Raw genomic sequence first — 124786 nt, forward strand, 5'->3', positions numbered from 1 at the left:
TTATCATGAAAAAAAATTCAAATACTGGAAAAAAAAAAACCCTAAAGAACGATAGAGAAAACAAATTACAAAAACAATCTGCGAACTAGCGAGGGAATGAAAGCTGAACCGCAAAGTAACAAGGGTCCACTGTACTTCCTGCTTATTGTGCTGAAATAAAAGTTGTCTAAAATTTAACCAAATACGAGTCAATCACTGAATCCGACATCACATGGAGACAAACAACCATTCATCATCTTGTTCACACGTCATACAGAGCCATATAAATACATACACTATATGGCCAAAAGTATTCGCTCACCTATCCAAATAATGGTATTCGGGTGTTCTAAGAACATGGAAGTGTTTGGGAACAACAGCAACTCAGGCATGAAGTGTTAGGCCACGTAAACTGACGGAGCGGAGTCAGCGGATGCCAAGGCGCAAGACCTCCAAACTTCATGTGGCCTTCAGAGTAGTTCAAGAACAGTCCGAGATCCAGAGACCATTGGGAAGACCCAGGACACGCTGGAGAAACTATGTCACTAGGCTGGCCTGGGAACGCATTGGGGTCCCCCTAGATGAGCAGGACCATGTGTCTGGGCCTCACCGCTTTGGCTGCTGTATCTGCAATCAGACTCCGGTGGGAGGAGATGGATGGATGTACCTCCTGAACCTTCTGGACAGCCTTCCCAGAAGAGTTGAAGCTGTTCTAGCTGCAAAAGGTGGACTGTCGTCATTTTGAACCCCATGGATCAGGAATGCGATGTCACTTAAGTTCATATGCGAGACAAGGCAGGTGAGACGATACTTTTGGCCATATAATGTATGTCTCAAAATCAAACGTTTCTTAATTTAAAGAAATAAAATGGACCAGACAAAAAATATACAAGAGGACAGATCAGCCACTGGTTTGTTTTTGTTGTTTTTTAATGCTTTTTCTTCAAGGGGAAATGTTATTTTTCTCTTTGTCATAGTCCTCACTCGCAAAACACTTCCCCTTTGCGACTCCTCCAACTCAGGGAAAACACAAATAAAACAAAACAAAACAAAACAAAAAAAAAAAAAAAAAAAAAAAAAGAAAGAAAGACGTAAGGATTTATCAGGCCTGAGCAAAAAACACTGTTTCAGTAGTATGGGGGGGGCAGGGGGGGGCAGGGGTGGGGAGGGTAGCAACCGTCCTCTCCCGCTCTCCCAAAACTTCCCAAGAGTTAACGAGAAACACAAGTTTATGGACAGCCAATAGAAATAGAATACATACAATGCACATTTCTTTATAAACGTATGTCCGTTCTAGAAACACTGCAGATATGGATCCCCTCTCCGGCGGTCACAGTTCGGTTGTTGGTGGCTAATCTCCGTCACGTCCCCGTCCTGTGAGGGGGCCGGCTTTGGTACGAACGCGATCGACTGTCGGGTCGCCGCCGGCGAGCGCCACGAAGGGGCTTTCGGGCGAAAGCAAAGACGAGCGTCGTCGTGACGATGGGACGTTTGACCGACGGGGGGGTTCGTGACGTGACCTCGTCTACCTCCTTCCACGTCGGAGGTCCGGCGAGGAGGTCAAGGGTCGGGAACAGGCACAGTTCTTGTGTTGGTGTTACTCCATGATTCATTGTATGTTAACTTAAGGCAATCAAACTCCGTTAGCGAGGAAACGATCGGATGAGAAGATGGGTTCGCCAACTGTCACCCCGAACCCCGTGCGCGTATTCCACCCGTAACCCCCTGAAATGTGGGCGCGGTTCGTCGACAATGCTTCTTGAACTGAGGTTCGCAATACTGCAGTAGTGGCGTGAGAATTTTTTTTTAAAACAAAGCACAGTGAATCATCTGCATATTGTTTTACCGCGATGCTCCGGTGAGCAAACGCCGATCGGGTTCGGCCGCCAAGGCAGCTACGGGTTTTTTTCGCCGATCGCCGGCTGGAATACCGAGTCGTACAAACCAGAACCGGTTGGCTTTCGTCAATCGGCGAGCGTCGGACAAGAAATACGTTATCTTTCATCGGAATGGAATCATCAGAAGAAGCATACTCGTTGGAATTGTCACCATAATAATCATCAGAATAATAAGAAGAACACTAAGAATATACAAACGATGGAGGGGGTACAAAACACCCTACGCTTCGAACGGAAACAGAAACGATCCTGACATGCGTCGAAGCGGCTGGGTTTGGCGGGAAAAGCGGTTTTTCGCCGTTTCCTTGAAAACCTCACAGTGAAAACAGTAGCGCCCCGTCGGGATTACAAAGCACAGTATTCAGTCCGAATCAATACTCGTCTTTCCTTCACAGAAGAATGGGGCTCCGCCGTGCCACTGCGCTGAGATACCGGCTCCCGGCTAATTGACGTTCCATCATTTCCAATGGCGCCGAAATACTTTTGAGATATATGGAAGGAGCGGCTGATCGAGGTGTCCCAAAAAACCCTGGAGAGCGAGGTTTGAAAAATATAGACTTCGCCCTCCGAGGTCATTTAATGCAGAAAAAAAAAGGGAGTTCTCGGAGATTATTATTATAATTCCTGAAGAACCGGGGTCATTTTTACCGCCTGCGCATTTCAAATTCTACTGCAATCAGGGAGAAACCAAGTGGAAATCCACAGGGGGGGGGGCGAAGATGGAGCTCTGACTGTTAAAACCTAAGGAAATTTAGATTTTAAAGCAAGTAGCTGACTTAATGTGCACATCTGAACCGATCCCGAGGACTTGTTTTTTTTTGTTATTTATTTTTTTTTTGCATCTGTGTTCTCGGAGGGGTTCTGTATTCTTGCTCCCCCCCCTTAAAATCCCGGAGCAATGGCGTGGTCGTCTGTGACGGGGTTAAATGAAATCGCACATGAAAACAACGGAGCGGACGCCGCATTTCGTGCCCGAAAAAACACTCGGGACGGCGAACGCCGCTGACTCCGGCCGGCACATATCGACACGTCTTGCCTTGCTTTTCGCAAATACTTTTCGTCTTTGGTCAAATATATTCCCTCCTCATTTTATACATATATTCATACACACACAAATATGCATGTACACACTTATAAACGTGTCATAAACTGGATATTTGTGCACGTACTGTTATGTATTCACACTTTTTTTTTTTTTTTTCATAAAGGACCTTTTGCACAAAACGTTGAGATTTGAAATAAATAAATCAAACCAACAAAAAAAAAAAAAACAAAAACAAAGTATGAGTACCTTTTTTGTAAGTCGTGTGAAATTTAAAAAAAAAAATAAATTAAAAAAAAAAAAAAAAGGCCCAAAAAGGGGAAAAGAGGTGAAAACGAACACAAAGTAAAATAAGAAGTAGCCTTATGTACAGCGTTAATCTTCTTTTTGACACAGGCTAAAAGGCGTTGTTTTAAATAAACAGACTTTGCATCTTTCGAGAAGCCTGAGAGAGAGGCTAGACATGAGAACCACGTGTCCCGCGGCGTGCACGCCGGACAAAATGGCTGCCGGACCAACATTTCCCTCCCGTCGGGAACGCGCGCTCCCTGTTTTCGAAGTCCTAAAAGATGTTTCCTCCTTCGCTTCGGATTTCAAGTGATGGCGTTTCTAGTTTGCGGCCACTTGCCCGCGCCGTGAGTCCTCGCTCGGCGGTGCCGTGTCCCCCCCTGCAGCGCGGCGCCGTCTCGCCGCCCGCGGTCGCCGCGGCTGCTAACTGTTGGGCGGCCCGTCATTCAGGAAGTAGGTCGTCATTTCGCCTTTGCCCTTGACCTTGACGACCCCGCGGCACTCCAGCACGTACCCTTTGATTGCAAGCACCTGGTGGAGGTCTGTCGTTACCTGGAGAGGGGACATCCAAAGGAAAATCACTTTATATAGCATTTAGCTCGGGGGTGTCAAACTCGTTTTGGTCATTTGATTTCAAGGGGGCCGGACCAGTAAGATCATAGCGAAATTACCCAGAAGTAACACAAAGTCCAAATGTTTCCTCTGTTTTAGGGTAAAGGAGAACAGGTTCATGATAAAAATCTTTACATGTAATGAAGTGTTACTTTAAAAATACATGCTCCGTGTATCTTGTTGTATTTTTTGCCAGGGCGAGTCTCACAGTGGCACCAAGCATACAAGTTTCTTATTAACCTCAACGACCAACTACGAAGTGGTCCATTTTCTTTGGGAAGAGCCGACATTCCATGTCCACTTTTTCTCTTTTTTGACAACAACATCTTGCTGATGGGCCAAAAGGAAAAGCAGGTACATTTGTTGTAAGTTTCATAGTGATGTGGCAGGTTGCTAACACCGACTAAAACAGTGCATCCTGAGCAGACACTATAGGAACTGCATTTTTCCACAAAAAGGTGGTTCATGATTTTTATGTATTTTTTTCAAATTGTAGATTTAGTCTACGGGCTGGATTGGACCCCCTGGCGGGCCTGTACCCGTCTGACAACCCTGGTTTAGCTTGTGGCTACTCAAATAGCAGGACGCTTGTTTGCAGTGGTGATGGACAGGCTGACAGATGAGGTTGGACCGGAATCTCCATGGATCATGATGTTTGCAGATGACATTGTGATCTGTCGTGGAACAGAGGATAAATCTAGAGAGGTGGAGGTATGCGCTGGAAAGGAGAGGAATGAAGGTTCTCTTTGGGAAAGACCAGGATGGATAAGATCGGGAATGAGTCCATTAGTGTGACATTTTGGAGAGACGGTAAGAGAATGGTTGGGTCATGTACAGAGCAGGTATAGTGAATATATTGGTAGACAGATACTAGAATTGGAGGTCTAGAGGAAGACCAAAGAGAAGATTTATGGGCGTAGCAGGAGAGGATATGAAGAGGGTTAGATGGAGAGGGTTGATTCGCTTTGGTGACCCCTGAAGGGAAAACAAGAATGTTTCACAGGGGTGCAGGACATGTATGACAAATGAACACTCCCCTGTAAATCTGGGTAGAAGGTTGCTGAAGGTGGAGCTGCCAGGCAAGAGGTCTCGAGGAAGACCAAAGAAAAGATTTATGGACGTAGTGAGAGAGGATATGAAGGTAGTTGGTGTGAGAGAGGAGGATACAGAGAATAGGGTTAGATGGAGAAGGTTGATTCCCTGCGGCGACCCCTGAAGGGAAAAGCCCAAAGGAAAAGAAAAAGAAGAAGATGTGCACACACAGCATAGAGCAGGAGATATGAAGTGCAGAGAACAAACCCTCAAGAGACACCATGGAAAAATATTTAAAAAGGACGATAAGCAAAGGAGTGAGAGACAAGGATAATAAGACAATGAAAGCTAAGACGAGGAAATATGACAAAACGTATGAAGCACCCGGGTTCAGAGTGACTACGCTGGGAAGCAAGGAGAGACCGTCTTGTTTGTTGTGAGATGAGAAAACCTGTGCACTGCAAAATCTGCTCATTGGAGCCATTAATCCTGATTTGATTTTTAAAATTTCAGACAAATTAATGCACTTTAAATCTTTTCGGTTACAGACTAAAAAACAATGTTCGAGTTATTCTTTGTTGCAAGTTGAGCTGTATTTCTTTCTTTTTCTTTTTTTCCAATTAGGATACATTGTTATGCAGAGTACATAGAACAATTTTATAGACAAATGATACTATTTATAGTTGCGGCGGAGAGTGAGGGGGCACGAAATGTTTTCTTCTTCCTCGGGGGGCGTAACAGAAAATAATTGAGAAACACTGCTTTAGCTGATTACGACTGAACAACAAACGCTCAGCCTGGATGGTATTTTTCGAATATCTGTTAAAAATACCCTGCCGTTCTGAGTCCCATCATCTAAACCACGTGTCAAACTCAAGGCCCGCGGGCCAAAAGTGGCCCGCCAAGTCATTTTATGTGGCCGATGAGAACGTGTGAAAAGGTCTGATTGTCTTAAAATAAATAACTCAAACACGTCCATTGACCATAAACGACATTTTCCACATCAATGCCATTTTCAACAAGTGGAATTGAGACATACAAATGATCCCTAAACGTCCAGGAAGAGAAAAGTTGATGCAGATGGAAGGCTGTTTGTGCTTCAAGGAGAAAAAGCGGTATGTCTTTTGTGTTACGAGGCACCGCTGGTTGTCAAAGAGCAAAATCTACGTCGGCGTTTTGACACCAACACGGAGCTAAGTATGCTAAAGTTAGCTTACCAGAAAATCAACAAATTGTCCAAGAATTAAAAGCCAAACTACGATGACGGCAGAATGTGTTCACAAAAGCCGCCTCCATAAAACACTGCAGCAGAGAAAGCTAGCTTTATAACAAAGCAACTAGTAAACATAGTTTTTTTTACATCTATGCAATTGCATGTGCAACATTTTAGATTTGAATGAGTTATTGAACATTAAGGAGTATTTATATTTATTTTACATTACATTTGGTTACATTTATACTGTTACCACTCCATGTGGCCCTTTGAGGGCACCCATGATGCTGATGTGCTCTAAACTGAAGGTACTGTGCAAGAGCAGGGTTCCACTCGCACAGTGAAATACCACCCTCTAGTGACCAGCCTCCCAAAAAGGTTTCCAATGTTTTTATCCACGTTTGATTACGTCACCATCTACAGCCACAGAAACTGAGAACTCTCCCGCTCAAATCTGGTTCCAGGAAGTAGAAAAAGGAGACGACTCGGCCACAGCGTTCATGGAATAATAACCGTGGACTATAAAAGTGCTCTGAGTGTTTTTATCGTCTCCCTGCGCTGCTTCAAAGTGTGGAGAGCCCCATTAGCCGTTAGCTAACACTATTTATTTTGGCCAAAATGTTGATGTTCCTCTGCGAGCCCTGGAAACCCCTCTGTGGTGTAGCAGGCCCGAGCCTGGACTTCAGTGGTTTTTAAAAAAATAGCGCTCGACAGTCTACAAGAAGTATCCGGTGATGGGTGTTGCTAAAGAGCCCCCAAAATCACCTTGCTCCTACATCACACGAGTCCCTATGGGACGGTGGAAAGACCATGACTCGGAATAGGAGCTGAAATGCCTCTAGCAGCTGAAGGTCCATGATCCCTGGTTCCTCCTCTGTCCCAATTCGCAAAGGAATGGCCTAGTTCCTTATAAGGATCGGGGAACTGCAAAAAGTTCCTAACGCGAGAAAGTAGCCCTTGATACCTTAAAAGGGGCCAAACAAATGTCAGAAAATCCCTACAGTGCTAAGATGCTAATGTGACAAGAGCTAAATGAGTCGATTGCATGATCGTATTTGACCAAACACAATTTGGTCGATCCAGAAGCTGCCTCTGGAGACCCACCTGTATGCGATCAGGTACGCCCGTGCTGTCCATGCGACTGGCCACGTTGACCGTGTTTCCCCAGATGTCGTACTGGGGCTTCCGTGCCCCGATGACCCCTGCTACCACTGGTCCGATGTTCAGACCTAGAAATTTGCCGACGAAACAAAACCTTACGACGTAATCAAGCAGCGTATTCCGGTCATACTCTGAAGCCGCGCCTTGTCCTCCTTACCGATCTTCATCTGGAAGTTGTTAAATGAATGCTCGTTGATGTATTTCATCTGTTCCCTCAGCCTCATGGCGTAGTCGGCCAGCGCGGTGATGTGACTCCGGCCCTCCTTGTCGTAGGTGGAGTCGTTGAGGCCCGAGGCGGCCATATAGGTGGAACCGATCGTCTTGATCTTTTCTAGCTGCCGGTACTTCTCTTCGCTGATGATCTGAGGACGGTGGGAAGAAACGTTAATCTGGTCTCGCCGCCGATGGATAGCGTCCGTCGGGGCGCGGCGCACCTCATCGAAGTCGGCGATGATCTCGTTGAGCAGCCGGAGGCACTCCACCCCCTCGTTGTTGGCCTCCAACTCCACGTAGAACTCCGAGAAGTTGCTGATGGAGGCGAACATGACGGCCACGCACTCGCAGGACTGGTAGTAAAGCTCGTCGTTGCGCCGTTCGCGCGCCAAGAAGTGCGCGGCGACGTCCTTGGGCAGGATGTTGTGGAGAAGACGACGATTGTAGGCTTGCAGCTCCTCCATCTCCTCCTTCTCCTCGGTGGCCTGGGAGCGAAGGGGGGTTCCGTTAGAAAAACACAGCTTGCACTAGAGACGTCCCGATAGCATCCCATCCGATTACTGGCTACCTTAAAAAGAATCGGTCGGGATTGGAGTTAGCTTGTCCCACAACCAGCTAGCAAACAGTTGAGATGTCACTAGCTTGGGATGACTTTACAACCGAAAGGGAAGACGGTTTAGAGGCCGTTTGCAGTGAAAGCGTTTCGTACAGCGGCCAAAGCAGAGCCTCGTTTAGAACAACAAACTGGACATGGCGTTTAAACGGGGAATGCGTGGAGCTCAGGGCGGTCAAACCGAAGTTGCTAGCTTTGCTGCTCTGGGTCCAGGAGAGACATTTCCTGGCGCTACATCTGAAAAAGTGACTGAATGCGATGGACGACCAGCCCTTTTCTATCGTGGAGGATTCCGGTTCTCCTCATCCACTGACTAAATGGAATTGTTGAGTTACTGAAGACAAGTCAGTAGACTAGATGAGTTTGGCTCTTGTTAAGTATCAACACTGTGGGAACTTTACGCCGGCTGTAAAACTTTCTCTAGAATAGGCTTGTTTTTTTGTTCCACAGGAACTCGTGATGTAGGCGTTTGGTGATGGTGGAACTCATAAGCCACGCTCCTTGCGAGGTACCTCTTGCAGACTATGGAGCGCCATATTAAAGACCTATTGGGTCACTGGTCAGATGTTTTCTTGCGACAAAATGGACAGAAGCAGCGAGATAAGGAGCGACGAAGATGCCCCAGTGAGACCTCAGAAGGGTTTCCAGGGCTTCAGAAGAATATCTACATTTCGGCAAGAAAAAGTCCACAATTAGCAAGCGGCTAGCAGGGTTCTTCACGCTAAGTGACCCATCTGATAGTCCATGGTTAATATTCCATGAACGCGTGGCAGCTTCCACCTCCATGTTGCTCCCTCTTCGTCTTTGGTGGTTTATTTCTGGGTGTGGAGCTCAGGGTGATTGTCTGGGACCACAAAACTAAAAATCTCCCCAAGACGAGGCAACTTCCGGGACAAAATCAAACCCAGACACTTCTGACAACTGTTCTGTCCAACAGCAGCTGCTGCTGCACTACAAGTAAAGCAGTGAGCTGACTTAGGATCCCAAATTTGGTTGAATAAAAAAAACGAAAACAAAACACAATGCAGGAACCGGTCGGCTTCGGGTGTTTTCTTAGTTTTATTTTAATGCATTGCAGAGCTGTTGAACTGTCAAACGCATGTATCGAAATTCATAACTTTAAACTCGGGCTAGTTCAGGGGTCGGAAAAACCCGCGGCTGCGGAGCTGAGGCCGCTCCCTTTTGAAAATAATTCACAAGTATTTGATGAAAATGTTTTTTATTTTCATTTTTAAAATGTAATTTAAAATGGTTGTTTATTTTTCACTGTTTTTTTTTTTCATTCTGCTGTCCATCCTCATCCTTGATGTTGTTGTTCTTTCTGCTATCTATTTATTTGTGGATGTCTTTTGCTATCTTCTAATTGTCTCTCTATATTTATAATCATATTTATTGATACCATAACTATTACGTTGCTGCGATAAAATAATTTTCCCGATGAGGATCAATAACGTTTATCTTAACATCTAAATATGTTGTTGCTCTTTCTGTACATGCCAGTAAATGTATGACAGCACACAGAGAGGATGCCATTTTTGGTTTGTTCCTGGTGGATAATTTAAGTTTTTATTTTTCCATAAACACTAGAAGGACTCAAATAGCCATTGAGTATTTTGCTTAAAAATAACCTTCAACCCAATGTCTTTTTTTCAGAGCTCAAAATGTTTTGTTGCCCTCAGAAACCCATTTTGCTTCATCTGCAGTCGTTCGTCGATTCAAAAAAAAAAACAAAAAACGCAACATATATTGTGTTTATACATAGCATAAAGGCGAAAAATAAAAAAACATTTTATGCTCATTTTAAATTTCAAAAGGGTTGCGTGGCTCCCGGTGTTTTCTAAACGGTGGGGAAACGGATCTAAATGGTTATTTGAGCGCCAAAGGTTGCCGACCCTTGAATTCACGCAGCGTCGGATAATCAGATCGGTATCGGGAGAAAGTATCGGAACGCGGTCGGGACGGGTGAGGCGGCGTGAGCGGGGAAACAGCGCCCTCTGGTGGACAAACGCCGTACCTGCAGCTTCCAAAGGAAGTCGAGGCGCGCCGTGGATTCGACCTGCTGGGCGTGCAGGTACAGCGCCAGGACGAAGACTGTGAGGATCACGGGGGTCATGACCCTCAGGGACACTTTGGTCACGCCGTATGGGCTGCAAAAAATAAAAAATAATCAGAACGCGAGGTGAGACTTGCGCAAGGAAAATAAAGGAAATCTCGGTAAAAAGCGACGGCTCTCACCACTGGGTTGTGTTTGTAGTTTCACTGAAACTGTACCTTAAGTCACAACACAGAATAACAAAAAAATTAGTTCGGATTTATGCAGATACAGAAAAAATAGACACAAAAAAAAAAAAAAAAAACGACTTATTCCAGTCTTACCATTGAGTACTTGTTTCGTTTGCGTCACTGAAAAAGGAAAACATGTTCCGATTACAAAACCGGCTGATTATTTCCCCCTTCTAATAAAATAACGGGTTCGATTTAAGCGACCGGGAACGGGACGAGGACTCGGCGGCGTCTCACATGGCATTTGCGGTGACGAAGAGGTCCGCGTTGTCGAACAGCACGACCTGCGGCCACTCCACCAGCAGCAGGAAGGTGAGCTGGATGAGCAGCATGAGGGCCAGCTTCCCGATGCTGCTGATCTGCAGGAACACCGAGCAGGCCAGCAGCGTCAGCAGCACGCTGTAGCTGAAATACTGGCGGGAGAGCAAGCGGCATCAACGACGGATCTCGGGAGACAAAAAAAAAAAAAAAAAAAAAAAACAGATGTTCGATCGCGGGAACGTCTCACCTCGGGAAAGGGGCAGGAGGAGTCTCTGCTGGAACAAATCTCCACGCCTCCGTCGGCGGAAACGTTCAGGCCGCCCACCATGCAGGGCGTCACCATGTTGGGGTTGGTGTTCAGCTTCTCGGCGACGCACACCTTCAAGCTCTGGGTGTCGCACGCGAACTGCGATGGAGGACGACGCAAGGTCATGTCACAACACGTCATCGTTTTTTGTTTTTTTTTTCAAAAATTCCCGCCTCACCATCTTGACGAAGGCGGAGATGAAGACGAGGATGATGGTTAACACTCCGACCAGGGTGCTGTTGGTGCGGGATTGGACGATCTTCTTGGAGACGGTCTGCATTGCGGCCGGAAAGAGCTGTGGGACGGAAGGAAATTCAAATTATTCGTCGTTTGCGCGGTCGGGGGCGCGATGCTGGCGAGGGAGGGTTCGGCCAATCACAAGGCCGCACGGACAACCGTTCGCCCTTTCGTTCACACGTCGGGACAGTTTTAGGATCTCCAACCAACCCTTCTTTTGGGAGGAACCCGGAGAACCTGGAGGAACCCAACGGGTCTGGAAGGTGGAGACTCAAACCAGGGACCTTCTTGATGTGAAGCAGAAGCAACACCCTTCCGCTTAGTAAATGTGCAAACCGTACTTTTCAAACGCATCAGGCAAAAAAACGAAGAGTTAAGACGAAGCAAACATATATATAAGTCGCACTGGACTATAAGTCGCATTTTTGGGGAAGGAAGTGTTTTACAGAATCTGCATTTCACCTTGAAAGGCGAGTTATAGTGATAACAATAGGGGGCTGAATCGGTGTCTGGTATGTTAACATGACATATTAATAGTTATTCAAATAACTAAAGCATAAACAACATCAATCTAACTCCAAATCGCTCAATCCATTGAATTTTTCATCCTCTGTGTCACTTCCAATTTACATACATACACACATACACACATATATATACATGCACATATATATATGTATATATACATAATAATATTTCATTCATTCATATCTAGGATGTGTTATTTTTATTTTTTTCCTTTATTTATTTTTACTCTCTTTTAAATTTTCTTTGCTTTTATTTTATTCTTGATGTTTACAATTTTGATGCTGCTTTTTTTGGATATAGTTGTCGGTGCTCTGAAAGGGAGGCGGTTTGCTTGAAGCGGTAACACCAAGAAGGTTCTTCTGCAAAGTCACTCATATTCATGCAAACTTTATTTCTGCAACTCGATTAGTTTTCGGCTGCATATTTCACTACTTGCAGCTTGTAATCAGCAGAATATGATTTTGGGGGTATTTGTGCTCAATTTTTCTTTAAATTTTAAATTTTCGATGGTGCAGGAGCAATAGGAGCAGCAGATAATGGCACACAAGCCTAAAAGGCACTTTCGCGACTGTCAGTGTGAAAATAAACATGCAAAATTATATATTTCACATGTCGGACGTGCCCGACGATGACTATTTTCAGGTTAACAAACCTTATCTTTATAAAAATAATTATAACAATTAAGCAACGGCGGCTCCACTTAATCTTCTCGGCTCCCTCTCATCCCAAAACATGTTCACAGCAAGTAGGAAATAACAAAACTCCGCACATGAAAACATTTCACGCCCCCCAATTAGAATCATTTATCTATAAAATTGTTCTATGCAAAACATTGTATCCTTATTAACGTTAAAGAAAAAAGAAAGAAATGTAGCTCAACTTGCAAAAAAGAATAACCTTGTTCATATCATTTTTTTTATTCTGTGACAGAAAAGATTTAAATTGCACCAATTTGACGAAAAATTTGACTGAACCATTTGATACTGAAAAAAAAAAAAGAAATAAAATCAACAAATAATAATTAAATAAAATTGATCAGCGGCATGAACTCGGGTGCACAATATTTTATTACTTTTATTTATTTATTCAATCAAAAATGAGGAAGGCTACAATGACTACCAGCGTGATACTGCAACTCTCAGCTCACGGCAAACGTTAGATTGACTTTCGTTTTTCTTATTATCTCCGTCTCTCACCGCCTTTCTTGTCATATTATACGAGTCAATTTCGGGTCCACTGTGTATATATAATATAAATTATCTGTATTTTTGGAGCACTTTTGGTGTGCAGATTTTTGAAAACCTCTAATGTGTGTGTGTTTACCTTGATACAGGAGTATATGGCACAGATGAAGAGGATGTTGGCGAGTATGATGAAAATACTGATGTAGATTCCAAACATGACCGGGGTGCTGTGCGGGAAAACAAAGGAAAAACAAAATGAACGATATATATTGGTTGAAAAATGATGGGTTAAATCTCAAAAACAAGCAGCTTGAGAGTAAACGTCCTCACTTTGGGAAGATAACGATCTGGATGAAGGATATAAAGCAGAAGACGAGGAGAGTGCAGGCGACGTAGCCCCCGAAACGATCGTCCACCTTCTTGGAATACTGTTGGATGAAGACGCCGAAACAAAAACGTCAAGCTGGAGATGAAAATATGCAATTAAACAACAAAATCCGTGATCGTTCCGGACCTTCTTCTCCAAGCCAGAGGTCTGAAAAGTGAGGAGGAACTTCTTCACGTGGTCTTTCCTCAGTTGGTCGATGCTGCGGGCGTCGATGGCCCGGCCCAGGAACTCGTCCACCTCGTCCTCAGGGTTCATGGTCTCCTGGACCCCCCGGCTGAAGGAGAGGAAAAAAAACAAGAAGATGTTTCAGGTTCCGAATAAAGCTGGGTGGAAAATGAAACGATTTGTATTTTGGGAGCGATTACTCACTTATCTTTACTGGAGGTCTCATCGATTCCCTGAAAAATAACCGACACCAGAGTCAGGGAGCAATAAAAGCGATATAATATGATAATGTCCGACCTGAGATAGAGACACAAGAAGGTTATCCAGACAACACGTTTTCCTCTTCTTTGTTCTTTTTGCTGGTTTTACTGAAACATTCTGAACAGTCACTGCGTCCAAACACTTCCGATGGCGCTGCTCTGTTCGTTGAGCTAAGCTACGCATCGGCGCGCTAGCCGAGAGCGTACGAGATCACTCGGGAAAGGAAAGCAGAGGCGAACAGGAGACTCTTCGTTGAGCGAACGTGCCAAACTCAAGGCCCGCGGCCCAAATGTGGCTCGCCGCGTCGTTTTATGTGGCCGGTGAGAACATCTTAAAGCAGGGGTGTCAAACGTACGGCCCGCGGGCTGGTACCGGCCCGCCAGGGGGTCCAATCCGGCCCGTGGAATAAATCTACAATTTGAAAAAAAGTACATAAAAATCGTGAACTACTTTTTAGAAATAAAAATCCAGTGACTATATTATCTGCTAGGGGCGCGCTGTTTTAGACAAATAGCAGGAATGCGACTTCCAGGTCTGTAAATAGCATTTTTAATTATCAGAAATGTACTTGCTTTCCTGTTGGCTCCTCATCAGCAAGATGTCTGAAAGTGGACATGGAGTGTAAGGTTTTCCAAAGAAAAATGGACCACTTCTTATTTGTTCATTGAGGTTCATAAGAAACCTGTATGTTTGGTGCCACTATGGGACTCGTCATGGCGAAAAATACAACAAAACTGAGCAGCCAGAACTGAGGCATAGTGTTGTTGAAATTGCATTTACTTTTCTTCATGAATCTCAAGTTGTTTATCATGTATGTTTTAAAGGAACGGTTCATTACATAGAAAAATATTTATCATGAACCTGTTCTTCTTTACACTAAAACAAAGGAAATATTAGGACTTGGTGTTACTTCTGGGTAATTACGCAATGATTTTACCGGTCCGGCCCCCTTGACATCAAATTAGGCCGTAAGTGGCCCCCGGACCAAAATGAGCTTGACACCCCTGTCTTAAAGTCAAACGCGTGCATTGGCCGTAAACTACATTTCCCATAATTCATGCCAATCGTGTTACATTGGATGGCTGCGTATCCCCATCCATGCTATTTTCACCGAGGTGAACTGAGAAATACAAACGATCCCTAAATGTCCAGGAAGAGAAACGTTGATGCAGATGGAAGGATGTTTCAAGAAGGATGGGAAGGCGACTACACCGGTATGTCTTTTGAGTTATGAGGCTGCGTCGGTTGTCAAAGAGAACAATCTACGTCGGTATTTTGACAAAAAACACAGACCAAAGTATGCTCAAGTTAGCCTTCCAGAAAAAAAACAAATAGTCCACGAATTAAAATCCAAAACTACGTTGGCAGCAGAATGTGTTCACGAAAGCCGCATCCAAAAACACTGCTGCAGTGAAAGCTAGCTTTGGAACAGGATAACTAGTAAAACTAACGTTTTTTTACAACTATGCAAATCCATCCGTAACATTTTGGATTTGAATGAGTAATCAAATTTATTTCATATTCCATTTAGTTACATTTATTCTGTTACCTTTACATTTGGGCAACCATTATGCTAAATTGGCCCTCGGGGAAAATGAGTTTGGACACTCCCGCTCTGTGGCTTTTCACTTACTGACCTCCAAACACGACACAAAACTCAACTCATCCGTTACTTTACATCCGGCCGCTCCAGAGTCCACATCGCCCCTGTCCAATTCTGCATCTAGTAAAAACTCCAAAACCTAGTTATATTGGGGAAACTCCCCACGGGTCATTAGAAGTTAAGAAACCTCTGGGATGAAGACGTCTTTGTCCAGTTTGCCACAACAAGAAGCAGAAAGGAGGACCATAAACAGCCCAAAATATGACTGGTCATCCTGTCCCATCGCTTGAGGAACATCTATGATGCTACCTCAGGAGAGCATCCTCAGAGATCCATCCCACCCTCCAACTGTCGCCACCAAGGAGGTAGTTTAGGGCAATCAAGGCAAAAACAAACAGACCGAAAAACAGTTTTAACCCCAATGCGCTCATCTTATAAAATTTTGTACAACCCTGAACACCTGAACCTCACGTTCAGTACTATACAGTGCAATAAACCCTTTTTTTCCTCACTTTTTGACTTCTATTATTTATATTTTTCTTCCATTTTTATTTTTCTATTTGTTTTCTGTCTTCTATCTCCCCCCCCCCCAAGAGATGTTGCCATCGTTGCACTGTTGTGCCGTGTCCCGCTTTTTAAGGTTGTTTTTTTCTTTTTCTGATTCCGCTGAATCTGAGAGCCGCTATCTCTTAATTTCCTTGCTTTCTGTGTAATGACGATAAAAGTCTTGAATCCTTCGATCCTTGAAGCCTTCCATCGTCGACTCCGAGCGCCGGGCCTTCGGGGACCGAGGCTTCGTCGCCGTCGCCCTTCCGAAACTCCCAAACCCACCCGTTCATACTTGCTTTTCTTCTCGCAATGTATTTTCAATTCTTTACATCGTATTGGAAATCGGACGTATTATTGGTAGCGGTGGTATTGATGAAGAGTGAGCACGAAGGCTATCAAAACAACATCTGTGGGAAAAGGAAAAGAGCCTTCACACTGAGTCCGAACCGCGGTTCATTGACCCGTCAACCGCTGATCTTCTGCAAGCTTCCGTACATGTGAAGATGACTGATGGATCTACTATGTTGACTTTGGGGCAAAGAAGTAAGCGTCGATGTGCGTCGGAGGTCTGGACCCCCCGAGGGGACCAGCTGCTCCTTTCTGAAACCGTCTCTTACCATTTGTCTGAAGACTTTGGAGTCTTTAGTCCTGGAGAAAGTCCTGTCAGGGACCCAGCGTGGCATCAGCCCCTCGTTGGAGTTGGCTCTCGTCCGCTGCATCTTCGCCATCATCGCCTTTTCTTCCTTCTGCTCAGAGGGGGAGAAACACGACGACTCGACCAAATGTTCCCTTCGCCTGGTGAATATGGTGGGATGAGTGTCTAACAGCGGTCTGGACGGCACACAACTCTGACCGGCAGGAGGTACGTCTGCGCTACCACAACCTCGACACCTCGCTAACTCCGTTTTATCCTTGTTGGTCTCGGCCCATTCATTCGCGTCCCGATTATTTTTGTTTTGCTATTGTCATTCCCCGTATGTTCCTATCCTTGTTATTGTCTTTTCGGTTGTCTATTTGCTTTTTTTTTTTTCCCCATTCTGTTTTCTGTTCTTGTTCTTGTTGTTGTTCTCTGCTGTCTAGTTATTTGTGGCTATCTTTTGCTATCTTCTAATGGTCTCTCTATTTATATTTACAGTGGACCCTTCATTTTTCACGGGGACGTCTTGGAACGTAACTCCCGCTAAAAGTGAATTTCCGAAAAGGACAGACGAGATAATTTTGATGGTATTTCCTTAAATATTAACCTTCAACCAACCTCCCGCAAAGTGCTATCAACACACCATCGACTGCATTGCCCTTCCCAGACTCTTAGACATGTACACTAAACACTTTTGGATGATTGTAACATACAATAAACATTGAAATACAATACAAAATGTACAGTAAATGAGAAAATTGAAAATCATATTAAATGTACGCTTGTGGTCTATGTGGGTGTTTTGGAGGCATCGTAGATCGTGGGGTACCTATACTCTATATCTACGTACTTATACTCTACATATAGCCGATGTTATTCCGTATGAGATCTCGCGTGGGTACAATGGTGTGAGCAACTGTTTGCGATGCAGGGTATCTTTGTTTAACAAAGGAGAGCTGGTATTTTATTTATTGTATCAAATTAATTTGATTCAAATTCAAATAATGCAAAGGAAACCACCGAAGAACGATGAATTGCGAGAACTGAATTACAAAAAAATCCGCTCAGTAGCGAGGGTCCACTGTATTTTCATATGTATTGATATCATAACTGTTTGGCTGCTGTGACAAAAGAAGTGGCAGAATCAGATCTTTTACACGAAATGTCATTCATTCATTCATCCTTCAGTTAATCATCCTTTCAATAATTCAAAATTCTATTTCTTTTTATCTTATAAGCTTTCTGCAAATGCAAGTTCACTCATATTTTTGACTTTTTTTTTTCCCCCAGACCTTATCAAAACAATTCGGTGAATATTGCACTGAATTTCCAGTCAATATTAAGATAAGATACACTTTGTTGATCCCCATTGGGGAAATTCTTTTGTCACAACAGAAAATCAGTTCTAAGTGTCAAATAAATATGATTATAAGTAGAAATAGAGAGACAATTAGGAGAAAATTAGAAAAACCAAAAGACATCCACAAATAAATAGACAGCAGAAAGAACAACAACAACATCGAGGATAAGAATAGACAACAGAATGAAAAAAAAAAAAGTAAGGGTGAAAAACGACTATCAACATTTAACAACAACATAAACAATGACAATGGCAATGACAAGAATAAAATAAACAAAAATAGCTAAACGGAATTGTGAACGTAGCGTTAGCACCGACCCTTTTTTGGCTGCAGCCGAGGACCAGGAAGGTCTCGATGCTGTTCTCCTTCAGGTACGCGTTCCTCTCCCCGCCGAACCCCGGCTCCACCTCGTAGTCCCCGTTGAGATACTGCAAGGTGGCCTTGGTGATGTGGATCCTCCTGGGAGGTGCAACCATGTGGTCAACATTAAATCAGAATCCCAAAAATTTGCCATGAGGGGCAATTGTGGGACACATCAGCACAATAGCATTAAAATGATGAACATCAAGAAGAAATTAAAATAAAATGTAGAAAATTAATTAAAATATTAATTAATTAATACATAAAATAATAATAGTTATAATAATAAATATATATATATATATGAATTGCAATGAAAACTTATTAATTGTGTAAATCAATACATTTATTCATTCATTAGCTATATCAGTGTTTCTATTTTTGAGCCACGATACATATTTTACATTATCACACGGCACACCACCAAATTAATATATCAAAAAATGAAATAGAATGAAATCATAATTTTTTTACTCTGTGTGAAATCTTATTTACAGTAATTTCCGAACTATTGAGCGCACCTCAATATAAACCTTCAAAGTCGTCTTCTTCGGTGTTGGAGTTGAACGGATTCAGAATTTCCCGGTCATTTCATTTTCCGATGTGACAAGGATAAATGTTTTAGCGGCGTGAAGCTCGTTAGCCCCCCCCCAAAAAAAAACATAAAATTTGCCGCATCGTTGTTTAAGCCGAAGTGTTCAAAGCGCGTGAAAAAAGTCGCGGCTCATCGTCCAGAATTCACGGTATCTAATATCTGTAGATTCATGGAGTTGCAATGCAAATGTCCCACTGATGTGCAACTTTTCCAGAACACTAGTTTCAATGTCTGCAGAGGTGCCATCAAAACGTCTGGAAATTGTATAATTCAAGAGCCGAGCATTTCTTCTCTGTTGATTTTGCAGGCGGGTAGCATTAATGTTTGGATTTAGCGATGACTTCAGCGACTTCGTAGCTTAGCTTTCAGAGCATTCTCACTCATCTTGGTGGTTTTCTACAACAACGCTGCCTGTTTCTCAGTCTTTACACGCATGAATCAAAATAGTTGATAATTCTTATCTTGAAGCGAAGGGTGTTTAGTTTGGGGACGGCGTTTCAGTTTTCTCGGAACCGTGGCAGTGTCGGATAGCTTTTCGGCTCCAAACACAAGTGAATCCAAACAGAACCTAACTTTCATTGTATTATCTTGAGCCTACTTTTTAACTTTCTTCTGATGACTACTCATACTTGGGCCTTCATCTGGGTCACAACGTTCTTCAGGACCCTCTGATCTTGATGGAGTACCGTAAATTCCGGACTATAAGGCGCACCTTTATATAGGCCGCACCTACTCATTTTTAAAAGAAAAAAATAAATCGTACATAAATAAGTTGCAGGTGTCCCCAGTGAGGTATTAACGGAGCAAGATGTAAAAGGAAAGATTTTTTGAGGAAAACTTTCAATTAAAAAAATTAAATTAAAAAATGTAATTAGATTTCATTAAATAATTAAATTTAATCAAATGCCAATCTAAGGTGCATTAGCACTACTTCCTTCTTCGACAGCCAGTCTGGTCGTTTTCAATTTGAAAGACGTATCCGATGCATTTCTGCGCGTCTTTTTCATGATGCGGGTGTGTTCAAAAAGCACAAAATGCCGGATTTGAAGAATTAGCATGTGGATTTGCCGAAACAGTTTCATTTAAAGTTCTAGTTCCCTGTAAAAATCTATAAAGTAGCCGTATTGTTGTAAAAGCTGCAGTTCTCAAAGTGGCCTCACTTCTCAAATCAAGCAGTTTTGAATAAAAAAAATAAACTAAAACTGGTGAAGAGAAATGAAAAATACCTTTATAGTGCAAATCACTGATAAAAAAATAAAGGGAACATTTAAACAACTCAATGTAACTCCAAGTCAATCCCACTTCTGTGAATAAGAATAAGAATAAGATTAGAGCAACTTTATTTATCCCGAAGGAAATTGTTGTGCCAGTGAAATCAAAGCGTCCACTTCGGAAGCAAAACTGATTCATTTGGACTTGTTTTAAGGACATTACATCACCATTGGATCAGCCCGGATTGTGTTTCTACACTTTTATTTTGAGCGTGACTCCAAAATCCAGACCTCCATGGGTTCATACGTTTGATTTCCATTGATCATTTTTGTGTGATTGTGTTGTCAGCACATTCAACTATGTAAAGAGCAAAGGAATTCATAAGAATATTTCATTCACTCAGATCTAGGATTTGTTTTTTTCGTGTTCCCTTTATTTTTTGGAGCAGTGTATAACCATTTCATTCTTCTTTTCATTTGACATTACAAGTGAGGCACAGCCTCTCCTGCCTCCCCTGACTGCACGTCACTGGACATACACAACCATTCACTTATTCATTCACACCATTCACTTTCACGCAATTGAAATGTCCCCACTGTGAGAAGATTAACGGAATATTATTCTTCTTCTGAAAGAGTCCAAACCATTGGAGGTTCTCAGTCATCCAGGTCATGGTGAATTCTGCATTAGAAGTGAAGGATCATTCACCCGTCATTTCAAGACATGTATGTCCCGATGACATGTGAATGACTGACTGAATGGTTATACGTCTCTCCATATATGGTACTGAATCCAACCTCTTGCACAAGGACAGCCTGGATGGGCTCCAGAACCCTCCATGACAGTATATTCAACATGTTATGAATGATTGTAACTCAAATCTTCCTCTTGTTGTGGTAACTGGAGTTGAATTTCTTCAGTTGGAGACGTTTCAGCCCTCGCTATGACTGCCAGGGTTTGGGGTGGGTCTAGGTTGTGGTGGCTTGTTATGTAAAAGGAAGAGTTGATGGGCAGAAACTAGGTCTAAGTGGGTTGTTATGCTAATGGTGGTGTTGTTTGTTGGGGTCAAAAGGGCAACTTTTGGGGATTACCTGGACTGGAATGTGAAAAGGTAAAGCCAGACAGAACGAAATCTGTTGGATCTCATAGACTGAGGCTCATGTGGATGTTACCCGGGGCTGGTTCTGGTGGTGGATCTCAGTCCACCAGGGTCCTGGATCGTGTCTCCAAATCGTCTCTCACAAAGGTTGTACCTTTGTGAGAGGTCGTGTTTGAGGCCCCCTCCTCTGGTTAGAGATGTTTTTTCTGTTTTGACAAAGATGGCTTCTTTGACTCCTCTCTTGAACCATCTGTCTGGTTACAGTCCTTTACTTTTTCATGTTCCAATCCAGGTAATGCCACAAAAAATGCTATTTTGTCCCTACGAACAACACCACAATTAGCATAACAACCCCCATCTCTGTAGAAACCTAGTTTCTACCTCTCAACTCTTACATTTACACAACAAGCCACCGGGTCTCCCAACAGGTCATTAGAAGTGAAGAAGCCTCTGGGAGGAAACGTCTTCAAGTGAAGAAATTCAAGTCCAGCTGCCACCACAAGAAGATTTCGGCAAGAATTCCCCATGAGCTGGATGACTGAGAACCTCCACGTAGCGCCAAAATGTTGGAATCGTGTGATACGGCGTTTCGCTAGCGACAGGATTCGCAAGCGAAAGTTATGTCCTCACCCTGCTTTGCCTCCCGCCTCCATGTGATTGGCCAGCGTGACATCGTTTGACCACACGTCGAACTGCCACTTCCTGAGTCCCAGCACGCCGCAGTGCACGCGGCCGCTGTGAATGCCCACGCGCATGTTCACGTTGACTCCCGTCACCTCGCGGACCAGCGAGATGGCCTCGATCATGTCCACGCCCATCTCAACGCAGCAGTGGGCGTGGTCGGCGCGGGGCTCCGGCAGGCCCGACACGCAGTAGTAGCAGTCGCCCAGGATTTTGATTCGAAGACAGTGGTTCTCCTGGGGGATGAAGCAGAGGACGAGAAGAAGAAATGACGTCGATGTCGGAGAGATAGGTGACCGGCATTTCTGCTGAATAAAACCCCCGGTTGACGCTGCTAGCGGACGGACATAATTGGAGCTAACTGAGACGAGCTAGCTAGGTGGAACCTTTGGCATCTGTCACATTGTTTTATCGTAGGATTTTCTCATCTCCTCGCTGGATAATATTAGTGCAGTTATACCTGACTTATGAGTTTAACTCGTTCCGTGACCGAGCTCGTAACTCAATTTGCTTGTATATCAAATTACATATCCCCGTTGAAACGCGATTAATCTGTTCCAGACCCCTGGTTTGGTTATGTGTTTTTCAATAACAAAAGTTTACTTTATAAATAACAAATAACGTATGAAAAATTGTGATTTATAATAAAAGAGAATTTAAAGAAATAACTGGTTTTATTAAGCGTGTTTTACCTTGAGGATTGGATGAAGATGCCGGCAACTTAGTGGCTACACACTTAATGCTACGTGTTGCTAAATGTAACTCGCACAGTTTGCAACTTTGCTAAGGTTAATTTAGCAACGGCGTGAACGCAGTCCTTCCCGCCGTCTGCTCCGCTGAATCCCCCGAAATGTCTCCTGCCTTCTCAAAGATGATGCTCTCTCACCAACGACAACTTCACCATCTCTTCATCCCGTTCATTTATTTCTGTGATTCTCCCTAGGCTAGCTAGCGTCGGGCGCCGACTGTTTTTAAGCCCGGTTTCACCTCGTCAGTGTACAATCCTCATCCTGCTCGCTCTTAACTCAGATCTTGGCTCATATCTCAAAGCAAAGACTCCACAGAGCGACGGCTCGCATCTCGGAAAACTCATAAGTCAAAGTTCCACCGTATATAAACATGTTGTACGCATTAAATTAGCTAGCTTGCAGAATGCGAGGAGTCGCCGCAGAGCTATCAGATGATCGTCATTTGCTCCACCAAAATGAGAGGATTTCACGAAAAGCCAGCGACCAAAATGTGCTCGCAGAGTAGCCGAAAAATCGTCGCGGTTGATTGTCGATTAGCCGCCGCTACGCGACGCCGCTAAGGTTTCAGCCGAGCCGTAAACAAGAGGGCTGCTTCAACTTACCGACGCCAGCTTGTCAAAACGGGCAAACAGTTCATTGAGCGTCATGACCAGCTCCTGGGCGGTGCACTGGGACGCCAGGCTAGTGAAACCCTCGATGTCTGCGAACAGAATACTGAGAGAGAGGAGAAGGCGTTTATTTTTTTATCATTTCTTTTTTTTTTTTGTTTTTTTTTGCTAGCAACAAAGTCACAGTATAACGATGTGGCGGTTCCATCCATCGGATGAAGGCTCTGGTACGATCCAGAAGCGGTGTCACCTTGCGGTATGTTACTTTCGCGGCAAGAAGCCATAAAGTTGGGGTCAACTGTGTGTGTGTGTGTGTGTGTGTGTGTGTTTGCTCGGCGCTGTAATTGAATGTGTGCTGGAGTTCTTCATCTATGGGGATTATCTTATCTTGACTGCTGGTGATTAAGTATTCCCTCACTAGTGTTAATTAGCCTCCACTCTGCCAAACCACACTCGCCTCGTCTGTGTGAGTGTGTCTACGCGAGTGTGTGTGTGTGAGATACGCTAATTTTGTGTTCAATTTGTTTTTTTAACATATTTCAGGGTGATATGTGTTGTTGTTACTTCAAACCGAGCAGGGGAACTCTTGGTGGATGAGGGAGGAAAGAAGCCCCGTGTCCAGGCTGACCTGACATTGTCATGTTTCTGGATATAGATCTTATGGAACATCATGTCTTCCTTCTTGGCACTGATGTCAGCCTTCATCTCCATGGCAACGTGCCTTGGCAACACGGAAAGCAATAGACGCTCCTGGAAAACAGACCAAAAAAAATGGAATCTTAACTTTTGATCGTGTCAATCCAGATTATTCGGCTGTGGCGGTTAGCGGTTAGCGGTTAGCAGTCAGCAGTTAGCGCTTCCGCTACGTCCCTGGTTGGATTCCCACGGGAGGGTCTTTCTCTGTGGGGTCGCCATGTTCTCCCCCTTTCGGTGGGGTACTTCCGGGTTCAACGGGGACCCTAAACTTTGAATGAGAGGGTGAATGGTTGCATGTCTCTATGTGTGGCCCTGTGATTGGTCCAGGGTGAACCCGGCCTCTCGGCCAATGACAGCTGGGATCGGCTCGACCATGAATGAATGAATGAATGAATGACTAAACATTATTGTCCGCATTGCTCATGTGTTGGTTTTTCTTATGCTTTATGCTAAAGTGAATAATGCTATGTACTTTTAGCTCAACCAGATTCAAAATACTCACTTTCCACCCCCGCTGCGCTATTTGCTAACATCTCATCTGTAAACATCCTGAGAATTGGATTCCTTCATTTCTAAAGAAAAATAAATCAAACCTATTTTGTTTATCCCGTGTGAGATGCTGCTCTTCGTGTGTGTCGAACACAGCCGGACCAGGTGACCCGCTTCCCTGCGTCAATAGCATTTTAGCCGCATTTCTGTGAAAAATCGAACCCGGTGACGTCATTGGCTAATGTTGTCGGGCCACAAACCAAACACAGTCAGCTGTGTGTGTCCGTGCTTGGTGGGTCGCAATATTCGGTCATAAACACATGATCTCAATGAGAAAATAAAGTTCCCGCAGCTTGAAATGATTTTTTGGGACATTGCGGACTTGTGAGAAGTTATTTTTGTATGTGTATGTGTGTGTGTGTGTGTGTGTGAGTGTTCTGGACGGGGCAGCGAAGAAACAGGAAATGCAAAAAAAGGGGAAAAACATTTGTCGGCCACTAAGGAATTAAAACGCCAACACACTGCGGAGACTTGGCCCCACGGACGCTGTCGTTTCAGAGGGCACGTCCGAGGCAGTCGGAAAAAGATGCAGTCAGAGGAGCAGGAAGTTGCATTTAACTGCTGGATCGTACCATTCTCAGAGCAGGTAGCTGTACATGGTGGAACATGCCAGTGTTTTTTTTTCTATGTTATTCTTCCTTAACAGCTAATGCTAATGCTAACCTTTAAAAAAAAACAAAAAAAAAACGCACAAACTAAGTGATGTGGGTAAGGAAAAAAATAACTAGTCTGGTGATCTTCTCTGCTTATGCTAATCCTATTGCTAACCTTTATAAAAAAAAAAAAAAAACAATCACACAAACTTGAAGTGGTTCAGGTAAGGAAAAAAAAACTGCTCTCGTGATCAGATCTAATAATCCTAATCCCAAACTTAACCTTAACCCTAACCTTGAATTGTTAGGATAAGGGAAAAAAATAACTGGTCTCTCTTTGATCTTATGCTCATGCTAATGCTAACCTTTGAAAAAAACATTTTTTGTAATAAAAAAATTGTATTTAAAAAAAAAAGAAAAGAAAACATTGCACAAACTCTAAGTGGTTGGGGTAAGGAAAAAAATTCTGGTGATCTTATCTAGTAACCCTAAGCCCAATCTTAACCCTGAGTTGTTTGGGTAAGGAAAAAAAAAAGCCTGGTCTGGTGATCTTCTCTGCTTATGCTAATGCTAATGCTAACCCTTAAAAAAATCCTTATATAACAATAATCTGCTAAGCTGTTGTAACTGGTGACAGCGTTTACTTCCCATCGATGGCGGGTCAAGATAAACCTCAGTTCACCCTGGATGCGAAAGGGGGGAAACAAGGAAAAAGTGACGGGACACAAGGGAGAAGGACCCAGCGTTAGAGGTCGGCCATCTGTGGAAAGCCGAGTTTGATGACCTCGTTGGGAGAAAAAAAATAGTTCCTCATGAAGCTAACGATAATAATGTTTGTGGATTATCTTAGTAACCTGTGTGAAAATATGGCTGTATATGGTTACAAGTTGTCGTTTCTTCATTCATTATCTGCCGCTTATCTTGCACTCGCGGTCGCGGGGATGCTGGAGCCAATCCCGGCTGTCGTTGACCGAGAGGACCAATCATTGGGCAGCTTATAGAGACATGCAATAATTCACCCTCTCATTCACACATCATAAAGAGACAGACAACCGCTCATCCTGTAATTCAGATATCATATGGAGATATAGATTCAAACTCTAATTTACAGGGATAGAGACATGCAACCATTCACCCTGTCATTTACATGTCATATATATATATATGACATGTCAATACATAACATCTTAATATAAATATATATATATGACATGTAAATGACAGGGTAATGGTATATGGGGTGTAAGTACATATATATACACACACACACACACAGACACACACACACACACATATATATGTATGTATGTATGTATGTATATACATAAACAGGACTGCCTCAGAGAATTAGAATATTGTGATAAAGTTCTTTATCTTCTGAAATGCAATTACAAAAACACAAATGTCATACATTCTGGATTCATTACAAATCAACTGAATTATGACTTTTGATGATTATGGCTTACATCTTAAGAAAACTCAAAAATCCCATCTCAAAATATTAGAATATCATGAAAAGTAATTTTTGTTTTTTTTTAATTGCATTCCAGAAGATAAAGAACTTTATCAAAATATTCTACTTTTCTGACAGTACTATATATATATATATATACACACACACACAACCATTCACCCAGTCATTTACATGTCATATATATATATGTGTGTGTGTATATATATCTATATATGTATGTATGTATGTATATATGTATATACACAACCATTCACCCTGTCATTTACATGTCATATACATATATATATAACCACTCACTCTGTCACCTTCATGTCATATCAATATATATATATATGGCATGTAAAAGACAGGGTGAATGGATTCCCTCCAGTGGGAATCCAACCAGCGACCTTCTGTTTGTGAAGCAGGAGCGCAAACCACTGCATCGCTCTTTACAATCGAAGCCGCCAACTTCCAAGCAAAATTAGCAGCTGATGCCGAAACACGCGTCTGGATAAAAAAACAAAACAAAGAAGCGTCCTGCATCGTCGAACATCAAATCAACGCCGCATATCAGTTCAGTTGTTTACCGACCACTTTGCGAACCCTGCCGCTCCCGCTCGGATTTAAGGCGTTACATAAAATAGATCCCTCCGGCATATTTTTAGCGGAAGGTCACACGGCAGAGAACCACAGGGGTATTGCATCAACGCGACGGCGCCTCCTGCAGGTACCTATCAGATGTTCCCTTCGCCGCCTTTGCAGCGAGTCCGCGAGCACGCTGATGAAAACGTGTAGAGCATCGAGGCAAATTCCGCCGCGGATGATGCCACGTGTCAAAAAAAAAAAAAAAAAAACCTTCTCCGGGGCTTTAGCTTGTCATCGGATTAACGCGACTCAAACCTTTTCTGAGCGGTAGGCATATTTCTCTCCTGTTTCGTGCAAAGTATCTCTCGGAGCAACTCCGACTTCTAATGAGTTTTAAAGAATTAAATTAAAAAAAAAATGTGTGGGAAAATGAGCAACCTGGAAAATGGTATAAAATGCGTGTGTGTGTGTGTGTGTGTGCCTGCCTGCTGCTGGTTTTCCCTCTGCAGGTGTAGCCGGGCCTGGATGTAGCCTCTGGTCTCCTGGAAGGCCTGTCGCTGTGAAACCTCGGCCGGATAGTGGGTGCAGATTCCGATTATATTTGTGCACAGGAAGATCAGGACGTTGGCGCTCACCTGCAGGGAGAAGCGACGGAGAGAGAAAGATAAACTGTCACTGTTAATCCTGCGAGGTGACAGGAGGGGGAAACAGTGACTCGGCATCATCGAGGCTTCGGAATAACACTTTCTCACCGGCTCCGGACGAACCAGGACAAATATTTACTGAATATTTCCTTATCGCTGTTGTATAAATAACTGAGTTATTGCAATAAACCAGGAAGTCGCGTTCAACGTTGACGTGTTGACCGGCCAAAAAAGTGCAAAATCTCATATATGTACACACACATACATATAAATGTGTGCGTATCTACACACGCATATGTATATCTCTGTATATTATCTCTCAATATATATACACACACACGCAGCAACAATGTGGACTCAAAACAATATTGAAACAAAGAGACTTTTTTTTGGACAATGAATCAGTTTTATTGTTTATTATTTTAACTATTGTGTTAAAGTAGCAAATTATTTTGGGAGGAAATCAAAAATAAAATAGGAGTGAAAAGTGCATTTTTATACAATATATCTATAGTATGTTAGATGAAATATCATATTGGAAAATAGACTCAAATATGTGAATACAGTAGAATTTGTCTTGTGAATGAATTCTGTCTTTGACAAACAGAATCAATGTGTCACTCTCAATCACTATTTTGGGCCCCGAAAACATCCTGCACTCTTTTAGAAATGTTTTTATGGGTTTATTTTTGACAAAAACACAGAAGGGATTAAAGACATCCTTAATCATTGTTGTGTTTCTGGTGTTTTCTCTTCTTGCCAGCACTTGTGCTCACGTTTCCTTCACCAGATCAGCAAAAGTGAAGCCTTCTCGCATCTAAGACCAGCGCTAACGCTAACGCTAACACTATCTCCAGCTAGCTGTCTGTCATTCATCCATGCTAACCATGACTTTTCTGCTTCTTCTAAGACTTGAGACCTTTGCTTTTGTTAACGTAGCCTCCCGTTTAGCCACCTCAGCCGTCTTTAGCTCATCTTTGTCCTTCAGGATGGTACAGATGGTTGACTTAGCCTTGTTGTAGTGCACGGTGAAACACCAACACCGCTCTCATGCTTAGCTATTATTTCCTTCTTCAAATCCACTGGAAATCTGATCTGCTCAACACCACTTTCACCAGCATTTTCAACCTTTTTGGAAGCCATAATGAGCAAACCGACTGAAAAAAAGCACAAAAAAAGCAACTGGAGAACCATGAACAATGTAAATAATGTGGAGTAGCACGCATGACTGTCTATGCTATGATGCCACAATAAGAAAAGCCCGCAAGTTTGTTTATGTGTTTGTGTATCGAGGCTTATTTGCAGCTCCGTTCAAAATTTGATCATAAACTCTGTTCATAAGCTGTTTCGTTCATGATGTTCATAAGCCAAAGTTTTACTCCGTACAGAAAAATATACAGTGGACCCTCGCTATTTTGTGTTTCGCTACTTTGGAGGATTTTTGCATCACTTCTTTTTTTTGGGCAGTATTCAAATTTTTTTTCGTGATGAAATAGCCAATGTCTAGCCTGAGAAGAAAAAAACAGTAAAAAATATACTAAAATTAAACTAAAATTCATTTTATAAAATAACTAAAATACCAGATCTCCTTTGCTAAACAAAGACACCCGGTGCCACAAACTCTCGCTTCCATTGAACTCACGCGAGATCTCAATAGGAATATCATCGGCTAAGTAGATCCGTACTTGGCATGCTATTGGCTGATTGAGCATGTTGTTCCGTTCCTCGTGCTGATTGGTTCATGGAGAGAAGCAGCTGATCTCTTTGTAGGCTGTGCCAAGCATACATGTCCTGGTCCACTTGGCGTAAGCGTGGATACTGTCCACTTTGTGCTATCTAGTTTGTGAAAGTGTCTTTTATTTTGTTTGTTTGCAATGCTTCCTAAACGCCCAATACATTTTGAATTGTATTTCAATGTTTATTGTATGTTCCTGTGGTCCAAAAATGTTTAGTGTACCGTACAAGAGTGTGGGAAGCATGATACAGTCCATGGTGGGTTGATAATAGTTTGCGGGAGGTTCGTAAAGGGTTGAGTGAGGTTCGATGATGGTTAACTATCTGTAAATACCATCGAAATTATCACGTTTCTATTTCGCCGTAAGTCACTTTTCGCTAGGGGTCTTGGCGGGAGAATGTAACTCCAGCGAAAAGCGAGGGTACTCCAAAAAAGTTTTTATTTGCTTATCTATAAACTAGAACTCGTGGGAGGCAATGACAATAACATCTGTATCTTCTTGACGGCTGAGTTATTCTTACACACACACACACACACACACACACACACACACACACACACACACATAGAGAAACAAACATCCTCCGACAGGAAATGATTCTGTTTGTGGAGACCAGTTGTCCCCTTCTCTGGGTCACAACTCTGCAGATCACCTCGCTTCCCTTTGTGCGTCTAAGAAAAAAAAAAAAAAACGTTATCAGTGTTTTTTTGCGTGTTCTGCGATGAATTTGACCTCCAGCGTCCAGAAAAAAACAAAGCAAAAAATAAAAAGACTGAAGCGTTCCAAACGGCGCGGTGGGAATCGCCGCTGACCTGTGACTTCCTCCATGGACGCGCTCTTGTTTACACCAGGACCGCGACACTCTTCGCTCCGGAGGATGTGTTGGACGCTAACAAAGGTTCAAAACACACAAGGGGGAAGAAACGTCCTGCGTCGGACGTTCAGACCCGCACGTCCATCCGACTGTAAAAACAGAGGGATATCCGATTTTCACCCCGTATTGCGGCGCGATACACACTTTTTTTTTTATTACACTTGGATCTGACAGGCAGGATTACGCAACGCCGGGGCCGCCGAGCCAGAACACACACACACTGACACCCTCTGGGTGGAAGCGGGAAATTCGCATAATCCAGAGGATCTGCTCTTTTCACGTTTGCAAAACAAACCCTCGCACGGAAAATACTGCACTCGATTACTTCTGAAGTACTGGTGTGTTTATGTTGGATACTAGATACTAATTCCACTTCACAATATCCATCCCAAAAAATAAATAGAATAAAATTTGCACTGAAAAAGACAATCACTATGTGTTATTAAAAAAAATGCAAATGATTACTTTTACTGCCGTTACTTTTTTTTATACTTTATTATATACATGTAAGTATAAGGTGTATATCTTTGTACATGTGTTGCTGATAAACTACCTGTAATGTGATACTTTTACTTTATATTTTTTTTTAAAGAATGATATATACTGCTAAAAACATAAAAGGGAACACGTATATACAGGACTGCCTCAGAATATTAGAATATTGTGATAAAGTTCTTTATCTTCTGTAATGCAATTACAAAAACAAAATTGTCATACATTCTGGATTCATTACAAATCAACTGAAATATTGCAAGCCTTTTATTATTTTAATATTGCTGATTATGGCTTACATCTTAAGAAAACTCAAAAATCCTATCTCAAAATATTAGAATATCATGAAAAAGTCATTTTTGTTTTTTTAATTGCATTACAGAAGATAAAGATCTTTATCACAATATTCTAATTTTCTGAGACAGTCCTGTATACAGTACATACACACACACGCACGCACACACACAAACATGCACACACACACACACATATATATATATTTCTTTGGAAAATATTACATTCATACATTAATATCAATGTTGTTGTTGAAATATCCTGGGAACTGAAAAAAAAAAAAATTCCTGTAAAAAAAAAAAAAGAAGGAAAAGTCTGAATTATAATGAAATTCATTTTAATTTGTGTGTTTCTTTTCCAGAAAAGAGGGCTTTCGTCACGGTGGAAATTCTAATTTAAAAAGATAATAACTGGCTGAGATGAATGGATATCGAGCAGGTAGGAGCGCGGAGATCCAGTTATCAAGTTACTGGAATAATTCATTAATAAAACACCAAGTAGAAGAAAAACACAGATTTTTTTTTCTCTCTCTAATCCCTTATAGAGCCGCGGTCTCGTAACACATTCGGCAAAACGAGCGTCTTTCACCGAGCTCCTTGTCAAATAACCTCTCTGTGTTTCTTTAAAGGGTTTGTCAGTGTTTTGTCTGGAGATCGCCATGTTTGCTTAGCTCTGAAAAACCTGTTTAAAAGGAGCTTGAATGTTGAATTTAATAATAATAATAAAATGAGTGTGTGTGTGTGTATGTGTGTGTGTGTGTGTGTGTGTGTGAAAGGGGGGGGGGGGGGGTGAGTTCTATTTGCTCTGGCTCCGGGCTTGTTATCCATCGACTGACAAAAATCTATAAAATACAATTGGAATCCATTATAGCCGAATTGAATTAGGAAAAATAAATAAAAATATCGAGGTATGTTAGAGAAATTGCTGAAAAAAAATGCACATTTATAATGATAATAAATTCACATTATATTTTGGATCAGGTCAGATTCCCTGATTCTGCCTGTGAAATGTAAATCTCTGGTCTCGATTTCTATGGTCTTCCATTTCTGTATATCAAAATGCATTAGTAATATATTAACCTTTATTTATCCTTAATAAAAAAAAAAAAAAGTACATTATTTACAAATGTACATGATTTTATTTTTTGTATACATTTTTTCCGTCGTTGCATCAAAATTTCATTTTTATGCAAATCTAAATGGCACGTAAAGAGATATAAATAAAATAAATATGTCTATCAATCGGGGGCTTTTTGAGCCCCGAGGCCCCGAAATGTGTTCCTCCGCCTCTGCGCGGGGAAATTCAAAAACCACTATTTAGACAACGTATAAGATAAAAAAACATGCTTAAAACACGCATCTTCATCAGGAGATTCTCACGGGACACGCAGCTGCACCCGAATCACGAGGAGACGCAGGACAACGGCGACCCGGGACGATCGGCGGACGCAGATGGTTAATGGACGGGCGAGTTTAAAAAAGAAAGCAAACACAGGGCGGAGGGGGGGGGGGGGGGGGGGGGGGGGGGGGGTAGAAAATAGAAACGGCCGGCGTAATGGACGGCGCAGATAAAGTGGGAGCACTGACAGATATTGAGCGTAAGAAGGAAATGAGCGGCTGGGGGTGAGGAAGGAAGGAGCGGCACGAGGAGGGCGCGAGAAAGACGGGCGAGCGAGCAAGAGAGAGAATGAGATAAAGAGAGAGAGAGCGAGCGAGCTAGCAGGCCAGAAATGGGCCACGCTGACATGAGGCAGATGGCTCTGAGCGCTGGGCTCTGTTTACTTTGCTCCCGCTGTTCAAGCAAAAGCAGCCGCGACACAGAGGTGTAAGCCGCCGTTGCGCTCGTCCACAGGTGCGCCCCCGTTCCCCCTTCTCCACGCCAACGCCGGCGTTCGTCTCCCACCGAGACCCCCCCCACACACACACACTTGCTTATCGCCGGCGTCCGAGCTAGCGGCCTCACGCTAATTGCTTGCTTTTCTCAAGAGGGCAAAGGCTGGCGGGTTTGCAGAGCACACAGTTCGGGACTCTGTTTACGCAACAGCGCGCCGCCTCTACGGGAGCCTGGCAGCGTTTACACGCTACCTGCGCGCCGCGCCGCCGGAGCCGGGGCTTCGGCACCTGCTCCGGTGCCCGGCAACACGCCCTGCTGTCCAAACACGCCGTTCGTTGGTCTTCCAGCGTTAGCCGCGACGCCGCAACGCTTGATCCTCGGAGGTGACGGATGAGAGCAGTCGGCCGGCCGACCTCGGCCTAATCCCTGGATATCAAAATGGCGTTATGTAAGCGCTGCTCTGATCCCGGCGGAGCGGGAACACCGGGGATTCTACCCAATATGGAGTTGAATATGTTTTGTCCCAAAAAAAACAAAAAAAAAAACAACAGGATCCTTCAGGTAAAATGGCAGCTGACTTCATTACGCGATCGCCATCTGCGTGGATGAATGAGTGTACGGCAGCTGGTTGTTTTTTTTTCACATGTATTCATTCAGTCATCTGTTCTCGATGCCGCTAATCCCGCATTCAGGGCGGCGGAGGTGCTGCAGACGAGCCCAGCTGTCATCGGGCGAGCAGCAGAGAGACATTCGCACATTCACCCTCTCATTTCCAGGTCATATCATCTTCACACACCTATTAGATAAACAGTAAACCCTCGCTAGAACGCGGTTCACCTTTTGCGGCTTCACTGTTTCACGGATTTTTTTTTAGTACAGTACAGTACCGTATTTTCACGACCATAAGGCGCACCGCACCAAAAGGCGCATTATTGTATTTAACCCATACATAAGGCGCACCTGATTATAAGGCGCGGGTTTTATATACAATGCACGCCCACACTTCCCCCTTTAACGTTCTCATGGTGTCCTCTACTACGCCTTACAACAACAACTCACACACAAGCATACAAGTGTGCGTATTTGAAAATAGAGCGGGAGCAAAACTGAGTTTGGTATTCACATTTTTATACCGGTAATCGTCATCAATCAAACCCATGGAAGTCCTCATCCTCTGTTTCTGATTTGAACAGCTGCGCTAAATCTCCGTCAAACATGCCAGGTTTACTTTCTTCGCTGTCAGAGTCACTTTCAGCGCCGCGCGGCTCCTCAGAAATGATGCCGGCTTTTGCGAAAGGTGGAACAACAGTGCCGGCGGACACGTTAGTCCGAGCGTCTACAATCCATCCGCTGCCTTCCACTCTTAGTGAAACTGTGGTCTCCAAGAGGACTTTTCGTACCCCGTTGTGCGTATCGCTACCGTGCTGGTTCACTTCTTCTCCGCAGTGTGACTCACCGGGATGTCGAAAGTGAGCGGCACCTCGTCCATGTTAGCATGTGGCTGGATGTGTTTGTCTGCGATGTTTTCAGGGTTATTAAAACAACGATGTTCTGCATAACGCACATACCCGTTCTTTTATATATAATGCTCCAAAAAATAAAGGGAACACTTGAACAACACAATGTAACTCCAAGTCAATCACACTTGTGTGAAATCATAGTGTCCACTCAGGAAGCAACACAGATTCATTTTGACTTGTTTTAAGGACATTACATCAAAGTTGGATCAGCCTGGAGTTTGTTTTTACACTTTAATTTGGAGTGCGATTCCTAATCCAGACCTCCATGGGTTGATACAATTGATTTCCATTGATCATTTTTGTGTGATTTTGTTGTCAGCACATTCAACTGTGTAAAGAGCAAAGTATTTCATAAGAATATGTCATTCATTTAGATCTAGGATGTGTTTTTTAAGTGTTCCCTTTATTTTTTTGAGCAGTGTACAATCAACGCCAACACTTCCCCCTTTAACGTTCTCATGGTGTTCTCTAATACGTCCGCCTTACAACAACAACACACACAGAGCGCACTGCACTATAGGGATTTTGAAGAAAATCTAAGACTGTTATGTGCGCCTTTTAGTCGTGAACATACGGTATGTTGTGTTCTGCATCCTTATCGGCTAAAGGACGGTAGACCGGTGTCAGCAATCTCCGCGCCTTGTCTCTGTGCAGCTCGCAAAAATATTCTCCACGAGAAAACCCGCAATGTCGACGCGCCAAAATGTTAACTAGCGCGGAAAAAGTTAAAACTTCTGGACATGCAGGATGATAGTAGAAGCTATTCGGCTGTAGGGCGCCATTACGGAATAAACGAATCTTCGGTTCGTTACGTAAAGGAGGAGGAAAATAACATAAGTTATTTAACAAGGATGCAAAAAAAGGGTTGCGACTGTCCGAAACAAAACGGTTGTAGGGATGAGAGTCTGCTTCAGCTTTGTGGATTAATGAGTGCAGGAAAAAGAACTGGATGCCAACATTATCCGCACAAAAGCTAAAAAACTGTATGAAACCTTTGCTGACAGTTCATGACTACTTCGCGGATTTCGCAGGTTATTTTTGGAACGTAACCCCCGCAAGAAACAAGGGTTTACTGTACAACTATTCACCCTCTCATTCACACATCATATAGAGATCCAACTATTCACCCTGTCATGGAGACGTCGTAAAATCATTCAAATAAATCGCCAAGTGATTTATTCCGTTTTTTTTCTCCTGGCCGACCGACCCCATAGATAAGAGTGCTTCACAGAGAATGTCAGGGTTCCTCACCGATGGCGCCCGCGAGAACCGTTTCGACAAATGCATCAGGTTGCCGCGCCACGCCGCACGCCGTTTCGGGGAAAAAAAAAAAAAAAAAAAGAAAAAGGAAATGGTCTTTCGGCGTAAATCACAGAGCGTTCTGCACTCACCCCCAAAATATGTTTGTTTTTTCCCCTCCATGATCCCGTTTTCATTGGAGTCCAGATTCAAAAGCGTCTTTTATTGGTTCCAGGCCGCTGCCATAAAAAACACCGGCCCTTTTTTTTTTTTTTTTATTATTATTTCAATTTTTTTGCGCTCCAAATCAACACAAACTGCCTGAGAACTCTGCCTGAGAAGAAAAAAACCTGTTTCTGATACGATCTGTGCTGAACATTAGATCTCTCACAAGGGATACTCATTTCCTGGGAAAAAGAAAATACTGACTGTTACCATTTATGCTCCTCAAATAATAATAATAATAAATACATTTATAGAGCACTTTCCATCAAAGTGCAGGACAAATGGGAAGGATAAGAGTAAATTGACAACGGATGGTTTTATATTGTTTAGGACAGCAGGAGTTTTGTGTTTATTTCCAACGTGCATAATTATCAGAATATTCAGTTGAAAAATAAACTCTTTTTCCCTCTTTAATAATAATAATGCTCACATCCCTTGAATTGTATCTTGAATCGCCCTCATGGCGTCGACCCTGTTGTGGGCCGGGATCCAAGTGAAAAGTACGTTTGAGGAAAAAGCTGGTGGGGCCAAGACCTTCACGCCTGGTCTACCAGTCTATTAAAGGTGGTTAGATGAAACACCTCCGATTGAGGCCGGGATAAAAATTGTGCTTAAGCTGTTCCTTTCACTCATTCATTCTTCATCGACATGGCTTATCCTGCACTCAGGATCTCACAGATGCAACCACATCATGTAAAGACATATAAGCTGTTTGCAGATGACATTGTGATGTGTAGCGAGAGCAGAGATTAGGTTGAGGAAAATCTAAAGAGGTTGAGGTATGCTCTGGAAAGGAGAGGAATGAAGGGTAGTCGCAGTAAGACACAATATATGTGTGTGAATGAGAGGAACCCGGGTGGAACCGTGAGGCTACAGGGAGTAGAGATGAAGAAGGTGGAGGATTTGAAGCACTTAGGGTCAATGCTAATAGAGAAGTACAGAGAAGGTTAGAGGGAGCTGCACTGGGCTTTTATAGGCCTAGAAAAAGCATATGACTGGGTGCCAAGAGAGGAACTCTAGAATTGTATGAGGAAGTCTGGAATGGCAGAGAAGTATATAAGACTGGTGCAAGACATGTATGCTTGCTGTGAGACCATGGTACGGTGTGCTGTAGGGGTAACAGAGAAGTTCAAGGTGGAGGCAGGACTCCATCAGGGATCAGCTCTCAGCCCCTTCTTGTTTGCAGTGGTGATCGACAGGAATCTCCATGGACCATGATGTTTGCAGATGACATTGTGATCTGTAGCGAGAGCAGGGAACTGGTTGAGGAAAATCTAAAAAGGGTGGAGGTATGCGCTGGAAAGGAGAGGAATGAAGGTTGGTCGCAGCAAGATAGAATATATGTGTGTGAATGAGAGGAACCCGGGTGGAACGGTGAGGCTACAGGGAGTGGAGATCAAGAAGTTGGAGGATTTCAGGTACTTTGGGTCAACTTTCCAGCGCATAGGAGAGTGTGGCAAAGAGGGGAAGACACGGGTTCAAGCAGGTTGGAATGGGTGGAGAAAAGTGTCAGGGGTACGAAGAGATAGAAGACTGTCAGCCAGATTGTAAGGAAACGTGGACAAAACCAGTGGTGAGACCAGCCATGCTGTATGGACTAGAAACACTGACAATGACCAAAAGATAGGAGGCAGAGCTGGAGGTCGCTGAGATGAAGATGTCAAGGTTCTTTTTGGGAGTGACCAGGATGGATAGGATCAGAAATGAGCCCATCTGTTAGATGACTAGGAGAGAAGGTCAGAGAAGCCAGACTGAGATGGCTGGGTCATGTACAGAGGAGGGACAGTGAATATGTTGGTAGACGGATGCTGGAATTGGAGGTCTAGAGGAAGACTAAAATGAGGATTCGGGGACGTAGTAAGAGAGGATATGAAGTAAGTTGGTGTGAGAGAGGAGGATACAGAGAATAGCGTTAGATGGAGAAGGTTGATTGGGTGTGGCGACCCCTGAAGGGAAAAGCCGAAACGAAAAGAAGAATTTGTCACAGGGGTGCAGGACATGTATGACCGAGACAAAGTGATGACTGAGATGGTTTAGACATAAACAGAGGAGTGGAGCTGCCAGGCAGGAGGTCTAGAGGAAGACCAAAGAGAAGATTCATGGATGTAGTAAGAGAGGATATGAAGTCAGTGGGTGTGAGAGAGGAGGATACAGAGAATAGGGTTAGATGAAGAAGGTTGATTCGCCGTGGCGACCCCTGAAAGGCAAAGCCCAAAGGAAAAGAGGCATACAACCATTCACCCTTTTATTCAGATGTCATATAGATATATAGCCAATCACTCTCATTCCCATGCCATCAATTTCCTCTGGAAAACACTCAGAGTAAGTCTGATTCTTATATAGACATACAACCATTCTGCCTCTCATTCAAATAACATATAAAGAGATAAAACCGTCAAGAGTTTTATTCACATGCGTGGACAGCGTGCGAACTGTGGGAGGAAACCGGAGAACCCAGGGGGACACGAGAAGCCTCTGCCTCCCTCGCTGACCGTTGCAATGATTAGAAACAACAACAAATCAACAATAATAACAAATAAGTTGTGGAATATCTGCGATCGTCAGGGGTTATAAACCCACTGCCGTGAGAAGTGCGATGAAGAGCGAAGAGCTGCTTGTGAGCTGCTCCTTCTCCGCGACAATTAGCAGCCAACACCCTATGCTAACGCCGGCCAAAGTGCGTACGTCTTCCCCCGACACGTGGCTTCGGAGGAGATCAAGTTCGCCCACCCGGACCCGGTGTCAGTTGACCGGGTGAAATGTCAGAAGGCGTGAAATTGCACGCCGCGCACTCGCCCTCGCATCTACCCACCTGGAATATCCTATAGTTCGGCATTAAAAAAAACGGCGGTGTAATTTCACCATCCACGACTGCAAGTTCTGTTTACAAATTGGCAATAAATTCCCTTCATGTTTACGTGAAAATGTCTCAAAAAACAAGTTTGGAATTTAGCGACTGGTTACGCCGGCTAGATTCAAAGTTCGTTCACTCGTTTATTACCTTTTCCGCTTATCCCTGCATGTCATAAAGACAAATAGCCGTTCACCCTCTCAGTCAACAATCTGGACAATTTGTCAGGGGTGTCAAACTCAAAATACCGGCATTACCATCATTTTTTTTTTGCGTTACAAAATAATCTCTGATAGGGTGTCCGGTGAACCACCTGGATGTGTTTGGATGGTGGGAATCCCCAGTGGGAATCCAACCAGGAACCTTCTCGCTGTGAGGCGGAAGCGCTAACATGCTTTCCATGGCGTGTTTTAACTGCGTGACCTTTAGTTACAATCAGGAAAAAGGCATTCCTGAATATGCAGACTTGCTGACAGAGAGTCAGCAGCCATTGTGAGCACGTTATAGAAAGGGGGGGGGGGGGGTGACATGCATGTGTGTGTGTGTGTGTGTTTCTCAGCCTTGTGAAAGGCTCTGCTCAGTGTCGGCCCGAGACTCACAGCCTCGGAGACTGTGAATTATCAGCGACGGCAGCGCGGCTTTTACTTAGCAACTATCACCCACATTCCACAGCCGCCCTCCAAAGACCTCCCCACTCCCCCCCGCCCAGGTTCAGGGAGGCTACGGTGCGGGGACCGTCCCGTCCAGAGCGGGCCGATGACTTGTAGCGTCGTAGCCGGAGCCCAAATGCCCACAAATCGGTAGCCTTTTTATCGGTTCCCCTGCAAACAACAACCCGCTTCGCGTCGGAACGCGAGACTTTCCCGTGTCGTCCTTGTAACTGAACATTCAAAGTGTTGTTGAGCAAGATATCGATCGCTCATCAGTTGCCTTCTGCTCATGGTTCATCCATGATGGGTTAAAAGTAACGGTTAAATTTCACTGATGTTGTGCTCTATGTGTAACTGAATGGGATTATAAAGGTACCGTAATTTCCTGACTATTGAGCGCACCTGAATATAAGCCGCGCCGGCTAAAAATAACTAAATAAAATATATGTGTATATGTAGGACCCACTTGTCTAGAAGCCGCACGTGTCCATGTTGTGACATGAAATACTTACACTGAAAACATTTTTAACTCTTAATTAAATATATACCGGTAACATGCACAAATGCGTACTAGTAATGCTTTTTTCCAAACAATACTAGTACAATTTATCCATTTTCTATCCTGCTTTGTCCTACTCCAGCTGATCCCTATCTTGGTCTTCCTCCTGCGCACTAAAAACCGTTAAAAGTCGTCGTTTTCGGTATTTCTTCTTAAGTTTGTACCACATGGGATCCTGGGTCTCGTCCCGCCCCACGGTACTTTGTTGTCATAGAGACTCCGGCGAAAGTACAACTAACGGCATCTCTTCTGTGGCCCGGCATCGATTGTCGCACTTCATATCATGAAAAGTGTCCAAAATGTAACACCGGTAAGTAAGTCGGGGGATTTCTTATTCAACTCAAGTGCGAGGTTGTTGTGAGCCCTCCCTTGAAACAACATTTTCTGGACCGAAGGGGCGACCGAGCGCTTACAGGACCCCGATTTTTGCAGGACGGCGGCTGGATATTTTAATCTGCGAACACATTTGTAGAGTTAGCAAGGCTAACACTACAAGGCTAACTAAACAGGCGTTCTGAGCAAACGGCACTTCTGTGGGACGATTCCATTGAGGACGGCACCGCCAGGAGATTAAATATACCGTAATTGCCGGACTATTGAGCGCACCTCAATATAAGCCGCACCGGCTAGCAGATCGCTATCTTGGGCTTCCGAGATAGCGTTTACGTTGAAAAATTCGCAGCTTATCGTCCAAAAATTACGGTATATAAAATCATCATGGGACTCATAACGGATTGATTTGAAAGGTGCTATTTTTCGATCCAGGATATCAAACGTACGGCCCGTGGGCTGGTACCGGCCCGCCACCGGGTCCAATCCTGCCCGTGGAATAAATCTACAATTTGAAAAAAATACATAAAAATCGTGAACTACTTTTTAAAAATAAAGATCCAGTTACTATATTATCTGCTAGGGGCGCGCTGTTTTAGACAAATAGCAACAATGCGACTTCCAGGTCTGTAAATAGCATTTTTACTTATTGTTAGAAATGTACTTGGTTTCACGTTGGCCCCTCATCAGCAAGATGTCTAAAAGTGGACATGGAATGTCAGGTTTTCCAAAGAAAAATGGACCACTTCTTACTTGTTCATTGAGGTTCATAAAAAACCTGTATGTTTGGTGCCACTATGGGACTCGCCACGGTGATAAATACAACAAAACTGAGCAGCCAGAACTGAGGCATAGTGCAGTTGGAATTGCGCTTACATTTTTTCTGGAATCTCAAGCTGTTTGTCATGTATTTTTTGAAGGAACGGTTCAATACATACAGCGATATTTATCATGAGCCTGTTCTCCTTTACACTAAAACAAAGGAAATATTTGGACTTGGTGTTACTTCTGGGTAATTACGCGATGATTTTACCGGTCCGGCCCCCTTGACATCAAATTAGGCCGTAAGTGGCCCCCGGACCAAAATGAGCTTGACACCCCTGCTTTAAGCCCTTTCATGGATCCGTGGGAACCCCCTGCCAATTATGCGACTAATCCTTTCACCATTGCTTAACTTCAAATACTTTGGCGCCATCAGGGACCGCCGGGGTTATTTAAATACTCTGGGAGCCATATTTCATGCGGACATGGAAAAATAACTTGGCCGGCGGATCCCGCGCAGATGAGCGCGTGGAGAACAGGGCGCCGAATTTATCAAGAGCTTTTAACTGACGGGATATTGTTGTTGAAGCGGGGCCAGCGAGAGTGCGAGCCGCGGCTCATCTCCGAGAAGCATCTGGAAGTCCTTAAAACATCTGCGTTGGATCAAACCCCGGGGCCAAACACAACGCGGTTCCCCCCGAAAAGGAGAAACCGCACCGCTTTCCCCGTCGACGACGCGGGTTGTCCCACTTTCGCGAAAAGCCGGAGGTCGATTCGAGTCCTTTGATTTCGGTTTCTTTCGGTTCTTCTCGGCCCTTTCGCGAGGGGGAATGCTAGCATCTGCCGGGGTTTGTGTGCTCAGCCCGAGCCCCGTGTCTCTCGCCGCCCTTATCAGAAACGACCAGAGCCGCATCGGCAGATAAAGTCAAACCCCGCCCGCTCGCTCTCCGGCTCGGCGAGCTCGGTCCGCTTGTCTGGAGGTGCAGATCCTTAAAAACAAAACGGCTACGTGAAGCCCGGCTGAGCTTCGCCGTCTCTCCCAAGAGAGAAAATAAACAATACCGAATACTCGCGGGGAAATCCAAACTATTTCCATCCTATCTGACGTGTCCGCGGACTCGCCGTGGACATGTAAAACAAAAATTGAAGAGATAAATGAGATTTTCTGAGGTGAAAACATTGACAGTGTCCAGTCCACACAAAGCCGCCGCCGGCGCTCTCCTAAAAACACAGAAGAATAAATCCAATTCACTTAGTTTAGACTAAGAGATGATTTATCGGGGGGGATTTCTTCCGACGTCTAGATCTTGCTCGGATCATCTCGAGAGCGCCGATTCCCGTCCGGCCGCGGACGATGGGATTCCGGAAATGGTCTCCGCTTATTTGGCGCTTTGCAGAACTGCCATTCAAGGCGCTAACCAGGCCCGAGTTGGGATTCAGCGTCTGAGCACGCTAACCGCTAACCTTCCGATAGCAACGGCCGAACGCCGACCACAGGAGTTTTTTTTAAAAAAGGCACATTCCCGCAAGGAGTATCTGACCACAGGCCAGGAATGAGTTCCACCGAGCCTCGCCATGCGTTCCCACGGATCTGTAAAAAGACACCGCCTCGGAGTAGGAGCTAAAGGGGGCTGCGTTGACTATTCTGCTACGACGGCAGCTACATTATTAAGAACGCAAACCCTGTCTTGATACAAAATACTGAAAAGTTCTACAGGAGTCTACCTTGATAACTCTAAAAATTGAAATTAGCAAACTACGTTTTGATGGAGCGATGGGCTCGAGGCTCAACCAGGCAGAGAGATGAAAACACAAAATTAGCCAGGGTAATGAAATAAAAAGTTTAAGAAAAATATCGGAATAATAACAGCTGATTTTCTGCAAATTAGCCTGAGTAATTTAAACAAAAAGTTTTAGAAGAAATCGTAACAACAGCTGATTTTCTGCAAACCGTGGTAGTTCATGGTTGAATATAAGAAGAAGGGTTTTGTCAGGAAGGGCGTCTGGCATAAAACTGCCAAAACCACATGTGCAAATTAACAACGACCGCCATCGGTGCCGACAGCGTACCTGTGGACATTGGGCTACTGTGGGTCGAAGAAGCAGATAGAGAAAAGGCAAGAGTCTGGGACTTTTTTATATTGGGACGATGACAGGAAAAGGTAGCCAGTCGGTTGACATGATGCAGGGAAGGAAGGTTGACAAACCGTGTGTCCAGAAGACCAGGACAAAAGGTAGCGAGGCTAGAAGCTAAGGAAGATGAAGCTATATTGGTGGAAACGGTGGTCTAGATCAGGTGTGTCAAACTAACCCTAACCCTAACCAGCATAATGGTTGCCCTCAAAGAGCAGCATGTTACTGTAACAGCATTAATGTAACTAAATGTAACCGGATGTACTGAAAAATAAAGGTAACTCCTCCTTAATATTAAATAATTCATCACTCATTTGAATCCAAAATGTTATATATATGCATTCCCATCTTTCTTGAAACCTTCCATCTGCATCAACCTTTCTCTTTGTCACAGGGGTGCAGGACATGTATGACCGAGACAAACTGACGGTTTGAACACGCCTCTGTTCATGTCCAAACCATGGTGAAGATCAAGGCAGAAGGTTGCTGAAGGTTGAGCTGCCAGGCAAGAGGTCTCAAGGAAGACCAAAGAGAAGATTCATGGACGTTTGAGAGAGGATATAAAAAGTTAGTTGGTGTGAGAGAGGAGGATCCAGAGAAGAGGGTTAGATGGAGAAGGTTGATATGCTTTGCTGACCCTTGAAGGGAAAAGCCCAAAGGAAAAGAAGAATATGTTACGAGGGTGCAGGACATGTATGACCGAGACAATGTGATGACTGAGATGAAGAGGTGGTAGTTTACGATCCGCCTCCGTGGCCGCTTGACTTTTCAACCTCCTGGCCAATCTGTGCCGAGTTTCCGGCCTCCAGGTTCTGGAATTTCGCAGAGCTTCATCTCTTTTTGGACCGAGGGCCTGCTGACTATTCCCCACACCGCTCCTGCCAACACCGGGGCATGACGGACAACGCGCGGCTGTTATTATTAATCCTGTTTGGGTTGGAGAACTTCCTGAACGGGAATCCATGGAGATAAAATAAACCCGCCGATGTCATTGCTCAATTTTTTTTCTTTTTTTGGAAACAATTAAAACACCTGTCTTCCGCCGGATTTATTTCCCTCACACGAAACGAGCCGAAAACGAACGCAAGATACACGCCGGGGGTCCCGGCACTGACAAAACTCCACACCACACATTCGAGCTGGCAGCCGGACGGGTGTGACTTCTGTGAAGAGAGTGTGACTATTAAAAGTGTCTGCCACCGGAGTTTTTTTTTTTGTTTTTTTTTTTTTTATTCAATATCATAACGAATGGATTTCTAAACGCAGAATCCCCCACAGCGACCCTCTGGGAGGAGGCTCGTCTCATCGGAAGACCTTTCCACCGCGAGGCTGCGAGGGAACTCGCCGATAAACAAATCATCTGAATAGAAAATCTGATTCAAGGTCGGTCTAGAAAGCGGTGTTTCGTTTTTTTTTTTAAAAAAAAAAAGGCCTGAAAATACACGTTACACTGTTTCCACGGCGCCCGGACACAAAACATGCCCAGTCATAGCGAGCTGGCCAGAGATAAGCTTCCCCGAACCAGACAACTGGCAAACAACATCCTGTGCATCTCTGCCTCGCGACTCCCCTCCACCTCCACTCATATGACCCATGTTTAATTATGGACTGTCTCATTTTGACAGCGGCGGGGGGAGGAAAACAAAGCAGGAATGCACTGGAGCGGCGAAAACCGTAGCGCGTCTCTGAAAAGCTTCCCACGGCTCCGGATTCTCCGAGGGGCCGAGGTGAACGTCAGAAATCAATTTTGAACTGAATTTCTTTTTTTTTTTTTTTTCCCCCCCCTCCTCCTTTCTTTCTTTACACCAAGCAACGGTTACCAAACTGTATACCAGCAGAATGAATTGGGTCTCGGCTGCTTGAGTCGTACCTGTTTCTATGGCAACCGCTGGACCAACCGAGCACAAGCACTGAGGGAGACACTTAGCGATGCTGTTTATTCCCCGTCCTTCTCAGAAGTGATGCTAAACTGATAATTCATTTCAGGCGCTCTTATTGGTCCACGGTCTGGCTGAATGGCAACCTCGGTGTGTACGCGTGTCCGTGCACGTGTGCATGTGCGTGTAGCCCGTGTCATGAGCAACTTTAATTCATTAATAAACAGTGAAAAAAAATCATGCAGAGAATCATATTGTGTCAGCGTTGCAACTGAGTCTGCAAAAAACTGCGCATGCATGTGTGCACGTGCACGTGTGTGTGTGTGTGTGCACAACCCATCAGTTGTCAGTTTCCTGACCAGGTTGCTAGCCAAAAAAAAAAAAAAAATACACATGTGACAGGCATCCTCGTTAAAATGCTGCCGCCACATTAAACGCACAAATTATTTATCAAGGAGGCTGCGGACGGACGGCGCGGGGAGAATATCGGATTCTCCTCCGATCTGCACCTCCTCGTCTCCTCGTGCACGGGGGTGGGAGGTGGCCGGGGGTCTCGTTCTGTAGCCGCGGCTTTTGCACAGGTGATTACAGGCTGACACTTCCTCCGCAGGGATCCGAGGCTCCCATCTTGATGCGCGCCGGTTGCGCGAGGTTATTCCGGCTAGCCGGCGCCGCGGCGAAACTGTGAACAGCTGATAGGGCCGACGCCAAATGTACCCTGATTAAAATGCGCTCCCGCTTTCATAAGCGCTGCCGAAATGGAAATAAATAAAATAAAAAAAGGGCCTCGCGCTCAAGCTCGGGCACATTTCTGCTCAAAGCCCTTATCTTATCGAATGTGTGTTAAAACACTTTAAACGCCGGAGCGTGAGTTTGCCATAGGGACGTGTCACATGGGGTCCAAGAAGAGCCCTGATTGGTCGGCTGAGCTGTTTAATGGAAGAAAGAAAGGGGGGGGCGTCACCTACCATCTCCTGCACCGGTCAAAGATCTTCGCTGCGTTAATATACAGCCCTCGCCCATGTGTTTTTCAGGGAATGTGAAAAGGCAGGCCGCTGTCTCTGTGTGTGTGTGTGTGTGTGTGTGTGTGTGTGTGTGTGTGTGTAGAGAAAAGGGGGATGGAGCGACCTGGCCGCTAGCTTGACGCAGACTCTGATAAGGCCGCTCTGTGTGACGCAACAGTTTGCAAAAAACGCCGAAGGGTCGGGTATTTTTAGGAGCCAGTCTTTGACCTCTCGCCGCACTCGTGTCACGAAGACAACGTCCACGCGACAACGGCGGCCATTGTTTGAGGGAATGAGGGGCGAAAAAAAAAAAAAAAATGTAAATATTAGGATGTAAAAGATGTAAAGGCCCGTTCAAGCGCTGGAACGTCGTCCAAGCGTTCACAACAGGATTACGCGTTTAATTCCACCTGCACCAAGCACGTGTGAAGAGACGGCCCAAAAAAAAAAAAATTATTCAAGTGTAATTTAAATTACGGCTTGCGTGGAGAAAGTAGCATTTTTGTTTTTTTTTTGGTCCGACCGGGCGCTTTTATTTATTTTTCTGTCTGGTACAAAACGAAAAAAAACGCATTTTTTGTTTTATTTGGGGGGGGAGGGGACAGAAACAGTCAACTACACTGCCCCGAAATGAAAAAATATATATATCTTTGGTAACGGACGCAGCAATTTGCCGGCATTTCCAGCCTGAAGCCAAATAAACGCCACTTCGGTGGCGTCCTGGTAAAACCGCGGCACGATGCTGCGACTGGACAAGCAGGAAACGCCGGGAATCGTGCTGGAATTACTTTCTGGTGATGAAGGTCAGCCAAACAGCGGTTTTATCTCCACCCAGAGCAAACTTAGACGCAGATGACCCCGACTGCGTTCATGAGAATTGAATAATAGTCAAACTTAACTACATATCTGTAAAATACATACAAATAGAGGTGTTTAATTAGGGAAAAAAAAATGCATTTTTAAGGTTTAAGCTTCAGGAGTACAGAATAGGTTTTTAGCGCGTGATTTTCCGTATAGGTTTATTTATGAATGGATGCGCAACTTAAGTTCCTCAGTTTAAAGTAATTACAACAATCAAAACACTATTTATGCATTTAATCGTCAATTTTTGTCACCAAAACTCAAATTAAGAGCAGCAATTCTGACATATATTCAACAGGGACGGCAAGGCGTTGACCATAATCAAGCACGGGATGGTTTGTGTGTGTGTGTGTGTGTTACACATGCCTGGATGGGTGGGACATGCAGGCACGTGTGTGTGTGTGTGTGTGTGTGTGCGCTGTAAGACTCAAGCTAATTGATTTCAGCTGTGAAGTCCGAGGATCACAGACACGATGACGCAAAAAACAACAGGCGTGACAGCCGAGCGAAGCCCACATGTAAGAGAAGCAGACGTCTCCATGACAAACCGCCGCGGCGTGTTCCAGCTAATCCTGCGTTTACAACATTTGTACTAGAAGAGACGCCGGAGCAAAGGCTGTCCAGGAAATACGCAGCGCTGAAAATACCGCAAGGGCAGAATTCACGAGGCATTCGGCGTCTTTCGGAGAAAACCCCGCTCGGACGTCGGGGAAGGGCCCCGAGTCACCCTCGGCAGACGAAGCTAACGCCACGCGCCGAAAGCAAACGCCGTATTTGAACTGTATCCCACGACTCTCTTGTTTCCGTGGCCGTGTTAGGATATACTTTGTGTGAGAAAGAACAATAATCATTCATTCATTCGTTCTCTATATTGGTTATCTTGCCGTCAGGTTGGTGGGAGAACCAGAAACTATCCCAGCTCACAGGGAAAAATACAGACAACCGTTCATCCTCTCATTCACACGAATACAGAAACATAAAAAATTCTCCCTCGCATTTATACGTCATATAGACATGCAACCATTCATCCTCTCATTCACAAGCCGCAAAGCAAGCTACCATCCACAGGTGTGGGAAATATAGTTAGCCTGGACACCGTGGGAAGAGAAGCCTCCCAGCACCAGGTCCAGGAGAAGCAGCTGAAAAGCGGACGCGTCGGGTCACGACACGCCACATTTACCGCCGTCGGGTTGAAAAAATAGCGTGTGGCGTCGTCCGGTGACTGCATTGTGTCGTGTCATTCAAAAATGGTACAGTAGTGCGCTCGCTATTAGCAAAGTTCTACCTTGGTGAAAGAGGAGCTTAGGAATCAACAGTGGAGCGGGCTCGCTATTAGCAAACATTGCAACTAGCGAGACGGATGACCTTAGGAATCAACAGCATAGCGGGCCAGTTATTAGCAAACTTTGCTAATAGCTATTACCAAATTTTGCTAATAGCGATACAGATGACCTCAGGAATAAACAGTGGAGCAGGCCCGCTATTAGCGAACTTTGCTAATAGCCATTAGCAAAGTTCGCTAATAGCGAGACGCTAAACTTCCCGACTCAACATCGCCGTCGAAATGAAACAATTCGAATGGCGAAGACGGATCGTCGGGGAAACCCAGTGGCGCAGACAGAAAACTTTGGAGGAGGTTAATGAGTTACTGGAGAAAGAGGAAATGCTTGCGAGCCGGCGTGGAGCGGTGATTGATGGCGCAGCGCTGCCGTGTCGTACAGCGCACAGATGACCTTAGGAATAAACAGCGGAGCGGGCCCGCAGCTATCTCATGACATTCATTCACTTAACGACGGCAAACACTGCTGGAGCCGCTGATGGATTGCCTCGCGCTGCATTATGCACCGGGTTCCCACGAATCTGAGCTTTCATCTTCGGTAATTAATCTATAATAACAACATTAACACGGTGATTTGTGTGGGGAGGAGGGGGGGGAGGGGGCGTCCGAGGGGGACTCGTGACCCCGAACGCCGCCAGACCTGTGAATGAAAGGGTGAATGGTAGCATCTGAGGAGTGGATGAGACGGTGAATCTTGTCTCATTATGAGATGACGAATGTCTCTTTAGGACGTGGAAAATGAGAGGGTGAATGAGTGTTGTCCGATTCTAAGGCGTGAATGGTTGTATGTCTCTTTGACGTGTGAGAGAGAGAGAGAACAACTTTATTAATCCCGAAGGAAATTGTTGTGCCAGAGTTTCAAGTAAAAACATAACAGTAATAGACAATAGTGGAAAGGAGGAAGAATAAGAAATATAATGAAATATAAATTGTCTTAGCTGTTAGCAGTTATTTTATTTATTCATTTTTTTTTATTTATCATATTTTTTATTTATTTTTTAACAATATTTTTTTATTTAATAATAATAATAAAAATTATTTATATTTATTTATTATATTATATGATATATATATATATATAATATATATATATATTATTTATTATATTAGTGTGAATATGTGAGTGAATTTTGTTTCATTAAGAGGTGTGAATGAGTGGGTGAATGGTCGTATGTTTATATATTCGCGTGAAAGAGAGGGTGAATGCATGAGTGAGTGAATGCTATGAGGTGTGAATGAGAGGGTGAATGGCTGCATGTCTATCTGACATGTGAATGGTTGGTTGTCTCTATATAACCTGCAAACGAGAGGGTGAATGGCTGCATGACATGAGTGAGTGAGTGAATGAATTTTGTCTCATTGGGAGTTGTGAATGAGTGAGTGAACGGTTGTAAGTCTCTATATTCAAGTGAATGAAAGGCTGAATGTTGTATGTCTCTATATTCAAGTGAATAAAAGGCTGAATGTTGTATGTCTCTATATTCAGGTGAATGAAAGGGTGAATGTTGTATGTCTCTATATTCAGGTGAATGAAAGGGTGAATGTTGTATGTCTCTATATTCAAGTGAATGAAAGGCTGAATGTTGTATGTCTCTATATTCAGGTGAATGAAAGGCTGAATGTTGTATGTTTCTATATTCAGGTGAATGAAAGGGTGAATGTCGTATGTCTTGATGAGGTGTGGATGAGAGGATGAATGGTTGGTTGTCTCTATATGACCTGTAAATGAGAAGGTTAATGGCTGTATGACATGTTAGCAAGTGAGTAAATGTTGTCTCATTATGAGGCGTGAATGAGTGAGTGAAAATCTATTGGACTTATGAATGGCTTATGTGAATGATCGGTTGCCTCTGTGATATGTAAATGAGAGGGTGAATGCTTGTATGTCTATAAATTTGGGTGGATGAGAGGGTGAACGCTTTATGATGCGTGAGTGAGTGAATTTTATCTCTTTATGATGTGAGAATGAGAGGGTGAATAGTTGTTGGTCTGTAAATGAAAGGGTGAAAGGCTGTATGACAGGAGTGAGTGTGAATGTTGTCTATGAGGTGTGAATGACAGGGTGAATGGTTGTATGTCTCTATATGCGGAGCTGTGATTGGTCCAGGGTGAACCCCGCCTCTTGAACAACGGCAGCAGGGATTGGCTAGTGAAGATAATGAATGAATGAATGACTTTTGCGTGGTTCCTCACAGAAACCACCAGTGACTCGGTTGCTTTCTCAGCCGCAGCATTTTCCGACGATTCGGATTTAAAAAGCAAAACCCATCGGTTCGTAACTACATTTACCCCGTTTTAAGTCCCCCGTTTTACGTTCCCCCCCGCGGACACTGAAACATCCAGGACATATCGGCCAATCAGAACGCGAGCGGCCGCTACGCTGTCCGGCTTCAACCCTCGTCACCCCGCCCTCAGCGAAAAAAAGGACAAAGCGTCCCTTGTGTGCAAGCACAGAGACCTGAGTGATACTGCTTTATATCATGGTATTCTCCCTCTGTGGCACAAGGCACACACACACACACACACACACACGCAGGGGCCGTCCGACCCGGGCGGTCGCTCGGCCCGCTGACCTCCGGCGAGCCCCCGGGGTCTTTTGGCACCGAGCACAGGCGACACGCTGTGCGGCGACAACCCGAACCCCCCCCCCCCCCCCTCCCTCCGAGAACACGGGGGACATGAATGGCGTCAGAGCTCGGAGGGAGCCGGACCAACCGGGAAGACGTCCACTAAAACAGCGCCAGACGTCTTGTAGGTCACGGGTGTCAAACTCATTTTCACCGAGGGCCACATCAGCGTATAATGGTGGCCCTCGAAGGGCCACATGTAATGGGAATAGTATAAATGTAACTAAAATTGCTCCAAAAATAAAGATATTTTATTTTACTTATACAGTGGGTGGAGCTTTCGCTACTTTGGATTTTTTGGGTAGTTTTGCTGTGTTTGAATTTTACTTTCTTGATGAAATAGCCAAAAAAAATGGCAGAACATGTAGTAAAATGACACCAAAATTGATTTCATAAAATAAATAAAATACTAGATCTCCTTCGAATTACACAAAAAATCATTTTATGAAATAAATCAAATATGAGATCTCCTTAAAATTACACAAAAATGAATTCTATAAAATAAATTAAATACGAGGTCTCCTTCAAATTACACAAAAATTCATCTTATAAAATAAATCAAATACAAAATCTCCTTCGAATAACACAAAAATTCACTTTGTGATATAAATCAAATATGAGATTTCCTTTGAATTACACAAAAAATCATTTTATGAAATAAATCAAATATGAGATCTCCTTAAAATTACACAAAAATGAATTCTATAAAATAAATTAAATACGAGGTCTCCTTCAAATTACACAAAAATTCATCTTATAAAATAAATCAAATACAAAATCTCCTTCGAATAACACAAAAATTCACTTTGTGAAATAAATCAAATACGAGATTTCCTTTGAATCACACAAAAAATCATTTCATAAAATAAATCAAATATGAGATCTCCTTCGAATTACACAAAAATTAATTCTATAAAATAAGTCAAATACGAGATCTACTTGGAAGAGTGCGGTCTCACGCTGCAACGACTTGCGCCACAAAAGCCCTGTAAAATATGTCGTGATAAGAAAATACAAAAGAACTTGAAGATACTGTAATACCTGATGAACCGGTGTTTATTTATTTATTTATTAAAAATATAACATTTTTTACATTTAATGGGATTTTTTTTCGTAAAGTTCGAAAAGGGTTGAGGTAAGGATCGTTGAGGGTTAATATATCTGTAAATATCATTAAAATTATCACAAATTATCACCCAGAAAAGTGACGGTTCACTGTAAATGTAACTAAATGTAATGTAAAATAAATATAACCTCCTGTTAAAGAACTGAATTTATGACTCATTCAAATCCAAAATATCACATATGCATTTGCATGGATGTAAAAAAAAAACAAACATAATTTTTACTTGTTGCTCTAGCTTTCACTGCTGCAGTGTTTTTGGATGCAGCTTTCGTGAACACGTTCTGCTGCCATCGTAGTTTGGATTTTTAATTTTTTGGAAAATTTGTTGTTTTTTTTCTGGAAGGCTAACTTTAGCATACTTAGCTCCTTGTTTGGTGTCAAAATCCTAAAGGAGACTGTACTCTTTGACCACCGACACAGCCTCAGAACACAAAAGATATACCGCTTTTCGTTGTCAAGGGGGCCGGACGGGTAAAATCATTACCTAAAAGTAGCACTAAGTCCAAATTTTTCCTTTGTTTTAGTGTAAAAGAGATAAACAGGTAAATTATAAAAATCTTTACATGCAATGAACTGTTTCTCTAAAAAAAATACATGGCGAATTAATATTAAAAAGGAATATTAAAAAAGAATTGATGAAAAGCCGAAAAAAGAAGAAGACACCCTAAAAATATTGGGTTAAAAGAGAAAATCTTGTCACTGTGGGAAAATTTGCCACTAGAATTTATTAGAAAATGTATTGGTAGCATGCATAAGAGGAGGCATGATGTTACAAGGCTAATGGTGGCTATTCTGGTTATCAAAAATTTATCTTTTTAATTTTTGCCCCTAATTTCTGCTACTGTTTTTGTGTGTGTGTTTTTTTATAGAAATAAGAAAAGAAAATGTGGTTTTAACAATCTCTCTAGATGTTTTTTTCTATCAAAAAAACATTTTGTTTTCAAATTTTGAAGCAAAAAATACATTGCAAAGTTACTTTTTCATTTTTTTACTTGCCCGTTTTTTTTTTTGTTTTGTTTTTTCTGCCCACTGTATAAAACCCCAAGATGCATGTGAGGAAAAAACGGCCGGGCCGCACTAACACACACAAAGATTCGATTTCAAAATATTGTTCCGAGGGCCGGGAGTCTGAGACCCCCGTTTCCGTGTCTCCAAAGAACCTCCTGCAGTGTTTGGACTTTTGGAGGAACCCGGAGAACCCAACGCAACCGGGGACCTTCTCGCTGTGAGGCGGTACGGCGAAATACTCTGGATCGTGCATTAGCCAATAAGCTAATTGGCAGTTTTCTCTCCAAGCACTTTAAATCACTTGCTGTCCCGACGGTTCGGACAAATCCACTTGTTTCTGTTGCCACCTTATCTTCAGCAAAGCGCCACCGTCTCTACACCGTAGCTGAAACATTGACCATTGTGTTGACACGGCGAGAGAAATCCCCTGCGCTGCGCCTGCCCGACATCAAACAGCAGACGGGCAAACTTAGTGACTATCTGGTGAACACAGCGGAGCGTTAAGCAGCCCAAACCCAGATGTTTCCTCACAAGTTGGCCGAGATCAAAGCGGAGCTAAAACCAAAGTGACTTAAATCCACCGGCCAGCCGTAAAAACTCAACTCCGGATGAATATTAACGCCGCTCGGTATCTGCTGGAGAGCTGGAACAGGAAGCCGCTGATGTGATTGCCATGTCCACTTTGTAACATAATGATTAAATTGCTTTGATTGCTGTTTTCAAATAAAGCTCAAACCGCTGCCCGGCGGGATGAATGTGTATTTTTGCGACAAAATATAAGGAATATTACCGCAACCCAGGCTGATGAGGAGTTTTATCATCCAAAAGCAACCTTCGTCTGGATTGTGACACAACTTTTCCGTGTAGGACATTTTTTTTTTTTTTTTTTTTTTTTAAATCAAGCTACTTGCAAAACAAACAAATTCCTGACTTTCCGCCTCCCGCCGGCGCTCCATCGCGCCAGAAAATACCGGCGTCTCGGTGGGACGAGTGGAGCGGCTAACAGGAACTGACCCCCCAGAACACATCTGACCGGTTGCATATTTAAAAGACGACACCAAATCCGGTCCGGCATCGCCAATCGGACAAAAGAAATAAAAATAGACCCGATCAGAAATTAGCAAGTTATGTATGTAAATATTTATAAATACATATGGCATGATTGGTGGGATTAGCTAAAACTTTGTTGAAAGCTAGTGAGAAAGATGCTAATGCATAATGTGGAACAAGAAACCTAAACGCAGTGTGTTACACGCTAGCATATACAGGAAGTAGCGACAGTCCGCTATCTATACCGCTAATCCTGCACTGTTACTAGCTGCATCTAAAGGTCACATCTGTGGTGCTGCGTCAGATTTCTTGGGTTTAAAGGAAAACTGGTTATTCTGTAAATATTTATAAAGACATATGGAATGATTGGTGGGATTAGCTAAAACTTTGTTGAGCAGAAGCCAGAAGGTCACCGGTTCGATTCCCGCCGGGTTCACCGACAATGGCGGCGTGTCTCTATATAGCATACGCGCTACATAGCGTACACGCTACATAGCGGGTGTGTTAGGATGCGCAAATGAGGAAGTGGATGTCATGTGACTGGTTGCGCATCTTCTTGTGTTACCCTACGTGGCCCTGTGAGAAGGTCCAGGGTGATTCCACCTCTTGTCCAACGACAAACGTTAAGTTATCTTAGCAGGGGAAAAGGGGGAGTTAAAGTCACGAGTGGGTCGCCGACAACAGATGCTGCGACCGGTGATTCACCTGCGACCGTCCTGATCGAGGAGGACCGAAACGGTGAAGAGCGGCGGTTGGAGACGTCCACGGACGCAACGTGACGGATAAGGCAAAAATGTTTCCCGCCTTTTCACACGGGCGCGGCGTCGGGCCTGGCGAACGGTAAAGCGAACGAAGACGGAAAGCGTGTCTCACCTGTTTCCAGAGGAACTTGTCCTCCTGGTTGATCCTCCACGTCGTGGCCACGTGTATGATTGACAGCACGGCTCCGCTCAGCACGGCCGCCCTCATCCTCACCGGCAGCAGCGTGTAGATGATGTAGATGAAGAACACGGACCACCAGATGCCCTCCGAAGCGCTTCGGGGCGCCACCATGAACACCCCGAACACCTGGACCGACACCAAGACGCCGATGACCAGGTAACTGACCATCCACATGTAGTCCTGATGGAAGCCGTTGCGGTTGCAGACGACCATGAGAGCCATGAAGAGCGCCATTGCCACGGAGAGGGCTGACGAGTAGGCCACGTGCGGGGGTGCGTGGACACAGTGGAAGGTTAGCATGATGCCGCACACAATCACCAGCACCCCCATTAGCATGGTCAAGGAGCTCTGGTTGAGCCTGAAGAAGTAACGCTGGTATAGGCGCTCCAGTTTGCGGGACTGGAATTTTTTGGACTGGAAAACCCGCACCACCCTGAGCCAGCAGTCTGCAGCCGTCACCACGCCCGCCGCGCCGTTGGGACCGTCGTCGCCCGCGTCCCCGCCGCCGCCGCCGCCGCCGTTGCACCCTCCTTTCCTGCCTTTCAGCTCCCCGTCCTCGAAGTCCAAGTCGACCGACTTCAGCCCCACCCCTTCCCCCGGAGCGCCGCCTCGTTTGCCGTAGTGGTCCTCCTGCCAACCGCACCGGACGCCGAAGTTGCCGCCGCCTCCGCCTCCGACGGCCCCTGCCACCCCTCCGCGGTGGTGCTGGTGGAGGGGGGCCCCAGACTGGGGCTCCATTGCATCCGGATCCCGCAGACAGCTCATGTAACGTGGGTTGCAGAGAGATGAGCCGCCCTTCCGTTTGGACTTCTTGCCATTGCGCTCCCCCCACGCAGTCTTGCGGTCGTCCACTCTGGCGACTAGGAAACCACTGAACCAGGACATTCTGTTGGAGCAGAAGACACAATTTTGGTCAGGGAGGAACCGAAGTGCAACATCTGAAGGCTTCGGCTATGTCCGACGTGTATGCCAGGAGGACGTGCCCGAAGAGCTCCTCTAAGGTACCGCCGAGGCCAGATACGCTTCGAGTGAACGCAAGCTAACATTAGAACACGGCGACTCTTAAAGGGCCGGTTCGAGAGAGCGGAGAATCGGGTGAAAAGCTTAACCCGGTTAGCCGACAGCAAGCCGCGACGGAGATTTCATTTTACGGCGACGGCTTCTTGTTTACCTGTTGGGGTTCTGGTACATGTCCCCTCCCGTTTGCTGCTTGCGGCCGGTTCACTCATTTATCCCAGTGGGTGAATTTTGGAAAGAGCGATGGGTTTCTGGAGGGGTCGGGGTCGCCGCGGCACCACACGGGGTTGGACTCGGCCCCCCTCCCCTCCCGAAAGGCGCGTCGGTGTCGTCACGGAACTCCGGACGCCGCTGATCAAACGGCTAGCTCGATGAGAGGACCAGACTCTGCTGCCAGGCCTATCTCCACGGCTTCTGCTGCGTCTGGTGGAAAGGACAAAAAAAAAAAAAAAAAAAAATCAAACGGTCAGGCGACAGACAGGAAAAGCTGAAGATCTGTGATGATCAGATTTAAGCGCTGAGAAGATCAGGTGATACCGAGATACCGCCTGGTACAACGGGCCCGTTCAGCTCCCTTCGAGCTTCTCCGTCCCACAACAGACAGGAAATAAAATGTCAGTTCAATGCAAATAAATCTAATTTCCTGAATAACGGGACACACTCGCGATTTTGTCTCAGCCCTGGGAGACATTTATAAACGACAAACAACCCTTTGCAGGTCTTTCTGAAGTGAACTGATACGTTTAGACCCCGACGCAGAAGCTCCCCCTCTGGCACCGACAGCCCGACGTTATATATCGGAGTCGCTTGGCCTCCCGGCTCTGTTTATTATCACAATCGATGCTAAAAGATGAGTAATAAATACAGATAAATGCCACCGGACTCGGAGCAGGACTCTGTCAAGACAAATATAGTACATGCGCGGTGACGACGCCGGGTTCTGCGGACCCTTTCCGAAATAAACCAGACGCGTTGAGACTCCCTCAAATGTCCGGCGGCCATTATTCCCCTTTCTGTGTCACATCGCTTCCGTAAATCCCGTGCCGTCGCTCCCGAAGCGCCGGGGAAACTTAAAACAACGTCCTGACGTGGATAAGCGATCGATCGCACTCAACGTCAATGACAAACTCGACGTTATTGGTTATTAGTCAACATCAACGCACAGCATGGTCACATATATGAGTTAATTCATGTAGATTTGAATGGAAACATACATATACTGCTCAAAAAAATTAAGGGAACACTTGAACAACACAATGTAACTCCAAGTCAATCCCACTTGTGTGAAATCATAGTGTCCACTCAGGAAGCAACACAGATTCATTTTGACTTGTTTTAAGGACATTACATCAAAGTTGGATCAGCCTGGAGTTTGTTTTTACACTTTAATTTGGAGTGTGATTCCTAATCCAGACCTCCATGGGTTGATACAATTGATTTCCATTGATCATTTTTGTGTGATTTTGTTGTCAGCACATTCAACTGTGTAAAGAGCAAAGTATTTCATAAGAATATTTCATTCATTTAGATCTAGGATGTGTTTTTTTAAGTGTTCCCTTTATTTTTTTGAGCAGTGTATTTAGCAAGCGGCGCAGGCCTAGCGGCGAAAAGGTTGGAAAGAAAGCGTGAACGGTTGTGAATGAATGAGTGAATACGCCTCGATACGGAACCCCGCTTTTCGCCCGATTACAGCCGGAGCAGGAGAATGAATGAATGAATTTTAATGAACACAAACAACACCTGGAGGTTAAACCCAGTTCATTTCCCCCGTGACTCCACGGGGTAGGAGGTTGTTCCTGCTCAACCTCTGGGAGGGTTAGAAATGAAGGTTCCGGAAGCTCTCGTTTATCCGTCCGTGAGACGTGCTGCGTTTTGTTGATGCTCGGCGTGGAGGGGACGAAAAAAAAAAAAAAATAAAAATACAGGGCGCCTGGATCTGTTTACCAGAAAGTATTTCAGACGGTCCCTGTTTTTCCTCTTTGGTGAAGTCAGGTAATGTGGGCCACTCTCTGCTGGAGGCTCCGTTGGACTAACAGCAACCCGCTAACTCATCCCGCTCGCCGCGTAAATAAAAGCAAAACCGTGTACAAAGTAAAAGATGCCATTTCGGAGAGGCTGTCGCTCGCCTGACACGCAACACCGACATCTTTCCCGGCGAGGAAGCAACTTTGCGTTAGTAGATCATCACTCCTTATAACATAGACCAAAAAACAAGAAAAAGAAAACCTCATGTATTCAGGGGGCGGAGCTAAACCCTACCTCTACTGTGATTGGGCGAGAGTGAAAACCGGGTGAAAACATGAAGGACCCGCTGGTTTTATTGGGCGTTATTGAGAATTGGGCGTCTGGAAAATTGTGAAAATCCCCCCCCCCCCTAAAAAAAAAAAAATAATTTCGTCTGAATGGGATTCAGCGCTCGTACGCCCTGGTGGACCGAACGTCCCCTCCTGTCCGAGGACGGATAAAATGAGATCTAGTTATCTGGAGATCTCTCTGGAACAGTAGCAGACCAGCTATTGTTCCTGCAGGATAAACAAAGTTTTTTTTTTTTCAATAAAAAAAAAAGATTATTTTCATTTCATGACTTGAACCCGGGACGTCTCCTCCCTCCACCTCTTCCTCCTCCTACCGCCATGTCAAATCCCCGTTTTCCCAACATCGTTCCATGAGCCTGTGAAATCTGATTTTAACTCTGATTTTAACAGTTTGGGTGCTATCTGTCCTCCACACACACACACACACACACACACGGTATCCTTTTAATATCAATAAGCTCATTTCAGGTGCGGCGCTTCATCTTTTTTGCGTCACGGCGAGAAACTTGGATTCCCACAGGAGGCCTTTCTGTGTTTTTCGTTTCTGCACGTGCCGACACATGCAGGAGGCGCCAAAGTCCGCGTTGCCGGTCGGGTTTGTGGGTTCGAGCTCCCCGACCGCAGGCTGACCTCCGACCCCCGGCCTCCTGGCACGTCCCTCCTCCCGGGCGGCGAATCCACGGGAGATTCAAGGAGAACCTGGTCCCTCCGTCTCCTCCTCCCCCGCCGTCCCTCACTCCCCTGCACAAGGTCGACCGGTTTGTACCCATTTGCGAGCGTCGCGGTCGCTGCCAGTCGGTGTGTGTGTTTGCACGGTCCTCTCACACACACACACACACACACATGGACGCTGGCGTGGAGATGTGTGTGTTTTTTTAAAAGATACAAAATCAGAAAAATAAAGAAAAACACAGGGTTGTGCATTTCCTATCAGGCATGACGTGACGTCCGGTTGCGTACCCCCCCTCTCAACACACACACACACACACGCACGCACACACACACACGCCAGACGTGCTTGGCTCACACGGACGCGTTCAGGGCAGAATCTAAGGCTGGATTTTGCGCCTTTGCATCATGTGCTCCCAGAGGAAATTCAAATAATAACAATAACAATAATAATGATGATAATAATAACAATAATAATAATAATAATAATAATAAGGCACATGCACGCGGCCTTGTGTGCGGGCCCGCATTCAAACAGCGTAGGCTTCTTGTTACATAACACCGTGGCCTATGTGACAACCATAGCGGGGGCCATAAAACCGTTCCGCTGTAGTGCAAGTGAACACACACCCGCACGAACGTACGCGCATACACACACACACACACACACACACACATACACAGATAGACAGACACACACACGCACGCCGCTGGCAGCCATTTACTTTTATCCCGTCGTCTGCAAAAACGTCTTGCAGGGATGCAGCGCCGCGACAACCCGGCGGAAACGAGCGGATACACACACACACACACACACACTTTCGCACACGCACACACGCGGTGGCCGTTGCACATTCCTCAGCATCAGCCGGGTGGATGCAGGACGAGGGGGTGGGTGGACACACACACACTCCCATCATGTGAAGCACGCACACACACACACACACACACACACACACCGGGCTGGGGAGGTGCACGGAGGAACGGAAAGTTTGCTCATTATGAAAACGTCTGCAGCCGCCTTATGCATGCGTGTGTGTGTGTGTGTGTGTTGACACCTTGGAAGTGGGCAGCTGGGAATCCGAGGGAGCGTTATGATGCGGCGCACACGCACACACACACGCACGGAGATGTGTTGTTATTAGCCTCCGGTGGAAAAAAAAAAAAAAAAAAACTGACCGCGTCTCCTCCTCTGCCGCCAGCAGCCGCGGCGGCGGCGTGCACGCGGCGTGCAGGCCTGCAGCGACCGTCGCCCGCTCTGTCATTCACCGACGGACGCGTCCGCGGCTCCGCGCAACAGCTTCAGAGACGTTTTGCATGACAGCGGGAGGGAGGAGGAGGGGGTTGCATTATGTATGTCGGCCTGCTGCGCTCAGAAGGACATAATAATAATAATAATAACAATAATAATAATAAAAAAGACGGGACTCACCGCGATCATCTTCTGCGTCTGCGCCCCCCGACGGGACCGCGGTGGACAATCCGGTTCGGCGTGTGCGTGTCGGTCCGGGCGGCTGGGGTGGAGGAGCATTTGTAGGCGTGCTGTCCGAGGATGGCTCCGGCCGAATCGGCTCAACACACACACACGTTTGGATTCCCTTCTTCTTCTTTTTCTTCTTCTTCTTCTTCTTCTTCTTCTTCTTCTTCTTCTCGCTCCACTCCCTTGCCTCTCCTCCCCCTGACCCTCTCGGCTCCGTGCAGCGCTGTGTCAAGCTGGAGGGAATTCGCGGTGTCTCAACTTCCGCCCCCCCTTTTCCGGTTTGGATTTTCAAAGTAAAAGCGACTTTTGCTAGCAAGCGAATTAGCATAGGTCGGCCACGTCAAAAAAAAAAAAAAAAAAAGAATCGCAAAAAATTAGAACGTCGATTTAAATAGACAAGTTAAAGGATTTTTTTCTGATATTCAACTGAGAACTTACAGCGTGGGTTTTCATGCGGTTCTCACGGGCTTTTAAGTAACTGCCCTCCCGGTGTTAGCCCGTTGGCAGGTGAACTTAGCATCACAGCTGATAAGTCGTGTTTTCTTTAAAACACAATTTCACTCGATTGTTTCTTAACCATAATCGCTGGGAGTTTGTAATGACAGCCGCGTGTTTTTCAGCTTGCAGCGGCTCCTGCCGAGGAGGCTTTTATTTTGAAGTAGGATTCTCTTCACTTCCGGTACCGCTGGCGTTGCACCTGTTGGCGCAGGCGCGCTCGGTGCGCCCCCTAGCGGCCAAACTGCGTCTGCAACGACACGAAATATTCCTAAAGTAACACGAAAATCAGCCAGTATTTTAAATTCTTTGCACATTTTTCAACGGATTCTTGTTTATTATTCAGGTATGTTTCTGTTGTTTTTTTTTTTCTGCTTATATCTCGGATAAATTCGGTGATGATTTTAAGGTGAGTACGCCGTGTTGCTGTCGGCATTTATAAGGAGGCGGTCGAGTGAATTCGAGAAACTGTGGTTTGGTCAAAGCTTGAAAAGTGGACTTTTGATGGGCAAAAAAAAAAAGAAAGAAAAATGCACATTTTAAGACATTTTTGTTGAATGTCACGATCAGGAGGTGGATTCCTCTCATACCAGAATGGCGGTTTAATGAGGTCACCGCGACTTCGACCTTCACTGACAGTTGCTATCTTGGGCAATTAAATGTCTCAAAAAGACAGGTTGTTATAAATGTTCCTTTTGAGGATTGGTTTTTATGTCGTGTTTGGACTTTTATCCAAAACAAATGTGTTTGAATGGGAGAAACCCACTGATTTATGATTTCTTGCGTGTTCTTTTTTTTTTGACATCTTCTTGGGGAAAGATACATCCATTGGGACTGCTGATAAGAAAAGGGAAGAAAAGAAAAGAAAAGAAAAGAAAAGAAAAGAAAAGAAAAGAAAAGAAAAGAAAAGAAAAAAAAGATCCCTGATGATGTTGTCGTCTGCTGTCTGTTTATTCATGGATGTGTCTTGCTATCTTATGTCTTCTGTCTTTCTATTTGTATTTATATTCATATTTATTTTACTTTTTTAATTTATTTTTTGACATAACTGTTGTATAGGGATCAATAAAGTTTATCTTATTTTATCATACCTTACCTTTTCTTATCTTATCTCATCTCATCTTACTTTACCTTTTCTTATCTTTCCTTTTCCTTTCTTTTCTTTTCTTTACTTTTCTTTTCTTTTCTTTTCTTTTCTTTTCTTTTGTTATATTAGCTTATCTTATCTTACTTTACCCTTCCTTTTCTTTTCTTTTCTTCTCTTTTCTTTTCTTTTCTTTTTTTTTCTTTTCTTTTTTTTTCTTTTCTTTTCTTTTCTTTTCTTTTCTTTTCTTTTCTTTTCTTTTCTTTTCTTTTCTTTTCTTTTCTTTCCTTTTCTTTTCTTTTCTTATATCGTCCATTATTATCCCTAATGTTCTTTCTGCTATCTATTTATCTGTGGATCTCTTGCTATTTGTCTTACAAAATTAATAACTACAAAATTACTACATGTACTTGTAAATATATGTGTATATATATTATATATATATTTAGATTGGAATTTTTTTTCTCTTTAATTAGGATATATTTTGATTTTTCTCATTTGTCTATTTATATTACATTCATATTTATTTGACATTTTTAACTTAACTTCCCCTATGGGAGTCAATAACGTTTATCTTATGTATTTATACATACCTTTCATTTTATTTCTATTTATTTCTTCTGATCTTTACTGTTCTTTTTTTTTATTATTATTATTAGTGGCTATTTTATTCTTTGATTTTATATTTCCGCCTAAGGGATCAATAACATTTTGATTCTGATTCTGAAATCCATGCAGCACCAGAGGTTGAATTAATGGTAAGAAGAATTGTATTTATATAAATACAGTATAACAACGTCACTAAAAAGAATAAATTAATGGAGTTACTGTATTTTAATATTATTGGTCTTACTTGAAAATTCACACACTTAGTTGTATTCATTGTTCAAAAATATTATATGGTTCTCACAGAAATCTTGGAAATACATATATTTATGTATCCTATATAATATATTTAATATCTTACGTTTATTTGATATATTTATCCATATATAATATATTAAATATATTAAATATATTTAATATTTAATCATATAAATATACGTATATATGAGTTATATATAAATATGTGGCTTTCATGGCTTTCTCAGCCAAAAAGGTTCCCGACCCCTGTTTTAAACCATGAATTTTTTATTTTTATTTTTGGAAAGGTCTCGACGCGATCAATTGCAGACACCCGTCTTGTCCCGCCACGTCTTGCAGCACTGCAAAAAAACAAAAGGTTAAAAAAAAAAGGGGGGGATGTTGCAATTTAGGGGATGTTGCACAAGAACCGGTATTTTCTTTTCCTAAATTATCCCCAGTTTTGCTCCCGTCTTGTGTAAGTCGATTGTGGCGAGAAGTTATTTTCGATGCATCCAGATGTTATTTATAAGGCGTCCAATCGCAAACCGGTAGTCCGATTACACTTTCCTCGGATGGACGCGGAGGCGGCCGTCTGCCTCGACCAGTTCAGATGGAAAGAGTGAAAGAGATGGAAAGCATGTCTTAACAATAATAGCAGCAATGCTAACAGTTCAATGCTAATAGCCGGAATGCTACAGTCGTAGCTTTCATAGAACGGAGGGTTCGATCGAATATAAATATAAAAAATATTCGATTTTAATGTTTTTAATCCCTTCGTACTAATTATGATTGAGCAAAAAAGGAAGGTTATGATGCGATGGGAGTCGGCGTCCTAACTGCATGATTTGCAATGCCAAGTTGAGCAATTCAGCAAAGTGTGTTTTTATTTTTGTGTGATAAATTTGCTGGTTTTGTTCTTTGAACACAGTGATGTTGATGCACGGTTCATTTTGTGCACCAGTAAAAAATATTTACCTGTGGCTTGGATTTGAACAAAATCATATTTTATTTTTCCAATTAAGAAGGATTTGGTGAACGTGCGGATGAAACTGCCGGGGTTCAGAACCTCATGATAGATAGATAGATAAATAGATAGATAGATAGATAGATAGATAGATAGATAGATAGATAGATAGATAGATAGATAGATAGATAGATAGATAGATAGATAGATAGATAGATAGATGAGTGGACGGAAATAAAAATGATAGACAGAACCTCATGATAGATAGATAGATAGATAGATAGATAGATAGATAGATAGATAGATAGATAGATAGATAGATAGATAGATAGATAGACGAGTGGACGGAAATAAAAATGAAAGATAGATAGATAGATAGATAGATAGATAGATAGATAGATAGATAGCCCACACAGTGAAATGAAACAACCCCCTCCATGAGGCTCAGATCACACACACACACACACACACACACACACACACACACACACACACACACACACACACACACACACACACACACACACACACACACTTCAGAATGATGCGCATCGTTCCAAAAATTAAAAAAAAGCCAGGTGACACTACACGCACGAACCAGGAAGTCACTTTTATCCAACAAACCAAAGGTAAATATCGTGTAACCGGTCGCATCCAAGTGAAGAGATTTATTTCCTATTTTATTTAAAATCCTGATAACCCCACCCCCGCGGTAGGAACGCTTGGTACGACCCAGTTCGGACCCCCACGACCCCCCTCCCGGGCAGACACATTTGGTACGGACCGGTTTGCCAGCCGGAGCGGTGACGCGTTGGTTCAGTCCGAACGGTCGCTGTGGCTCCGGTTGTTTTTCCTCCGTCCTCCCGGTCTGCGGTGCGTGTTGTTTTTTCTCCGCCAGGATTTTAAAACCGGGATCCGGCCTCGCCGTGATGTCCCCGCTCCTTTACGCCGGCACCCTGGCCGCCTCCACGGGGTCCGGAGCCGCGTAGGCCCCCCCCGGTACCCCATGTCTGCGCAGACCCCGCCCCCCCGCGCTCTCCCGGTGGATGGTGCAAGTGAAAATGTCCAAATCGCCCGTAGACCCTCTGTCTGCTGCGGACACCGGATCCCAGACGCACTATTTCCAGGTATTTTTATGCGTTTTCCACGAATAACCCCACCGGGAGGAGAAGCTAATATGCACGTTAATTGTTTATATATTTTTTTCATTATTATTGATTTTGTTTCCGTGAACATTGAGGGATGCTAGCCTCGCCGCGTCGTCTCCGCCGTCGCTTTCACTGAACCTGCTCATCAATGCAGCCACACACACACACACACACACACACACATACACACACACGCACACACACTCATACACACACGCTTTGCGCGCGTAAGGATTGACTCAATGCATTTATGAGATGGTTAGAAGAGAAAAAAAAATGTGCATTCTCCCGTTTTTGGATGCGCAGACTTACTCACCTGTAGCCCCGGATCTGCAGGGCCTGCAGAGCATTGGACCTCCAGAGGCCCCGCCGTTCGCATCTCACCCCCTCCACACACACCTTTACTGATCTGATGAAGTCCCGTGTTTCTCTCCTTCCTTCCTTCCATCCATCCATCTCATCCTCCCTTTTTTTTCTGTGTCCAGCTGCCCAGGAAGTTGCCCAAACGCAAGAGCCGCTTCAAACGCTCGGATGGCAGCACGTCCTCCGACACCACCTCCAGCTTCATCAAACGTCAGGTAAAACGCTTTATTTGTATTTTCTGGAGGTGTTGTGACAGTTGCGGGGTGAGGAGAAACTCACAAACGGTTTTTCACGCCACGGGGTTTTTTTTTTTTTTCTGCACCCACGGCCACACTGCGCTCCTCACGCTTGCAGTTCCACGTTTGTCCACTAGATGGCGACAAATCGCAGAAAAGCGGAAAAAACCGTGTGAACGTCCAAATCCCAAGGCGGTCTGCTTTTATAATTAATGTTTCCAGGTCAGGCATGCAGGAAGACTCTGGTGTTATTTAACACAGCAGTGATTTTTTTTTTTTTTTTTTTTTTTTTTTTTTTTAAAGATTCATGTGCATCAGGAGATGCCGCCGCCTGGCGATTTGTTTGGGTTCCTACAATTCTTAGCGAAATATTCTTGTCAAGCCTCTCGGATGAAGGGGTGAAACGTCTTCAAGCGTGAAGAAATTCGAGTCCGTTTCGACAAGAAATCAAGAACCTGCATAGATGTTTTTTTTTTTTGCTTCAGATCGACGTGATTGTGATGGTTTGTCGGGGCACATTTGGAGGAGATTAAAAATTAGGACAGGTGCAAAAAATTCCAAATGGCTTTTTTTTTTTTTTTTTTTTTTTTTTTTTTAAGTTAAAGCACAATTCGGCTCATTTAGACCTGAAACAATGGACCACATTTTGCGGACCATAAGGCGCGCCGCATTATAAGGCACTATCTTAATGAACGGGCCCATTTTCATACATAAGTCGCACCGCGTTGTAAGGCACATGATAAAACATACAGTATATGAAGCAAAATAAAACATTTTAGTTGACTTTTCTTCATCTGGTTTTGTTCCCTCACAAACTCTGTTTGGTGTCTTTACTCGGCATAGTTTAATCTGCTAGCTTCCTCCACTTGCGTACCATTGATTCATTAATGTTGAATTCTTTGGCGGCTGCTCCATTCCCATCATCTACTGACAGCCTTGAGTTTCAATTCCGCCTCGTAAGCTTACTTGGTGTCATTTTTGGCGATCCTCATACACACAAATGTACAGTAATATTCTGTTGGACCACAATAATAATAAAACGTAATGAATAATAACAATGGATGGGTGGAAGTGTTTCTATCTTCTCCCCTGGATTCTTTTGGTCCGAACTTCCTTGTCAGTCCACTTCTCGCTGGTTTTGTCTCAAGCGGCCGTGATAGTTTTCGGAAACGGCGCAAGAAGTATCCGGGAACGGCCGTGGCTTATGAGTCCCACCAATCACCAAGACGAGTTCCTTTGGAACAGTAAAAAAGACCGCGCCTCGAAGTAGGAGCTAAGATGGTTCTCAGAACTGAGCTCCGCAGTCCCTGGTTCCCCTGCTGCTCGAATGCATGAAGAAACAGCCTGGTTCCTGAAAAGTTCTGGGAACTCCAAAAAAGTTCCTATGTCGTGAAAGCAGCATGACTTGCTCTATTGCTGTATTTTGCACGCCGCATTATAAGGCGCATGGTAAAACATATGGTATTTAAAGCGAAACAAAACAGTCAAACTTGATGAAACTCAATGTACCGTTATTACAATGCACTGTTCTCTGATTGGTTTATCGCTGCTAGCGATAGCGAGCACCTGAAGTTAGTGTGAGGTTGGAAAAACGTTGGATTCCAGCACTACATAATTAGGTATCGAACGATGTCTGATGTTGCAACCCATATTCAACCAACTTCTACACAACGTCCCCGTGTCAGGTGGCAACTGTCCGACAATCAGTCGAGACAAAGTCGCTCCAAAACATTTTGACAGATGTTTGATCGCAGTGTGCCACATAAAATTAGTTGGAGGTCAGTAAGCATAACAAGAATTCATATATAAGGCGCGCTGGATTATAAGGCGCACGACCGATTTTTGAGAAGATGTAAGGATTTTAAGTGCGCCTAATATGGCATATCAAATATCAGTTGATTTTCATTCATCGTGAAATAAAGCTTCAGAATTGTCTGGAAGGTCATTAAAAAAAACAACTTTGAGTGGGTTCTACAAAATTACAAACCGTTAAATAAGCAGAGCTTTTGTGTGGAGACACGTCAAGAGATTAGAAAATGTGACGACTGTCGTCCTGAAGCTGGAGGTATACTGTCGTGTTATGAAGTGAAATACAGCAAAAATTCTATAATAATTAAAGGTAAAACTGCCCAACGAAGCTCCTCTGGCCAATGAAGGCGAAGGAGGCCGCGATTGGCCTTGGAAATAAACATCAGCCGAGGGTTAAGTCTTCTTGTGGACGCTGAAGACCATCCATCTGTGAGCGTGGTGGATGGCGGTGATGCTCAAGGTCCAAGACTGTCGTTCAAGTAGCATTTCCGTCCCCTGGATTTGTTTTTTTTTTCACCGTTTTCCGACATTTTACAGGCACGTCAGTCGATCGTGAGAAATTAGCCAAAAGACAACGCACGGGTTTGCGTCTGATGTGTTTTAATCGAATCCAAATGAAAGGCTACGTTCAGAAACGTCGGAATCATCACAATCCAACCATTGGTATTTGTTTACGCCGCTTTTTGCTCCGATTCCTAGCAAACCATTAACATCTTTCACGCTGGAGGACCTTTTCTCAGTTCCTTGAACCTCTGAAGGAACCAGGATGTTTCTTGGTGATCGATGGAGCTGATGAGCAATGGGCAGAAACTTCTGGCGGACTTCTGGTATTTAAAAACTATTTCTGTGACTGGTCAGGTGTTTTCTTGCGATAAAATGGAGCAACGGAGGTCCGATGTCTTCTGGCCTGCTACCCATCAGAAAGGTTCGCAGGAGAACGTCAACATGTTCTCCAAAATAAAAGAAAAAAACTTAATTGGGCACACGAGGCAAAAAAATAAATGAATAAAAATAAAATAAATATATGTATCATCAAATTACTGTACAGACTTGTGCAAATGGCAAGTAAGCTCGCTCTGCATTTATATAATAAAGCTAAACGGTTCCCCTGGAGGAAGCTACTTCCTGGAACTACATTGGGGCTGGAACTTTTCTGTCTGAAAAGCAGCGTTTGTGATGTTCGGGTGCCATTTTTAGGTGTGATTTCAAGTAAATTCACTCCAAATCTGTCGAAACGGAGGTGATCTCTGCCTCTGTGTTTCTGCAGTGACTGCTAACCCATTCCTGTTTACACCCACACGTCGCCCAGCTCTAGAATATGCAATATAATCTGGAATAAACTGAGTGGAACCACTGGACTTGAGCAGAAAACACATGTAAGAGTGCATTCATATGCCAGAGTCGCAGCTGTGTGAGCCTGAGAAATTAGATCTACCTCTTCTTCTTTGTTTCCCTTGGCCTTTTCCCTTCAGGAGTCACCACAGTGAATCAACCTTCTCCATCTAACCCTATTCTCTGAATCCTCCTTTCTCACACCAACTAACTTCATATCTCTCTCACTACGTCCTTAAATCTTCCCTTTGGTCTTCCTTAAGACCTCCTGCCTGGCAGCTCCACCTTCAGCAACCTCCTACCTGGATCTTCACCATGGTTTGGACATGAACAGAGGAGTGTTTATGTCTTTGTCTCAGTCATACATGTCCTGCACCCCTGTGACAAATTCTTCTTTTTCTTTGGGCTTTTCCCCTCAGGGGTCGCCACAACAAATCAACCTTCTCCATCTAACCTTTTTCTCTGGATCCTCCTCTCTCACACCCACTAACTTCATATCTTCTCTCACTTCATCCATGAATCTTCTCTTTGGTCTTCCTCTAGACCTCCAATTCCTGCATCCGTCTATATTTACTATCCCTCCTCTGTACATGACCCAACCATCTGAGTCTGGCTTCTCTGACCTTCTCTCCAAAACATCTATGGATGGACTCATTCCCGATCCTATCCATCCTCGTCACTCCAGAAGTGAACCTCAGCATCTTCATCTCTGCCTCCTGTCTTTTGGTCACTGTTTCTAGACCACATGTGTCAAACTCAAGGCTCGCGGGCCAAATGTGTCCCACAGCATCATTTTATGAGGCCAGTGAGAACATCTTAAAAGGTCTGGTTGTCCTAAAATAAATAAGTCAAACGCGTGCATTGAACATAAACTACATTTCCCACAATTCAAGCCGATCATGTTTCTCGCCGAGTGACGGCATCCTACCCACATCGTATCCGCATCGATGCCATTTTCAACAAGTGGAATTGAGAAATACAAATGATCCCTAAAAGTCTTTTTCAAGAAAGATGGGAAGGCGACTTCACCGATATTTTGTGTGTTTAGGCGGCATCGGTTGTCAAAGAGTACAGTCTACGTCAACCTTTTGACACCAAACACGGAGCTAAGCATGCTAAAGTTAGACTTATAAAAGAACGGAATGGGCTTCCAGACAACTTAAGAACATGACTGATTTTCACACCTTTACACGGGCCGTTAAATATTGGATTCTGGAGCACCAAACATGCTCACAATGCCAGACGGGTATTTTGCCATCAGATGTTACCCCAAGATGACCAAAGTAATAATATCACAACAATGGCACTTTCAACTTGCAAAATTCATATTTTATTGCCTGTTTATATATTGTATAGTTATTTTATTGCCTATCTGTATATTTTATATATATTGTCTATTTTGTACAGTTATATATTTGTATTGTCCAGGACTATAGATGGAAATTAGCTATGAGCTACAATCTGGTACAAACATCTCCGCCTCTGTGCGTAATGTAATTCTACACTGTCCTAATAAACTTCTAAACAAACAAATAGACAAATTGCCCAAGAATTAAAAGCCAAACTACGACGGCAGCAGAATGTGTTCACGAAAGCCGCATCTAAAGCCACTGCAGCAGTGAAAACTAGCTTTGGAACAGAGTAAACATCTTTTTTTTTTTTTTACATCTATATAAATGCATGTGTAGCATTCAGGATTTGAATGTTATTTAACATTAAGGAGTAGTTACATTTATTTTACATTACATTCGGTTAAATTTATACTGTTACCGTTACATGCGTCCCTTTGAGGGCAACCATGATGCTGATGAAAATGAGTTTGACAGTTTCTAGCTGGTCTTCTCCACCTTTCCTTTCATTCTAGCTGATATTCTTCTATCTCTTCGTACCCCTGACACTTTTCTCCACCCTTTCCCACCTGTTGGAACCCATTTCTTTACCTCTTTTGCGAATTCTCTGAATAGATGTTTTCTTTTTTTTTGGGGGGGGGGGGGTTGTTTTGCTGATCCCTTGGAATATCGGTTTAAAATATTCATGCTGCTCATTTTGAAGGCCTCTGGGCGGCGTCACCTTTTCCATCATTACCTCCCCGTCTTCGCCGCGCTCCCACCCATCGGTGATGTGACGGAGGCATGTGTGTGTGTGTGTGTGTGTGTGTGTGTGTGTGTGGGGCGAAGCGGAGCCCCACATAGTTTGTAGTCTGTGACGGGGGGGGGATGTCTGTGGAGGAGCGTCGGAGGATGACTCATTTCTGCAGCAGGACACAATAAGCTGCCATAAGTGTGGATGTACGTGTTCCACGGAAGGAGGAGAGAGCGCCAAGGCCGGCCACAAGCACGTGTGTGTGTGTGTGTGTGTGGAGGAGGTAGGTGAAGACCAGAAGGTGTTGCTGGTGTCTGCTCCGGCGAGGACGAGGAAGCAGCACCACGTGAAAGCGAGTGAGTAGAGACGCCTCCGAAGCCAGATCTCCTCCTCCCTCGCCTCGCTTCTTCTCGAAACACCTGCTTTCACCCCGCCGTCTCCGCCCCGCCCCCCCTCGCACAATTTAAAACCCGCCCGATCTCGATTTCGGTATCGACCGAGCCGTCTGGTGATTTATTACCTCCCTCCCGCACGTGCGCTTTCCTGCCAAGTTAATCAAACGCCTCTTTGTGGAAGGGGGGGTAAAAAAAATCTGTTTTTTTTTTTTTTAGCCTCCTGGATCTCGTCACTTGTTTCCTGCGGCGGTTCGGCCTCCTGAATTATATATTCTGCCGAATGTGGGAAAAATCACTTTCCAAGCAGGATGTGTATGTATGTGTGTGTGTGTAAATCCAACGAAAAAGGGAAAATAGTAAAGTCAAATCAACTCTGAGCTTGTTCGCTAACGGCATCGCCCTCCTCATGACAACACGTAATATATTCGGGCTACAAGTGTTTGAGAAGTTCTGGACCTCCTGGGGTTGGAATACCAAGCAGGAGATCAGGACCACATCAAAGTGGAAGCACCGATTCAACCTTCTGCTGCTGTCCCAACTGCGTTTCGATAATGAGAATGTCGTTGGCGTTCTGTGTAACACTTCTCACCAACAAGCCAGCATTTGGCAGCGTAGCAGTTAGCGCGTTAGCCTCACAGCAAGAAGGTTCCTGGTTGGATTCCAGCAGGAGATGCTTTCTGTGTGGAGCTTCCATGTTCTGCATTACATTACAGTCGTTTGGCCGACGCTTTTATCTAAAGCGACTTACAAAAAGTGCAACCGAAAGTCACCGAAGATCCAAAGTACCATAGTTGGAAGTCAGTAGTGACCACTCTACCAAATAGCCATCTCAAAACAATATACTTACATACATTCATTTCCTCGTTTTTTTGTTTTGTTTTGTTTTGTTTTTTTGTTTTTTTTTTGGGGGGGGGCAAAGTGCGATTAGTGGGTACTGCTTGGTGAAGAGGTATGTTTTCAGCATGACGTGATGAAGAAGTGCATGAGTGAATTACATGTGCGAATGGTCATCTCTATGTGTTAGGGAAACACACTGCTACTGGCCCGCCAGGGGCTCCAGTCCGGCCCGTGGAATAAATCTGCAATTTGAAAAAATACATAAAAATCATAAACTTAATTTTTAAAAGAAAAATCTTCTTATCCAAACTATCTCAGTTATCACATCTGTTTCGGTCATACATGTCCTGCACCCCTGAGACAAATTCTTCTCCTTTCGGCTTTTCCCTTCTGGGGTCGTCACAGTGAATCAATCTTCTCCATTTAACCCTATTCTCTATATCCTCCTCTCTTACACCAACTACCATCATATCCTCTCTCACTACGTCCATGAATCTTCTCTTTGGTCTTCCTCTAGACCTCCAATTGCAGCTTCCGTCTACCAATATATTCACTATACTTTTTTGAAGAAAAATGCAGTTCCTATGTTGTCTGCTATGGTTGCACTGTTTAGTCATTGTTAGCAACATGGCACAACACTGTGACTCAGAAGTTACAGTAGATGACAGCATATGCTGCTTCAAGGCTTGTAAATAGCATTTTTAGTTATTGTTAGAAATGTACCTGCTTTTGTTTTTGGCCCGACACCCTCATCAGCAAGTTATGGTCAAAAAAGATAAAAGTGGACATGGAGTGTAGGGTTTTCCCAGAAAACATGACCACTTCTTATTTGTTCGTTGAGGATAATAAGAAACTTGTATGCTTGGTGTGGATGCAGCAAGTTTGGGAGCCTCTATGAAACTCGCCGTGGCAAAAAAAATACAACAAAATGCACGAAGAACTGAGAAGACAGAACTGAGGCATAGCGTTGTTGAAATTGCACTTACTTTTCTTAAAGAATCTCAGGTTGTTCGTCATGTTTTTTTTTTTTTAAAGAAACAGTTCATCGCATAAAAAGATTTTTATCATTAACCGGTTCTTCTTTATCCATCCCAAGGTTATTATGGGATGGCTCTGGCCGGCAGGAAGGAAACATACATAATGGTCATCGCAACTAAGATAGCTCGCGGTTGCTAACAGCGCTGTGACATAAGATAAGATAAACTTTATTGATCCCCATAGGGGAAATTCTTTGGTCGCAGCAGCGTAACATTTATAAAAATCAATAAATATGAATATGATTATAAATAGAGAGACACTTAGAAAATAGCAAGACATCCACAAACAAATAGACGGTGGAGAGAACAACAACAATATCAAGGATAAGAATGGACAACAGAACGGAAGGAAGGGTGAAAACAAACAACCGAAACGACAACAAGGATACGAATATAAACAGTGACATTAGCAATGACAAAAATGAATAAAAATAAAAATGGGTTGAGACCAACAAGGATAAAAATAGACAACGGAGTCAGGGCATGACACGTGTGAACGGGTGAATAACGGCGTTTCTCTGCACCCACTAACACTTTTACCCTGCTGCCTTCACATGTGTGTGTGTTAGTGTGTGTGTGTGTGTGTGTGTTTGAGCGTGTCGAGATCCACGGGAAGGAAACTGAAATCCATGTCTCTATCCGGTTCCAGCACCATCCTCCTTATCAGCCAGGTACGCAACTTTTTCTGACCTCCATCTCGCGGTCAGCGCGTGAAGCTCCGCCTCCCTGCTGCTTCTTCTCGGCGCGATAATAACCGATATCTAGGTGTCATTCTGCTCCTCCGTCGTGTTTTATTATGTTCTGATCTCATCTTCCCCTTGAAATAGCTGCGCTTTATCCGCCGGTGTAAATCTCATCGTCCCATCAGTCACGCTCGCTCATAAACATCCTCAATGTATCTTCTCAAAGATCTTCACCCTTCCTCCTCCCGTTCCATCTTCCCTGTTTTTCCTCCCCATCTTCTCTCACTGGTGCAGCGTTGCTGGAAATCAGATCCGTGTGCGTTTCCAAACCTGAGCGTTTTCTGCCGCTGCGCTGCTGCTAATTGGTCCTCTGGAGGTACAGTTTGAGAATGCCGAGAAGAACAGCAGAACGTCCCTGGTTGGATTCAAGCAGCTTTCTGTGTGGAGCCTCCATGTTCTACATGACGTGATGAAGAAGTGAATGTCTCTTACATGTGTGAATGGTCATGTCTGTATGTCAGGGGTGTCCAACTTACGACCCGTGGAATAAATGTACAATTTGAAAAAAAAAAAAAAAATCAGGAACTATCTTTTAAAAATAAAAATCTTCTTGTCCAAACCACTGCTCATTTCCAAACCATCTCAGTCGGCATTTTGTCTCGGTCATACATGTCCTGCACCCCTGTGACAAATTCTTCTCCTTTCGGCTTTTCCCTTCAGGGGTCGCAACAGCCAATCAACCTTCTCCATCTAACCCTCTTCTCTGTATCCTCCTCTCTTACACAAACTACCATCATATCTTCTCTCTCTATGTCCATAAATTGTCTCTTTGGCAAAGACGGCCCGGGCGGGCAGGGAGAAGGTGTTGTGATCCTTTCCTGAAAACTTTTCTGTTTTGTTTCTTTTTCTGAAACTGTTCTGTTTCACAACATCTCGCTCTTTTCCACGAGCAACCCGCCCCATTCTCTTAAGTACGCGATTGCGGCATTCACCTGCGAGGGGGTGTTATCATTTTCATATCTGCTTGGAACATCACCTATTCTGGGCGCCGCTGACAGATTCAGGACTGTCTCGAGAAGCCGTGAAGACACACACACACACACACACAGAACGGCACTGCGTACTGTTTTCATCCACGCCGAGCAGCATAATCACATTTATGAGATTTAGGGAACGGGGGAACAAGTCACGAAATGGGTGAAAAATGATAACCGGCGTGTATTCTGATAACAAGGAGACGTCCTTGGGGGGATAAACAAGGATGTATATGTGCCGCACTGTGGGGGATGATGGGATGGATTGGGGCCAAGCAGGAGAGGAGAGGAAGCGGTCTTCTCCTTTGTGCTATATTTGGTTCACCAGAGGACGACCGGTGTGGGAGTGCAACACATTGTGTTGCGGAAAACACGGAGGCTTCGCATATGGACGCGTGCACGAGCGCATTGGTGTTTTTGCGCGCTACGACAAGGCGGGGGAAAAAAAGGAAAAACACCCGAGTAGCCAAAAACAGCAGATTTATGTGCGAGCGTGGCTCGGCTAGCGTAAAACGGCTCTTATATAAACAGGTATTTCGAACAGGGTGGGTTCGCCGGGAGCGTGGCGGCTTCTTTTCTCCGAGGTCGCTCCTCCGAACACAGAGCATACGAGCGAAGGGAATTTATAGCGTTCATTAGTCATGCAAAGACTGGATTGTGGTGGAACTGCGTATATTCTCACTTCACAGAGACAATTTAAAAGTTTCAAGTGATTTAAAGAGATCCGCTTGTGTCTTTGCCGCCTTCGAGTTTGAAAAAAGTCTTTACATTCGCCGCTTTCGGGCAGAAGTTTGAACAACACAGTTCTGAGAAGTGTCCAACTGGAAGGGGGTACCAGGAAGTAGCCTCCTGCAGGGGAAAGGTTTAGTTTCAGGGGCCGCTGTGATCCTAGCATCTGCGACGAGCATCTTTAGTGCCGAATTCAAAAACGAACAAACGTAGAAGAGGAAGAGGAAGACGACAACGGGGAGGTGGAAGCAGCCAAAAGGTTCATGTTCTGCATGGCGGGAATAATAATCATTGACCACAGGATGGGGGGTAGAGTTTCTATCTTCTCCCTGCCGTTAGCTAACTCTGGATTCACTTGGTCTAAACTTCCTTGTCGGTCTACAGTGGCCGCGATAGATTTCAGAAACGGCGCAAGAAGTATCTGCGAATGGCCATGGCCTATGAGTCCCGCCAATCACCAAGCAGCTAAGTTACATGAGTTCCTTTGGAACTGTGCCTCGAAGTAGGAGCTAAGATGGGTCTTGGAACTGAACTCCTTGGTCCCTCATCCCGCATCACATTATAACGCGCAATATCAATGAACAGGTCTATTTTCATACATAAGGCGCACCAGGTTACAAGGCGCGTGGTAAAACATACGTTATTTAAAGGGAAACAAAACAGTCAGTTTAGTCAAACTTGATTCAACTCAACGTACAGGTATAACAAAAAGTTGCATAGGTAAGCGTACTATGCACTGCTCTCTGGTTTGTCCTTGCTAGCGATAGCGGACACCTGAAGCTAGTGTCAGGTTGGAGCAACGTTGTATTCCAGAACTATATAACTAGTTGTCTGACGCTCCAACCGATATTCAACCAAGGACGGATTTTAATACAACATCCCTGTGTCAGGCGGGAACGTTCCGACAATCAATCAAGCCAAAGTCACCTTGAACCATAAAATTGGTTCAAGCTCAAGAATTCATACGTCTCTGCGCACCTGATTATAAGGCCCACGGCCGATTTTTGAGAAAATGTAAGGATTTTAAGCGCGCCTTAAAATGTAAAACATAAAATTCAAGGATTCGAAGTATCAATCACATACTGATCGGATCATGTGCGATGGTTTGTGCGATGCTTCTGACAGTGCTAGTTAGTGTCTCTCTATTAACATTACATTCCTTAGTTTCTACACAATATTTGTCTGTTTTAAACAGACAGATCTTTATCAATGTCTATGATTGATTGTTATTCAACAACCAGAAACAAGTGTTAAAAATCAAGAACTGTCTAAAAACATTCGATTCAAACGTACAATTTGTGAGCTGAGCTACCGGGATATTTGTTGGTGACTTTCTGAATGATTTGCTTGTTGAGCTGTTACTTTTTCCGCAGGGCTAATACAGAGATTAACTTGCTACATTTACACAAATGCAGTTAGAGTAGCCATCGTAAAATAGTGACATATCAAATAGTACTGGCTAGCTAGCAGCATAAGAGACAAGTGGATAGAGACGAGGAATCATGATTTGTGAATCAGTGAAATAACCCGAGTGTTGAATGATTCGTTCGAAACAGGTCTGTGAATGAGTTAATAGAGACAAGACTCATGAGTCAGTAAAATGACTTAAGTTTTGAACAATTAAACCACAACTGGATCGTGAATGAGTTATTTTAAACAAGGAATCAAACACTCGTGAGTCAGTTAGATGACTCGAGTTTTGAAAGATTCGTTCAAAACAAGTCAGTGAATGACTCATCTGAACCATAACTTGTGAGTCGGTGAAATGACTCAAGTTTGAACGATTCATTCGAAAAAGGTTAATGAAGGAGTCAGTAGAAACAAGGAATTACAAGTCATGAATTGATTAATTTGATTGATTAAATGCTGCTATATTTTCTGAAATATATAAAAACATGATGTTATTTTACGCTTAGCATCATTGTGATACATCTTGTCTTCTATCAGAATTGTTCTATCAGAATAAAAATTTGCGACTAACGGGAAGTGATACCAGACTAGAGCTCTGTTTTTTGCCGCCTTGAACAGCCGTCAGATTTGTCAAAGCAATAATTCACTTGGACCTGGCAGAGGATTGAAGCGACAAACAGCATCGGTCGTTTTTGGTCGAACAGTAAAAACGCTAGCTCGTCATGTAGCGCGGCTTCGTTTTCAAATCCAAAGGGATGAAATCACATTGTTGCGTTCTCATGCCAAAAACATCTTGCGACTCTCTCTCCCGTCAGGGGTCAGCTGATTCGTACACCAGTAGGCCGTCGGATTCAGACCTGTCAGCAGAGGAGGACCGCGAGGCGTATCGGCGTGAAGCCGAACGCCAGGCGCAGCTGCAGCTCGACAGAGCTAAGGTAGGGTACGCTACGAGGCTAGCGATGACAGGATCTGCGAGTCTTTACCTTTTCGGGAGGAACTCGAGCCACGCGTCCATGTTTATCCGAATCTTTCTTCTCTCTCTGCGGCGCGCCAGTCCAAGCCTGTAGCCTTTGCAGTGAAGACGAATGTGAGTTACTGTGGCGCTCTGGACGAGGACTGTCCGGTCCAAGGGGCTGCGGTCAACTTCGATGCCAAAGACTTCCTGCACATAAAAGAAGTTCGTAGTTCACCTGGATGAACAAAATAAAGCTAACCTTAAAAGGGACGTACTTGATGACGTACTGCTGTTGTCGTGTTTACAGAAGTACAATAATGACTGGTGGATAGGTCGGCTAGTAAAAGAGGGGGCGGACATCGCTTTCATTCCCAGCCCTCTACGACTCGAAGCAATGAGACTCAAGCAAGAGCAGAAGCAGAGGTCAGTGAACGCACCGTAGCATCGTTGTCGAGCCCAACACGGCGTTCGTCTCCACGATTTTTTTGGTTCCTTGCAGGAAAACAGGAGGCAACTCCTCCAGTCTAGGGGACATGGTGACGGGAAGCTGGAGGACGACACCACCATCTGCAGGGGAATGTAAGTATAACAAGCTTCTCCCTTTGGGGCCCCTCCAAAAAAACTATTTTCTCCTTTCGCTCGATTGATCCCTTCGTTCTCGTTTGTTTATTTTCACAAGCTAAACAGAAGCAAAAACAGGTAGGCTACGCTATGTTCAAGGAACGCGCGTTGCTTCCCCCCGTTCTTTCCTGCACAGACCCCCTTCGCCCTTCATCGATCTTTCCTTCTCCTTCCCTATTTCTGGCAGGAACATGTCCCTCCGTACGATGTGGTGCCCTCCATGAGGCCGGTGGTCCTCGTGGGACCATCGCTAAAGGGCTATGAGGTCAGTCTCCGTAAGGCAAAAACTCCACTCTGCACCGCTGCCTCTGTTCCATGTCTGACTGTAGCCCAAATTTTGAAACCACACATGGATACCTCACAGTATTTTTATCCTCTTGGTTTGAGTTTTTTTTCCCATCCTCCCACCCAGGTGACGGATATGATGCAGAAAGCTCTCTTCGACTTCCTGAAACACAGGTTTGACGGGAGGTGAGTGGCTCAGGCCGGTCGCAGAGTCATACCGTCGGTCATTTGCGATCGCCTCTCCAACCTCCTGCGTGTTCTGCATTCTTGTTTGCAGGATCTCAATCACCCGCGTAACTGCCGACCTGTCCTTAGCCAAAAGATCTGTCCTCAACAAGAGGCCCATCATGGAGAGGTCCAACACTCGCTCCAGTCTCGGTAGCCCTGTTAGCATGAAATTCCTATGCAAATAATGACGTAAAGAAGCGGGTTGTTGTAGCTTTGGAAACGTTCTGTGTCCAACGTACGCAGCGGAGGTACAGAGTGAGATCGAGAGGATATTTGAGCTCGCCAAAACGCTACAGCTGGTGGTTTTGGACGCCGACACCATAAACCATCCCGCACAGCTCGCCAAAACCTCGCTCGCGCCCATCGTCGTCTACGTCAAAGTCTCCTCGCCGAAGGTACCGCAGATCCGGTCGCCAGTTGTTAATCGGCCACCTCTTCTTTTGACCTTTCACATGGTGACATCTCTGTCCTCCAGGTGCTCCAGAGGCTGATCAAATCCAGGGGGAAGTCTCAGAGCAAGCACCTGAATGTGCAGATGATGGCTGCGGACAAACTCTCTCAGTGCCCCCCTGTAGGTGGAGGAATTAGGGAAACCTTCTTTTCTTCTTCAAGCTCTTCCATTCTGCTTGCACAGTGTGAATCTCATAAAAAAAAAAAAAAGACATCTGCGATGGCCAGTTCGATTAGTTTCAATTTTTTTTTTACTGACTCGAGTTTGAACGAGTCACCCGACAAAGAGAATCAGGTTTTTGAGTCATTTGAGTCACTGAGTCAGTCAGTGACTCAAATGACTGAGTGAGTCGTTCGTTTTGCGGGTGGAAAGGGCTCATCCGAGCTACTGGGTTATTTGTTGGTGACTTTCTGAGTGATTCGTTTGTTGAGCTGTTACTTTTCCCGCAGGGCTAATACAGTGATTAACCTGATACATTTACACAAATGCAGTTCGAGTTGCCGTCGCACAATAGTGACATATTCTCTTATTGCTGTTAGCTGGCTAGCTAGGAATCATGACTCATGAGTCAGTAAAATGACTTCAGTTTTGAACAATTCATCCACAACAGGTTAGTGAACAAGTTACTTCAAACAAGGAATTGTGACTTGTGAGTCAGTGAAATGACTCGAGTTTTGAACGATTTGTTCAAAACAGGTCAGTGAACGAGTTAATAAAGACAAGACAAGGAATCAAGACTCATTAGTCAGTAAAATGACTTCAGTTTTGAACAGTTCATTCACAACGGGTTAGTGAACAAGTTAATTCAAACAAGGAATTGTGACTTGTGAGTAGGTGAAATGACTCGAGTTTTGAACGATTTGTTCAAAACAGGTCAGTGAACGAGTAAACAGAGACAAGACGAGGAATCACGACTCATGAGTCAGTAAAATGACTTGGATTTTGAACAATCATCTGCAACAGGTTAGGGAACGAGTTCATTGAAACAAGGAATCGTGTCTTTTGAGTCGGTAAAATGACGTGATTTTGAACGATTTGTTCAAAACAGGTCAGTGAACGAGTTAATAAAGACAAGGAATCATGACTCATGAGTCAGTAAAATGACTTGAATTTTGAACAATCATCCGCAACAGGTTAGGGAACGAGTCCATTGAAGCAAGGAATCATGACTTGTGAGTCGGTGAAATGACTCGAGTTTAGCGCGATTCATTCGAAACAGGGTGGCAAAGGAGTCGGTACAAACAAGGACTCATGACTCGCGAGTCAGTGAAATGACTCATGAATCAACGACTGAATTAAACGCCGCTATATTGACAGCCACCTCCCACAGAACCGTCCCATTCCCTCACACTTACTTCTCCTCATGACCCGCTCTGCAAACCCCAGGATATGTTCGATGTCATTTTGGATGAAAACCAGCTGGAGGACGCTTGCGAGCATCTTGCCGAGTACCTGGAGGTTTACTGGCGCGCCACTCACCTCCCGGGGACGACGCCGCTCAACCCCTTGCTGGAGCAGAGCCTGATGACCCCGCCCTCCGCCATCTCCAGCCTGCAGGTGAGTCGGCGCCCGTCGCTCGGACGTCCTCGGCCGCAGAGGCGGAACACTTGTCTCCAAATACTGTTGCAAGAATGGTGTTTTGAACATGCTGTCTGTTGTCGCTGTCTCTGCCAGCTCTGCCCATCTCAGATTCTCACTCTTGTGTATTTGATCCAACTGTCTCCGGTTGTCTTGTCTGTCCTCTCACTCATCCATGCTCGACACTTCTGCAGTTTTCTGAAACACAGGAATTAATTGAATGAGCGCTTACAAAATGGGGTGAGTAGTAGGGTCTATATACGTATACATATATATCTATATGTATATTTGCACTGTTAACCTCAGTAATCCCCTTCCACTGCCCCTCCCCTCCCTTCGACGTCCGAACCCAAAAACCAGACCGACGCGGTGGACCATCGCTGTCGTGGTTGTTCTGATCACGCCGCGAAATTGAACATTTTTTATTTATTTACTTTTTTAATTAGAATTATTTTGCTGTTTTTGCCCCGTGTTCAGGGGTTCCCAAAGCTAGGTGGGGTGGGACCAGACCAGAATACAAATCATTTTAATTGTCACAAAGGGTAAAGTTATAGCGGCTTGCAGAAATATTGATACTCCTTTAACACAAAGACCATATTTCAGTGGAATTTCATGTGAAGGACCGAAAAAAGCGGCACATGATTGTGAAGAAAATGACAGTAGAACCTTGGGTTATGAATTTAATTCGTTCTTTGACTCTTCAGAGGTTCGTGAACCGAATCAGTTTCCCCGTTGATCTGGTCTACAGCCCCAAAAACATGCTGTACTCTTTAGATACATTTTTATGGGTTGATTTGTGGCAAAAACACAGAAAGGAATTAGAAAACCTGAATTATTGTGGCTTCTCTGGTGTTCTTTCTCTTCTTGCCAGCACTTGTACTCTGCGTTTCCTTCACTAAATCAGCAGCATAAGTAAAGCCTTCTTGCTAACGCTAACGCTAACGCTATTTCCAGCTAGCTGTCTGTCATTCAGCCATGCTAATGCTAACTTTTCTCCTTCATCTAAGACTTGAGTGAGACCTTTGCTTCATTAACGTAGCCGTCTTTGTCCTTCAGGATGGTACAGATGGTTGACTTAGCCGTTTCGGAGTGCTTGGCGGGATCTGTAACACCAACACCGCTCTCACGTTTAGCTATTATTTCCTTCTTCACATCCACTGGAATTCTTACCTTAGCAACGCTAGCATCAGCAATTCTTGTCAAAATCTTCTTGTCTCTTCAACTGAACTGAATTTCTTCACTTTCACCCCTCATCTGAGAGTTCAGAACTGAGGAAGCCTCTGGGATGAGGGTTGAAACATCTTCGACTGGAGTCAAGAAGATATCGACAAGAATTCACCGTGACCTGGATGACTGAGAACCTCCAGGCTTGCATTAGCACCTTTTCAGGTGCCATAATGAGCTAGCTTACTGAAAAAGAAGCACACAAAAAACTGTTATAACAGAGCGCAACAATGAATAACATCCACAACCCGGAGAATCAAGCACGACAGCCGCTACGCTCCGAGTTTGTGCGTTGTTCACAGGCCGATTCAGAATTTGATCAAAAACCTCGTCCGTTGGCCGATTTATTCATAATTTGGGTTGTTCGTAAGCCTCAAATTTGACAAAACTGACAAAATGTGGAAATGGGATATGAATACTTTTGCAAGCCACTGTTGACGGATGAGACTGATAAGAATAACTGGCTAAATATTCTCAGACGGGCCTCCCGGGGAGCAGCCAGACATATTTTAAGGGTCACGTTTGGGAACCCCTGGCTTAGGTGACTTAACGCCGTCGTCGCGTTACGACCTCCACTTATCTCTTTAAGAGCGAGAACAACGTGCCTGAGATGACGCAGCGGACGGAGTCCCTCCATTGCTCTCCATTTTCAGTTGGTGTTAATCCCGCTCCGAGCATGCTTCCCCCTCCGCCCACCCAACATCCTGAATGTCGACACGGTTTAACGGCACACGCTTAACACCGTGTAACATTTCGGCTTCCCTCGGACCCCCGACGCCAGGACGGCGGCATCCAGAAACCCGGTGTTTGTCGCCCGGCTCGGTTTCCCCCCCCCCCCCCCCCTCGCGGAGACGAAACGACGCAAACACCCAGAGAAAAAGAATAAAAGGGGAGCTTTTCTCCCGCCTCTTCGCCGTGATTTGTTGACGCAAAGTCCGGATTTAGGGGTGAGCTCGCTTCGCGCGCGCCGACACCTCACGGATCTCATGAATATCAAACCTTTTCAAACCACCGCTCGTTTTTTTTCATCCCCCGGCCACGCGTTTGAACTTCCGGCCGGTTGGGCGAACCAACGCAGGTCTTTGAAAAATAACCCTTCGAGCTCCTGATTGGCTTTTCATAGAAAACCCTCCGACAGATCCGCCGATACGCTAATTAACTATTAGCATGAGCGTTTGGTCTGCAAATTGCAGATATTTAAGTCTTTCTGAGCTGTCGTGTTTGCGACGTTGGTCTCCGCCGGGGGGGCGACGCCAGTGTCGCGGTACACCGGGACGTCAGCGCCGCCTCCTCTTTAAACCCCGCCCCCAAAAAACCAAACCACAGCAGCTCCCTTGAGGTGATAAACCGCCGCACGCCAAAACCGTGCCACGAAACACTGATTTTGAAACGCGGCGGCAAACCGCGCCCCCCCCCCCCCCGCTGGCGTCGAGCGGTACGCCGCGACTGTTCGAGCCGTTGCGGCACGACGACGGCGGCTGCTTCCGACAGAGCGAGCGCTGCGTTTATTCACCTCCTCCTCCCCCTGTCTCTTTTCCCGCTCCGCCGCTGTTTCGATCCTCCAGAATCAGAACAAGAATCAGCCGCAGCCTCGCGAGGTGGAGGGCGAGGAAGAAGAGGAGGAAGAAGAGGAAGCCGGCGAAGAGGCTCACTCCCCTCTGGAGCAGGACAGCCTGATGCCGTCGGACGAGGCCAGCGACTCGCTGTCCCGCGGCCGCCGGGGGAGTCCGTGCCCCGGGGGCGGAGAGGACGAAGAGGAGGAGGAGGAGGAAGAAGAGGAGGAGGAAGAGGAGGAGGAGGAAGAGGAGTACGACTCCCCGCGTCACGCTCGCACCTACAGGGACATGTACCCGCCTCGCTGCGGCCACTCGGGCGGCAACCACAGCGCCAACGGCCACGAGTCGCAGGACAGGCTGCTCCAGCGCGAAGCCCAGCAAGGCCACAACCAGAGGAACAACCGCCAGCGCAGCCGCCCCTGGCCCCGAGACACCTACTGAGGAAGGCGAAACCCTCCCGAGTCGTCCAAATCTCTTCGCCCCTCCCGTCCCCTCCCGTCCCGTTCAGCTCCGACACAAGATGCCCAGTTTAAATCCGCAACTGTAGGTCCGTCGTCGCGCAAAAAGCGACCCACCCTCCCCCCTCCCCGGGTTCGAAACCTGCAGCCACGAGGTGGAACCGTCGGGTGGTTCGTGATCGTCCACAGGGCTACTCAACTCTGCAACGGAAATGTTTTTATTTTTTTTTCTAAGTTTATTTTTATTTTTTTTTTGTTGTTGTTGTCGTCGTTTCTGTTTTTCGGCAAAACTCGACCTGCTTTGCCTTTGGGTTTTCTCTTATCGTAGGATGTCTCATATACTGGCCTTAAAAAAAAAAAAAAAAAAAAAAAAAAACTTCTTAAGAACTTTTAAAACTTCTCTTTACTGTCGCATGTATGAATATGAATTATTTTAAGACTTATTTGCACACGAACTCCGGAACAGGAACTGAATGACCTTTTGAACTTAACGTAGGAATGTCTATCGTCGAATCCGTTTATGGCAAAATAATAATGCATTTGATTACGTTGTATATACTGAATGGGCATCCGGTTTTGTTCCATCGCTACTTTTAACTATCTTTTTCTTTTTTGGGGTTTTTTTTTGGTTGTCTCTGGGAAATGTTCGTCCCTAAAGTGGCGTCCGGGAGACAGGGGTGGGGGGGGACAGTGGCGCCGACTGGATGTCTCTCCATGCTGTCGCACAATCAGTCTCTTATCACCTCTAAGAAGCTAAGGTTTTAGAAAAAAAAAAAAAAAAGAATGTAAACACAACTGAGAAAGGGAATATTTGCGTTTAGCAGATGAGTTGTTGTTGTCGTCGGATTGCTCGTTTACATCCACCCCATTTGCATTTAGCCAAGCACAGGCTGCGCCGCCGCAGCTCCCCGTCCCCGTCCAGGCTCCAGAGAATGTAAGCTTGCATGCCTTTGCACCTCCTGCACCGCCTGGTGTCTCCGGCCCGTCCCCGCAATCTGATTGTAGCACATTTTAATCGATCGATTGTAGCATTCCGACGTTCCCCGCGCCGCGCCAGACGTAGCGCTCGGCTCGCGTACTGCAGTCTTACGGTTTTCGTTGGTTTGTTTTTTTTCGCACCGCAGCGGATCCTCAGGTGTCCCCCCCCCCGCCCCCCCAAAAACCCTACCACCGACCCCGTCTCGCAGCTGTAGCACCGTGCAACACCTTGGAAAAAAAAAAAAAAACACAAAACGTTTCACTCCGTTATTTGATAACACCACTTTCCGTCATGAACGGCGAGAAAAAGAGATTGCATGAAATTATCGCTTATTTCAGGTCAACACCCCATTTCCAACACAAAATCCCCACTTATTTAGAGGCTTCGAAGCGCTTTACGTTGGATTGCCCGATTGGTGACATAAGATGGGAATCGAACGGGCAACCTTGCGATTAGTTTAACGTCCCGTTCTGCCAACCGACCCAATTGCAGCCGCGATTGAATCCAACTTATCAGAAACACTCTGGCTAGTTGTAAGAAGTATTATTATCATTGTTATTAACGCTGAAATAATGCAAGAGCAGCATTTCAATACTTATGACATTCAGGGAAAATGTGTTATCGTATATATATATAAAAAATATACATATATACACACACACGTGTGTATATACATATGCATATATACATATAAGCATATGCACATGTATATATATATATATATATATGCGTGTGTATATACATCTATATATGTATGTGTATATATATACACATTTATATACATTATATATATATATATATAGTAATGGCCAAATTATCAGTGTGTGTCACGTCATACTGTTTGAATCATGTCATGGAAAAGGGGGGAAAAAAGTAAAAAATAAAAACTCTGTATTATTAAATATATATATTTATTATTTATTAAAAATGATTGAAGAAACATCAGAATATTATAATTAGTATATCTGTCATCCCTCTACCTTCCAGGGCATACCGCCACCCGTAAGCAGCTTCCGCTATTATTTATTATCATATTATTTACCTTTACGTGTTGGATCTGTAACGGTGGTGTTGATGGTCCAGGAATCCACGCTAACCCTGTTGTCTGTATCCTCTTCTCTCACACCAGCTCGCTTCATGTCCTCTCCTGTTTCTTCACCTCTTTCTGCACTCCAAGCACCCGCAATTCCAAAAAAAATGTAGCCTGTAAGAATGCAAACACATGGTGTTATCACATAAGCCGTTTTTTTTCGCCGTGACGGGCCCGTTTCCCACGATGGCACAGCGTCCGAAACACGAGCCGGCATCGGGGGGGGGGGGGGGGTGACTGGTTTTACTGCTTCCACGTCGCACATGTATCTCTTATCTTAGTGTTCTGTATATTTTACACACAAAAAAAGGGAGATTTTGAAAGAAAATGAAAGCAAAACAAAAAAAAAAACAGCATGATGGAGAAAAAAAAAAGAAAAAAAAATCTATGCAAGTGTTGCATGAAATCTTGTTTCTTTATCACCGTCAAGTATTTTAGCGCCACATCGACTCGTCCGGTAGTGAGAAGTCTCGTCTCCACCCGCCGACACCATCAGAACCTCTCGCCATTTTTCCCATTTCAACTTTAAAAAAAAATTGGGGAATTTTTTTTTTTTTATTTTTATTACCCAGCAGTATTAAGATGCGCTTTTAATTAATTTAAATTGATTTATTTCTTTAAAAAGACACTCACTCAAAGCTTGCCCCCCCTCCCACCCCCCAGATCAGGCCTTTTGGTCTTTTTAATTCAAGATAAATGATTTCTCAAAAAAGCCCTAGCGGACCAATTCAGCAGCTGATGGCGGTGGCGGCGGCGTGGAAGGGGGTGGGGGTTATTTTCAATTTACGAAGCACAATTTTTACAAGGGTTGTAATTTGAGTTTCCTCTTGTCTTATTCTGTATGCAATACTAAGCCTGACATTGAGAAACTTTAAACGCCTTAGACCATCTGGACTTCCTCCTTTTTGTGTGAGTTAGGTGAGAAAAGAAAAAGAAAAAAAAATTGCACTATTTTTTTGGGGACGGTTGCTTTGTAACGCAATAACTGCACTAAATATAACCATGTATCCACCGGACGACCACGGCGTGCTAAGCGTGGCCCCGCCCCTCAACCCCGACACATGACCCCCCCCCCCCCTCTTATCAACAACAAGAAAAAAAAAAAGACAGCAAATGTGTGAAAAAAGGTGAGACATTTCCTGCCTGACGCTGTATAAGGACGCTTTCTATTTGAGAAATGAGATTTACAAACGCTGATGGAAAAAAAAAACAAAAAAAAAAAAAAAAAAAGACTTCCACGAAATAAAAAAAACATGACATTTTGTGTACTTTTAACGTTGGCCTCCTTGTGTGTCATTTAAGCCGCATTCAACTCAGGATCGACCGAATCATAGATATACAAACCTTCATTCTCACATACAGCAGCAAATAATTCATAGGTCAGACATACATTCACTCACTCATTCTATAGTTATAATTCACCCACTCATTCACATAAACACACATCCATTCACTCTTTCATATGTCAGATAGATATTTCACTCATTCATTCATTCATGCATCATTGACATACAGCCATTCATTTTCATTCACACAGCAAATAATTCACTATCATTCACAGGTCAGAGAAACATACAATCCTCCACCCTCTCAATGCCATATAGAGAATAATGGAGTGTTTGAAACACAATTTGAGCGACGTGAGGGGGGGAAAAGAGTTCAAATCTTATTAAAGACGAACCTTTAAGCTCCCTCAGCACAGAATAAAATCCACCTTCATTTATCCTCCCTTTACATGTGAAAAAGGGAAACATGTCAGTCTGATTCTTGGCATTGCAGTGATTGTAGAATTAAAGATATTAATCGGACGTATCTTGCTTCCTTATATATTCTAACATCTGGTGCACGTTATGTTGCAGTAGGAGGCATCTATTATGCTGATATAAATCAAAAGCCTTTACACATGCAAACAAGTTATATTTAAGTTATTTATATGAGCGAGTCCTGCAGCAAAGACATTTTGAAGTCAAAAAAAGACTGGGTTGAATGTTATGTTCAAATAAGAGGCTGAATATAAATTTAAAACCTAAAACGCTGTCTGTGCCCGTGTGCGGTCATTGTATTTTTTTTGCTGTCACTGCAAATTTTAAAAAAGTACCATTTAACTGAATACTGCAAAATCTATATTATTTGACATATATAAAATATATACCAATTAAATAGACAGATAAGATTTATTTTACCTGTTTAATGTGATTTTTGCGCTTGAACCTCTGCGCACAGCGTCTGCACAAAAGGGCTGTAAAAGCTAAATAAATGGCGCTGCCGGCGGGCGTCGCACATCGGCGGCTGTGGCGCATAGAAATAAAACATATTGTTACAGGATCACTGCCATCTTAAAATATAGAAGTAAAATGGAAAAATTTGAAAATAAATGAAGCTTTTAATAATAAAGTAAAATTATTTTCGTGTATGAGAGGGAGGTTTTATGTCCATCTATTTTTCACTTATTTAATGCCGGTTACATGTCTGATTAGCACCGTCAATCTAAGCAAAGTCCTTGTAGTTGCAACATTACTAGGCAAATAAAGGAATTCTGATTCTTAAAAACATCCCTGTAATGGAGCGGTCCAACGAGAATGCCTATGGCCGTACGAATGCCGAACGATTGCAACCGTGAACGCGGGATAAGCGCTATGCTAGTGAAAGTTTATGGTGGCTGTGAGATAAGAGGCCTGTATTCACCTTCACACAGAGGGTTTAGGTTTAGAACGAGGAGGCGCTTAAAGCCCTCGCTTTCGGAGCTGGGTCTCTGAGAAAACAAACAAACAAACAAACACATCCAAGTTGATTTTTATCAAATCTGATCATTCACAGGTATCAATTTGTACAGGTCACAACATGGGTGGCTTTGGGAAGGTGCTGCTCAGTCCGAGCCCACGTCCACACACCTTCGCCGGGCCTCCGCTGCGTCTCCGTCGCGGTTTTCTCTGGCGGGCGACGCCAGCGGGGAGGCTGGGAAATAGCCACAACTCCAAAAGGTAACACAAACAAGAGGATGCGGATAAAAACACTTGCACGTGTAGAAAAAAAAAAAGTCCGGTTCGGAAGGGAGGGGGGACGGGAGGGCGGCGCTCAGGCAAAGATGGTCTCCTCTCGCCTCTTCTTGGTCAGGATGGTTCCGGGTTTGTGCTGAGCGTCGGGGTGGTTGGCCAGCTCCGGAGGACAGGTGGACACCGGGCTCTCCAGGATGGCCTGCTTCAAGTCGTAGAACACCGCCGAGTCCTCTTTGGTGAGGAAGGTCATGGCCACGCCGCTCTTGCCGGCGCGACCCGTTCGGCCGATACGATGGATGTAATCTGCGGGGAGAAGGAGCGGTTTGTTACGAGGGCCGGGAAAAACACGAGTTGTAAACGCTGCGGAAACAACACACGCGTTACCTTCGATGTTCTTGGCCATGTCGTAATTGATGACCATGGAAACGTCCTGGATGTCGATACCACGACCGGCCACGTCTGTGGCCACCAGGATGTCCTTGGCTCCCGCCTTCAGGTTGGAGAGGGCAAACTCTCTCTGCTCCTGACCTTTGCCGCCGTGCAGCGTGCAAGCATTGTACTGCGAGGAGAGACATCACAAGGGGGGGGTAAGGTCATGTTGTAAGTCACGGCTGGTCTAAAAGTCAGGGATTATTAAAAATAATTTGAGAGTATTTAATTTGAAATGTATTTTTATTGTGTGTTCAAATATTTTTGTCGCCGTTCGTAAGCGACTGCTCGCGCCAGTAAAAGGTGACTTTTTTTTTTGCTGCCGGTGGAGAAGGGTTTTTTTTTTTTTTTTCATAAATAAAAGGACCAAAATATATATTGAGTATTTTACTTAAAAGTAACGGTCAACCCAACATCTTTTTTTTTTTGCTGCATGCAGAAATGGAATGCTGTTTTCTCTGCAGTTGTTCACTGATTTAACAAAATGCAACACATTTTGTTTTGCATATTATAAAGGCCAAAAAAAACAAACATTATATGCCGTGTTAATTTATTTTAAATTTCAAGAAAGTTGCGTGGCTCCCGGTGTTTCCTTCACTGCGGGGAAACGTTTCCAAAAGGCTCTTTGACTGCTAAAGGTTGCCGACCCCTGGGCTGGCTAAAAATAAGACAATGTATTTCCAAAGTGTTCCTTGACTCGTCATGACCGGTAAACTCAAAGCTGACAATTCATTCATTCGTTCTCGACACCATTCACCCTCTCATTCGCTTTATGGATGAAACCACTCACTCATAAGTCAGACAAACAGCCAATCACTCTCATCCGTACATCATAGAGACGTCAAAACCTTCACATTTCATCCACCAGTGTTTCCCGACACAGTGTGGCGGGAGAGATCAGCAGGTGTGCCCCCCTTCACCTGATTGGTCCAAAAATGTATTTATTCAATGCGAATAATATTTCTGACAAGTCTTACGGGCCCATTCGCATCCTGTTTATTTTTGTCATTGCTATTGTCACTATTTATGTTCCTATCCGTGTTGTTGTCTGCTGTCTATTTATCTGTGGATGTCTTTTGCTATCCTCTAATTGTTTATTTATATTCATAATTATTGACATTATAACTGTTACACTGCTGATAAAAGAATTTCCCCTATGGGGATCTATGAAGTTTATCTTATCTCCTTGGGGCTTCTGCAGTGACAAGGAGGAGAATAAAATGCTCTTCCACTAGATGGCAACAGGTATGAACCCGTATCTACCTGCTGCTGCTCAAACAGCAGAGTCATCGAGTGAGACAGCAGCAGCGGAAAAAAACAAAACAACAGAACATCGTGACCCAGATGAAGGCCCAAGTATGAGTAATGGCGAGAAGAAAGTTTTAAAAAAAAAAAGGGAGCTCAAGACAATACAATGAAAGTTAGATATGCGTTTCTTCAGTTCCTGCAAGCTTATCAGCTTTGTGTTCAACCAAACGGGGCCAGATTTCCCACTGAATGAGAAAATTGAGACTAGTTTCATTCTTTTTCATTAAAAACGGTTCTGACATGTATTTGGTGGTGCGATAGGGGATTTTTTTTCTAATGTAAAATATGCGCCGTTGCTCAAAAAAGGTTGGGAAACACTGATGTAGACATACAACCATTCATTCTCTCGGTCACTTGTCATAGGAATACAAGAATTTAACCTTCTCCTGTCATTTGCACGTCATGTGGAGACGTACGACCACTCACTCCGTCCTTCACGTCTTACAGAGACACACAAGGACAACCGTTCACCTTCTCGTCTGGACATCTGAGGGTCTCCAATGAACTTCCTGCTTGCATGGACTTCACTCATTCCCCTTCCGTATTCTTAAAAACCAGATCGTGAGACCCGCTACCTACCCCCATCTTCTCCAGGGACTTGGCCAGCACGTCGCAGCCCTTCTTCTGGTTGACGAAGATGATGATGGGAGGCTCGAAGCCGCTCGCCAAGACCTCCAGCAGCTTCTTCCTGCAAGGGGCGAAACAGAACAACGGCCTCGCCTTCAGTGCCCGACGGGCCTCCGACAGGAACGCGGGAGGTTCTCGGCGACGGCCTCACCTCTTCTCGCCCTCCGACATCAGCAGGACCTTCTGCTCGACCCTCTCGTGAGGTTTACCCGCAGAGCCGATGTACACCACGGCGGGGCGTCTCAGGTAGCTCCTGGCGAGGCGCTCCACCGCCGGAGGCATGGTGGCCGTGAACATGACCGTCTGCGGGATTCGGAGGGGAGAGATTTAGCCGGTTAGCGCTCGCTCCCGCTCACGGATCCGTGTCCGCCGCGGAGAAACATACCTGTCTGTATTTGTGTTTCCCGGATTCGAAGTTCATGGTCATCTTCTCGGGGTCCTCGGCCTCGTCGGTGTCCGGTTTCTGGTTGGTCACCGGGATGTACTCCAGGATCTTCTGCACGTCGGGCTCGAAGCCCATGTCGATCATGCGGTCGGCCTCATCCAGGACCACGTAGGTGCAGCGGCCCAGGACCAGGTAGCGGTTCTCCAGCACGTCGATCAGACGTCCGGGGGTGGCGATCACAATCTGTCAGAGGGTGAGGCACATTTGTTGTCTCGTGTTGCAGAGCGGCGACGCCGGCGGGAGAAGAGCAGCCTGGAGACGCGGCTTGTTGGCAAAAACAAAAAAAAAACGTGCTGAAATGAAGCCCGTCCGAATCCCCGGGCTGGTGTGACAAACACACAGCTGCTCAGAGCTTCTCGCAGACAACGGCGCTACTCGCTTTCCTCGCAACTAGCGGACAATTGAGACTCAGACGTCGGACGACACGCCGTCTGGCCTCTCAAGATGTTAAGTATCATCTTCGTTCAATGTTAAACGCCGCTTCCGTAATCCCGTACAGAATTCTCCATCCATGTGCGGCCATGTAGTTGATGGCTAACAGCCTTTTTTCGCGTCTTTCCCAGAATCTACATAGTAACCAGCTTGTTGTTACTCTCTGAAACAGCACACTGGCCTCTAGTGGATGTACGGCTACACAACGGCAACATAGGGCGTGTATGTGAAGTAAAGCATGGCCTTGATTTACGGGTTAAATTTGTTACGTAACTCAATTTATTTGTACATAAAATGACATTTTTCGACTGAAATGAACTGAAATGCTGTTAATCCAGCACCACCAGTTTAATTACACGTTTTTAAATAAGATGAGCTTTATGAATAATGGCAAAATAGTAAGAATGTAAAGAAATAAACCTGGTTTGATTGAGTGTATTCATCTTAAGGATTGGATGAAGGTTGTTTGGAATTTTTCATTTGTTGCGCTATCCTAGCTCACTGGCTACTCATTTAATGCTACGACGTGTTGCTAAATGTTAACGTGCACACTTTGCTGCACTTCATGCTAAATTTCATCTATGGACTGAGTGAAGCCGCTCCTCCTCCAGTAAATTTCTCCTGCCTTCTCACAGACGATGCTCTCCATCGCCGACAACAACTTCACCTCTTCACGGACGAGTCCGCAACACACACACGTGTGTTGCGGACTCGTGTTTTTCTCTGGGCTGGCTAGCGGCGGGTGGCGCGTCCCACTGTCTTTGAACGCCACTTCACTGACAGCAGCGGCGGCGGCGCTGGTGTCTAACGCTCATCCCGCTCGCTCCATCTCGATTCGTATCGCAAAAAAAAAAAAAAAATTTCGGATTGTCGTAAGTCAAGGTTCTCCTGCACTGGGAATATTTCATCTGCATATATTTGCCAATATCTCCACTTTTGAAGAGAGGACGGCTGGATTGTGACACTCCTTCTCTTCTTAGATCGTTATCTGGACTGTTAGTCAGATTATTATCGGTCAAGCCACCCATACATCTGAAGACTTTGAAAAGATTTGGAAAAGACTCGTGGAAAACGACAACTGGATTCTTTCGGCCATTTTTTCCCCATCATGCACTGTTTTCCCCGGGTATCAGCAGAGTCTCTGCTATTTCACTCCATTGCTGTTCCGTCTCCGCTTGGCGGTGACACATCGGAGAGTTGGCGTCGCCATCTGCTCCTCTTTCAGGACGCTCCAGACAGGTCGGGACCTCCTTCGCCGTTCCCGTTCATCCAGACCGCAAAGAAATACCGTCTCTGCCGCCAATAACGCTCTGGCGATTGCTTCCGGTTTTACTGGAGCTCGTCCGTTGGTTTACGTCAACGTGAACGATATTGTCACGAGCTCCAAGACTAGGAAAAGGCTGATCTACGGCTGTGAGATTACCGTCTTCCTTCCGATTTTCAGTTTTAGGTCTAGTTAAGACTGCGAGACTGGTAAGGCGTAAGCCCGGAATACGAAAGTAGAAAAGCATGTTTGACCTCGCAGCCCATCCTGAGACGGAAGCCCTGGTCCTCGCGGGAGATTCCTCCGATCACGGCCACCGTGCGGATGCCCAGCGGTTTGCCAAACTTGATGGTTTCCTCTTCGATCTGCTGCGCCAACTCGCGGGTCGGGGCCAGGATGACGGCGTAGGGACCCTGGTCCGAGTCCTCGATCCTGCGCCGAGGGTCAAAGCCGGGAGAGCGTGAGGCGGTTTCAATGCAAAGAGCTCAATTTGGGATTATTTGGCGCTGGATTACGTTACCTGTCTATTTTGGGCAGCGTCGTGATCCAGACCAGCAGCGGGATCAGGAAGGCGGCCGTCTTACCGCTACCGGTCTCGGCCACGCCGATGATGTCGCGGTTCTGGAGGCCGATAGGAATGGCCTGCCTCTGGATGGGAGTCGGATCCTGTGGTGGGGCAACAAAGCGTAAAAATGATCAGGAAATAATTCATCCATTCATGTAAATTCATATTTTTGGCTCTTACAAGATATGACATTGGTGTTTCTTTCCTAGCGGAGTTAACAATGCATGTGAAAAAAAAAAAAAAATTACAATTTTGACACTTGTTTGGACTTCAGAACCATGTCTAAATATGATTCTTTTTTTTTTTAAACTGTTGAATGTATTTAAAATCAACTTTAAAAATAGCCCAAAATAATGTCTCAATGTGTGACAAAATTATCTGGAAATTAAAACATGTTTTTATCTATTTATTTATACGTCTTTATTTTTTTTTTTTACAAATTTAAACAAAATTTGATTTGTATTTTTTTTTTTGTTAAAAATGCATTTGTAACGCTGTAGTTATCAACCATGTGTTTATTTGAACCTTCTATTTTGGACCTCAAGTGTATAATCTAACCCCGCTATCGTGGGAAACGTGCTGAATACTTGCATTTTTATTTCAAAATATAAAACCGCACTTTGCCTCCTTCGTGAGCTGACCTTATAGCCGCATTTGTCGATGACCTCCAGGATGTGTGCGGGCAGCTGGTACTCCTTCCAGTTCCGGATGGGGTTGGGGATCTTCCCTCCCTTCGTGGTGATGCTGTAGTCCTCCCGGAAGATTCTCCAGTCTCTGTCCGTCATCTCGTCCAGCTTCTTCTGCGACCAGTGTCTGTCGTCCCAGCGCTGTTTTGCTTCCTTCTTGCGCATCTTCTTCAGCCTTGTCCTGAGGGGACGGGCGGAGAGGGTGAGGTCGCGGCGGAGAGACGGTTGGCGGCGGGACGGAAACACTCACTCCTCCTGCTCTTTCTCTTCCAGTGTGCGTCGCTTCTCCATCAGGTCGCCGTAGAAACGTGACTGTTCTCTCTTCTGCTGCTTCAGGTCAATGCCGGCGATGAAGCCTCGCCCGTACAGCTGCACCTGATGCTTCTCCTTGTAGCTGCGGCACAAACCGGGAGGGAATGTATATTTTTGCCCGCAAACGCCGAAGGACGCGGGGACGAGTTTCGTCGCGACTCACATCGGGTTGTAGTCGACGGACGTGTCTTCGGAAGCGTCCCACTCAAAAACAAACTTCCTGTCGTTGAGATGACGCGTCCTACGGCGCTTCTTGATCCCGCCAAGGTAACGCTCCTGTAAGGATTTTATAATCGGTCACGTTAATGGTCAGAGCTGACGATTTAACACCAAAAAAATGCTCCAAGAGGACAGATGATCTATTTTACATGTACCACAAAACATGTATTCTTACATGCATGATGATTCGAGCAAAAAAATAGGCTCTTCTTCAGATGCTTTCTGGAGATATGTGTTTAATATATTATTGTGGTGCCATTTTTAAAGAGAAGAGAATGATCATGTGATTAATTCCCTCTTCTTTTTCTTTCAAAAGCCTCTTACTGGAAATATGTCCTTTTTATTGGAGGGGGAGAATCAGTCGCATGATCACTCTCTTCGCTATAAAAATGGTGCCACAATAACATATTTGTTAACACATATCTCCGGTAAACATCTAAGGAAGAGCCTATTTATACGTCATGCATGCAAGAATAAGCATTTTGTGTTGAATCTTAAATCAATCATCTTTCCTTTTGGAGCATTTTTTGGCGTGCAGATTTTTTAAAAACCCTACTAAGTCGAACTTTTTTTGATCCAGCACCCATCACTAACTGGGCAGTGGATGTGCGTGTGTTTTTCCTTTTTAACTCTCAGCGCTACCTGACCATAAACAGCTGTATGAAACACTTGGAAGTAAGGATAGTGACCACCTGAGAGCTTTGAGTGACACATACAGCCAGGACGGGTCAATGATGAACGTGTGACGACCATTTCCCGGCCTGTCTTCTCTCCTAAAAGCTACAGTTGTGGGCAGTATGGCTACCAGTGCTGCCCAAGCAGAAGGAATTTTGTACTTTTAAACACAGAACAATCGATGTGAATACGGATTATTTGTGCTCTTGATCGTTTCAGTAATTTCCAGACTATTAAGCGCACCTGAATATAAGCTGCGACGGCTAGCTGATCGCTAACTTCGTCCTCCTCTTGGCACTAAAACCATTAAAAGTCGTCTTCTTCAGTGGTGGAATTGAACAGTCTCCGAATTACGAGGCTAAATGTTCAGGCGGTGTGAAAAGCCGCAGTGTTCAAAAAGCGTGGGAAAAAAGGAGCGGCTTTTCGTGTGGAATTTACAGTCGTGCTTTCAATGTTGTCATTGCTTCACCTCAGTATTGATTCTGTTTTAAGAGGGGCAGTGTGGCGCGGGGGCTTCGTACCATTTGTCAAAACCACTTGAAATCCAGCTGAAAACCTCCTGTTATGGAGGATTCTCATTCAGAATTTTTGCTTAACCTTCGTCTGCCACCATGTTAATTACCGTCATTTCCGGACTCTAAGCCGCTACTTTTTTCCCCACGCTTTGAACACTGCGGCTTAAACAACGATGCGGCTAATATATGGATTTTTTGGGGGGGGACTATTGGCCTCACGCCACCAAAACATTTAGCCTCCTCACATCAGACCAATGAAATAACAGTGAAATTCGGAGGCCATTCAATTCTGACTACGAAGAAGACAACTTTAACGGAGTTAGTGCGCAGGAGGACGACGAAGTTTGCGATTAGCTGGAACGAGCGGGAATAGAAAATGGATGAATTGTGTTATTTATTACTAATCTTTTTCATTGGCTGCGTTACAGGCACTGCTCAGAAAATTATTAGTGTTTGTGGATGTTACCGGTATCTCAACGTGGACACGTGTGCGGCCTATATATGTACAAATATGTTTATTCAGTTATTTTGAGCCAGTGCAGCTTATATTCAGGTGCGCTCGGTGGTCCAGAATTTACGGTGAATGAAATGTCACATTGGACCGATGAAATTACTGTTCAATTCTGACACTGAAAGAGACGCCGCAGGGGTTTAGGATGATCGTCCTTCCTGGTTCGATCCCCAGTTCCTCCTCGCCTGCTAAAGAGTAGCTGAGCAAGACACTGAACCCCTAACTGCTCCCCTGGCGCCGATCCTTAGCTGCCGTCTGCTCAGGATGGGTTAAATGTCAAATTTCCCCAATCTGTTCTGTGTGTGACTGTATGTGACAATAAAAGCCTATCTTCTTTCTTCTGTTTTATTCTGTTTCAAAACTTAATTTTAGAGTTGTTCATTAAAAAGGTTACTCTGTGTGTTAGGACGTTTGCTTCTGGTTTATAATGCCGGATAAACAGAGCCGATCTGGTAAGTGTTGCATGAGAACCGACACATATGGTCTATTGGTCATTTGGCAGCCGATGAGGGAAAGGTCTGTGATCGAGCGTGGGAGGAGACCCTGTGTGATCCTCCAGAAATACTCCACCTTGATGGCCTGGAGCTCTTTCCCTTTATCTTTCTCCTCTCTCAGCTTCTGGCGGCCGTCGTCCTCCTCGGTCCCGTTGCTCTCGCGCTCCATGCGCTCCCTTCGCTCCCGCCTCTCCCTCTCCTGGGGGTCCTCTGTGACACACAGCCTCGGTTGGGACACAAAATTCCACGCCGCGCCGCCGTCATCCGTCCAGCCCAACGCCGCAGATACACACCCATCATTTTTCGTCCCAAGTCCTGGAAGACGCGTCTTTTCTTCCTCTCCTCGTCTATCATCTTCCTCCTCTCCTCGGTCTGCTGCTCCCGCCGCTTGATGGCTTCTGCCTCCCGCTCTGCCTTCGACAAGAACTTGGGCTGAAGAGAGGGAGTTCAGGGAGAATCGATATGAATATGATCGTGTGTCTGCTAAGGGGAAAAGCGCCAAGTACACCCGGACATTTTTCACCTTTGCCTCGGCTTCCTCTTCGGCTTTCTTTTTGGCGAGAAGCTCCTCAAGGGACAGCGGCTGGACCTGAGCAGACGCAGGACGTAATTAGAAAGGAAAACCCGAGACACGCTCACAGCCAGAACCATCCATCCATCTTCCCGCGCTTATCCGGAGAGTGGGGTCACCGGTGCAGGAGCCGGAGCGGAGAGGCCCAGACCTCCCTTCCCTCCAGCTCTTCTGGGGAGACCCCGAGGCGTTCCCAGGCCAGCCTAGTGACCAAGTCTCTCCGGTATGTCCTGGGTCGGCCCCGTGGCCTCCTCCCAGATGGACATACCGGGAATACCTTCCCCTGGAGAGGTCCTGACCACATGCCCGAGCCACCTCACCTGACTCTCTATGATGGAGGAGCGGCGGCTCTACTCCGTGCTCCTCCCGGATGACTGAACTTCTCCCTCTATCTCTTTGGGAGAGTCCGGCCACCCTGCGGAGGAAACTCATTTCACCCGCTTGTATCCGCGATGTCGTTCTTTCGGTCACTACCCACAGCTCGAGACCACGGGTGAGGATGGGAACATAGATCGGCCGGTAAATTGAGAGCTTCGCCTTCTGGTTCAGCTCCCTCTTCACCACGACAGACCAGTACAAAGTCCGACCGCTGCACTGATCCATTGAACAAAACCCCGAGATACTTGAACTCCAGGATCTCTTGCCCGACCCGGCGTGGGTGCTCAACCCGGTTGAGCACGATGGTCTCAGATTTGGAGGTGCTTATCCTCGTCCCGGCTGCCAAGCGGTCCGATGAGAGCTGGAGATCACGGCCTGATGAAGCCAACAGACCCACATCATCTGCAAAAAGCAGAGACTAGATCATGCGGCCACCAAACCGGATCCCCTCGACGCCCCGGCTGCACCGAGAAATTTTGTTATGAACAGAATGGGTGAAAAAGGGCAACCCTGGCCGAGTCCAACTCTCACCGGAAACAGGTCCAACTTCCAACCGGCGACCAACCTCTCAAACACCAGTCATACAAGGTTATAGCAAGAATGACTCAAAAAACACATTCACACCTTCTCCTTCTTTTTCTCATCTTCTTCCTCTTCTGTCTTTATGTCCTTATCCCTCTTTAACTTGGAATCCCTTGACTTGGGGGAGGCACTTCTATTGTAAATAAAGAAAGAAAGAAAGAAAGAAATGAATACATAAAAACATAAGACATGACCAAGGACCAGCAAATGTCTGTATCTCAGGGAGCAGGAGACAAAGCTTCATGTGTCGTTCAAATTAGTTTCAATTATTTACGGCGTTTGGGTTCCTTTTTGAAAGCGAATTTCTTGTTTCATCAGCGAAGTGATATGCATACTTAAGTGCAAATTGTCTAAAAGGAAATCTAGATTTACTTAAAAGAAATAAACTTGCGATTTCGTATCATGCTACACAGCTGGTCATTCAATCGCTCGGTTACCTTGACCTCTTGCCGCGATCCTTATCGCGCCGATGCCCATCTCGGTCCTTCCGGCCCCTGTCTCTGTCCTTGTCTCGGTCGCGTTCCTTGTCTCTGTCCTTGTCTCGGTCGCGTTCCTTGTCTCTGTCCTTGTCTTTCGTGCGACGGTCTCTACAGTCGCAAACAAAGGTTACAAGTTGATTTCAAGCACATACAGGATCAGGGTCCACCGTGTAGATTTGATTTACCTGTCGAGGGATTTGGAGCGGTTACGATCACGGGATCTGTGCCGTTTCCGGGAAGGTGAGACTTTGCGATCTCTCTCTCGTGAGCGGCTGCGTTTCCTGTCCCGGTCTTTGGTCCCTGAAGATTCTGTATCCTTCTTGTCTGAGGAATCAGCAGCCATCTGAGAACAGGGGTGTGACGTGCAGATGAGTAATTTAAAGCAAACCCACTTCTTAAGTACATTTTTCTGAGCAGAGTTAATGAAAAATCGTCTGCTTTTCTAAGAGTTGGATTCAAAATTCACACTTCTAACTTTGTGTGACAGGGCAAATAGACCCATGTAAAGCTTGTACATTTTCTGTTTGCACCACCACATTGATTCTTTTTGAAGAATAATTGTCCTGTAAAACTTGAGAATATAAGAGTGAATTCGTAGGGATGTTTATGAGGGAGTTAATTTATGCATGTCCTAAAGAAACAGACGATTTCGGTACTTTAACTAACAGTCATGACTTTATCTGGACTCATACTAGTATTATTTCATGACGTTATTTGCAAATGTTATGCTATGTCATAGAGTTTATTCCTACGTTTCACATTTTATCAAAGGCAATTGATATTATTCAATCAAGTTATAAGGATTATACACTTTTTTGACTGGAACACTGGCTGAGGTACGCTGTGTCCATTTCAGCTTACCATGTAATCTCCTTTGTGTTATATTTAGCGCAATAACAACAACCGTATCGTTCATCTAAATGTACCAGCATTATCAGTGTCAAAGTACACATTCAATTGCTTCCAAACTTGATTTCATTTTAAACGAGATAGAAAGTAACGTTTGATGTGCGTCTGCCGAGTGGAAAAGTGTAAACCCCCCTTGCATCCGCGTTAGCTAGCATCTTAGCTAACCAGCTAATTGGCGTTTGACGATGCGCACGGAAATGAATAACTAAAACTTTCGCTACTTTCGCGAAACAACCATGAATTCCACCGACGAATTTCCTTATTTGACGTTTAAAGTTTACCTTAGTCGTTGGACAACACTCTTGCGATTTATATACGCTTTAGAGAGACTCCATGTCGCTCCGCGCAGATTGACCCTAAAACGACTTGTGGGAGTTGTAGTCCTCAAAGCTTCCAACAGTGTGGACTAAGAACATTGAAAAACTACATTTCCCAGCAAACATAGAGATAATTTTTAAGGACCCGGTTGTTTAGCACACGGCCACTAAGGTGCCTGTTGAAAAATCAAATACTAATTTAAATCTATTCTTGGACGCGTGGTGGCGCCCGTGTAGAAATAATGAAAATAACGGCGTTTTTGATCAATTATCGTATAAACCAACACATTTAACGAGTAAATAAATACTGCACTTCCATGAACGATATATTAAACACGTCAGACGACACTTGAGAGCCGCAACTGCAGTGTCTTTTGCATCTTAGGTGAAATAATCAGATACTAATTTATTGGGCCCCCAGCAACAGAATTTTACTTTTTAACAAAATAAAATGGTTTGTTTAGTGATAAACTCTGCAAAGAACATTCCAGAGCATTATTGATGTTATGCAATGATTTATAAAATCCTCGCTGACATCATAGTCTTCTTAAACAAAGAACAACACAGGGGGTAAAAAAAGTCAAATATAAATATATATGTAAATACTTGAACATACAGTTAATGGGGGAAATAAATAACTCTAGTTGTAGAAGCATCCATTTGCACTCCATCATGTCATTTCCATTCCTACTGATGAAGAGGCAAAACTTTAAATTGTTTAATGCACTTGGGGAAGACTCGTTTATCTCCCATCTGCACGATACAACAACGACAGACAACCTGTATCAGTGTGTTTATCACAGACTACACCGTGGCCATGATGAAATAGGTCAGTCAGCTCAGCACCACTAAAGAAACACTTGAAGAAGATTAACATTCAAGAAGTGCTGTTAGTGCAGAGCGCGGTCTGTGTTTTCCTGTAATCCAAACCACCCACTGATGTGTATGTGAGTGTACAGGCTCCTGCAGGGAGATAAAAGACATTTTAGATGCTGCTTGACTTCGGGCCAGATTGGCTCGATGCTGATTCATATTCCGGACCTACCTTCTCATCCTCCGGGAGATCAAGAGAGATTTATGGAGCCCTTCTGAAGGTGAAACAGTTTCAGGAGAAACAGATCAAAGTTGATGGTATAGAAATAAAAAAAACATGAGGGGGTTCGGGGGGGGGGTGTTCTGGCAAGAAAAAACAATGAACTTAGACTGTTGAAGTCAGGTTTTGTAGCAAAGGTACAAAACAAATGTTTTTTTTAAATGAATTGTTCTAAAATAAAACTTTAAATGATTGTTGATCCTGTGTTGTGGGAGGTCTAATTTTTTTGTGGCTAGGAGCAACATTTTTTCCTAGAAGAAGAAACAAAGTACTTTATATGATTATGGCAACTCTATTCCACTTAGGTGCAGGTGACAGTGAATTTCATTAATTTGTTCATTATCCATACCAGGGATGTGCAGCCAGGGGAGGCAGAGGAGAATGTGCCTCACTTGCCAATTTTAGTAAGAAAAAAAAAGTCAAATGAAAAAAAAAAATGAAGAAAATGGTTATATTTATCATTGATTTGCACTATAGAGGTATTTTTCATTTAACTTCACTAGTTTGGGATTGTTTTTTAATTCAAAATCACTAGATTTTCACATTCACTGAAAAGAGACATGTCGCGAGGCTGCCGGCTGTTGAGCCTCAACGTAGATTGCGCAATGACGGCTGACTGCTGGCAGGCTCTGCACTCACACCATATTGCTGTCTTGCTATTAAAATGTTTCAACACTTTTTAGATTAACTAAATTTCCAATTTGTCAACAACTACATGTGTGACATATGCAGTTGTTCATTTCTTGTGCTGAGCGATCATAAAACGGCTGCGAAGAGCCACTAAGTGAGGCCCGCAGTTCCCCTGCCTCACGATAGGGGGCGCTCTTGGATGGATGGATGAATGAATGAATATTTGTCAGGAGGGCACAGTTCCCAAGGTTCCTCTCACAGTCCAAAAAGAAGCAGAGGTGGTTCATTGGCAGTGACGTGCAGTTAGGGGAGGCAGGAGAGACCGAGCCTCACTTGCCAATCTTGGTAAGAATTTTTTTTCAAAAGAATTAAATGGTTACATTTCTCAATGATTTGCACGATAAAGGTATTTTTAAATTTAAATTTAAATTTAAACATTTCAATTTGTCAGTGTTTTATTCAAAATGGCTGTATTTTCACATTTACCGGTACTGTTCAAATACTAAGATGTGAGGCCGCCATATTGACCCCCATAGAGATTCTTTTGTCACAGCAGCGTAACAGTTATAGTGTCAATAAATATCAATATAAATATGAATAGAGAGACAATTACAAGATAGGAAAAGACATCCACAAATAAATAGACAGCAGATAGAACAACAACAACAACATCAAGGATGGGACCCAGCTGACATCGCCAGTCCTGGCCAGAAGAAAAGTGTGGCTACCCTGGACTGGTAGAAGGCCTTGAGGAGCTACAGACGTCAAACCACCTCAGTCTCTTCAGGAAGAACATTCTTGTGCTGTGCGATCATAAAACAGCTGCGAAGATCCACTAAGTGAGGCACGCAGTCCTCCTGCCTCAAGGTCAGGGGGCGCCAATGATTCCAAGGATTCTCCCTGGACTTGTCGGCTGCATGGACAGCAAGTTAGCGTTAGCATGATGTTTGTAAATCTGATTGTGATGAAGTCAGTGCCTCACCAGCTGCTTATCCTGCAACCACAGCTGGAGCCTTGTCATTGGACGAGAGGCGGGCTTCACTCTGGACCGGATGCCAGTCAATCATGGGGTCATATGTGAGGGTGTAAAACCATTCACTCCCTCTTTCACAAGTCACATAGAGACAGACGTTTACCACCAACGCATGGGCAATTTAGGGTCTCCCGTGAACCCCCTGTATGTAGATTCATTTCAATCGGCGGGAATCGGCAGAGCGACGAGCGAAACGAAATGGCGTCTCACACCTCCGTGCGAATACAAAATGAGATTTAAAACTCGGGGTTGAGATTCATTATCTTTACCGCTCAACCCGGCCAGGGTCAAGAGGAGCTGGAGCCGGTCCCGGACGGTTGGACGGGAGGCAGGGTACAGCTCGGACGGCTCGTCAGTCAGTCGGGGCGCCGACGCCAAGAGATAGACGGGTGATTTATTGTCTTCAATTAAAGGAACTTCCATTAGCCGGATAGTTGATGAGAGTATTCTGACCCCCTGCCGAACTCCTCCACGCGCCACCTGTCATCCCAGATATCTCTATCGAGAAGCTAACGCCTGGATTATAGCGGTATCGCAGGTACAACTGTTTTGGGAACAGGCGGTTAATTTTTACATTGAAATCAAGAGTCACAAGGGAACGAGAGTCACAGTCACTCGAATGAGTGAGGAGTTTGTTTGTGTTGAAAATGGAAAAATGTCCCAAAAAGAAATATATGAAGATTATGTAAAGGAGTGCAAACATTGGTATGTATTGTAGTACTCTGAGTATGTATTTGAATGTACAATATGTACGTGTTTGTAGATGCCGGAGGGGTTTGTTATGCATCTGGGATATGTTTGGTTTTCATGGTGTATTTACCGTATTTTCCGGACAATAAGCCGCTAGTTTTTTCCCATGCTTTGAACCCTGCGGTTTATATAGCGATGCGGCTAATCTATGGATTTGTCTGCGGTCTAGCAGGAAGTGCAAAAACGAGACAGACGCAAGAGCTCAACGCAAAGAAGACGATGTGCATTTTTGGCGCCCTTAACGCAGCACAGCGCGCAAAATATTTTTCAACAACTATGTTTTTGCAGCCACTCGTAATCAGCGTGAATAGTGTATTTAAAGCGGCACCGAGGCTTGGACGAAAGGGATACCGCGAGCGACACCGACAGAGACTTAAAAGGTGTGTGATGGAAATTTTCTGAGGCTCTTTAACTCCGACACTGAAGACGCCTTCAGTGGTTTCAGTGTTTGATCAGCCATGTTGGAAACAATTGAGGTATGTAAACAAACATTTATAAAATCTTTCAGTGTAAATATCTCATTTCCCCTTTCTGGATATCTGCGGCTTATAATCCAGTGGGGCTAATATATGTAAAATTATTTTTTTTCTTTTAAAATTTAGGGGGTGGGCCTTATATCCCAATGCGCCCTATAGTCCGAAATATACGGTACTTACAATATGCAGAGCAGCATGTCTATATAACGTAAATGAATGTCTCTCATGTCTTGTGAATGAGAGCGAATAGTTTTAAGCTTCTTTATGACATGAATGAGTGAATGAATGATTGATTGTCTCTATATGAATTGTGAATGAGTGAATAGTTGCATGTATCTGTATGTTGCGTGAATGAGTGAGTGAATAGGTTTAGGCCTCTTGATGACACATCAATGAGTGAATGATTGTGTTTCTATATGATGCGTGAAAGAGTGAGTAAATGAATGGATGCATGTCTATATAACATGTGAATGAGTGAGTGAATAGTTTATTGTCTCTGTTTGACGTGTGAATGAATGAATGGTTGTAACAAACCCAGCATAAATAACGAACGCATGAATAGTCTTACCGATGACATCTTGGCCCGAACTTTAGCTCGACCGTCACGTTTTCCTGTTTTTTGCCAACTTTGATAAAAACACGCCATTATTTTCTACATCGGCCTTGATGGACGCCTCCGGTTCACGTGCTGTTTTGCCACAGGCCGGTTAATAATTCTTCAAGTCCGGATGCAAAAGTGCTCCGAGCCAGCCGGGATTGGGAAATTATTGAGAAAACCAGATATGGATATTAGACATGCTATGCCGCGTAATGTAAATTCATGTAATCGAAATCACTCAAGAGTTTCGGGAGGCTTTTTTTTTTTCAATCTTTTTGTTATTCTCTTATTATTATAAGTGGGCAAAGCGCTCAGAAATCATGTGTTTTTGTTTTTTTTTGTCATGATTTCAGGCGAAAATCTAGCATTTCTAGGTACGAGGGCGACCGTGGGTTTGCAGAAATATGTCTCGGCTGCCAATCTGCAAATATTTACAGCGTCCAGGATCCGTTTGTGGGAGATGCGCCGATACGACCTTTTACCTCGTGGTCGTTTATTTGCTAAATGAACGCAGGAACAAGAGTCGCTTCCCCCCTCCGACACATATGCCTCGGCTCAACTCCGTCTGTGGCCGTCTAATTACACCGTTCACTCCTGACAAGCCCTCGGGGTATGCCAAACTGACTGGGTACACATGTGTGTGTGTGTGTGTGTGTGTGTGTGTGTGTGCACCCATGAGGGTCTCTGGTCTTAAAATTCCAGCAGACCTAAGCTGTGCACCTCTGACGCGCCGGGAGACAGGAAAAAAAAAAAAAAAACGAGCAGACAAGATAAACTGCTTAGTATACACGGCACACACTGACACACATTCATACACCGATTCACATGTACGTCGTCACGCTCGGATGCTCGTGGCTGCTGCGCACGCCAGGCTCGCGGACGCCGGCGAATAATTGGACCGCACAGCCACGAGGCAGACAAAGACAAACAAAATTATCGGGGGGGTATTAAAAAAAAAAAAAAAAAAAAAAAACATAAATACACGCGGTATGCAAATGTGGGTTACAGCCGGCCCTCGGGGTTCAGGGGCCCGGCCGTGTCGCTGTGCCGAAACATGCAGACGCTGGGAGTCACAATGTTTTATAAACCCGTCACATCGGCGCAGGTATAAGCTCTTGTTCCAGACAAGAAGGGGGGGGGACGGGAACTCCGCTGAATCCCGGTTTGGGTTGAGAAATAGAGCACGATTTCAGCTGGTTTGAAAATGACATAAATAAACGCAATTGCTAATTGGCTTATTTCTGCAACGTTGCATGTGAGTCAAAGCTACTCGAGATAGCAAAGGTCAAAAGAAGCTGTAATTTCAAGGTTCCGCAACCCCCGATTAAGGAGGTTGATTAGAATAAACAGGGTAACGCGCCTTTTTCAGGATAAAAGCGCCGTATTTGGACGTACATCTCGGTGTCCGCTCCACCGACGGGCATATGGGACCTTGGAGAACATCACTCCGCCCAGGCTCAGCTGGGCGGAGAGTGGGCCCGTGACTTACGGCCCCATTTACCATCCACACACAGGAGTTATGACGCTGTCAGAGCAGCTGTGGCAAAGTGTGTGTGTGTGTGTCAGAGGAAAAGTGATATATATGTCAGTGTGCAGATAGGTAATCAGTTACCAGGCAGCGTAGCATTGCAAAAAAAAACCCCGTCCTCTCATCAGCCTTTTGCTTCCTGCAGCACGCTGCAGAGGTCTGCTAGGTGGATGTAGCGCGAGATCGCGTCACACCCCTGTTGTTATGTGTGCGCGCTCCGCCGTAGTCTGATGGACGATGTGCTCGCGCGGTAATGAGCCGCGCTCTCCGGGCGTTTTCCCTTTTTCCGCGGCTCCTGATCCACGTCCGGGCCGCAGGCGAAGGCCCGCGGGTCGAGCCGGCGTGGATCACCCGCTGCTGCCCGCGTCGTTAACTTCCGTCAGCGATGTCACAGCGGCCCATGCATCTTTGTGGACGCTTACAAATCTGTTTTCTCTAACCCTGTAAAAATAAATAAATGAACGAATGAATGGGGGGGGGGCACGGCGGCGCAGCGGTTAGCGCCGGTCTCACAGCACGAAGGACCACGGTTTGATTCCGACAAGTTGACCTTTCTCCAGGTTCGTCAGTTTCCTCCTACAGGCCAAAAACATGCTGCAGGTTAAATGGAAAAAAAAATCCCGGCGCAGATGAATGAATGAATGAATGAATTAATTAATTAATTAATTAATTAATTAATTAATTAATTAGTTAGTTAATTAATTAATTAATGAATATTTGTCAGGGCATCATGGTTCTCAAGGTACGTCCCGCAGTCCAAAAACATGCTGGTGGTTGATTGGCAATGACGTGCACTCAGGGGAGGCAGAAGAGGCCGTGCCTCACGCGCTCATCTTGGAAAAACAAAGTCAAATGAAAAAAAACAAAAGGATGAAATGGTTATATTTATCAATGATTTGCACTGTAAAGGTAGTTTTCATTTTACGTGACCAGTTTTTTTATTCAAAATGGCTGGATTTTCACAGTTACTGTTCAAATACTGCAAGAAACATGCGGTGAGGCAGCCGGCTGTTGAGCCTCAACATAGACTGCGCAATGAGGGCTGACTGCTGACATGCTCTGCATGTATGTCGTTATTAAAATGTTTAAACGCTTTTGCTATATGAACTACATTTCCAGTATGTCTGCAACTGTATGGGTGTTACTGGTTTCTTGTGCTGAGCGATCATGAAATGGTGGGGAAGAGTCACTAGGTGAGGCACGCAGTTCTCCCGCCTCACGCTAGGGGGCGCTCGTGATTCAATGAATTCTTTTTGCGACTCCTCAGCTGCAGTATACAGCGACAGCAAGTCAAGAGCAGCCATCCATTTATTTTTTTCCTCCCAAATGCAGGATTACATGGCCAAACTTGTAATTTTTTTTGAATTGGACTGTATAACAAAGCAGGAGGTAATAATGAACGCAATGTGTTTTTTCATGTTTTGGATACACTGCGATCTAACGGCGGGATGCCGTCACTTGGCGGGAAACATGATCGGCAAATGTAGTTTATGGTCAATGCACGCATTTGACTTATTTACTTTAAGACAATCAGACCTTTTAAGATGCCTTGAGTTTGACACATGTGCCCTAAGTTGTCCAGAATGGACAATGAACTAATGAAAGGGAGGGCGAATAATCGTCTCAATTTGACGTGCGAATGGTTGCATCCTCAGTATGGAAATGAGAGAGTGAATGGTTTTATGGCTCCACGTGTGATTGAGGGATTGGATAGTTGAATGAATGAGTGAATGATTGTATATCAATATATGTGGCCCGATGACAGCTGGAATATCCGAGTTTAAGCAGTATAGATGATAAATGAATGAATTAATGTGTGTCATAACACTTGAGCTACCAAGCGTTTTCAGGCAAGTCAAGGTCAAAGTCAAAGTCAGTTTGATTGCCAAGTTCTCCACATGTACTGGACTTAAAGAGGAATCGAGGAGACGTCTATCGCTTTCTCAATGTGAAATTAACAGAAAAGCGCAGGATAAACAAAAAATCTATTTTGAGAAAGAATTTTGTGGTTGTTTTTGAGAATAGAATCATAACAAGGTGAAGCGATCCACGGCTTTGCATGCCGTGCAATGTTTGTTTGGACCCAAAGGGTCCCTAATGAGGAAGTTACATTCTTATAATTCGGTAGCGCTGTTATTACAGGCCCATCTCGGCCAGGATGGGGATTCGAACGCTGCAAGCAGCAGGAGAAGCGGGCAGGAACTGAAAAATTGCGATGTTATTTATACACAATTCCCCAAAACAAAAGCAGGACGCGGGAACCGTTGCAAAAAAAAAAAAAAGGCTTGCATCGTGCAAGTGTAAGAAAACCGAAAACAAACATGAGACACGCAGGGAATTATAATCACATCGGTTTCGATTATAATCTCGCCAGGCTGTGGGACCACGGAGGCGGGTTTATATCGGGGCCAGAAGAATACCAGCGTGTGGGCCGGATTCGTTTTGCTATCTTTGGAAGGAACCGGATTGATTTGCACATTTTCGTGACTCGGGGAGTTAAATATAGGCGTCTTTGTCAGGTTTGCCCCAGAAACGTTTGCCAAACAAGAACGCGCGTGAATTCATGCACCCGAGCAGACTCATGTTGTATAATATTCATTCATTCATTTTTCAGGGTCACAGGGGCGCCGGGTGTCGCATCAAATCCAAATGGGTGAGAAAAAGCACATGGTTTATCAGCTCGTCCGGAAAAGGAACGGGATTTTTCATAAACATTTTATCGTAATTGATGGCGTTTACCGTCTTGTCAAACCACAGTTTACGATATATCGTCCGAAAAGGTCACGGAGATGTTCGGAGGAAATATTCAAACCCGGTCTACTTTTCTGCAGAATTCTAAACCGCAGCGCGATTTGTTTGGTTACGACAAAGTACTCCGCAGGAAATCGGACAAACGCAACAACAGGCTCAAAGCGGTTTCAGGCGGAGGACCGTCTGCGGCGGCGTCTGGGCTCAACATCCGCCGCGCTCCCACTGCGGCATAATTATGCCTTACAGCGACCTGTCAGGGATGACGGGCTCAATACGCCTCCGTCGGACGCTTATCTGATCTGCAGAGACATGTAATGCGCGACGGACGATTTTCTTTTTTTTTTTTTGATCCGAGCATACATGTATCTGCGCTCCGGATAGTGGAAGCAGAAACGGTAGGAGCAGATAAGGGGGAGCGGTGTCAGACAATCAAAACTACTGCCGCACTCCCAGCGGTGGAAAATCAATGTACGGCCATGGCGAGGGGAAGTTTATCTGAGTGTGATGATGCCGGGCGTTTTTTTTTCTAACAAGCGCCCGTCCCGCTGTCGCTGGGAGGCAGTGGATAAGGAGGGTCATGAGTCACCGCTGTATCCTTTGTGAGATTGTTCAGGAATGACAAACATTCGCTCACTGCATCAATGTGGTATCAAGAGTGTGACAACAGATTGTAGCCAAGGAGACTCTGATAGCGGCCGGCGAGAGACCGAGCAAATAGAACGGGGGCTTTCGGAGATACAGAAAAGACAACGCGCCCGCCGGGGGGAGGTTCTCCCGAGTCCTTGGACTCGCTGATTTTAGCAGATTCTCATCCTGCAGCCTCTCCACCGTTGTTGGTTCTTGAATGAATATCAAAGCTATCATTCTATCCTATTTACTGTTAGCATGTTAGCGCTCCTGTTATTATCGGTATCACTATCCTGCGCTCTCCCTTTCCATTTCCCACGTTGAGCTAGCATCCGTCCGAGGTTCGTGCACCGGTAAAAGCTTACGTTCACTCGCCACCGTCGCCAAGCGCTCGCTCACGGAGGTTTTGAACGACGATACAGCTGGAAGTGTTAAAGGGAACCCCGCCTAGGAGGACTGATGGGCATATTACTGTTTGTCTCTTGCTAGAATGTGTTGTTAAAAAGAATTATTTCTTTAAAAAACGCAATTGTAACACATATTTTAGTAGCTAAGCTACGGAGAGAGCTCACAGGCGCCGCTAGTTTCAACAGACGCTAAAAAGGCAGTTTTCTTTCGCAAGCAGACAGAAAGGTCCTCGAGAAACGAGTGAAGCCCGCTAGAAGAAACAGATGGGAGAAGCCGGACGATCACGGAGGAAGCTGACGGTCAGTTCGCACATCGGAAGCTTCGGTGTACAGCCGATGACAAAACCTGGAGCCCCTTACAACATGCGCTCTCTCTCTCTGTTAGCATAGCAACACAGTCGCCGCACGCCCTACGGCGACTCTTGCCTCATCCCATCTTTGTTCGACTTCATATCGAAGCGCATTTGGACTTCTGGACTTCGCTGTTATCCATTCCCAAAAGGGAAGGGTTGCACGTATGACATACAACTGTTGACCCACATGGGCAAGTTGGAGGTATCCAATCAACCCCCTGCAGGTTTTTGGACTGCGGTAGGAAACTGGAGAACTCTTGAAAACCCTGTGTCGTAACTGAACCGGGGACCTTTTCCCAAGAGGGGGAAGCACTAACTGCGGCGCCACTGTTCCTTTTTAAATTGATTCTCCGGTATTACCAAACCTCACTGCATACGTGTAACAGGAACCAAAGTCCAGAAGAGGTATTCCCCAATCGTTTTCCAGTCTCAGCCCCTAAAGATAAAGTGATTCTTTTCTACCAAACCGACTTACGTGGGAAACAACAAGTGGACAGAATCTGAGCTTCTCATTTCGGGCTAAACTGAGTGGGCAGGAATTTATATTTTTGGGGTCAAAACAAAAATAAAACAGCTACTGTTTCAAACTGGAAGTACTTGTGAAGTCCTTTCCCACTGTAAGAGATGAACAGGGAAAAACGGACGCCTTTCCTGGACTTGTGACGATGAGCGTCGTCTGCTTCCCGGGTTGGTCGCACATTATCTCGCTGTGACAGCAAAATTGCTCCCCGGAGCCGTTTTCCGGGCTGGAAATCAGACCAGTCGGAGTTCTGGGAATGGAGCGGCCACGCCGGGCCGCCGCTTCCAACCCATTTCAGGATAAATCGTGCATTCAGTGATGCATGCAGGACCGTGCAAGAATGCTTTTGCGACTGTCCGCGTCGTCGTCCCCTCCCACCTCCACCCCGAGATGTGCTCACGCTTCGGCGGTACAATTTCCATCTGTCTGACAGCGTGCCGCTGCCTTAACGCAATTAATTAATTTATGCTTTTATAGCGAGCGGTTGCGGTCAAGATTAATAGGAAGGAGGGTTAAACTGTCTGCGTCGCAGACGGAAGGAGTAATGAATCTGCGGCGAAGAGGCCGGGAAATAAAATCCCGCGCCCTTGACTCGGAACAAAACGATATATTATTATTCTAAAGACAAAATAAAGTTCCTATCGCTCTCGGAAACCTTGAATTTGATCGGCTAGCGCTTCCGCCTCACAGCGAGAAGGTCGGATTCCAACACAGAATCCGTACTTTTTGTACGGATTCCCCGAGGGTTTATCTGCAAGGGGCTCCTCCCACGGCCTAAAAACTTGCAGGAGGTTCATTTGGAGACTTTTATTGCCCAAACATGGGAATAATCGTCCGTTTGTCTCTAGGTGACGTGAATGAGAGGGTGAATGGTTGTACATCAGCTGTTTGGATGATGAGTGAGTGAATAAATAAATCAACCATTTCATCTTGAAACTCCAGATGATACCAAAACACACTTATATGCATCCTAAATTGCATTTATTTTCCATTAAGAAAGAAAGCTCTTGGCTAAGAAATGAACTCAAGACTTATTTATTTATTTAAACAAAGACTCGAGGGGGATTTTTATGACAATACTCAATAATTTAAGTTATGATCTGCAAATTCACAAACAGTTTTTTTTTTGCTTCAGTAACATTATTCTGGGAATTTCTAACAAACGGTTGTTGGAAGCAGGATATGTACAAAAAAAAAAAAAAAAAAAAAAAAAGAAAGAGAAAACAGCGAAAAGGCAGCCAGAGAGAGAGAGCCTGTTTAGGATGCTGTAGGTTAAATTGTGATTTCTGCAGAGCTAGACGTAAATTTAAAAGGTCGCTTTCAACATCCCACTCCCGTTCACTTCCTTTTCGGGGTCATGGAAACCGCGCGGAGGTCACCGATTGGTCCGAAATGCTTCGCCGTCACATTGGTCCCGCCTCCTGTCTGATGCTACGAATGAAAGGTGGGTTAGGCGCCCCGTTCGGGAGCGAACCCCTCCTCCTTTTGAGTGAGACAGGAATCCCGCTCACGCTTGACCCTGCTCAAAACTGTTGCTAGGCAACATTTTGAAATCCAGCGTTCTGTACAACCAGGCGACTCTGGGCTTCTGGGTGCAGACCTACAAATCATCACGTCTTCCGTTAGCTGAGCTGTCAACAGTCGCTAACGCCAGAGAACCGGGATGACAACAAGAAGGACATCAACACGTGGAACGAGTGGAAACATCCGGGAAAGAAAAAAAAAAAAAAGCTATTTTACAGTAAAAATGGGAAATGAATGCTTTTCGGGGGGAAAATCAAAAAGCAGAGATAGACAGAATCAGGACCAGCCTGTTTGATTCGACTCCACCGTTCTCACAGGAGGGATGTTTTGGTGTCAAAAAAAAAAAAAAAAAAAAAAAAAAAAAAAAAAAAAAAAAATCGGCAGCAGGGGTGTTTTTGGGCGACGTTAAATATTCCGTGTGACCCACAGAAGATAATATCAACATCGGGATCATTTTTTTTTTTTCTGCATAAATAGCCCCGTGAGTTAAGTTTCTGCTGAGTCACGTTGCACCGTGGCAGGCGTCCATCCTCACAAATGAACGCGCTTCTTGCCAAAAAAAATCGCTCCCCCTTTCTGCCGTTTCCTCCACCGCTAGCTGTAATTTCCAAATGAAAAAACCAACGGGGCGTCACCGGGGGGGAATAATTCCGTGCCTTCAAGGACTGCCGGACGTTAAATTTGTTTTCCCTCCTCGCGCACGTGATGGCATACCGAGGCGATGGCCTCGATAGCTCTCTTGGCCGAAGGCCTTTCTGGTACGGCGGGAGCCGTGTGATTTGTGGTTAAGGCTTCGAATTTCACCTTAATTTTTATACCGGTTGTTTATTTTTTTTTTTTGTCGACCCCGATCACAAAATATATCAGCGTATCCTCAGGCGTCACATTGGGTTTAAACTCAAGTCTAGAGGAGACTGGGATGATTCTTGAAGGAAAACTTCAGGGTAAATTTGCTCCCCTTTGCAACCCAGTCTGACCAGGTAATCCGCTGTGCAGATTTAAGCATGGATGGATGCAAATGTGCTTTTCATTTCGGGGAAGTGGAAGAGAATGCTAACTGTAGCATTTTGCATAGTAGGAAAAAAAAAAAAAAATTAGAAGACCGACGCGAAACACAGAGCTCTCGCTCGGACATGTCTGACAAGTAACGCGAGTGAAGGCTATCTTATGATTTTTAACAATGCATTTTTGGATATTTTTTTTTCTAACTATGTGAAATGGCACAGAACATAAAATAATTCATTGTTTCTGTAAACTCATCGAGCGCTTTGAAGCAAATAAAACAACATTTGGCCCTGCAGAAATGTACATCTCAACTGGTCGCTCGGCCCACGTTTGCAAGCTTAAGAGACATTCATATAAGACGTAGATGGAGGGAGTAGAAATTTAAAAAGGGTCTCATCGTGGAGGGGGGAAGGGGGACCACAACAGTCTCCGAAGAGAAAGACACGAGGCACTGACCTCCCTAATGGCTGGTCTGCCTTGCACGTATGCGGGGATGTTAAATACAAAACATGACTTAATAAGGAGTATATTAGAAATGTTCGCCTTGTCTCAGCACCGCGTGCTGTGGAAAGACGTGATCGGTGTAAAAGTCCGGAGTCGGGGGGAGTCGGAATAGAAAGTTTAGTGAACCCGCTTCGCCGCCGGTAGCTTTCCCGTCCTTGCGTTGGGAATAATTGCAACGGTATTCACATGATGGTGCAGCTCTTGGATTTGTCCTTGCTGAACGCCGAGGAGAGGAGATCGGTCTTGCTCGGCAGATGCAGGAGCCTCTTGGAGAGGCGGCGCTCCGGTCGGTGTTTATTAACAGGTTGGAGTTTGCTCATGCAGGCCAGGGCCGCGGCGCGGAACACGTTGTGGATGCTCTTCTCCGACGTGAAGGCCGAGCACTCCAGATAAGCCTCGGCGCCGAGCTGCTTGGCCAAGGAAGAGCCCTGGAAATCAAGCAAATAGTGCACGTGTCACTGACCGACAGGAGACCCACCTACAGGGAGACGCTCAGGGAGGAGAGACGAGACGTGAAACCTACTTGCTCGTGGGAGATCGGAGTCTGTTTCTGATTGGACAGCTCTAGACGCGTGCACACGTCGGTGCGCAGGTCTGTCTTGCAGCCTATTAACAGGATTCGTGTGCTGGGACAGAAATCCTGGATCTCAGCTTTCCACTGTGGGGGAAAAAAAGGGAAAAAATAAAATATTATGCCGCCGATAAACGCGAGTTAGCGGACTGTGACACCGCTCAGCGGTTGTTACCTTCTTCAGCGCGCTGTCCACGACGTCTGGTCGGCTGATATCGAAACACAGTAGCACGGCGTCGGAGTCGCTGTAGCAGAGAGGCCTGACGTTGTCATAGTACGGAGAACCTAACGGGACAGCACAGCAACGACAGACACGCTAATATTATTATAATTATTATTATTTTAACCCTCACACTCCTCCAGTCTCCATCACTATCGCTTTTTCTTTCTTTCCACTCCAACCAGTGGCGGCAGAAGGCCCCCCCCCCCCCATGTCGACCCAGCAAGGTTTCTGCCCGGTAACAGGTCATCAGACGGACGCGTATAAATAACGTGATTTGGTTAGATCAGTCGTGTCAAACTCATTTTCACCTCATTTTCATCAGGACCACATGTAGCGGTAAAAGTATAGATGTAACTAAATATCATTTGAAATGAATGGAACGACTCCTATATGTTAAATAACTCTCACTCCCGCATTCCTGGTGGTCAATGCGCATGTTTGACCTCTTTATTTTAAGACAACCAGACATCCACCACATTACTGCTGGGCAAACACATTCTAGCAAAACTAATAATGGAATGTGCTGTGATAATAATAATAATAATAATAATAAAAAAAAAAAAAAAGCCATCTTCCCCCTCATTCGGAAACGGACATGGCTTCATTATGGGAATATGGACGTGTGAAGGAAACACTTACCTAAACAGTTCCATAAACAGCACACCTATATGTGGGACTTTTTTTTTTATTTTTTATATCTTTCCCTGACCTCGGGTAAGTCGCAGTGCTAAAAGTAGACTAGCAGGATGTCCGCTCTCCATTGTCCTCCCTGCTACCTAATCACCCCCCCGTACCAAGACGGAGATTTAATTTCCTACTCCTGAGGGAGTTCGACTTGCACCGTAGGATTTCCTTCCACATAGGAGGATACAATTATAGTTTGAACGGGGTCATGACCCTCCGCTGGAACCGAAAATCGCGGCACTCGTAAAATTTCCGACATTAATAAACGGGTTTCTGCTAGGCGGAAACACCTTGAAACACCTTTTACTCGGTCCGGCATGCAACTTGAGGCTGCAAAATAGGACGCCTTACACAACATGAATCTATCAATATCATTTTCTGTGGGAATCAAAGCGAGCGTCACATAACTACCCAGGGTGATGTAAGGCCTGAGGAAGAGGAGGCTGAGATCTGAGAGGACACAACTTCTGGTACCCACCACCTCCTACACGTTAGCGGCCCCCCAGCCTGGACGCACAAACCGAGCCGGACTCGCTTGCGCTCTCTCTTTCCCGGTCTCTCGCTGACACACACACTCACACACACGCAGGGCGCGGAAGCTGATCTTACAGCGATTCATTCATTTAAGTGTGTGAGGAGAAGACCAAAACACCGTTCAAGTTCTGACAAATGATAAAAATAATAGCTTGTGGGCCACACGCTGATATTTCCTGAGATGTTTGCCCGCCCCGTACGCTCTTCTTAAACTCATTTGCTTTGCAGAAAAGCATTAAACCCCCCCGCGCCAGCAGCTGTTAAACCTCTCTCTGACTGACACGGAAGGTCAAATGCAGCACTGCCATGTGGACTTCATCTTGGTTTGCTCTGTGACACTAACATCGCAACCTTCGCCCCCGTGACCAAACTGAGGAGAAACGGGACCCCCCCCCCCCTCCCCTCCATCCCCTCCCGTCCGCCGCCCCGACCAACAAGTAAACACAGTATCGGGTGAAGTTCAGCCGGACACGTTGGTGGGTTACGGAAGCTCTTCGGATGTGCCGGTCTCCTTTTAGCTCCAGGTTTTTATTTGCGAGATCTCGGAATCAACATACGTAGCGTTACATAACGTTTTCGAGGCGCCTTACACCCGTTCACACGCAAAGAGTGCGGCCGAGCTGCCGTGCGAGGCGCTAACAGGGACATCTGGAGGGCACTCGGTTTGGGAATCAAATAATGCACTCATCTCTTCTAATATTTTTTTTAAATCTCGTTCGTTTCAGAAGAAACCAGATCTACGAAAGCATCAGGTTGAGCTTTATTAAATCTGTGTTTTATTAAAAATGTTCGATTCACTGTGGAAATGAATTAACGTTTAAGCTCTAAAAGGGCGATTGAAATAGATAAAGAAAACAAAAGAAACAATGAAAGTATCCGTCTGTTTGCGTTTATTCAGAACATAAATACGTCTTATGCAATGTTTCCTTTGGAAAGAGTGACTGTCCGCAAAGTTTTTACTCTGTGGGAGACAAACGCACAAACCAACAGTAGTTCAGTCCAGTCAATCAGTTATGTAACGCCTTTTTTTTTCTTTTTTTCGAGGCAGCGCGGACCATAAGGCGCTGAGGAGGCCATGGATTTCTTTTCTCACAGTATCCCTCACTTGTGCCTTCTGTTCACAGCAATTGTGCGACACGCACACACCTAACGGGGCGGGACGTACACACACGCGCCTGTTCACGCTCACACACTTCCACCCCCTGCGTGGTCGAGGCAACCCCCTCACCCTGGGAAAACAACCCCTCCGCCGGCCAACTGGCCCCGCTCGACTTCCTCTGAGCCTCAACCGGTGCTGTTATGAAAGAAATCCATAATTTGGTGGGGAGCTTCTGTTATTGATCCGATTTACATCATTCCGTATATATATTTACTGTGTCAGTGAGCCATTTACGTGACCGACTTTTAAGATACGAGGTGTTGACTGACATTTCGGTCATTTTAAATCCAAATCAAGCTGCAGACTTGAAGCATCGCTTCCTCAAACTTTGATAAAATACAATTTCCTTTTTTTTTTTTTTAAAATGCTCTGCGCTCAGAAATTGATCATTTCTACACCTTCAAGGTTGAATCCAGACTTTTTCTTTTTCATCCACTTCCATTAAATATTAACTTTAAAAAGTTTTGGGCGATCATTAAACACGAGGCAAGACTACCACAAAATAGTCGAAAATGGATACGTCAACTTAAACCCGTTAATTTGATCTTATTGTGAATTAAGTGAAACATATTATGAGTTTTACCAGATGAAACCGTTCTTTTATTTTTCCTTATCATGCAGGAGTTATCTAATCAATGCTTATCTTATCTTAGCCCTCCAGTCTCGATTTTACTCTCACCTGAAAAGAGCTAGATAATCAAATTTGGGGGGAGAACAGCAAATAGCAAACATTCTTGTACATTAAACCTTGTTGGAGGTCTGCACTTTGAGGGTGAACTCATGGTTTATTTAACACTGGCTTAAGATGGTGCCAAAATCCTCTTAAAAATGGGAAAAACTGTCCACCCTTTAAGGCCAAACTATTTTGGCCCCGGATCCTGATACTAACCCAAACTTAAACTGAACTAACTATTTGACTCTTGTTGGTTTACAGGAGTATGCAGGTATCCATCACACAAGTATCTGATGAAATATTAAAAAAAAAAAAAAAAAATTACAAGCACCATTTCCTCAAGGTGTGACTCATACCGTAGTTTGTTATGACTGTAAATCTTTGGGTCTCCTTGCAGTGTGAGTAAGCAAAAACTAATGTTGTTGCCTGTATCTCTAGGAAAGGATTTCAGGAATGAAAAGCTGCTTAGCTCCACCAAAACAGGATTGTCAGATAGCGGCGCTTGTGTCAACGCAAGCATTGCAGTTTTGGATAACAATGAGTGGGACGGGGGCTTCATTTACAGATGTGAGCTGGCTCCATGCAGACTGTCATACTGGAAGGGTAAACAAGTTTCTCCACTGCACTAGTCATTAGCAGAACCGGTTAAATTCATTGCTCCAGGCTCTGAAATCTTTGGGATTAAAAAAAAAAAAAATACATGGAATTCATAAAAGAAATAAAATAGCTGACGTTTTGAATCTCCTCACCTGATGTGTCCCACAAACTGAGCTCGACACGCTGGTCTTCAAGCTCCATGCAGGCTGTGTAGTTTTCAAACACGGTAGGGACATACGTCTGGGAATAGGAAATGTCATGGTTTGTTTTTTTTTGTCAATGCTTAAATATCTAGATTAAACACATATCAAAAATCCCTGAAATAAAGAGAATGTGTAATATATCTGGGAAACAGCAAAGGCTGCTTCGAGGCAAGTCAACTTCCATCTTAATAAAACCCAACAAATCATCTGTATCTTATCCAAATCCTGAAATATATGTAGAAGAACTGCCGGAGATACAGGACAGATTCTGAAGATCCTTTTCCCTCAGCCTGAAAGAGCACCACCTATTTGAGAGATTTATTGGCTAATGCATCTTTCATAGAGATACACAAGACTACCTAAGATCACTATTAATTTAATGAATACAAAGAAACAGTGTTTATACACACACACACACACATATTTATAAACACAAATATACACACTCATGTATATATATATATATACACACAAATATACACACTCATATATAAATAAATAGAGACATATATATACAAACATATCATATATATATGATATATATATATATATATACACATCTACTTACATAAACATACTTTTACCACTTAGTCACTTTTATTGTTTGTTTTAAATCAGTAACTTGGGTATATGTATGTACAGTATCCTTGAGTTTCTAGTGTGATGCCTAAATAAAAATGCATTACTATTATCATACTATGATTATGATGATTATTATTCCTAATTGAATTCGCTGGATTTTGGAAATGCGGGCTGTATCATAGAAAGTCTGAGATAACTCATTTTGAGAATGCTTATTAACCCCGGGGGGAGAAATATACAAATAATATGATGTAAATTAAAACCTTTGCATTTGCGGGAATTATTTGATAAGAAATAACTAGCTAACGTGATTAGCCTGAGTGCGGATGAAGTACCTCCGGATAGCAGTCCTTCGCCAAGACCTGTAACATCGCCGTTTTACCGCATTGGACGTCCCCGACCAGCACGAGTTTGCACCTCGCCACGAAAGGCTGGGTCAGTCTTCTTTCCTTCATGGTGAATTAAACTAAAAAGAACAAAATAAAGAATAAACTTTTATAATCCGGAATGGTCAACAGTGTTGTCCGCGCTCGACCGGTGAGTGAGGCAGAGTGGCAGCAGGGCACACGCGCCGGGAGAGATACTGCGGGACTTTATATTGTCGCGCCAACCAATGGGCGCTTCCGCGTGCGCAGCGCGAGCCGGCGCACCCTCACGAGAGAGTACGAGATGTTGACACAAACGAGATACTGCGGGATCTGGTGTCTGACGGAAGTAGTAGTAATGTTGTTTACCTTTTACAAACATTATATTCATTATATTATATTGATTATATTCATTATATTATATTAAATCATATTATATTACTCATATTATAATAATTATATTATATCCTATTGTATTCATTATATTATATTATATCCTATCATGTTCATTATAGTATATCCTATTATATTTTATTATTATTACTGCTGTATTATTAATATATTATAACGACAAACAGAGAGATATCATAAATCTTTCCTACCTCATGCCATCACCCTATACATTTTCTCACTCTGTTCTAGGGGTGGGCAATTACTTTGGCTGGCGGGCCACATTTTGTATTTCATTTTTATGTGCGGGCCAACAAGCTAACATGTAAATTGAAGGAAATGAAAATTGCAAATTAAATATTTAAATTTGTTGGCATTTTATTTCAACCTCAAAATCATTAATGATCAGACTTTTTAATTCATCTCCCTTCAGCCGCAGGGAATCTCAAAATCTATGTGCTTAAGACCTTAAAATGCTTTATAGCCTTGACTTTGACACTTTATAATTTTATTTGTATTTCTTTTTCTCCCCCCTTTTTTTCACTGTTTATACAATTTCCTACTATTAGTTATTATTGTTATGTTTTACTTGAAACTCTGGCACAACAATTTCCTTTGGAATAACTAAATTGTTCTTATTCTTTTCTTATTCTTATTTTTATGATCATAGAAATGTACCGACATTATTTTGTATGTAATCATCCATAGGAAATTAAATAAAAGGAAAAAAATAAGGAGTTTCTAAATTCAATATTGATTGAAAAAAAATATTAAAATATTCAAAGAAAATAGTTTGGCGGGCAGGATGTCATAAAATGCCCAGGTTTGCTCTATTCAGTTATTGTGCCACTTTGCATTGCTACTTTTCCCATTATTTATTCCTGTAAATTGGTAAATATGAGAGCCTTTTATTTTGAAGATTATATTTTTACACTTCAGAGTTTGTTTATGTATTTCTTTTTTACGTGTTTTTTAAGCTTGTCTCATCCTTGTATGTCTTGCTGCTGCTCCAAAACATTACAAATTTTTCCAAGCATGGGATTATTAAAGTACATCTCATCTCGTCATGATATTATTGTAGCGTTTTAAACGGGGAAACACCCGGGTGATGGTAAAACGTCTGTTTAATGAGCAATAGCTGTTGTTGGCCACAGCCACGCCACACGAGCCTGCAATATAACTAATTGTTCCCGCTCAATTCCAGGTAAAAAAAACAGAAGTCATTGTCAATACAGTGGTACTCTAAGACCCAGGGAGCAAAAGTATAAAAAAAATTATAAATAATTTGTCACAGAGAACAACGAACAACAATGATTTATGCTGAAGTAGATATGGATAGGTTTGATTTTTAAAGTGACAAGAGTGCTAAGGTGATTACTGTAACCATTGTAAAAACATGAAAAGGCGGCTTGGGTGCAGCTAGAACAGCTAGAACAGACCTGTCTCAGTTATTTGTGTTGTTTAAAACACGTGTAATTGGTTTGGTAAAGCCGCTATCTAAACTAATGTTTGAGTAGTTATATAACCCCCAAGCTGCTTTGTTTCTCTTTTCAGAGGCCTCAGTGTGGGCTAAAACCAGTAAAACCGCTGAAAATGACAACAACTTGAAAGGGTTCAAAAAAGGGCATCCACCTGAGTGGACTTTCACTTACACGTGTTTTTCAGACAACATCTTCCAAACCCGGAAAAGATGACAGATGGCACCCTATCATCTGCAACGTCACAGAGACGTGTCGCCTCATTTTTAAGGAAATGAATGCACTGTAAAAAAAAAAAGGCTGCTGATTGAACCGTTTCTATCACTTTCATTGCAAAAAGAAAACTGGGGATTTTTATTTCCATGTGTGCCACATGGGTTCACTTTGGTCATATTAAAAAGGGGGTTTTACGCTGTATAACCCCAATACTGACTCCATGTCTGCTGCTCTTATTGAGCAATGGGCTCCAAAGGCACCTGATGACCGTCTGACCTACATTTATTTCCAACCCGTGCTTCACATTTAGACCGTGCACTGTTGAGTCTCTCTACAAGTGGATATTTTTATGTCGTTCTCTTTAAACTACTACTGAACGTGAACGAGCCACCGCGGCTGTCTCTGTCAGATTCCTGCTCACATTATTGATTTTTCTGTTGGATTCTGTTGTACGATATTCTCCCGTGTCGTGTTTTGAAACACAAAACGCTCCATCGGAACACCTCGAGATGCAGTCGGGGGGACAAAAAGATAAATAATTCTCCATGTCGGAGGTCACACCTGGCACGTTGGGATACTCGATTAAGAATCTTGATTTTTTTGAATTTAAATTGTTTTGAGTTATTTTAAAGCAACATTGCAAAAGTATTTGATTCCTGTGTGTATGTGCTGCTGCAGATTTTTTGCCTTTGGGTTCACATCCTGCCTACACGCTTGAATCGTTCAGCTGCATCAGTTCAGATTTGGCCAGTCAGATACACAAAAGTCGCTGAAAGACAAAATGGTCAGAGGGTATTTATCCACACCATTTCATAATCTTTCTCACAGTGACCTCAGATATGAAAAATCCAGCCCACTCGTACGCCTTGGTTCCAAAGAATTTCCATAATTTCAGATCTGGTTGGGAGAACTGGCATTATGCAAATCATGGTATAATTAAAGTATATTATCATAAACTCCGGTGCAATCACAGTGAGGACTATTTGCACCCCTTGTCCATTAATTGCTCAAGATCATGTCATAGTTTATCAGCGAAGCGAAGGAATAAATATGCCTCATTAGCATGAATATACATCACTGGTATTTCACGCTTTATGCTGACGACTGGGTGATTGCAACAGACCCTTTACATTAACGCGAATGCATGTCATTTTCAAAAAGCTATAAATGTTATATAGATTGCAAACACTGCTATTTAAGTAGGAGCTGCATGAGAAAAATAAATCAATATTCAAAACTCAATAATCTCAGGCTTTTCCGCGTTCCATTGAGAAAATACTTTCAGTAATTGTTCTTTCAAAGACAGAATACCCGCAAAGTAATTTTATATCATGTTCCGATAGCCCACAGTATCCGCTATCTTCGCCCTCCAGACCAGGTTTTATACTCTAATAGAAGAAAAAAAAAAGCCCAAAGGGTTAAAATGATAACCCTGACAGGAGACAACGGTTAAATAACAATGGTTTTATTCAGCGCAGTATCTTTGCATGCTGTCTATTTGAGAATAAGACACAATGCAAGAGCTGTAAATGTCAACAACAGGCCAAGCAGTCATATAAATGAGTACAATTACAGGGTTAATACACAGTGGAAGGGAAAAACGGGGAGTGTCATTTATCCGTACGATAACGAACAAGAGCTCTCATCACCAGAAGGTCCTCAACCCACTACGAGATCAGCACCACTTGAATACGAAGGAGAAAGAGACCCGGTGGTTGAAATCAAGAGCCACATTATTATCGAGGGGAATATTGCCCTCAAATGACAAATCATCCAGACTAATGAGGACAAAAGGGTACACTGCTCTTGACCCTTTTTTGTTTTGGATGCGAAAGTGCCCTTTAGAAAATGTCAAATCAGAGGTTGTTCCTGTACTTTGCGTGAACTTACGACAGACGTTTAATGGCATATATTTAACCAGTTTAGTTAACATATTAAAAGAAGACCACTATCCCCCTTTTCTTATCCTGTGGGCAAGAAGAAGAGACAAGTGTTCTGACAAATGTTTAGAAAACCAGAGAGCATTCCTTTTTATATCTTGCGGTGCTTTTATTGTAATTTTCTCAGTGATAAGGTTACTCTCATAGCTAGAAAAAAAATACACAATAGCATGGGGAAGTCAGTGAAAAATAACTGACGTGCTTGAAAACCAACGTGTGCTTGGAGGATGTGGCTCGAAAGATAACATGAAACCCCACTGCCCTCTTAAGGTGTAGGGGATATATTACAATTCC

The 124786-nt window shown here is 44.3% G+C and overlaps 4 protein-coding genes and 2 long non-coding RNA genes across 8 annotated transcripts; 1 reads left to right on the forward strand and 5 right to left on the reverse strand.

Annotated features, from left to right (window-relative positions):
• Window positions 1-2603: 2603 nt before the first annotated feature.
• Window positions 2604-60816, reverse strand: LOC147226886 (adenylate cyclase type 6-like). Its single transcript, XM_086160036.1, has 23 exons — window positions 60408-60816; window positions 56146-56414; window positions 54906-55860; window positions 27484-27633; window positions 23748-23869; window positions 23114-23225; window positions 21712-21998; window positions 18133-18274; window positions 16435-16563; window positions 13609-13637; window positions 13366-13513; window positions 13182-13279; window positions 12991-13078; window positions 11081-11197; window positions 10843-11001; window positions 10572-10747; window positions 10428-10454; window positions 10287-10322; window positions 10066-10198; window positions 7660-7923; window positions 7383-7587; window positions 7169-7293; window positions 2604-3759 (listed from the first exon to the last, which is right to left on the reverse strand). The coding sequence occupies exons 2-23, from the start codon at window positions 56163-56165 to the stop codon at window positions 3631-3633; spliced, it is 3651 nt and encodes a 1216-aa protein (XP_086016162.1). The 5' UTR covers window positions 56166-56414; window positions 60408-60816; the 3' UTR covers window positions 2604-3630.
• On the reverse strand, window positions 29908-30262 carry LOC147226887 (uncharacterized). Its single transcript, XR_015107153.1, has 2 exons — window positions 30191-30262; window positions 29908-30049 (listed from the first exon to the last, which is right to left on the reverse strand). It is a non-coding gene; the product is annotated as an uncharacterized LOC147226887 (long non-coding RNA).
• A 3803-nt stretch (window positions 60817-64619) lies between the features above and the next one.
• Window positions 64620-87635, forward strand: cacnb3a (calcium channel, voltage-dependent, beta 3a). Of its 2 annotated transcripts, XM_086159923.1 has the most exons (15): window positions 64620-64971; window positions 65478-65570; window positions 77755-77874; window positions 77994-78116; window positions 78202-78317; window positions 78394-78473; window positions 78574-78593; window positions 78703-78780; window positions 78928-78986; window positions 79078-79178; window positions 79272-79423; window positions 79504-79599; window positions 80866-81036; window positions 81252-81297; window positions 83847-83969. In XM_086159923.1, exons 1-14 carry the CDS (start codon window positions 64891-64893, stop codon window positions 81279-81281), a joined length of 1320 nt encoding a protein of 439 aa, XP_086016049.1. In that variant the 5' UTR covers window positions 64620-64890; the 3' UTR covers window positions 81282-81297; window positions 83847-83969. The 2 variants fall into 2 exon arrangements, with proteins under 2 accessions (XP_086016049.1, XP_086016047.1); XM_086159921.1 differs by lacking the exon at window positions 81252-81297 and having other exon boundaries at window positions 83847-87635.
• Window positions 72076-83809, reverse strand: LOC147226889 (uncharacterized). The gene is made up of 6 exons (XR_015107145.1): window positions 83795-83809; window positions 82228-82467; window positions 80959-81255; window positions 78332-78461; window positions 77923-78101; window positions 72076-72288 (listed from the first exon to the last, which is right to left on the reverse strand). It is a non-coding gene; the product is annotated as an uncharacterized LOC147226889 (long non-coding RNA).
• Window positions 87636-89141: 1506 nt separating the features above from the next.
• Window positions 89142-101132, reverse strand: ddx23 (DEAD (Asp-Glu-Ala-Asp) box polypeptide 23). 2 transcript variants are annotated; one of them, XM_086159919.1, is made up of 17 exons: window positions 101043-101132; window positions 100038-100195; window positions 99811-99960; window positions 99416-99506; window positions 98366-98431; window positions 98136-98274; window positions 97919-98052; window positions 95592-95704; window positions 95367-95510; window positions 95072-95297; window positions 94386-94531; window positions 94120-94297; window positions 92110-92352; window positions 91876-92027; window positions 91677-91785; window positions 89745-89919; window positions 89142-89663 (listed from the first exon to the last, which is right to left on the reverse strand). In XM_086159919.1, exons 2-17 carry the CDS (start codon window positions 100193-100195, stop codon window positions 89440-89442), a joined length of 2448 nt encoding a protein of 815 aa, XP_086016045.1. In that variant the 5' UTR covers window positions 101043-101132; the 3' UTR covers window positions 89142-89439. The 2 variants fall into 2 exon arrangements, with proteins under 2 accessions (XP_086016045.1, XP_086016046.1); XM_086159920.1 differs by having other exon boundaries at window positions 99817-99960; window positions 101043-101124.
• Window positions 101133-114192: 13060 nt separating this feature from the next.
• LOC147226891 (rho-related GTP-binding protein Rho6-like) lies at window positions 114193-120672 on the reverse strand. The gene is made up of 5 exons (XM_086159924.1): window positions 120439-120672; window positions 119471-119558; window positions 115624-115733; window positions 115401-115535; window positions 114193-115305 (listed from the first exon to the last, which is right to left on the reverse strand). Exons 1-5 carry the CDS (start codon window positions 120556-120558, stop codon window positions 115060-115062), a joined length of 699 nt encoding a protein of 232 aa, XP_086016050.1. The 5' UTR covers window positions 120559-120672; the 3' UTR covers window positions 114193-115059.
• Between the last annotated feature and the right edge of the window lie 4114 nt (window positions 120673-124786).

The sequence above is a fragment of the Fistularia commersonii genome, chromosome 14 (genome assembly GCF_037954325.1).
Source record: "Fistularia commersonii isolate RoL2024-O1a breed Wild chromosome 14, RoL_Fcom_v1.0, whole genome shotgun sequence".
Taxonomy (NCBI): Eukaryota; Metazoa; Chordata; class Actinopteri; order Syngnathiformes; family Fistulariidae; genus Fistularia; species Fistularia commersonii.

Bases quoted from the DNA above. Each gene is read 5' to 3' on its own strand.
- LOC147226886 (XM_086160036.1), bottom strand. From the start codon at position 56,165: ATGTACCAGAACCCCAACAG. The intron at 13,280-13,365 runs GTCCGGAACGAT...TTCATCCAACAG, and splicing joins CCTCTGGCTTGGAGAAGAAG to TATTCCAAGAAGGTGGACGA. The intron at 10,748-10,842 runs GTGAGACGTTCC...CTCTCCCGCCAG, and splicing joins CCTCCTGCCCCTTTCCCGAG to TATTTCAGCTACAGCGTGCT.
- cacnb3a (XM_086159921.1), top strand. From the start codon at position 64,891: ATGGTGCAAGTGAAAATGTCCAAATCGCCCGTAGACCCTCTGTCTGCT. The intron at 78,117-78,201 runs GTTCGTAGTTCA...TCGTGTTTACAG, and splicing joins ACTTCCTGCACATAAAAGAA to AAGTACAATAATGACTGGTG. The intron at 78,781-78,927 runs GTCAGTCTCCGT...CCTCCCACCCAG, and splicing joins CATCGCTAAAGGGCTATGAG to GTGACGGATATGATGCAGAA.
- ddx23 (XM_086159919.1), bottom strand. From the start codon at position 100,195: ATGGCTGCTGATTCCTCAGACAAGAAGGATACAGAATCTTCAGGGACC. The intron at 95,511-95,591 runs GTGAGTCGCGAC...TTTGTGCCGCAG, and splicing joins TCCGTCGACTACAACCCGAT to CTACAAGGAGAAGCATCAGG. The intron at 89,664-89,744 runs GTAACGCGTGTG...TTCTCCCCGCAG, and splicing joins CATGGCCAAGAACATCGAAG to ATTACATCCATCGTATCGGC.
- LOC147226891 (XM_086159924.1), bottom strand. From the start codon at position 120,558: ATGAAGGAAAGAAGACTGACCCAGCCTTTCGTGGCGAGGTGCAAACTC. The intron at 115,734-119,470 runs GTGAGGAGATTC...CTGTCCCGTTAG, and splicing joins CAGTTTGTGGGACACATCAG to GTTCTCCGTACTATGACAAC. The intron at 115,536-115,623 runs GTAACAACCGCT...TTTCCCCCACAG, and splicing joins TGGACAGCGCGCTGAAGAAG to TGGAAAGCTGAGATCCAGGA.